The 144179-nt window shown below is 37.3% G+C and overlaps 1 pseudogene; it reads right to left on the bottom strand.

The window, feature by feature from the left end:
• Positions 1 to 10190: 10190 nt before the first annotated feature.
• On the bottom strand, positions 10191 to 66128 carry LOC113920698 (annotated as a pseudogene).
• Positions 66129 to 144179: the final 78051 nt, after the last annotated feature.

Below are 144179 nucleotides of genomic sequence, written 5' to 3' on the forward strand. Positions count from 1 at the left end.
AAGAGAAATAATAAAGATCAGAGCAGAAATCAATGAAATAGAAACCAAAAGAACAGTAGAACTGATCAACAAAACTAGGAGCTGTTTCTTTGAAAGAATTAACAAGATTGATAAACCCCTGGCTAGACTTATCAAAAAGAAAAGAGAAATGACCCAAATCAACAAAATCATGAATGAAAGAGGAGAGATCACAACCAAAACCAAAGAAATACAATTATAAGAACATAGTATGAGCAACTCTATGCCAGCAAATTAGATAACCTGGAAGAAATGGGTGCATTCCTAGAGATGTATCAACTACCAAAATTGAACCAGGAAGAAATAGAAAACATGAACACACCTATAACCACTAAGGAAATTGAAGCAGTCATCAAAAATCTCCCAACAAACAAAAGCCCAGGGCCAGATGGCTTCCCAGGGGAATTCTATCAGACATTTAAAGAAGAATTAATACCTACTCTCCTGAAACTGTTCCAAAAAATGGAAATGGAAGGAAAACTTCCAAACTCATTTTAGGAGGCCACCATTACCTTGATCCCAAAACCAGACAAAGACCCCATCAAAAAGGAGAATTACAGACCAATATCCTTGATGAACATGGATGCAAAAATTCTGACCAAAATACTAGCCAAAGGGATCCAACAGTACATTGAAAGGATTATTCACCATGACCAAGTGGGATTTATCCCTGGGCTGCAAGGCTGGTTCAACATCCTCAAATCAATCAACGTGATACAATACATTAACAAAAGAAAGAACAAGAATCATAGGATCCTCTCAATAGATGCAGAAAAAGCATTTGACAAAGTACAGCATCCTTTCTTATCAAAACTCTTCAGAGTATAGGGATCGAGGGTACCTACCTCAATATCATAAAAAGCATCTATGAAAAACCTACAGCGAATATCATTCTCAATGGGGAAAAGCTGAGATCTTTTCCCCTAAGGTCAGGAATGCAGCAGGGATGTCCAGTCTCACCACTGCTATTCAACTTAGTATTAGAAGTCCTAGCCACAGCAATCAGACAACAAAAAGAAATCAAAGGCATCCAAATTGGCAAAGAGGAAGTCAAACTCTCACTCTTGGCAGATGATATGATACTTTATGTGGAAAACCCAAAAGACTCCACCCCAAAACTGCTAGAACTCATACAGGAATTCAGTCAAGTAGCAGGATATAAAATCAATGAACAGAAATCGGTGGCATTCCTATACACCAACAACAAGACAGAAGAGAGAAAAATCAAGGAGTCGATCCCATTTACAATTGCACCCAAAACCATAAGATACCTAGTAATAAATTTAACCAAAGAGGCAAAGGATCTGTACTCAGAAAACTATAAAATACTCATGAAAGAAATTGAAGAAGACACAAAGAAATGGAAAAACGTTCCAGGCTCATGGATTGGACGAGCAAACATTGTGAAGATGTCAGTGCTACCTAGAGCAATCTACACGTTCAATGCAATCCCCATCAAAATACCATCCACCTTTTTCAAAGAAATGGAACAAATAATCCTAAAATTTGTATGGAACCAGAAGAGACCCCGAATAGCCAGAGGAATATTGAAAAAGAAAAGCAAAGCTGGTGGCATCACAATTCCGGACTTCCAGCTCTATTACAAAGCTGTCATCATCAAGACAGTATGGTTGGCACAAAAACAGACACATAGATCAATGGAACAGAATCCAGAGCCCAGAAATGGACCCTCAACTCTAGGGTCAACTCATCTTTGACAAAGCAGGAAAGAATGTCCAATGGCAAAAAGACAGTCTCTTCAACAAATGGTGTTGGGAAAATTGGACAGCCACATGCAGAAGAATGAAACTGGACTATTTCCTTACACCACACACAAAAATAGACTCCAAATGGTTGAAAGACCTAAACGTGAGACAGGAGTCCATCAAAATCCTAAAGGAGAACACAGGCAGCAACCTCTTCAACCTCAGCCGCAGCAACTTCTTCCTAGAAACATCGCCAAAGGCAAGGGAATGCAGAGCAAAAATGAACTATTGGGATTTCATCAAGATAAGAAGCTTTTGCACAGCAAAAGAAACAGTCAACAAAACCAAAAGACAACCGACAGAATGGGAGATAATATTTGCAAATGACATATCAGATAAAGGGCTAGTATCCAAAATCTATAAAGAACTTATCAAACTCAACACCCAGAGAACAAATAACCCAATCAAGAAATGGGCAGAAGACACGAACACACATTTTTCCAAAGAAGACATCCAAATGGCCAACAGACACATGAAAAAGTGCTCCACATCACTCAGCATCAGGGAAATCCAAATCAAAACCTCAATGAGATACCACCTCACACCAGTCAGAATGGCTAGAATTAACAAGTCAGGAAATGACAGATGTTGGCGGGGATGTGGAGAAAGGGGAACACTCCTACACTGTTGGTGGGAATGCAAGCTGGTGCAGCCACTCTGGAAAACAGTATGGAGGTTCCTCAAACAGGTGAAAATAGAGCTACCATGCGATCCAGCTATTGCACTACTGGGTATTTACCACAAAGATACAAATATAGGGATCCGAAGGGGTACGTGCACCCCAATGTTTATAGCAGCAATGTCCACAATAGCCAAACTGTGGAAAGAGCCAAGATGTCCATCGACAGATGAATGGATACAGAAGATGTGGTATATAGACACAATGGAATATTATGCAGCCATCAAAAGGAATGAGATCTTGCCATTTGCAACGACGTGGATGGAACTGGAGGGTGTTATGCTGAGTGAAATAAGTCAATCAGAGAAAGACATGTATCATACGACTTCACTGATATGAGGAATTCTTAACCTCAGGAAACAAACAGGGTTGCTGGAGTGGTGGGGGGTGGGAGGGATGGGGTGCCTGGGTGATAGACATTGGGAAGGGTATGTGCTATGGTGGGTGCTGTGAATTGTACAAGACTGATGAATCACGGATCTGTACTTCTGAAACAAATAATGCAATATATGTTAAGAAAAGAAAAAAGATGATAGCAGGAGGGGAAGAATGAAGGGGGAGTAAGTCGGAGGGGGAGATGAACTATTAGAGACGATGGACTCTGAAAAACAAACTGAGGGTTCTAGAGGGGAGGGGGTTGGGGGGATGGGTCAGCCTGGTGATGGGTATTAAAGAGGGCACGTTCTGCGTGGAGCACTGGGTGTTATGCACAAACAATGAATCATGGAACACTCCATCAAAAACTAATGATGTAATGTATGGTGATTAACATAACAATAAAAAGTATAAAAAACTAATGATGCATGGTGATTAACATAACAATAAAAAATTAAAAAAATAAAACTTAAAAAAAAAAAAACTAAAGCCTTCAGGATTTTTTTGCTTTTGAGCTAGTCTATGTTCAGCCTTTGGTAGTTTATGAAAATTACTGTTTCAATGTTTCTACCTGTGTCTGGATCCAGTGATTTCTGCTCTAGGTAAGCTGATCTGGTATGTAATTCCCTGATCTGTGTCACATAAGGAATATACCTGCTATTCTGGAATTCTGGGAGGCTGTTTGCCATGTGACCTCAATTCTCTGATGGATCTAAGAAAAGTCATTGGTTTTCAGTTTGTTTAGCTTTCTTCTTTTTGTAAAAATGGGACTGATGCCTCTCAAGCTCTTTATATGACTGATCTGCAACCTGAAATACTGAGAATAGATTTATTAAATAACCATCATATTTGGGTTGGAAGAACAACATAGACAATATTTATCTTATTCACGATTATAATTTTGCTTTAAAGTTATATATTTTCATGCAATCACATCAATGTAGTAAAATGAATTTGTAGAGCCCACACAACTACTTCAGTTAAGTTAATCGCCAGATCTCAAATACTGATATTCTGATGCTGCTCAAAATTTCTAGTTTGATTAAATGGATCTTCCAAATTAAGAGGATAATTACCTAGCTTCATTTGATACTTATACTACATGCATATATATAGCTTTCAAAATATTTAAAATAACACACTCTCTATTCTGTATTTGTTCCAAGGTTTATAAAACCTATCTCAGTTTCTGTTGTTATACAACAGAGAAAAAATTATTAACCTGGCTGGTTGTGAAGAACAGCTGGTAACCTTGACGGCCAAATACTGCACAGTAGAAGTTGCTAAGGGCAGCTTTGATAAAATAAGTTGTAACTTCCAACCAACACATCATACACCCTCCGTGCTAAATAAATGCCTATGTTATTATTCATATTTATACTCAATTCACTTAGCAACATTTTTATTACCCAACTGAATTCATTGGAAATTTGATTCAATGTGTTCCATTCTTAAATTGTAAGCAGTAACCTAACCTCAAAAATATTATATAACCTAAACTCAAAAATGTAGGTTGAATAGGAAAGTCGTTACCCAAAACTAAATTTTGCAACTGTTTTGCAGAGTGTTGCCCCTGTAGTCAGGCTCTGATAATTCATCCTGCACTTGATCTTCTCTTTCATCCAAGGCAATTGCCCATCTGCTCCCTTACCTTTTGATTTAAAGTAACAGAAATGGCATTTTTTTAAAAGTGTATATACTGCTATAGATTCTGTGTCATATCATATAGCTTGTACAGTGCACTTATCTAGACATATGAGTAAAATATATACTGTGGCCTGGTCTGGGAGCTGTAGTTTACTTTCCGTTCCTATACACAAAAAAGAAATGTGTGGAGTTTGCTCTTTTACCCTTTTTTAGTTTGAGAGTGCCGCCTGAGAAAGACTCCTTTGACCTGAAGATGATAGAGAATTGGACTCACACACTGTCTTTCAGTTTTCACATTTGCTGATAGGACGCACAAGAGATAGCCCAATGTGACAGGATATAATCTTTCATGGAATTACTCTTACTTTTTAAATTTATAGTCTAATAGAAAATGGTGTTTTAGCAAATGTGGACATGAATATTTTGGAGGTATAGGTGATATTTAACATGCTTCTTAATGCTAAGATTATGGAAAGTTTCGAGGACCACCTGGAAGAACACCGTCCTTTGGTTTACTTATTGCTTAAAGTAGAGGACATTGGATTTAGTACTTACTTGCTTGCTGTATTTACCCAAATCTGAAACTTGCATGTAATTGCTTTGGCATGTAAGCCTTATTTCCTTGGTCAAAAGATATAGTTCTCTTTTGGGGTAAATGTAGAGAATGCTTCAGTCATTTCACTAATCTTATTAGTAAGAACTTAACTCTGGGAAAACTTATTTTGGTGATTGTACAATTAAAAAAAATAAAAAGTTATAGCAGACAAAATAATCTGAAGGAAAACAACTCTAATGTTTTGTTGAGTAGAACAAAAGCTGTCAAGGGAGCTACTTGGTCATATTTGTGAATTGTTCAGATAACTAAATCATACCTATAGGTAAGAAAGTAAACTCTGGAAACTGTTTTTCTCTGACTTACTTGCCCCAGTATTCTACCAGAACTTTGTTAACAAGAGGCATTTGGTGTTTGAGCAAGATGTAAAGATGAAAGACAAAGGAAAGCTATTAATTTCTGATTTTTACGTGGTAACTCATTCGGTTAATGGATCTTATTCTGGAATCCATAGCATCACGTAGGATGTGTGAAACAAGAGAGAGTAGGCTCCTTTTCCTGGATATTTACATTACAGACATGGTACATTTTCAGAAATTGGGACCTTATGTTCTGAATAGGTGGGCATATTTGTTCATTGTAAGATCTTTGAAAATATAAGTGAAACTCATGAGGGAAGGAACCTCTAGAATTGCCTAAGGTAGTCAGAATCTTCCAAGTGCTGGAGGGAATCTGGCTCTTTACCTTGAGCTGAAGCTCTTCCAGGAAACAAAACTACAGCTGAAATCCTGACTGGGGATGCCTGCTGACAACTGTTCATGATCAAGAGTTAATTGACTTTAGTTTACAGTAACAGAAAGTGTAAAAGTATAGTGACAATGCTTTTGTTTGAGGCTGCCATTTGAAACTGCTACTGAAGGGGATCTGAATATGCCACCTCGAAATATGCCACTTTGAAATATAGATTGTTTTTTGCTGACAGCAACTGAGAATTAACAGATTCAGAAAGGTCTTCTTAGAGCTTCCTTTATCTAATGAAAAGCAGAAATTTCTAAGAAATGAAGACTGCCATAAATCCCCTCTCTAGGGGAATTTTATGGCCATGGAGAAGACAGAAAACAGTGAAATGATTCTGCACAAACAAAGGCACCCTCATTTCCCACTGGTTTCTCCATATACTTATCTTCCCATAATTTATTGTCCTTAGGAACCCCAAGCCCCTTTTCTCTTATCTAGTTACTTCTCCAGAATTTATCACCCTTTGTTAAAATTGTACATAAGCTCTCAGGTCTAACCACTTCTTCGGATTTTCACTTCCTTTCTGTGAAATTCCCGCGAATGAAAGAATACTAACATCAATAAAATGTGTATGCCCTTTCTCCTGTTAATCTGTCTTTTGTCAATTTAATTCTTAGGGCCCTAGTCATTACAGTTAACAGGGTGGAGGAGAGGCTTTCTTTCCATATATTATCTCCATAGGAAGAAGTGAGTAATAATATTTTCCTTTTGCAAGATGAAAAATAATAAGACAAGGTGATGTTACATTTTTATAGAGTTGGGAATAAAATTATTCAAGAAATGTAAAAAAAATTCCTTATTTTCTAAATCCTTAGTTTATTCAAGAATCCAATCTTGCCCTTATCATCTTTACTCTTCCATATATTCTCATTTCTGGATTTGTCTGGATTGGGATAAAAAGCTGGGTGCCCAAGGCTTATTCTGCTATCCAAATCCAAAGCAGGCTATGGAGTAGAAGGAAAACACTGTTGGAAATATTTTTGTGGCAACTCAGACGAGATTCAAAACTTTAACTTTTATACTCATTATTTGGTGTGTTTCACTTTACCTTATTTTATTGTTTTTTGGCAAAACATAATTTAAAAAAGATTTGCCTCTATTATGGTCAATTACAATAACCAACTTTGAAAACAAAACTCAACCCAAACTTACACACTACCTGAATGAATTTTTTCCCTGAGGATATGTATCTGAAGTGTTCTATGATTATTGCTATCTAATGGGTAGAAGTAAGCATTGCCTGCCCAAAATTACAAGATTTTTTTTTCTTCCTACAAATTTTAATCTGAAGCCTCAGCTTTTAATCTTTTCCCTCACATCCAAAACAAAACAAAAACAAAAGACTCATAACAGTGCTAAACACACAGCAGGTTCAATAAATGCTTAATTGTTTGTCATTAGTATAAAATTTAAATTATTTTAATGCTGAGGTGTACCTTCTTTTTTTTAAAATTTTTTGCAACTGCCTTTATTGCTTTGATATACTGGTTACTCAAACATTTATTTTGAATTGTAATAAATTATGATTTTTTTTTAGCTAAGCACAGTCTAATCTATTACTTAAGAAACACTTAATATTTGGGGCACCTGGATGGCTCAGTCGGTTAAGTGTCCATCTCTTGATTTCAGGTCAGGGCCGTGAGATTGAGCCCCAAGCCCTGCACTGGGCTCTGCACTCAATGTAGAGAGAGAGTCTCTCTCTCCTTATACCTCTGTCTCTCCACCCACTCATGCACTCTTTAAATAAATAAATAAGCAAATAAATAAATTAATAAACTCTTAAAAGAAACATTTAATATTCATATGAATATGTTCTTTTTGTGAATTTGCAGTTTTATATCTATTTTTTCTTTCCTCATTTGAATGCACTGCTATATTCATGAGAATAACTGCTGATTTTTAAATATAAGAGACCTACTGTTTGTATGTGTATTATTTGGCTGAAAAAGCTTTTATTTGTATTTTTATTTAATTTTTTTTGAAAAATCTATTTTAAATAGGACTAACCAAGTGAAGATGAACAAAACAATAGGAACAAAGCCCTCCAGATGATCTCAGGGCTTTCAAGAAAAGATAGTGACATTGCTTCACTTTATCTATGTCAAGACTGGATGAGATAATTGTGACAAATCTGACTTGAAGTCTGTTTAAGAAAATCTCTGCTTTCAAATATTTCTCCGTCCTTTGTACCTGTAAGGATAGATATCCAGAATATATGGCCTTTTGTTTTCCATCTATGGGCTTTAGATGTTCAAGGATAGTTGGTTTGGGGAAATGGAGAGCTACAGTGCTCTGGTTAGGAATGTGATAGTTTGGAGCTGACAGCCACAAAAGAGTGATTGAAAGATACAGAGAAGAACGTAGAAAGTAAGAAGAATGTAGAAAGTAAGAAGAATGTGGCTAGAGGGAATTCCCATATTAAAAACTGGCCAGTAAGTTTGAAAATAGTGAACTCTTTGAGCTTAGGGGTCATGTCTTAATTATCTCTTTATCTCTAGCTCCTAACCAAGTTCTGGTCTTTGCCTAGGACCTAAGTAAATGTTGAAATGAGTTATCTGAATTAGCTTATGCCATTTATACAATGGCCTACTAGGTCAGTAATATTTCCTGTTTACATATGACTATATCAAGGCTCAAATATTTAATTAATAGAGGCAGAGCTGGAAGGGGTTGGGATTTAAATGTAGTTTCCAGGGGACGCCTGGGTGGCTCAGTCGGTTAAGCATCTGCTTTCAGCTCAGGTCATGATCCCAGCGTCCTAGGATTGAGTCCCGCATCGGGCTCCCTGCTCAGTGGGAAGCCTGCTTCTCCCTCTGCCTCTGTTGCTCTCCCTGCTTGTGCTCTCTGTCTCTTTCACTCTGACAAATAAATAAAGTCTTAAAAAAAAATAAATGTAGTTTCCAGGATTCCAAAAACCCAGTTTCCACTATAACAAGATTTTTCAAAATGTCTTCAATCCTATGGTAAAGTTGAAAAAGGAACAGTTCTGTTGGGGAAAAGATTTACTTCTAGCTTTCTAAGTTCTTTGGCTGATTTAATAATTAAACTGACACGAGGCAGATCAACAAGAGGAAAACAAACAAAAGTTTAATAACATGAATACATGGGAAAGACCCAAGAACTGAGTAACACCTCAAAATGTCTGAACCCATCACCTTAAATACCATCTTCAGCTAAAGACAAAAGAAGGCATTGGAAATGGGGTGTTTATTATGGGAGGTTGCCAAGAAAAGCACAGTCAGCAAAGATAAGATTGTTACACAGATTTCACTCACTGTCTTCTCCATAGATAAATTTCTAGAGATTGAGCCATTCCCTCTTCCAGGTATAGTGAGGTGTAATGAGACACCCTTACAAATGGAGATTTCCGTTATAAATGTAAATGTTTCTTACAAAGGAGTAACTTCTACTGTTTTCAGAGCTTCCCTTGTGTCTGCAGTCTCTTAAAAATAACCATCTTAAGGGGTGCCTAGCTGGCTCAGTTGGTAGAAGATGCAACTCTTGATCTCTGGGTCATGAGTTCAAGCTCCACATTGGGTGTAGAGCTTACTTAAAAAAATAACCAGGGGCGCCTGGTTGGTGCAGTCAGTTAAGGCTCTGACTCTTGGTTTCAGCTCAGGTCATGATCTAGAGTCTTGGGATCGAAACCTGTGTTAGGCTTCATGCTCAGCATGGAGTCTGCTTGAGATTCTCTCTCTCCCTCTCTCTCTGTCCCTCCTGCTCATGCTATCTCTCTCTCTCTCTCTAAAATAAATAAATAAATCTTAAAAGAAAAAAACAGCTTAAAATAATCAATATGAGAAGAGCCATATCTTGGGGTGGAAGAATTTTCTGTCCTTCAGTTCCACGGTGACAGATTTTCAGGAAATCCTGTACAGAGTGTTGTCCTCCTGACATTTCATATGGCATAGTAAAATATTAAAATATCTGATACAACATTTATTTATTTATTTAGACAATTTATTTAGCATCGCAGTCAGACTATTACATTCAGCAATCAGTAGCATGGGTGCAAAAAAAAAAAAAAATCTGCATTAAAATCCTTTGTTGGAATCCTTTAAACTTTCCACAGAACAAAAACTTAAAATAACCTTTTATACAATTAGTCACAAATACACTCCTTGGGTTTTTTGCCCATACACGTGAGTATTGTCTAAGATATGTCCTCTCTGTAGCAGCTAGGCCCTGCCACCACTGTGCTTGGCTGAGTTCACAAATCTGTTGTAACCTGTAGCTTTCTTGTCACTTCTCTGGCTCTTCTCTCCTGCTAAGCTCTGTTTCTTGGCAATAATTAAAACCTTCTGCTATTGTCCTAGCTACTGCTGCTGCTGGAACCACCATAGCTGCCTTGGTTTCATGGTTTGGCGAGGTATAGGCCTCCACCACCATAGAAGCCAAGGCTTCTGCCTTCAAAATTCCCTCCTTTAATGGGTCCAAAATTTGAAGATTAACTGTTGTAATTGCCAAAATCGTTATAGCTCCTATCACTTCTAAAACTGCTTCCTTCGTTACCAAATCTGTTATAGACATCCCCATGGCCACCATATCCACTGCCACCTGACTGCCACCAAAGCCACCTTGCCCACTGAAGTCTCCTCCACAATCAAAGTTGTCATTCCCACCAAAACCACCTCCAAGACCACTACCAAAATTTCCAGAAGCACTTCCACCTCTTTGGTCAGATGAGGCACTAGCCATCTCTTGCTTAGATAGGGCTTTTCTTACTTCCCAGTTGTGGCCATTCACAGTATGATATTTTTGAATGACAATCTTGTGTACAGAGTCATGGTCATCAAATATTACAAAAGCAGATCCTCTCTTTTTGCCACTGCCTCAGTCAGTCATGATCTTAATCACTTCAATTTTCCCATACTGTTAAAAATAATGTTCTTCAGTGTCTTCTTTAACGCTACCAACAAAAATCCTTTTCTCAGTTAAGTGGGCACCAAGTCTTTGAGAATCTTCTCTTGAGACAGCCCTGTTTGGTTCCACAACTCTTCCATCCACCTGTGTGGCCTTGCATTCATGGCTGCATCCATCTCCCCCACGGTGGCAAACCTGACAAACCCAAAACCTCTGGGGCATTGGTTTTTGGATCTCTCATTACCACAAAGTTCATAAATGTTCCCCATGGCTCATAATGGCTCTTTAGACGGTTATCAGTTTCTTCAAAGCTCAAACCTCTGAGGAAGAACTTCTGTTCAGGCTCTTTAGGAGACTCTAACTTAGATATGACAGTGATGGGAAGGGAGACTTTAGGGATGCTTGCACAGTGGTGTCCACAGTCAGAAAGCTCTGATAAAATTTTCAGTGAAGCAATTGTTTGAACTTTGCTTTTGTTGGAATTTCTCAAAGGTGGTTTATTGCAGTTTTTATGTCTTTTTTTTTAAGATTTTGTTTATTTGAGAAAGAGACACACAAGCGGGGGAGAGGGTCAGAGAGAGAGAGAAGGGGAGAAGCAGGCTCCCACTGAGCAGGGAGCCCCACATGGGGCTGGATCCCACGACTCTGAGATCATGACCTGAGCTGAAGGCAGACGCTTAACGGACTGAGCCACCCAGGTGTCCCTTTAACTCTTTTTTAGATGGCATATTTTTGAAGGGTGGGAGGAAAATAGCAGGAAATGTTTACTATCCATAATAGTAAAAGAAATTATATCACTGACAAAGAACATGATGAAATATCAGAGTCAATACAGTCTAGAAGAAAATAAGCTTAGATTATAAGAAGCTATTAAGAGAGTATAAGCTGATAGTTTTTATGTTTTCACTACTCATAAGGGTATTATATAGTGCTTAATTAGTTATCTATATCCATATTTCCTAGAATAATAGGACCTATAATTGGAAATATACTTCCATTTTCTTAAGCATCTATTACTTCCCTGAAATAAAATGGACAGAAGAAATGGATTATTTTTCTTTCACCGGTTCAAATACTTGTCATTCAAGGGGCGCCTGGGTGGCTCGGTCAGTTAAGCGACCGTCTCTTCATTTCGGCTCAGGTCATGATCTCAGGGTCCTGGGATCGAGCCCGGCATTGGGCTCTGTGACGAGCGTGGACCCTGCTTGGGATTCTTTCCATCTACTTCTGCCCTATACCCTCCACCCCCCTGCTTTCCTTTTCAAATAAATAAACAAATCTTTAAAAATACTTGCCATTCAATTAAATTACAAACTTCTATATTTGGAATTACAAAAATCTGCTTCCGTTTAGGGAGGTTATTCTAAGTGTTAAATCATTAATGGCTGCTTCCTGTCTTTACTTTGTCAACCTGGAGAGAAAGAGCCACAACGAGAGGCAAATGAGTGTTTCTTTGGGGTTAAAGCATTGCACTTCGGGGAGTACAGATTCAGGTGGTTACCCAAATAGTGTTCCTGCTTCTAAGGTGAAGGCAAAGGTTTTTTTATGAGGAAGAGGAAGGGGGCTAATTACATACGTTGAAAAAAAGAAAAATAAACATTTTTCTCTGGGTGTTAACAAGTTAACTTGGTTAGACATCAATTGACGACTGATTTTATCTTCAGAAACCTCACAACCATCAATCTTGTGACCAAAATGTTCATTGTCCTACTGATTCCTCAAGTAATTGCTTAAAACAGTTGCCATTTTGCCCACTCCAAAGGTTTGCGCCCAGATCAAACAAAGGTGGGTAAGGCATTTTCTCAGAAATGGCTTTCTCCAACTCTATTTTAAAATGGCTCCAGTCAGGACAGTTTTTTTACAACTTAAAGTTCAAACAGATTAAACTGTAGATGAAGTTAGAAATGCTGCTGTCTTTAAAAGAAGTGGTTGAAGCAAATTGATTGAGTCCTAAGTGAATAGGTGGGCTGTAGAAATTGTACCTTATAAAAGGTTAGTTACCTATAAGATATTAAGCTAAAATATCCTCTTTTATAAATAAGGTGTTTGACAATCATATATACTCATTACTGAAAGGCTTATGAGAGAGAAATAAGTAATATATGCTCATAGTGAAGTTTTGACATAGCCCACTTAATGTTAACACCAACAGTGCTGATGCTTTACTCTGAATTTATTCTGAATTCTTATTCTGTTAAGTTGATTTGGAATAAGGCAAACTATAATAATAAAAATTAGGCAAATCAGACAAAACCTATATTAAAATTCTGGCATTTTCATCACAGTATATACAGATTTTTCCATAGAAACACTATCATTTTTATAAAAACTTCCTAAGTTAGAAAGAGAAAAAAATACGACACACTTTACCTTCAGGATAGGTACATGATGCACATAAGTATGTACACTCAGTGTTTAACGTGTGCACAATTGCTCTGTTACAGGAATTGAAGAGTAAATAAGGGAAATTAATAAACAAATATTGATTGAGCAGCTATTACTTTTTAGATCAACACGTTTCATTTTGGGTATGCAAAAAGTCCCCTTTGAATCATATAAAAGAGGTTTGGTTGCAGAAAGAGTGTCTGACCATATTACAAACTCAATCCATCATTGCCAACAGATGAAATATAAAAACGGGAACACAGCACATTATATGGTATTCTAACAACATGAACATGCAAAGAATAATTATTAAGGAATTTAGGATTGTGAGTTATGAATGTGGGTTGAGTAACAAGAGAAACCCTAAAATCAAAGTGGGGCTTAACTTGGATTTCAAAGGTGAGAGTATTGTTTTTTATGTGGGAAGTATGGAAAACATTGGAAAACAGGGACAAATATGACAGAAGCTTTCAGAGATATGAGTGAACATGGCATGTTGGAATAAGGGATAAGAGAGATGGCAAAGATGCCTGCTGGTTTGATGGGAGAGAAAGATACCAAGATGGAAAAACAGACTGTAAGTATATATTACAAAAGCTTTTCTAGAGGAAGTTAAATGTGAGGCAGGGAAAATCTAATAGGACATGAATTTTAGACACTGAGCATTTTTATTAGGGAATAAGGTCCATTTCATTCATTAAGAGATTTTCTGTAGGCTAGATTGGGTTTGGTGGAACACTAGACAATGGATGGATTTGAAAAGCTATTCTGGAAATTCAGGCTTGATGTGATGGGGGGCTGGGGTAAGAAAGTGTTATTGTGTGTAAGCTGGATGGACATGAGGAAGGGACAGATGTGAGAACACTTCCAAGGGAAATTCTACAGGACTTAGAAATTACTGGCATTAATAAAATAGCAAATTTACTGAAAGAGTAGGATCAGATAATGAAGTTCATTTCTCTTTATGTTATCTAAAGAAAAATTTTACCTAGCATAGCAATGACAATAGAATACTAAAGTACCAAAGATTGAGGTGCCTGGGTGGCTCAGTCGGTTAAGCGTTTGCTTTCAGTTTAGGTCATAAACCCAGCGTCCTGGGATTGAGTCCCCACATTGGGCTCCCTGCTCAGCAGGGAGTCTGCTTCTGCCTCTGCCACTCCCCCTGCTCATGTGCTCTCTCTCTCTCAAATAAATAAATAAAATCTCTAAAAAAATAAAGTACCAAAGATTATGTCTGAATGCTATTAAAAGCATGTGAACGTTCTTCAACAAAAAATCCTGTTTTGCAAAACAATAACAGTAAGTACCTATGAATATATATGACAAATTTATGTAAACCTTTATGGAGAAAACTGGAAAACTTTAATGAAAGATGTTAAACAAGATTGAAATTGACTAGAGAGATATAAAATGCTCATTAGGTGTCATAACATTGTCAATTTTTTCTGAAAACATTAGATCTATTTTATATATTTCCAACGAGAATGCCAATATTTATTTTCAGCTTGAAAAGCTGATTCTAAAATGTATATGTAAGAATGAGCAGGGGGAACATTTGTACGTGGTGTGTGTGTATATGCAAATATATATATTTGTGGCAACTAAGGGTATGTTCTTTTGGTTAAATGGTAGGAAAAGTGAAAAATGAAATAGGGACATCTGGGTCGCTCAGTCAGTTAAGTGTCCAACTCTTGATTTCAGGTCATGATCTCAGGGTCATGAGGTTGAGCCCAGCATTGGGCTCCACACTGAGCATGGAGCCTGCTTGAGATTCTCTTTCTTCTTCTCCTACTACCCCTCCCCCACCTCTCTCTCCAAAAAGAAAAAAAAAAAAAAAAGAACAGAGAAAAGAACCCAAGATCAGATCCATGCATGTATATGAATGAACTGGTATTTCAGATTAATAGTGATTGAGCAGACTGTTCAAGAATAGGGCTTTGAGGGATGCCTGGGTGGCTTGGTTAAATGGCTGCCTTCGACTCAGGTCATGATCCCGGGGTCCTGGAATCGAGCCCCGCATTGGGTTCCCTTCTCCGTGGGAAGCCTGCTTCTCCCTCTCCCACTCCCCCGTTTGTGTTCCCTCTCTCACTGTGTCTTTCTCTGTCAGATAAATAAATAAATCTTAAAAAAAAGAATAGGACTTAGAAGGAATTAAAGGGATCTTTATTTCATATACTACACAAAAATAAATTCCAGATAGGTTGAAGACAAATGTGAAAGACAAAATTTAAAAATTTTAGCAGAAAATTAACCTTGGGCTAGTGAGGGATTCTCTAAACCAAATAAAGAAGCATAAAAAATTAAGGGAAGCTTTGAAAAATTAGTAACATTCAAACTAAAACTTGTTTTCACTCAACCAAAAAATTATCAGAACTAACCAATGAATTCAGCAAAGTTGCAGGATACAAAGTTAATATGCAGAAGTCAGATGCATTTCTATCACTAATAATGAACTAGCAGAAAGAGAAATTAAATAAACAACCCCCTTTACAATTGCATCAGGAAGAGTAAGATCCCTAGGAATAAATTTAAGTAAGGAGGTGAAGGACCTGTACCCTGTAACCATAGAAAGAAATTGAAGATGACATAGAAAATGGAAAGATACTGTGCTCAAAATGTACCTTGAACATGGTAGTATAATTCACAGCCTAATAATTATTTTATTTTAACTTTACTATCCTGTGGAGAGATCATACCATGTATTTTGAAAATGAATCTCCAAAAATTTTTTAAAATTAAAAACGTAGTACTTAATGATGGTAAGTGAAAACATTTAGTTTTCTTTCCTTTTTTCTTTCTTTCTTTCTTTCTTTCTTTCTTTCTTTCTTTCTTTCTTTCTTTCTTTCTTTCTTTCTTTCTTTCTTTCTTTCTTTCTTTCTTTCTTTCTTTCTTTCTTTCTTTCTTTCTTTCTTTCTTTCTTTCTTTCTTTCTTTCTTTCTTCACTCAACCAATCCTATAGAATGAAAATGGTTTGTATGTTTTCCCTAGGCTTTCCAACCTGGAGACTGATGAGGAGCAGTGAGGTTATTTGCTGTACCGTATTTACTAATATTAGCAAATGGTGGGCACTTGTATGTGCATTTGATTATGCAAAAATGCTATACAAACGACTTGTTTTGGTGATAAGTTCCAATTATTTATTATTTTTTCAACTTTTGCAATAGATACACAAAATTTGATATAACCCTAGAAATATTTTGGTTTACATTCCATTTATTTAAGGTGAAACCAAGCAACAAAAGAAAGTGTTCACCAGGGGCGCCTGGGTGGCTCAGTAGGTAAGTGTCTGCCTTGAGCTCGGGATCGAGCCCGCATCGGTCTCTCGGCTCCGCAGGAAGCCTGCTTCTCCCTCTGCCACTCCCCCTACTTGTGTTCCCTCTCTCACTGTGTCTCTCTCTGTCAAATAAATAAATAAAATCTTAAAAATAAAGTGTTCACCAAATATTTCCATTACTAGACAAATCTGGGGAATTGACAATTGCTCAATAATCTTAATGGACTACCTTTCTAATAATGACTTCATTTTTCTTGATTTTGATAGCTAGTTTCTACATTACTAAAGTTTTATCTCAGGATATAATGACCATTTTACAGGTGAGGAGGTGGAATTGTATGGAGGTTTAACTAATGTGCCCCATATGTACACAGTTAATTATCATTTGAGCTACTATTGAAAGCCAGATCTGTAAGCTTCAGAGTTTGCACACTTATCTGATATATTATGTAACAGTCAATCAATAAATCTTTGTTTAGTTTAAGTGAATTTTGCTACCTGAGAATCAAAGTACCACATTAAAGGCTGAGAGGATTAAAGGAATGAATTCAGAATTTGAGGGAATGGTAGAATGATTATAATGAAACTTGGATCTCTTAGAAAATGCTGGACCATGTTATCTGTGTTTGTGGGATTGGGGTGTGTGTGTGTGTGTGTGTATGTGTGTGTGTGTGTGTCTTTGTATTTGATGGTGCCTGATATTCAGAGACTTTTTCAATAAATATTATAAAAGGCAATGATGAGAATTGTAAGTGGCAAGGCGAAAAGAATTTGGTGCTCCATAATTACAAAAGGCGAAGAAACCAAATTACTTTGAAATGGAAATACTCACATTCTTTAAATCTGTTCACACAGTTCCCAAACAGACTAATAATTTGCTTCATTTCTTTCTTTTACACTAAAGCAACTGATGAATTGATTGAAAGTTGTGTAAATTACAGCAGGTGTTTCTTGTTTTTGTTTGGGCATAATACTCATAAGGAGGTAGTGAAAAGAAGGATGAAATGAAAGTAATCTGGGCGATTAATGTAATCGAAATAAAACTTATTTTTAGATATCCAAAATGTGGAAAAAAATACTTGATAGAATGTCATTTTCTTGTCCAGAATAGAAAAGAGATATACAGTCAATAGGAAAAATTATGAAAAATAAAATTGAAATGTAGAGAATAGTTTGTCAGCCTGTAGCACATTTTCTGAAGAAAGCTACAGAGGATAAAAACAGAGGGAATAGTTGGAAAAATATTCTAAAGGATGAAGTCTGAGAATATTTATAATAAGTTTGTAGGAGAGTTTTCAGCTTGGGACTAACCTACAGGATTATGGTAGAATGATTTTTAGTCCCCTATGAAACCCTCCCTTTGTCATGCTGGACAGTCCCTCTCCTTCCCTACCTCTTGACTCTGTGTTTGGGCCCGTGTCTGGCTTCAGCCAATCACATGTGAGCAGCGGTGAGAGCGTTCAGCACGGGCCCAGCCTGAAGCTGGGTGCTCCATCTTGCCAAGTCCCATTAGGCTAGCTGATTGCAAGACTAGCTGTAGCTGCATGATTATCAGTGAGTGATGTTTTAAAGCCACTGGGTCATTTTTATACAATGGTAACTGAGTAATACAAGTGTCGTGAAAGATAGATAAAATAGACCCACACATAGATATAATGCAGTGAAATTTTACAATATCAAGGATAAGAAAAGAAAATTCTTAAAAGCTACCAGAAAAAAGGATTATCTTCAGATCCACAGCAATTATAGTGTTAGTAGACTTGACATTAAAAGGCAACGGAATTGGGGGCAAAGCAAGATGGCAGGGGAGTAGGAGACCTGGATTTTGTCTGCTCTCAGGAATTCAGCTGAATAGGGATCAAACCATTCTGAACACCTACGAACTCAACAGGAGATCGAAGAGAAGAATAGTAACAACACTCTGAACAGAGAAGCGACCACTTTCTGGAAGGTAGGACGTGCAGAGAAGTGAATCCGAGGCGATATTCGGGAGGATAGACAGCGGGGGAGGGGGCCTCCGTCGGCCGCTTCTGGCAAGTGCTAGAGCCGCGGAGCACAAAATCGGAACTTTTAGAAGTCAGCTCCGCGGAGGGACGTCGCTCCAGTGGCTAAGCGGGGGTGGAACCCTCGCGGGACAGTGTGGTCTCAGGACCCTCGGGGTCACAGAAAGACCGGGGGTGCCTGAGTGCGGCAGAGCTCCCAGGGATCGGAGCGGGGAAGCCGGCTGCAGAGACGGAGCCGAGGCGCAGGCTCTCAGCTCGGGGTGGCCATAAACTGTGATCGGTGACAGTCGGGCCACTGCTCCTCCAGCAGGGACCCAACAAGCGGCAGATCCGGGGAGACTCCCCTTCCTCCTCCGGGAGAAGCGGCGCGGGAGCGCACTGCGGGGTTCTGCTGGGTTTGGAGACTCCACAAGGGGTCGGGTGCCAGAGATAGCAACGCTTGGTCACAGGCCGGGTGAGCACGGGGTGCGGCCGGAGACCAGGGACACGGGAGTGACTGCTTTTCTCTGAGGGCGCACTGAGGAGCGGGGCCCCGAGTTCTCGGCTCCTCCCGGCGGAGATTGGGAGGCCACCATTTTCACCCTGGTCCTCCAAAGCTGTACCGAGAGCTTTCAGGGAACAAAAGCTCCTGAGAGCAAACCCGAGCAGCTTGCTTAGCCCGGACTCACAAGGGCGGGGCAATTCCGCCTCCGGCAAAGACATTTGGGAACCACGGCAACAGGCCCCTCCCCCAAAGATCAGCACGAACAGCCAGGGAGCCAAGACCAAGTTTACCGATCAAGGAGAACGGGAGAACTCCAGCACTAGGGGAATACTGCACATAGAATTCATGGCTTTTTTACCATAATTCATTAGTTTTTCAAAGTTAATTTTTTTAACTTTTTTTTGAAATTTTCTTTTTCTCTTTTTCAAACAACATCTTATCAATCCCTTTTTTAAAAAAAATTTTTTTTATTTTTCATTCGTTTAGAGTCATATTTTTATCCCTTCATAGTAGTTACCCTTATTTTTGGCATATATATATATATAAGTTGTTCTCTCTTTAAAATTTTGAGATACAATTTCTTCTAACAGATCAAAATATACCCTAAATCACTAGTGTATGGCTTTGTTCTATTTTCCTGCCTGATCACATTCTCTCCCTTTTCTTTTTCTTTTTTCTTTTTTTCTTTTTCTTTTTCTTTTTAAATCTTCTTCTTTCTTTTTAAAAACAACTTCTTATCTTATCAATTTCTTTTATAAAATATTTTATAATTTTCATCTTTACAGTCATCTGCCATCCGTTCACTGTATTGACCCTATTTTGTACATATATAAGTCTTTCTTCCTTTAAAATTTTAGCAGGCACTTTCTTCTAACAGACCAAAATATGCCCAAAAGCTAGTGTGTGGCACTGATCTACGCACTATCCTGACCATATTTGATCATATTCTGTTTTTTTGTTTTGTTTTGTTCTGTTTTTGTTTGTTTTTATCTTTTTCTATTACCTTTTTTTTTCTCTTCTTTCTTTCCCTTTCTTGTCCCCTGGTTTCAGGTCTTTTCTGATTTGTATAGAGAATATTTGCAGGGGACGTTGTTAACCTGTTAGCATTCTGTTCTCTCATTCATCTGTTCTCTGGACGAAATGACAAGATGAAAAAAATCCCCTCAGCAAAAAGAACAAGAGGTAGTACCGTCTGCCAGGCACCTACTCAATACCGACATTAGTACGATGTCGGACGTAGAGTTCAGAATCATGACTTTAAAGATACTAGCTGGGCTTGAAAAAAGTGTGGAAGTTATTAGAGAAACCCTTTCTGGAGAAATAAAAGAACTAAAATCTAACCAAGTTGAAATAAAAAAGGATATTAATGACGAGCAATCAAAAATGGGGGCACTAACTGCTAGGATAAATGAGACAGAAGAGAGAATCAGCGATATAGAAGACCAAATGATGGAAAATAAAGAAGCTGAAAAAAGAGAGATAAACAACGACAGGATCATGAGGGCAGAGTTCGAGAGAGAAGGGATGCGATAAGACGAAACAACATTAGAATAATAGGGATCCCAGGAGAAGAAGAAAGAGAGAGAGGGGTAGAAGGTATATTGGAGCAAATAATAGCAGAGAACTTCCCTAATGTGAGGAAGGAAACAGGCATCAAAATCCAGGAGGCACAGAGAACCTGTCTCAAAATCAATAAAAATAGGTCAACACCCCGACATCTAATAGTAAAACTTACGAGTCTCAGAGACAAAGAGAAAATCCTGAAAGCAGCTTGGGAGAAGAGATATGTAACCTACAATGGTAGAAACATTAGATTGGCAACAGACCTATCCACAGAGACCTGGCAGGCCAGAAAGGACGGACATGATATCTTCAGAGCACTAAACGAGAAAAATATGCAGCCAAGAATACTATATCCAGCTAGGCTATCATTGAAAAAGAAGGAGAGATAAAAAGTTTCCAGGACAAACAAAAACTAAAGGAATTTGCCAACACAAAACCAGCCCTCCAAGAAACATTGAAAGAGGTCCTCTAAGCAAAAAGAGCGCCTAAAAGCAGCATAGATCAGAAAGGAACACAGACAGTATAGAGTCACAGTCACCTTACAGGCAATACAATGGCACTAAATTCATACCTTTCAATAGTTACCCTGAATGGAAATGGGCTCAATGCCCCAATCAAGAGACACAGGCTATCAGATTGGATTAAAAAACAAGACCCATCCATATGCTGTCTGCAAGAGACTCATTTTAGACCCAAAGGCACCCCCAGATTGAAAGTGAGGGGGTGGAAAACCATTTACCATGCTAATGGACACAAAAGAAAGCTGGGGTGGCAATCCTTATATCAGACAAATTAGATTTTAAAACAAAGACTGTAATAAGAGATGAGGAAGGACACTATATCCTACTTTAAGGGTCTCTCCAACAAGAAGATCTAACAATTGTAAATATCTATGCCCCTAACATGGGAGCAGCCAATTATATAAGGCAATTAATAACAAAAGCAAAGAAACACATTGACAACAATAAAATAATAGTGGGGGACTTTAACACCCCCCCTAACTGAAATGGACAGATCATCTAAGCAAAAGATGAACAAGAAATAAAGACTTTAAATGAAACACTGGACCAAATGGACTTTATAGACATATTCAGAACATTCCATCCAAAAGCAATGGAATACACATTCTTCTCTAGTGCCCATGGAACATTCTCCAGAATTGATCACATCCTAGGTCAAAAATCAGGTCTCAACTGGTACCAAAAGATTGGGATCACTCCCTGCATATTTTCAGACCACAGTGCATTGAAACTAGAACTCAACCACAAAAGGAAAGTCGGAAAGAACTCAAATACATGGAGGCTAAAGAGCATCCTACTACAGAATGAATGGGTCAACCAGGAAACTAAAGAAGAATTAAAAAAATTCATGGAAACCAGTGAAAATGAAAACACAACTGTTCAAAATCTTTGGGATACAGCAAAGGCAGTCCTGAGAGGAAAGTATATAGCAATACAAGCCTTTCTCAAGAAACAAGAAAGGTCTCAAATACACAACCTAACCCTACACCTAAAGGAGCTGGAGAAAAAACAGCAAATAAAGCCTAAACCTAGCAGGAGAAGAGAAATAATAAAGATCAGAGCAGACATTAATGAAATAGAAACCAAAAGAACAGTAGAACAGATCCACGAAACTAGGAGCTGGTTCTTTGAAAGAATTAACAAGATGGATAAACCCCTGGCCAGACTGATCAAAAAGAAAAGAGAAATGACCCAAATCAACAAAATCATGAATGAAAGAGGAGAGATCACAACCAACACCAAAGACATACAAACAATTATAAGAACATTGTATGAGCAACTCTATGCCAGCAAATTAGATAACCTGGAAGAAATGGGTGCATTCCTAGAGATGTATCAACTACCAAAACTGAACCAGGAAGAAATAGAAAACCTGAACAGACCTATAACCACTAAGGAAATTGAAGCAGTCATCAAAAATCTCCCAAGAAACAAAAGCCCAGGGCCAGATGGCTTCCCAGGGGAATTCTATCAGACATTTAAAGAAGAATGAATACCTATTCTCCTGAAACTGTTCCAAAAAATGGAAATGGAAGGAAAACTTCCAAACTCATTTTATGAGGCCACCATTACCCTGACCCCAAATCCAGACAAAGACCCCATCAAAAAGGAGAATTACAGACCAATATTCTTGATGAAACTGGATGCAAAAATTCTCACCAAAATACTAGCCAATACGATCCAACAGTACATTAAAAGGATGGTTCACCATGACCAAGTGGGATTTATCCCTGGGCTGCAAGGCTGGTTCAACATCCGCAAATCAATCAATGTGATACAATTCATTAACAAAAGAAAGAACAAGAATCATATGATCCTCTCAATAGATGCAGAAAAAGCATTTGACAAAGTACAGCATCCTTTCTTGATCAAAACTCTTCAGAGTATAGGGATAGAGGGTACATACCTCAATATCATAAAAGCCATCTATGAAAAACCTACAGCCAATATCATTCTCAATGGGGAAAAGCTGAGAGCTTTTCCCCTAAGGTCAGGAACGCGGCAGGGATGTCCACTCTCACCACTGCTATTCAACTTAGTATTAGAAGTCCTAGCCACAGCAATCAGACAACAAAAAGAAATCAAAGGCATCCAAATCGGCAAAGAGGAAGTCAAACTCTCACTCTTTGCAGATGATATGATACTTTATGTGGAAAACCCAAAAGACTCCACCCCAAAACTGCTAGAACTCATACAGGAATTCAGTCAAGCAGCAGGGTATAAAATCAATGCACAGAAATCAGGGGCATTCCTATACACCAACAACAAGACAGAAGAGAGACAAATCAAGGAGTCGATCCCATTTACAATTGCACCCAAAACCATAAGATACCTAGGAATAAATTTAACCAAAGAGGCAAAGGAACTGTACTCAGAAAACTATAAAATACTCATGAAAGAAATTGAAGGAGACACAAAGAAATGGAAAAACGTTCCATGCTCATGGATTGGACGAACAAACATTGTGAAGATGTCAGTGCTACCTAGAGCAATCTACACAATCAGTGCAATCCCCATCAAAATACCATCCACCTTTTTCAAAGAAATGGAACAAATAATCCTAAAATTTGTATGGAACCAGAAGAGACCCCGAATAGCCAGAGGAATATTGAAAAAGAAAAGCAAAGCTGGCGGCATCACAATTCCGGACTTCCAGCTCTATTACAAAGCTGTCATCATCAAGACAGTATGGTACTGGCACAAAAACAGACACATAGATCAATGGAACAGAATCGAGAGCCCAGAAATGGACCCTCAACTCTATGGTCAACTCATCTTTGACAAAGCAGGAAAGAATGTCCAATGGAAAAAGACAGTCTCTTCAACAAATGGTGTTGGGAAAATTGGACAGCCACATGCAGAAGAATGAAACTGGACCATATCCTTACACCACACACAAAAATAGACTCCAAATGGTTGAAAGACCTAAACGTGAGACAGGAGTCCATCAAAATCCTAAAGGAGAACACAGGCAACAACCTCTTCGACCTCAGCCGCAGCAACTTCTTCCTAGAAACATCGCCAAAGGCAAGGGAAGCCAGGGCAAAAAGGAACTATTGGGATTTCATCAAGATAAAAAGCCTTTGCACAGCAAAAGAAACAGTCCACAAAACCAAAAGACAACCGACAGAATGGGAGAAAATATTTGCAAATGACATATCAGCTAAAGGGCTAGTATCCAAAATCTATAAAGAACTTTTCCAACTCAACACCCAAAGAACAAATAATCCAATCCAGAAATGGGCAGAAGACACGAACAGATACTTTTCCAAAGAAGACATCCAAATGGTCAACAGACACATGAAAAAGTGGTCAACATCACTCGGCATCAGGGAAATCCAAATCAAAACCTCAATGAGATACCACCTCACACCCGTCAGATTGGCTGAAATTAACAAGTCAGGAAACGACAGACGTTGGCGGGGATGTGGAGAAAGGGGAACCCTCCTACAGTGTTGGTGGGAATGCAAGCTGGTGCAACCACTCTGGAAAACAGTATGGAGGTTCCTCAAACAGTTGAAAATAGAGCTACCATAAGATCCAGCAATTGCACTACTTGGCATCTACCACAAAGATACAAAAGTAGGGGTCCGAAGGGGTACGTGCACCCCAATGTTTATAGCAGCAATATCCACAATAGCCAAACTATGGAAAGAGCCAAGATGTCCATCGACAGATGAATGGATAAACAAGAGGTGGTATATATACACAATGGAATATTATGCAGCCATCAAAAGGAATGAGATCTTGCCATTTGCAACGACGTGGATGGAACTGGAGGGTGTTACGCTGAGTGAAATAAGTCAATCAGAGAAAGACATGTATCGTATGACCTCGCTGATATGAGGAATTCTTAATCTCAGGAAAGAAACTGAGGGTTGCTGGAGTGGTGGGGGGTGGGAGGGATGGGGTGCCTGGGTGAGAGACATTGGGGAGGGTATGTGCTATGGTGAGCACTGTGAATTGTACAAGACTGATGAATCACGGATCTGTACTTCTGAAACAAGTAATGCAATATATGTTAAGAAAAAAAAAGAAGAAGATAGCAGGAGGGGGAGAATGAAGGGGAGTAAGTCGGGGGGAGACGAACCATTAGAGACGATGGACTCTGAAATACAATCTGAGGGTTCTAGAGGGGAGGGGGTGGGGGGATGGGTCAGCCTGGTGATGGGTATTAAAGCGGGCACGTTCTGAGTGGAGCCCTGGGTGTTATGCACAAACAATGAATCATGGAACACTACATCAAAAACTAATGATGTAATGTATGGTGATTAACATAACAATAAAAATTATTAAAAAAATAAAAGGCAACAGAATTATCTCTTTAATGTAGAAATGTATACCAGGTAAAATACCATTTAATAATGCAGGCAGAGCAAAAGAGACCAACATGCCCAAGCACCTTCACATTAAAACTACAGCTACTGCTGAAAAATAAAGACATCATGTGTGAGATAACAATTGTACGTTTTAAGCATCACATAAAAGAATATCTAACAATGTCAATCCTGATAGGAAAAGAACTTTATAACAGCTGGAAAAATTATTTGAGAAACGGCCGTGATCATGGCCTTAAGTGAATTAATATTTGCAAAGTTCTGGAAGAGTGTCTGGGCCATCATATATACTGCCTAAGTAAGTTATTTTAAAAATAATCAACTTTGCAGACTTTTGAGAACATATTTTCTTACAGAAGTTTATTGATTTTAGTGTTAGTCTACTGGAGACTGATGAAGTAAATACAAAAGGTTAAGTACAGATTTGAACTGAAAAACACAATTAAAAAGCTTGTCCTAATAGCTATACACAGAACATTGTACCCAATAAATAAAAACTGTATATTCTTGGGGGTGCTTGGGTGGCTTAGTCAGTTAAGTGTCTGCCTTCAGCTCAGGTCATGATCTCAGGGTCCTGGGATCGAGCCCCACCTCGGGCTCCCCGCTCAACGGGGAGTCTGCTTCTCCCTCTCCCTCTGCCCCTCCTCCTGCTCATGCTCTCTCTCTCTCAAATAAATAAAATCCTTAAAAGAAAAACAAACTGTATATCCTTTTCAAGAACTACAAGACATTTAAAAAATTAACTATATTAAGAGTTACCAAGATATATGAAATATAATATATATCTTTACCTGTCATCTAAGATAATATATATTATATATATTACATAATGAATATACTCTCATATAAGTATGTATAATATATACATATTAATGAAGTGTTCCATTCAAGAAGTTAGAAAACCAAAAATAAACCCTACACTAGAATGGAAATGAGAAAGGAAAGGACATAAATGAAAAACAAAACCAGGGGTCGCTGGGTGGCTCAGTCCATTAAGTGGCAGACTGTTGATTTTGGCTCAGGTCATGATCTCAGAGTCCTGGGACTGAGACCCGAGTCAGGCTCCATGCTCTGCGGGTAGTCTGTTTGAGATTCTCTCTCTCCCTCTCCCTTTGCCCCTTCCCTTCTCATGCTTTCTCTCTCTCTTTCTCTCTCAAATAAATACAATCTTTTTTTAACAAAAACCCAAAACAGTATAAACGATAATTAAAAACTCTTTTGTTTTTAAAGATGTATTTATTCATTTGAGAGAGAGAGAGGGAGAGTGAGCAGGAGTGGGGGGGAGGGGCAGAGAGAGAGAATCTCAAGCCAACTCTCAGCTGAGAGTGGGGCCTAACTCAGGGCTCGATCTCAAGACCCCGAGATCATGACCTGAGCCAAAACCAAGAGTCGGACGCTTAACCCGCTGAGCCACCTGGGCTCCCCAATAAATAAAAATTCTAATGAAGGAAGAGGGAAAACAGATAGCACAATTAAACACACAAACACATGATAAAGTGTTCGTAACTCTAGATTGAATGTAGCTTTAAATTTTCCAAAACCTCACCCTTATTACTACACTGCTCAGAAAGATACTGGGGCTAGATCATTTTTTATAAATAATCTTCTTTCTAGTCCAGCAAACAGAAAAAAGAGGCTGGCAGTGCAGAACGGTTGTGTGGCTATGCATAGTACTAGGTTGAGCAGGAGGGAAAGACCACGCCTACACGCAACTTAAGTGAATAAAAACAGTTTGGGTTATTTATCTACTGGATACTTGAGGGAGCTGGTACAGTGAGGATACAGAGTATAACAATCACAGTCATGTATTCATCCAGCTCCCAACTATTTATTATGTACCAAAATATGTGACATGTTTCTAGACACTGGTCATACAGCAGTTAAGTAAGAGTTGGAGACTCTACTCTTAAGAAGCTTACATTTTGGTGGAGGTACCAAACGAGTCTAAATGAGTCTAAATGAATTAGTCTACATGAAAAAAAAAGAATATATATATGCATTATCTGTTTATATTAGTTAAATATAAATATATATATTGCATTAATCTATAATATATATTATATATGCATTTAATATATATGTGCATTAAATATAGTTAAATTATTTATGCATTAATCTATAATGATATATAAAGAGCAATATGTAAATACCTATATTAGAAGATTGAGAAGTAATAAATACTCTGAGTTTATTAGAGAACTAATACATTCTCTGAGGAATTGTAAAGTAGGGTAAGAGAATAAAGTAGAAGTAGTGGTCCTCCTTTAAATCCCTTCTTAGGAGCCACTGAGCAGGGGGCAATGGACAAGGTGGCGGGTGTGTGGTCGCTGGTCTACCAGCACAGCCATGGGGAGATCCTTGAGCTCAACTGTGGCTGGCCTGTTGGAGGCCCCTAGGAACCCCAGTGCAGGGCCGATGGGAAGAGACAGGCCACAAACAGCCAGAGCCTGATCCCTGAATAGGGGATGTCATGATAAGAACCTAGAATTTTATTCTATGTGTGATGGGAAGCAAAGAGACAGATTTGCGAGGAAGAAGGACGTGATTTATCATGATGCTTTTTAGAGGATCGCTCTGGATGCTGTAAAGAGAATGAAATATAAGGGGTCAAGACTGGAGACCGGGTGACTCGTCCGGAGGCCAGGGCAGGCACCTGGGTCCATGGTAATCCGCATCCCTGTCTGTCCCTCCAGCTTGACCTCACAATCGCCGGGCTCTGTGCTCAACCCACTTGAATAAATAAGCATTATTTGAAGGCTATTGTTAAGATAGCCCCTTCCCCTTTCTTTCAAAAGGCTAAATTTTCCTCGCACTTTTTATACTAATTTCATTCCATTATTTAGTCCTTTGACTTGCCTCTGAAACCTCTCCAGATTACGCACATTTGTCTAAACCAGTGGGCTCTAAAAATAGAATCCAGAGTGTCCCAAGTAAGATCAGGAAAATTAAGCACACGATACAAATTTTTCTGTTGGAGTTAAATGTATTCTGATGATTCATCCAAATGTCTTTTCTTTTTTTTAATCAAAGGTTCTATTGCTGGTGGTTTTATAACATCTATGAAGGAATTGGTCATTTGAGAAAGCTGTTGTCTTAGCCTAGGTTTCCTGAGTAGTGTGTGCAGGAGGTTTATTGTGGGGTATTCTGTGGGTGCTTCAACAACTGCAAGGCAGTAAAGGACATAGGACTGGGCTGATGGAGAAGCTGACCTATTATAAATGAGAGCAAAGTTCCCAGCAATGTCAGAACTGCTCCAGTTGGAGCTCAGAAGTGGTCCTCAGACTCCATACCCACCAATCAATGGATGCTGGGTATCCTTGGATGGAGTTATAAACTCGGTCGAGGCAGCTCCCTTTGGCCCGAAGACCTTACCTACAGAGGGACTCACCAACAGGGGAATGAGCATCTTGGTCCTGAGGAGGGGATCCGGGTAGCCTAACAGCCAATACAGCTGCTCACTGACTCGTAGTTTCAAGCAGAGGTGATAAATAGTATTTATCCTTTTGGGAGTCTCCTCATTCCAGAGATGTTACTCTCTATCCAACTGTGAAAAACTGTCCTGCTTAACTATTCCTTACTGTCCGTCAGGGCTCCGCATCATTCTCATCTCTGTATATACTTTCTTTCTAACCCCATCTCGTATAGTCTGTTGAATTTAGTACTTTCTACTTCTCTGAACTGTGCTGTGCTTTGGTTCTTTAATTACAACACAAGGGGACCAAAAGCCGGAAAATCAGTCAAAGGTCTTTCTGCACTAAAAGCAATGCATCAGTGCTTTTATAAACAGCGCCTATTCCCTCACACTCATGTTTACCCTGCCCTGCTTCCTGAGGGTGGAAGGCTTTAATTGTCCCCACCCTCCTAAGCTCTACAGTTGGCATTTTTTGTTACTGCTGTGGTGGGGGTGATAAGGAAGGGGTCAGACAACAGAGGATTCTAGACAGCAGCTTCCCGTGAGCTCCGACTCAGAGTAGCCAGTGACCATTCCAGCAAGCGGCAAGAGTGTTCTAACCTTTATTTCCATTGCTTTGAACATAAATTGTTGATCCCTGAAGAAATGAAATGTCAACATTGTTTTGACTTATTTTGGACACTAAAGGCAAGGTTCTTCCTGATCTCTACAAGTGAAAAAAAAGAAGCAGAATTCTTAAATGAGGGACTTCAGTAAAGGATAGTGTTTCTCTTCCATGAGTGTAAGTAAGAGTAGGCTGTTGTGAAATTTTCATAGCTTGCTCGGTATTAGTTTCATACACACATTCAAGAAGGATATCTCATTACATGTTCAGGTCCAGAGCGTCAGACTTGATTTTTGTATTTTCCTAAGCATCTGCCCCATCACATATCACCAGGAAATAATCTCTCTCTTCTTTGTGTTCATGTGACAGTTGTGATGCGAGTCAATGTCCTATATCACCAAGAGGAGTAGGCTGGTCGGCAGAAGTCCTGAGTGTAATTCAGCTAGTTTAAGGAAGAGTAGGCCAAATGGTTTTTGGAAAAGGGAGGCATTACTCTTGCAGTTGGCTGGTGCTGGTTGGACAGTTTAGGTTTAGCAAGAAGGTGGAATAGGAAATGTAGCAGGGCTAAAGTCATTTGAAAAACTGGTGGGAAGAGAAAGCTCCAGGAGTCAAAGTAATGCTAGTACCACAGTAGAAATTTTTAATCCTTCAGGTTCTCTTCTGGGCTGTCCTGTTGGTCAGCAGGGAAACTGTTGCTCTAATCTGACCTCTGAAATAGCTACCTCACTTCCATCCAATGCAATCTCAGACTAGCTGGGCATGACTGTTGTCAGAACTTGTTGCGACTTCTGTCTCTGTAGGCTGGATTTTGGTCATTGGTTGAGTGAGTAACGTGCATAAGCATCTAAGAATCAGGAGAAAACACAGTGAACTGTGATAAAAAAAAAAAAAAAAAAACAAGCAAGAACGAGACAAGTATCAGAAAGCTTGGGACCATGCCACTTAGAACAAATTCTGCCCCAGCTGGAATCAGCCAGGAAAATAGATCCCACCCTTTCTGGAATTTTTAAATAAGGCAAGTTTGATACCCATACCTCTGTGTTCATTCTCGAGATTTGCCCAGACAACCAGGGTTAGGAGAAGAAACATTCAGAACTTCATTCTAGCAACCAAAAACGTTAATGCAAGAGAGAGGTGGGAAATGACAGTGGAAAGAAAATGGTGGAAAGACTAAGTAGGCTGGCAGCCGGAGGCCTGGAGTGTCGGTTAAGCGGCAGACTCTGAATTTCCGCTCAGGTCATGATCTCAGGGTCATGAGATCAAGCCCATGCCCAGCGTGGAGCCTGCTTAAGATTCTCTCTCCCTCTCCCTCTGCCCCCCACCCTGCGCTTGCACCTTCCCTCTATCTCTCTTCATAAATAAATAACTAAATAAATAAAACTACTTAAAAATAAAATTGAATACCATATGATACTTTATTAAATAAAAAAATAAAATCCTAGCTATTGGATTGAAGTAGTGGGTGGGTGTGCTAAGAGTTATGCTATTGTTAGTTCTCTCCAGGCCTCTATCTTCCCTCATAGTAATGCCTGTGCCCTCCAATTAGATCCTATGAACAAAGCTTAAAATGCTTTTATGAAGAACATAACATAAATTTGTGTGTTTGTGTGTAATGCATGCTAGAGCGCATAAGATGCCGCAATATTTAGAAGCAAATTTTATAGCCCTTCAAGAGGGAAGCATTATCACTACCTACTGATATGTATCATGTAAACAAAAACAATCTCAAAATGCTGCTGATGATTGTTAGACCAATGGTGAGGTCCTATTTGGGAGGAATAGACAGTGAATGAAAAGGTTCAGTGAAAGACAGTTTGAAAACAGTTTTTGGAGAGTCTGGCATGTAATGCTAATGAGTTATCTTGTAGGCCAAGGGGAGTCTTTTGAAAGTGTTTGATCAGGGAACGAAGGGAGTAAAGTTCCTATGACAACATTGTGTGGTTTGGCTTGAGCAGAGCGAGCCTGAAGGCAATAAGACAATTTAGAAGTTATTGGAATAGTCCAGATAAGGTAATAAGGATTTAAACTAGCGAGGTGGCAAGCATACACACACACACACACACACACACACACACACACACACACACATATGTATATGTGTGTATATATGTATATAATCACAAATATCTTAGTAGTATATTTCAACCTTTAGGGCTTTGCAACCAACCAGATTTTGAGGGGATAAGGGAGAGAGGAATCTAAACACAATTTTGAGGTTTAAAGCTTGGATATCTAGAAGGATAATGGTCCTATTAACTGAAGTAAGAGCAACAGGAATACAATTAGGTTTGGTGTGGTTGGCCGATATATGAAGGATTTGATTTTGAACGTCATGAGACTGTCATCTTGGTCACTAGTTCTCAATTATCAGATTACTAAATATTAAATCAGTCCTTTTGATGAACGTACATTTGTGAAATGACTATTATGCCTGAAGTGTGGGTAGCATTATGTTCTCACAGGTTTTAATTTTAAAGTAAATTTTGTGTTTTGATGACCATCAAGGCAATCTGCACTATACAATAAGTTTGCAAAGCCATTTATCCTCATGAATTTTTAAGCTCTGAAAGGTGGAAAAGTCCCTGTATTTATGTTAGGAGATAAACTTGGTAGCCTAGAAACGAGGTGCGGTATTGCTGGATACTCAACAGCTTATTTTGGTGCAATAATGAAAGGGCACTTTAGAGGCACCTGGGTGGCCCAGTTGGGTAAGCTTCCGACTCTTGATTTCAGCTCAGGTCACGATCTCGGGGTCATGAGATGGAGCCCCACGTTGGGCCTCCCTCAGCGGGGAGTCTGCTTGAGATTCCCTCCTCCTCTCCTTCTGTTCCCCTCATGGCTCGCCCTCTCTGCAAAATAACTAACTAACTAACTAAATGATCTTTAACAAAAAGACAATTTAAATGGGGAAATGTTCCTCAAATATTATCACAAATGTCTAACAGAGCAGCAATGTGGCTCAGACAGACATGGAAAGCTCTTCTCCAATTTAAGCCCACTTGTGTACTGATGGCACAGTTTCGTGCCTTCCTAATGTGCAATAAATTCTCTTAGCACTGACCACTGCTTTTTGTGTGTGTTGAATCTTTCTTTACAGGTGCAATCGAACATGTGGCAGAGACCCTCAGCTGCCAATTTGTTGTGGATTCTATGGCGGGGCACTTGAGAGAGGGGACTTGCACCTTTTCTAGGCCCAAAATTAAGGCTGGGTAATGTAAACATCAAGGGAAACAAATTAAAAAATTATCATTTGTTATTACTAATTTGCAAAATGAACGTTCTCCCTGCCTTTCTGTAACTCATGAACTTGTTCAAAATGTATGTCTATCGAGAGAAAAAGTAGAATTTGCATACTTTATGGAGCAGAGCCCAAGCCATTATCCTAAAACACAGACGTGCATATAATAATTCTTCATTTGGGTGCATGCTATCTAAGAGACAACTCCAGGTGAACACTCACATAATGGGTCCCAACCGAAGCTTTAACCTTCCCAACCTGCTGCACCCCCCCCCAACCAAGTCTTTACCCCAATGACACTAATTTCATCTTTCCCCAGATCACCCTCCTTATCCTTCAGTTTTTGGACACGGTGCTTCTTACATATAAATTTTTCTTCTGATTTACCTAGAAAACATGTATGTATTCTTTGAGACTAAATTGAAGTATTATGTTTTCTCTGATCTTTCTGGAATTTCTTTAGGCAGTGTTAGATTTAAATCAACTATTATCCTGTCATAGTTTGTTGTCCATTTGAACACCTAATTAGCACACTTATGTTTTCATATATTGATATTAATCAATTAGTTGTTCTGTCTATTCTACTTCATTATGTGCTTCTAATTCAGGGATCCCATAGAAATCCAATTACAGGGGTGCCTGGGTGGCTCAGTCTTTTAAGTAAGGGTCTGACTCTTGATCTCAATGCAGACCTTGATCTCAGGGTCATGAGCTCACGTTCAAGCCCCGCATTGGGCTCTATGCTGGGCATGGATCATATATATATATATATTTTTTTTCAAAGGAAATCCAATTGCAGGCATACCTGTTTAAAAAAATTAAAGTGCTTCACTTTATTACAGTTTGCAGATATTGTGTTTTCTAAATGTGTTGAAGGTTTGTGGCAACCCCGTGTCAAGCGGGTCTGTCGGCACCATTTTTCCAACAGCATTTGCTCCCTTTGTGTCTCCGTCTCACACTTTGGTAACTCCCACAATATTTCAATTCCTTTCACATTATTATATTTGAACTGCTGCAATGTCATGATAAAACTGTAACAGATGAGGAGTTGCTTCTTATGGATGAGCAAAGAAAGTGATTTCTTGAGACAGAAACTGCTCCTGGTCAAGGTGCTGAGAAGATTGTTGAAATGACAACAAAAGATCTAGAATCTGACATAAACTTAATTGATAAAGCAGCATCAGGGTTTGAGAGGATTGACTCCGATTTTGAAAGAAGTTCTACTGTGAGTAAAATGCTATCAAACAGCATCCCATGCTACAGAGAAATCGTTCATGAAAGACAGAGTCGATGGTTATGGCAAACTTCCTTGTTGTCTTATTTGATGAAATTGCCACAGCTACCCCAACCTTCAGTAACCACCGCCCTGATCAATAGCAGCCATCAACGTCAAGGCAAGACCCTCCACCAGTAAAAACATTACAACTCCTTGAAAGCTCAGATGATGTTTCATGTTTTTTTAGCAATGAAGTGTTTTTTAAAAACTAAGGTATGCACATTGCTTTTTTAGACATAATGTTACTGCACACTTAAAAGACTATACAGTATAGTTTAAACATAACTTTTTTAAAAAAAATTTTATTTATTTATTTGAGAGCAGGGGGAGTGGGGGATGAGGAGCAGAGGGAGAGGGAGAAGCAGACTCCCTTCTGAGCAGGGAACCTAAAGCAGGGCTCAATCCCACGACCTGAGCTGAAGGCAGACATTTAACCCCCTGAGCCACCGAGGTGCCCCAAACCTAACTTTTATTTGTACCAAGAAACCAAAAGATTCATTTGACTCACTTAATTGCAGTATTTGGTTTATTGTGGGTGGTCTGGAATTGAACCTGGCATATCTCCAAGGTGTGTCTGTAATGAAAAAAAAAAAAAAGAACCTACATAACAATTATTACTGAGACTTTATTATGTATCAGGAGTTGTATTTACGTTATCTTATCTAACCTTAGAGTAACGTTCTACTACGTGGTAAGAATTATCCTTAATTTACAGATGAAATGAAGTCCCAGAGAAGCCTAGTGACTGGTCCAAAGTCACACAGCTAGAGAACAATTGAGGAATCAATTCCTGGTTTACCCGACTCCAAAGATCTTTCTTCTAAATACAATATTAGATGTTTCCTTTAAGATGATCTTACTTCTGGAGAGTTATTAAATTACACATGGCTTTGGTCAGTTTCTAATATATCTTCCTTGAAAGTACAGATATACACAGCTTGAAATACAGCTGTATTTGAAAAATATGGCTATGGTATCCCAGCTTAGTATGGGAATATTCACACTAGAGATCAGGATGAAGCCTGCTCCACTACTAACTTTATTTCTAAAAGATTCCTGAAAAATCTTGCACAAAAACATTCATTTTCAATTACATCTTAGCCACCAAGAAGAGCTTGTTGAGAGGAGTAGTGAATGAGTTATGAAACACATTGCTTGTTATAAGCAGACTCTCAATAAATTATTGTTGAATTGAATGTAATGGATGAATTATGCACAGGTATATAAGTTAAAAATTTTGCCATTTTCCCCAAATCACTTTTTATATATAAATATTGCCTTTACATTGCTGAATTTGTAGTATGAACTTAATTAATATGTATTATTGATTGCTTTAAGTACTTTATCTGAACTTCTCTAGTAAAAACAAAGAGTAATAATTACCTAAATAGATCATACATACTCAAGCACTCAATACTACTCAACTAGTATATATGCCACATCATTGGGAGCTAAGAAAAAAAAAAAAAAAACCTGCTGCTAAACATAAGGTTAAGGGGATAAATACATGGATGGACTTTCTAAGGTGCAAGAACTTTCTTCTTTCTTGTGTGATGTACTTGAGGCAGTCGGATTCCACTTGGAAGATGTTGGTACTGACAAAGATGCTTTCTTTGACCAAATTCTAGGCAGGCTTCTCTGCCAGGTCTGAACTTCTGCCATACAATGACTTGAACAAACACAAACATAGTTTCCAATAGCTTGAGGTCACATCCCTAGACTGACTGCAGCCCCCTTGAAGGGTCTGCCTGAGAAAGCACCAGACCAGCAGAAGAACTGACTCTTCTAGCCAATACCTGAGAATGCGCCCCTGACCATGTTTTCTTGAAGCATGTATTCTAAAGGACTTGCCAGTGGGAATAGTTCATTTGACTGTTTGAGATGTATGTGTATCTACTACCACATAGGAGTGTCTTTCTCAAGGATCTGAAAGCCATCCTTTCAAATGTAATCATCAGGAAGGACATAGCCACTGTTTCCCGATCTTTGTGGGAGGACAGAATCCTAACCTCAATAATTGCCGACTAGCAGACACGGCTGGCCGAATCGCATCTACACTGACCAACCCTTGGTGATTCTTCACTTCCCAGAGTCTACTGAGCCCCCATTTCTACGCCATCATTCTTCCTTCAAACTGTCCAGTCATCTCGACAAATCAAAGTTGGGTTCAGTGCAAGATGCATTCTTTTCCCCATTGCAATAGTTATTACTGATTAAAGTCTGTCCTTATCACTTTAACTGGTGTCCAGCTTTGTTTATCTTTGACAATAGTTTAGGAATTGGGAATTTAAATTTAGCTATTGGGAAACGAATCTAGATGAGTCAGTACTCTGAGGTGAATTGTCAACTCTTATGTAAAATAATAGATTGCTGAAAGGAAGAATGATTTGCACCATATCGAAATTGAGATAATATAAAGTAGACCAGCAATGTTCTCCACTTTGACTTGCAGGGATAGACACAGTCTAAAATACATTCATTACATAAAATGTTATCTCTGAGAGAGCAAACATTTTTTTTCCTGCAACTCCACTGCATATAAAATTGCTCAACTTCTATGTAAATAGTCTTTTGTTTCTGATGAACTTCATATTTACCCTTTGGAAAATACAGAGCATATTATAAATGGAAAATCTTACATATATTCACCACCTTTAGCCACTGTTACTATATTGTAGCATTTCTGCTATGCATTTTCTGTTTTCTTACAATTAACATTATATCATAAGAGTTTCCTGTGTCATTAACGATTCTCAGAAGGCTGTATTTATTGTCTACATATGCTATATAGGCATGTATGTAGCCCAGTTAATATGATACCCTTAATCTGTATTGGTTCTGATATACTTGCTAGAGAATAGTGCAGAAAAGAATATCTGTATTGACAAATAATTTTATTCATTGGACTGTTTTTTAGGCTTCATTTGTATGGATTCAAAGTGCAGAAACATGTTATGCTTTTGACATATATTGCCAATTTGCTTTCTTTCCCAGAAGTCCAACCCAATTTAGGGACAATAGAAGAAATTGTTGCCTATACACATCTTTCAAAAATTTCTCCTTTTGAGTTTTTTTTTCTTCTCATCTGATAGACAAAAAATGGTCTTTTATATGGGCATTAATTTATTTCTTTGATTATTGGTGAAGCCGAACTAAATCTCCCAAAAAGAAATTCAGGATGAAAGTAAGGCTGAGGAATATAAAAAGCCATAATGAAGTCTTCTTTCCTGGACACCTTTTAAAATAGACAGATGTTTATATCCCTTGAGAGGTTTCATCTAATGCCACCTGACAAAAAGAAAACATCACATTCCTAGGGCATCACCTTTTGTAGTTCACTAAACTAGTGTTTCTCAAATTGTTCTTTGACTTAGCAACCCTCGGTTCCAGTGGAATCTGATGCAGACTCCCCAGGGAGAATGATTGTTCAGGTTAAAGCAGAGTGAGGGCCACAAGCCTCACAGTTTGGGGTGCTCCCCTCAGAGAAACGCCTGAGTGGGCTATGGGCAACACAGTTTTTACATCACGGATACGGTTAAAGAACAAACAAAATGGAGGAACAGAGAGATTATATAATTTGTCAAATGTCACACAACTCTTAGCAATATAACCAACAATGTCTCATAATGCTTTACAGACTTATGTACACCATGTTTATTTTCTCACTTTTTCTCTTTTCTACACCCCTATAGTCCCCATCCTATTTGGCAAGGGGGCAATTTTCCTAAAAATGAGCCATCCTATATGTTGACAATATTTGCTTCAAATGTTACTCATGCCTAACTTCACAGCTGTGGGTTTCATGCACTTCTTATAATCCAGGTCTTATTTGTTCTTGAGCACAGTCATATGCAAATATTGAAGAACAGAGAAATAAAAAGGCAGGCTAAAGAAATGAGTGAAAATTGACAGAATTTTAATGTTCCAGAAGTTGCTGCTTTAAAAATATAAATGTGGTTATGTGAAAGAAAGAAGCATGGGAAATGTTGGTTTCCTTCTAGCCAATTATGGAACATTGGTAGCTTTCTGGCGGAGTTCATGTCAGGAGCTCTATTTTTTTCTTCCACATCGAAGTAATAGTTTTTACTACTGATTTGGCAACTTTTTCAGCCTGTTAAAATATTGAGATTCCTGTTATGGTAAAAACAATCTTTCACATGAAAATAATGAAATTTAAAAATTTTTTTCTTCTATATCAATTATTCTTATTTCTCCTCTTTTTAATGGTATTACTTAGAATTTTCAGTGAGATGCATTTCCAGAAATACATAATTTATTGTTTTTTGAGTCTTTAATTGGGTCTCTGTCAGTTAAGTAACTACATTGTGACATCCTGGGTCAACTCATTTAGCTCAACTGGGTTAAAGTTCTGGGCCGTTGCAGATAATTCTCTTACTTACTCATGTATGTTTGTATCTAAATTCCATAGCCCAGAAAAACAGTCCTGACTCATGATGACCTCCAGGTCTTTGTGTGCCTATTTAGCCATTAAATATTTAATAATCTTTTTCCTTTTCAATATTGCCTCTTATATAGTAGGGCCTAGAATCCTGTAACTACATTTCTCAGAGTATCTGCCAGCACTCGGAGGAATCAATTAGAGACACTTGTATGAAATTTGGGAGGTGGAAAACAAACAGAAGGCATGATGCCTCTTGGCAGGGTGGGGCAGGAGTGTGGGCCTTGGCCTTGGAAGCCGGGAGGCATTTCCAGTGATTCTGGGCAACCCCCTGCAAGTCAGTCACTAGTGCAGGGCGGCTGGTAGCTGAGCTCACTGTCTGTTGTCTCCTGCAGGTCCTGATTTCTTGAACATCAGTAGATTTTTTCCTGACCTTGCCTGCTAGGACTCCAAATGGTTTTGAGAGCTGCTATTTTCCGTATCGAACACCTTCTTTCTCGGAATAGCTGCTATAATGTCCGTTTCCCTAATGAAACACTAATACACCAATTTTCTGCAAAAAAACTGATCTCAAATTTCATTCCAGAGTAAATCCTTCCATGTTTGCCAAGCCAGACGAGGCCTCATTGTATTCACTTGTCAATTTAGTGTGACATACACACTTCTTGAGTGGCCATAGTGTGCCTATACTATTTATGAGGAGCATTGCCTGTGGTACTGATCAAGCATGGAGATAAATAAGATTCAGGAGCTCAAAGAACACATGCTGGAAGAGAAAAAGCACACAGCTTATATAAGACAGACTGTGATGTGATCTGAGAGGCAGAATAGAGGGAATACAAAGAGAAATTAAAAATACTTGAATGAGGGACATTTGGGAAAGTTTCATAAGGAACATGGAATTTATTTGTTAAAAAGCTGACAAAGGGATATAGTTAGAATTCAGGAAAAGGAAGGGGGCACCTGGGTGGCTCAAATGGTTGAGCACCTGACTCTTGATCTCAGCTCAGGTCTCGATCTCAGGGTCATGAGTTCAAGCCCCATGTTGGGGTCCCTGCTGGGCATAGATCCTCCTTTAAAAAAAAAAAAAAAAGAATTCAATAGAAGGATAGTGTTATAGAGGTGTTTGAAATACATGTAAAATAATGTGCATTTCCACGGTGGCTTGAGGGTACATTGGCAGACAGAAAGATGTTGGGACCAGCTGGTAGATGGCTTTAGACGCCTTGCCAATGACTTTGTTCTCTTGGTCCTTACAACATGGGACTGTTTAGGAAAGAATAGTGAATGGTATCTACACCTAGGTGAGTGGAGACATAGTCACCATCAACAGAAAGGTAGTTTTAGAGTTTGAGACATACTTCTGGGGTGTTCCAGGTGTCTAGAGAAGAGATTAAAGAGTCGAGGGTAAACACAGAATCTATTTGTTATTTCTTCCTGCTCAATTCAGGTGGAAGGAATCCAGAAATTGTACTATTTATGCCAGCTTCTGTGTATCTTTGATAAATGGGAAGTACGCGAAAGGAACTGCTTGCTTCTTTAATCCTTGCCATTCTGCTCTCCAATGTTTTTACCGAATCTCATTTACCTGGGGAAGAAAAGAGGGAAAAAGAGCTGCTGCAGGGGACCATCACTCACTGGCAAGAAGGGAATAGACCTCAAATGCAATGTTTCATCCAGTAGATGGCTTTCGTGTTCAATTAGCCTAAACTCAAACACTGGCAGTTAACCTCTACCCTCCTGTCAGCTTTTGTACTCAGCTTAGTGTAGGGCTACTTCTTAGGGAATAAAAACAGGATTTCATAGGCACTCACAAATATACTACTGAAGGCATGATAGAGTGGGTTGACAAACTAGAGATATAGAACTCTCATATTTAAAGAATTATTTACAAGAAAGGAGACTGAACTTCCAAGAGTCACGGTGAAAAAACACACAGTGATTCTAGTTAATGTCATGAAGGCAAAGCCTGGGGAGAATAATTTGATTTTTATAGCCAGCAAGGTTTGATCCAGGGCACTGGGAGTTTTGGAAAAATTACATTCATTTTCTTGTAGCAATGCATAGCAAGCCACTATAACTCACAATTGGAAGGAGCACTCCTAAAGAGAAGAGGTGTAGCAGAGTCAATGAATCATGGATGAGACAACTAGGAGGCTGGGGGCCGGGGCTGCCTCTGAAACAGGCTTATTTTATGATTTGATAACTTGATTTAACTCTGCTGGTCATCTATTTCCCACTTGTTTAAACTGATGAAGTTGAACTGAGGGGGCTTACCTTGAATTTTAAGCTCTCAAAAATTCTGTCACCATGATGGAAAAAAAAAAAGGTATAAAATACTTTAAAAACCCTTGTGTGTGTTCCTTGAAACTTAACTCTGATTTTTTTTTTCCCTCAGGGATTCCTTTTATTATATGCTTTTTTTTTTCCCTTCAAGGACCTCAAGCACTGTTCCTTGGTTTTGTGAAATTTATTTTCAGTAGACTTAACATTAATTTCTGAAGATTTAATTGCTAAATTTCTGATGGGGGAAAAACTTTTAATGGGGGAGGGAATAATCTTAGCATGTTTGCCAAAGACATTAGTATAGGAATTGTAGGTGCTTGGCATGTGTTCAAATTAAACTTTGTATCATCTGGCAAGTGTTTGAATGACTTAACAGAAGGGATGGTTCCAAATAAACTGGGAACTTGATTATGCAGATAATGGATATCAGGGCAACTTTTCTTTTGTGTGTGTGTGAATCTCGCTTTCTTTACCACCAGTAATTCACATGCAAATTGGAAGACATTTTACTTTGACAGAAATAGCATCGCCATTTGATTTTTCCTATGGACTGCCTACATTTTAATATTTTATCCTGTTCATCAACTTTAAAGTAGACAAAAATTTACGTGATTCCATTTGTGTGGAAAATCTGCTATGTCAGTTTCACAAGGGGAGAATCCATTTGGCTTTGTTCTATTTGTAGGAACCATTGTATTTAGTTAATATGTTTTCATTAGGTTTTTCGAGCTCATATAACTTGCATGCCCTTTTCATTTGTTTGCAATGATCCTTCACTTCTCATGAATAAGATTCTGAGTTTTCTCTTCGTACCATCATGCAAATGACTCAATCTAAGGCAGATTTTTTTTTCTTTGTTTCTTTACTATATAGGGTGTTTTATCTCCTTCTGAATTTGAAAGCCATACTGTTTCAGACCTTTTCTCCAGGTTTTGCCAGCCTCTTACAGAAAGGAAACTCCAATTTAAAAAAAATGTCATAAGGAACTGAAAACACTTTGCACAAAGAGACAAAAAAGCAAATATTTGTTTGTATTTCACATGATGTTACTGGCTGTCAAGGGAGAGCCGTTCCTGTACTATCTCACATTGTCAGCCATCTGATACTAATGTGGACATCTTGAGTATTTGCAGTGTGAAGATCCAGAGATTTTTTAGTTTTTAGGACCAACTTAATAAAATGAGAGCAAAATAAGTGATGGTGTTCAACTAGATAATGCATCTCTGAGGAAGGTGAGATGAATATCTAGCAAACTGCTTTTCATACCTCCATAAATAACGTTTCTCTGGGTAGCTTGAAAATTCTTGTTTTCCATCCCATCTTTAGCCCTTTGGGCTTTTGATGCTGTGCTTTTAATAATAAACCACTTCTTTCTTTTTCTTGGATTGCTGTCTTTAAAAGCGACTTTTCTTTAAAATAGAGTAAACATTCAAATAGTGTGCAGTTTAATAAAATCCTCACAAATTGCTCACATCTTTATAAAGAGCATAGAGGTAAAGATAAAGAAACAACACACAAACTCTCCTTAATGTCTAGAGAATTTCTCTGCCAAGATCAACGACTGTCCTGATCTCTTAACAGCATGGAATAATTTTGCCTGTTTTTCAATATCTTTAGTAATTGGAATTATACACTATGTACTCCTTTTTTGTCTAGATTCTTTTTTTTTTTTTAAGATTTTACTTCTTTATTTGAGAGAGAAAGTGCGAGCAGGAGCAGAGGGGAGATGGAGAGGGAGAAACAGACTCCCCGCTCAGCAGGGAGCCAGGCACCCTGAGATGATGACCTGAGCTGAAGGCAGACACTTAACCCACTGAGCCACCCAGGCATCCCTTGTCTGGATTCTTTCACCCAACAATGAGTTTATGATATTCATCCACTTCAGTGCATATAGTTGCATATTATTCACTCGCACTGTTATAGAAATCCATTGTCTGATTACAGTAAAGGCTATTTTCTCTCTCACCTATTGATTAGCTTTCTTTTCTTTCCTTTTTTTTAGTTTCTAGTTCTTTTGTTTTTACAAATAGTGTTTGCCTGAACATTTTTTTGCATGTCCTCTGGTAAATGCAAATGCATACCTATCGGATATATATCTATGAGTGGAATTCCTGGGTCATAGGCCTCACATATTTTCAGCTTTATTAGTCACTCTCACATAGTTTTCCAAAGTGAATACATCAATATAAACACCATCAGCAATATATGAGAGCCATAGTTTATTTACTACATTCTCACCTAAACTTAGTATGTATTTTTTAATTCTCCTTTTCCTTCATCTTCATTTCAAACTGTATCCATTCTAATAGGAATATAATTCTATGGCATGATATTTGCATTTTCCTAATGTCTAAGATGTTGAACACACATTATATGCCTTTTGGCCATTGGACTATACTTGCATGAATTTCCTGAACAAGCTTTTTGCCAGTATTTAAATTTTATCTTGACTTCTTAGCACCTTGTAAATTCTTTATATTATGGATACGAGTCTTTTGTCAGATATCACAAATATCTTCTCCCATTCTATGACATGCCTTTATCTCTCTACTCATGATAGTCCTTAATTATAATATGTTCTGAGTCATTACATTTTTTGTTATTTTTTGTGATTATTTATTTTCATGTCCTGTGAAAGAATCTGTGCCTCGTCCAAAGTCCTGAAGATATTATATGTTTTCTTCTGAAAATGTTGTTTTACCTTTTTCAGTTAGATCTGCAATGAGCATGGTATTAATTTTGATATGTTGTGGAGGTTTGGATCAAGAGTCACTTTTTCCAAATGCATATCCTATTGACACAGCAATATTTATTTAACAAAAAGTCCTTCCTGCATTGCAGTGACATCTTTGTCAAAGTACCTATGCAGGTGTGTGGTTGCTTTCTGTTTTGAAAGTCTAAAACTCAGGTAAACTAAGAAGTATATAGTGGTTTGGTATGTGTGTGCATGTTTGTTTTAGCTCTATTAAAATGTACTTTATATATGAAAAAATCCACTGATATATATGGATTTCACTAATTATATACAATCATAGGATCCTCATCAAATTCAAGATATAGAGAAGTTCTGTCACTCTACTAAGTTTCCTCAGGCCCCTTTGCAGCCAACTGCCTCCAGACTACCAGCCATGCTCAACCACTTATCTGCTTCCTGTCACTATAAGTTTGTATTTTCAAGAATATTTGAATATATTTTCATATACATATGTTCATACCATATGAAGTATTAGACTTATTTCTCTAGCATATTTCTGAGAGGCATCCCTACTATTGTGTCTATTAATATCTGGTTCTTTTGTATTGTTGACTGGTATTCCATGATACGAATATACCACATTTTGCTTAACCATTTATTAGCTAATGAATAATTGGGTTGCTTCTAATTTTATATTATTATGAATAACGCTGCTGTGAATATCACTAGATAAGTTTTTGTGGAGACATGTTTTCTTGGGTTTCTCTTGGATAATGTCTTTAATGAAGCACGATGTAATACAATGTTCTGTGATAATGGAAATGCTCCTATAGCCACACTGTATGATACAGTAATCCCTAGCCACATGTGACTATTTGGCACTTGAAGTGTGGCTAGTGTGACTGAGAAAACTAAATCTGGATATTATTTAATTCTAATTAACTTACGTTTAAATTTAAATAGTCACATGTGGCTGGTGGCTGTTGTATTGCACAATGCCATGAATGGGATTACTAGGTCAAATGGTAAAATTATGTTTAAATTTAGAGTAGGTTGACATAGTATTTTTTAAAGTGGTTGTACCATTTGTCATTACCATTGGCAGGGCGTGATACTTCTAGTTGCTCCACATTCTTGCCAACATAATGTCAGTTCTTTCAGCTTCAAACAAATATGTTGCCTGTTTTTTATTGGATTGTTTGTCTTATTAATATTGTGTTAATATTAATATTGTGTTGTAAATATTCTGGATGCAAGCTCTATTTCAGATTTATGCTCTGCAAATATTTTCTCCCAAATGTAGCTTGTCTTTTGTTAACTTGAAGACATGATAACTAATTTTATGTGTCAACTTGGCTAGGCTGTGCTTCCCAGATATTTGGTCAAACATTATTCTGGATGTTTCAGTAAGGGTGTTTTTTGGATTGAACTGACATTTAAATTGGTGGCCCAAAGACTTGAACTGCAACTTCCCTGGGTCTCCAGTCTGCCGACTTATCCTGTAGATTTTGGGCTTGCCAAGTCTCCACACAATCACATGAGTCAATTTCTTAAAATTCCTTCCTTCCTTCTTTCCTTCCTTCCTTCCTTCCTTCTTTCCTTCCTTCCTTCCTTTCTTCCTTCCTTCCTTCCTTCCTTCCTTCCTTCCTTCCTTCCTTCCTTCCTTCCTTCCTTCCTTCCTTCTTCCCTCCCTTCCTCCCTGCCTCCCTCCCTTCTTTCTTTCTTCTCTGTCATCTAAATATCTATTATCATCTACCTATCATCTATCTATATTTATAATCTATCTATCTAATCATCTATTTATCATCAGTCTGTATCTGTCATCTATCTATCCATATCTTGTTGGTTGAGCTTCTCTGGAAAACCCTAATACAAAGAAGACATGGTGTTAATTTTCACAAATTTCATTTTGCTAATTGGTTTATTCTTTTATAGGTTTTTTTTGTGTGTTCTGTGTAAGAAATCTCTCCTTACCCAATTTGACAAAGGTTTTGTTATTTGTTGTATTCTAGAACTTTTATGGTTTTAGCTAACATATTTAAGTTTATGATTCATTTTGAGTCGTTTTATTTCTGGTGTGAGGTTAGGGAGTATTAGTATTTTCCAAGTAGGTATCCTATTGTTCTAATACCATTTGTTGTAAAAGCTACCTTTACCTATTAAATTACATTTATGCTTTTCAAGAAAATCAATTTATCATGTAAGTATGGATTTATTATTGACCCTATTCTGTGCCATTGATCTATACTTCTCTCATGAAGCTAATGCCCCACTGACTTGATTAACATGTTTTGTAATTACCCTAGAAATGAAGGAGTGCAAATTCATCAAATCTGGTCCTCATTTCCTTTAAGTTCTTTGAGGTCCTTTGGATTAGCATATAAATTTTAAAATCAACTTGTCTATTTCTTTAAAAATAAAATCCTGCTGGTATTTTAATTGGAATTGCATGACTCTGTGGATTGGTTTGGGAAGAATTGCCATTTTCATGACCTTGAGTTTTCCAAAACATGCAATATTTTATATTTTTCAGTATATTTAGCTTGTATTTTTCAATAATTTATTTCAAGTATTTTGATGTTATTATAAATGGAATTTTTTATAATTTTATTTTCTAATTGTTCATTGCTACTGTACGGGAATACTAATTACCTTCATACATTTATCTTGTATCCTGTGAACTTGCCCAACTTATTTTCTTTAATTCTAGTAATTTTTTTTTTTTGGTAGAGTCATTAAGAACCTGTTTGAACATGTCACTTCAAGTTAAGAGTTTTATTTTTTCCTTCCAAGTTTTTATGTCTTTTTCTTTCTTTTTCTTGTCTTACTGCACTGGTTAGTAAGTATAATATTGAATGGAAGTGTTGAAAGCAGACATTCTTGCCTTGATCCTGGTCTTAGCTAGAAAGCCAAGCCTTGGTATTTTGATGCTAGTTGCAAATTTTATCACAGATGCCTTTAATTTGGTTCAGAAAGTTCCTTTTTATTCCTCTTTTCCTGAGAGGTTTTATCATAAATAGGAGTTGAATTTTGTTAAGTGCTTTTTTCTTTGCATCTTTTGCAATGCTTATGTATTCTTTTTTTCTTTACTCCATTAACATGGAGAATTACTTTTGATGATTTTATTTTTATTTATTTTTTAAAAGATTTTATTTATTTATTTATTTGACAGATTGAGAGTGAGTACAAGCAGGGGGAGCAGCAGGGAGAGAGAGAGAATCATGCTCCCACTGAACAGACAGCCTGACGTAGGGCTCGATCCCAGGAACCTGGGATGATTTTAATTGTCATAAAAACCTTAATTTCTGAAACAAACTTTACATGGTCATGAAATATTGTTCTTTTTGCATATTGTTGAATTCATTTTACTAAAATTCTGTTCAATGTTTTTTATCTGTGTTCATGAGGAATAATTATCTGTAGCTTTCTTTTTTCTGTCTTTGACTGGTTTGGTATCATGGTAGTAATGGCCTTATAAAGTGAGCTGTGAGGCATTCCCTCTTCTATTTTCTGCAAGTTTGTGTGAAAAGAGTAATAACTGCCTAAAATATTTGAAAGAACACACCAGTGTACCCATATCCTAATTTTCTTTGAGGAAGGTGTTATATATCAAATTGAATATTTTTTATTGATAGAGAGCTTTATAAGTTTTCTATTTTTTAAAGTGAATTTAAATAATTTTTACCTTTTGAGGATTATGTCCATTGTATCTACGTTGTCAAACTTATTGGTATTATGTTGTCGATAATACTCCCTTATTATCACTTTAATGTATGTAAGATAGCTAGTTATTCCCCCTTTTATTCCTAAAATTGCCATTTTTTCTTTTTCTTTTTAGATTGTCTTGCTAGAGCTTATCAATTTTAGCAAACTTCTCAAATAACTAGTTTTGGATTCATTGATTTTCTCTATTTTTCTATTTTCTCTGTGACAGAATTCTGCTCTTAACTTTGTTTTTCCCCCTCCTTCAACATACTTTGGGTATACTTTCTCTTCTCTTTTTAATTCCTTAGGGTGGGTGGCAGATCATTAATGTTCCATTTTTCTTTTTTCCTTAGAGAAAAGCAAGCCTGAGTGCTTCCTCCTTGGTGCAGGTGGGAAACTGAAAGCCCCCAAGAGCTGCCTGAGTTCAATGACTCCCACCCCAGCCCTAGCCCCAGCCCCTGACTGCAGTAAAGACCCAGATCATCCCTGTTGTGTTGGGGTGAATGTAGAGCATGAAATCAGCCGTAATACTACGCTTGCTAAAATGTAATAAAAGCTAAAAAGCTGCTGGGGGCGAAGGAAGGTTTCAGAGAAAGACGTGGCCCTTGGGAATGCGGGCCCCTGACCACTCCGCCCTTGGAACGCCGTGGGGAGGTGCCTTCCCCGAAGCTCTCTAAACCTAAACAGCCGCTGGGTGATCTAAGAGAAGTATGCACTGTCCCTTAGGTTATGTTTAGCAGAACACGCAGATTAGCATATCTTATCTTTCTCGTAAATCCTCCCAGTTTCAGTAAGACCCCTTGTCACAATCACGTGCTTGAGAAACAGTGAAAAGGATTTGTGATTATCCTGAAGGACCAATAAAAGCGGGAGCAAAGAGGAGCAAAGGATCTTCGTCTCTGAGCATTGACTCTCTCGCCTTCTCTTCTCCTGCACGGCAAAGTTTGGAGTCATCTTTCATCCGTTGGTACAGGAATTGCTGGCCATTCCCAGCACTGTTGGACCTGTGTTACTGGTCTGCTCTGGATTCACCTGCCTCCCACAGATGACCTTAGCAGCTACTAATTTAGCACTGCAGCCTTCCTGTCCTTACTGCTTGCATGCCTTTTTTTCCCACAGATTTCCTTCCATGTCACCTCTCTTGACATTTGTTAACTCTTGTAGACATCCTATAGTTTGGACTAGTTTTTAATGCCATTCTGACAACCTTTTTCAGTTGTTGTCCATTACATCTGATATAATTGTTCATATGTTTGACTTTGGGGCTACCGTTTTATTATTTGTTGTCCACTTCTCTCTTCTGGTTTTTTCTTTTTTTTTCCATTCCTCAGTTTCTCCTTTATTGACTTTTGTGAGATTATTTGAATATTTTCAGAATTTCATTTTAATTTTTCTATTGGCTCTTCAACTAAAATCTTTTTTATAAAAAAGAGGCTGCTCTCCCATATAAAACATATACCCTTAACGTTTAAGTCTATTATTAATACTGTATCAGTTCATGTAAAACATAGCAGACCTTGCAATTGTATATTGCCATGACTGTCCCTAATTTTTCATGTTGTAATTATTACATGTATCATATCCACATAGATTATAAACCCTAAAGGAAATGTTATAATTTTTGCTTGAAACAGTTATATGATTTATACAGAAATGAAGAATTAAAAAAACCATTTCTTTCACTTTCTAAATTTATTTTGACATTTATCATTTTTAGTATGCTTTGGCATATTCTGTGGATCTGAGTCTGATATAATTTCCATTAATCCTGAAGAACTTCTTTTGTCATCTCATATAAAGCAGGTATGCTGGCAAAGAATTCTGTCAGTTTTCTTTTCTCTGAAAATTTCTTTATTTTGCCTTCATTTTTGAAGAATGTTTTCATTAAGATATAGAATTCTGGGTAGATTTCTTTTAGCATTAAAAAAATAATGAATTTACTAATTAATTTTAAGTAGGGTCCATGCCCCATGTGGGACTTGAACTCACGACCTGGAGATCAAGAGTTGCATGCTCTACCAGCTGAGCCCGCCAGGTACCCCCCTCTTTTAGCAATTTATAGTTGTTCTACTCTAAGCTGATATCCATGGTTTCTTTGTTTTTTCTTTTTTTTTATTTCTGCTTTTTTAAAAAATTTAAATTCAATTAATTAACATATAGTGTATTATTAGTTTCAGAGGTAGAGTTCAGTGATTCGTTGGTTTTATATAATACCCAGTGCTCATTACTTCACCTGCCCTCCTTAATGTCCATCACTCAGTTACCAGATCCCTCTACCCCTTCCCCTCCAGCAACCCTCAGTTTGTTTCCTATGATTAGGAGTCTCTTAAGGTTTGTCTCTCTCTCTGATTTCATCTTGTTTTATTTTTCCCTCCCTTCCCTAAGATCCTCTGTCTTATTTCTCAAATTCTTTATATCAGTGAACTCATATGATACTTGTCTTTTTCTGATTGACTCATTTCGCTTAGCATAATACCCTCTAGTTCCATCCACGTCATTGCAAATGGCAAGATTTCTTTTTTTTTTGATGTCTGCATAATATTCCATTGTATATATATATTACATCTTTATCCATTCATCTGTTGATGGACTTCTAGGCTCTTTCCATAGTTTGGCTATTGTGGACATTGCTGCTATAAACATTGAGGTGCACGTGCCCCTTTGAATCACTACATTTGTATCTTTGGGGTAAATACCCAGCAGTGCAATTGCTGGGTCATAGAGTAGCTCTATTTTCAACTGTTTGAGGAACCTCCATACTGTTTTTCCAGAGTGGCTGCACCAGCTTGCATTCCCACCAACTGTGGAGGAGGGTTCCCCTTTCTCCGCATCCCCGCCAACATCTGTCGTTTTCTGACTTGTTAATTTTAGCCATTCTGACTGGTGTGAAGTGGTATCTCATTGTGGTTTTGATTTGTATTTCCCTGATGTCAAGTGATGTTGAGTATTTTCTCATGTCTGTTGGGCATTTGTATGTCTTCCTTGTAGAAACATCTGTTCTTATCTTCTGCCCATTTCCTAATTGGATTATTTGTTCTTTGAGTGTTGAGTTTGGTAAGTTCTTTATAGATTTTGGATACTAGCCCTTTATTTGATATGTCATTTGCAAATATCTTCTCCCAATCTGTCGGTTGTCTTTTGGTTTTGTCGACTATTTCCTTTGCTCTGCAAAATTTTTATCTTGATCAAGTCCCAATAGTTCAGTTTTACCTTTGTTTCTCTTGCCTTTGGAGATGTATCTAGCAAGAAGTTGCTGTGACTGAGGTCACAGAGGTTGCTGCCCTGTGTTCTCCTCTAGGATTTTGATGGGTTCTTGTTTCATATTTAGGTCTTTCATCCATTTTGAGTCTATTTTTGTGTATGGTATAAGAAAATGGCCCAGTTTCATTCTTCTGCATATGGTGTCCAATTTTCCCAACACCATTCGTTGAAGAAACTGTCTTTTTTCCACTGGGTATTCTTTTCTGCTTTGTCGAAGATTATTTGACCATAGAGTTGAGGGTCCATTTCTGGGTTCTCTATTCTGCTCCATTGATCTATGTGTCTGTTTTTGTGCCAATATCATACTGTCTTGATGATGACAGCTTTGTAATAGAGTTTGAAATCTGGAATTGTGATGCCACCAGCTTTGGTTTTCTTTTTCAACATTCCTTTGGCTATTTGGTGTCTTTTCTGGTTCCATACAAATTCTAGTATTATTTGTTCCAGCTCTGTGAAAAAAGCTGATGGCATTTGGATAGGGATTTCACTGAATGTATAAACTGCTCTAGGTCACATAGACATTTTTACAATGTTTGTTCTTCCAATCCATGAACATGGAACATTTTTCCATTTCTTTGTGTCTCCCTCAGTTTCTTTCATGAGTGTTTCTATACCCTAACAATGAGACAGAAAAAAGAGAAATTACGGAGTTGATCCCATTTACAATTACACCAAAAACCATAAGATACCTAGGAAGAAATATAACCAAAGAGGCCAAGGATCTGTACTCAGATATCCATGGCTTCTTATAAGAAAAAAGCCACTAGTTTGCTCATCGTTCCCCTGTTTATAATCTTTCATTTTTCCCTTGCTGATTTCAAGATTTGCCCATTATTTTGGCTTGCAGTAGTTGAATAGTGCGAAAATCTGAGAAACCAACCAGGTCCAGCCTCTGTAGATGGGACAAAAAAAAGGAAGATTGCAGGGAAGATTATGGGACCCCATTGTCTCTGTGTAGCTGCTTCCCCTGTATGTACACATCCAAGGGCCTGGTAGAGAACCTGGGGCTGTTCTTGGTCAATAGGACTAGAAGGTGGTTAAAATGTACATGAAACAGAGAAGAGAGAATGATCTTAGGCCTGCTAGACACCTTTGCTTTTGTTTGTCACCCACTATGTCACCCACTCTCTGAGAGAATGACTTGTATCCTCCAGCTCTCACTCAAGATGAATTAGAAGCAGTTCAGGTTTTCAAGCACTCTCGAGGGCATTGTTTCATGAGGTATTGCTCTGACTTGACTGTGGAGAGTAGCTTGGAAAGGAGCAGGAGTGCGGCATCACACCACTGTGGCCAAACATGGATAATAGCTCAGACAAGGAATGTGATCATGGAGGTGGTATGAAGAAAATGCCATCGAGGTACGTGCTAGAGCTAGATCCAAAGACTCTGGCAGTAGATTAAATGTGATGGGAAAATAGGGGGGTTATGTCAACGATGGTTCAGGAATAAATGAGTAGGCGCATGCCTGGGTGGGCCAGTCGGTTAAGCATCTGCCTTCAGCTCAGGTCATGATCCTAGGGTCCTGGGATCGAGCCCTGCATTGGGCTTCCTGCTCAGTAGAGAGCCTGCTTCTCTCCCTCCCTCTTCTGTTCCCCCTGCTTGTGTGCTCTCTCTCTCTCTGTCAAATAAATAAATAAAACCTTAAAAAAATAAAAAAAGTATAAATGAGTAGGTGGTGGGAAAGAAGCACTGAAGGCAGAAATGGCTGGGAAACGGTGGAGGGTGAACTGACTTGGGAGGAAGAAAGGCTTAAGGTGTTGGTATCACAAGCATATGGAAACATGCACTGAGTGGTTGGATGTACGCTCCCAGATCTCAGGGCACTGAATGGAGATGGGGATCTTGGTCTGAGAACCAACAGCAAGCGATGGCAGTTGAAAGCATTATAGGTACAATATCCCAAAAGAGCGAGACCAAGGCACTAGGAGAGAAGTGATGGGATTGGGAGAAGAGTCCATTATTAACAGGCGTGATATGGGGTTATCTTTCACACACCACATATAACATATTCAATTATTGTGATAAGGTTAACAGTTTGGAAATCATACCCTGACTGTTTCTTATTGTGTTAAAGAACGGATGTAATGCAATATGGAGGTTCGCCTGTGTCTGGGTTTCTGTGGTCTGTTCCACTTTTTATTTAGTTCCAACACAAATAATGTAAAGCATCTTACTAACAGCCCGTATCATGCAAGTTTCACTCCTTTGTATGACCATCAATCTAACACAGACAGATGACCTGTCAGCATTGCTCTCTGGGTATCTCTAATTACAAGTTTTCTATTTATGAACCGGATTGTACTCGACAGCTTTTCCCCAACTGCAATCTTCTTTTAAATTGCTATCAGTTTTTTCAGTGGAAAGGAGAGACTACATTAAAAAAAAAAAAAATACAAATGACTAGCAATTTTTGACTTCCACATTCTGGTAACTTGGGTGGTAAACATAGACAGTTAGATACTTACTATATATAAATAATCTTATTCCAACATGTAAAGATTAAGTTTTTTAAATTTCTACTTGGTTGAAACAAAGGTGATATCAGACTTAATAATGCAACTGCCAATGACTGTCCCTTCATCAGCTGCTTAAGATTTCAATTAGCGCCGCACCTGGGTGGCTCAGCCATTAAGCATCTGCCTTGGGCTCAGGTCATGATCCCAGGGTCCTGGGATCGAGCCCCGCATCGGGCTCCCTGCTTGGTGGGAAGCCTGCTTCTCCCTCTCCCACTCCCCCCGCTTGTGTTCCCTCTCTCCCTGTGTCTCTTTCTGTCAAATAAATAAAAAATAAAAAATAAATGTTTTAAAAAAAGATTTCAATTTGTATCTTCTGTATTTTTTTTTTAAAGATTTTATTTATTTGACAGAGAAAGACACAGGGAGAGAGGGAACACAAGCGGGGGGAGTGGGAGAGGGAGAAGCAGGCTTCCTCCCGAGCAGGGAGCCCGATGTGGGGCTCGATCCCAGGACCCTGGGATCATGACCTGAGCCCAAGGCAGATGCTTAATGGCTGAGCCACCCAGGCGCCCCTGTATCTTCTGTATTGTAATCACAGTTCAAACCTTAAAGATAAGCAATGATTAGGAATCACTAAATTAAATATCAACTCTCTGCAGAATTTACCTTCAGAGAATTTCATTATCTTGGGATGTTTTATCTTTTCCCTTTTCAAAAATTATTTTATTATGAAACCAAAGCTCTGAAATACAACCATCCCATGGCTTTGTCTGGCTCTGTAGCATAGTTGTGTAAAAAATAATATTCAGAGAGGCAGGTTTTAATTACCTTTGAGTAGCACATTGTCACTGGCAAAATCATTAAGGACACAACTGTGAACTTAAAAATTGTTAAAATACACAATGCTATTGTCATCAAAATCTGTGCAAGATAAAAGTCTTTATCATCTGGTGTCTCTTGTAGGTAATGAGCTGGCTGGCTGTCTTTATGCTCTCAGGAAGGAAACAACCCTGTTGATGCTCTTTATTTTATTATGCAAACCCTCTGAATTAGCATCGAAATAGGAAACAAAATGCTTTTGTGTGGCAAGTTTTGCTTCTTTTTTTTTTTTTTCATATAGCTTTCTTTGAAAAAAATGTGTATGCTGCCTGGCTTTCAACCTTGTTCAGCATTTGGATTTGTAATTTTTGTGATGATTTCCTTATATGGGACCTTCTCAGTGGCTGTTTGAAAAAGCAGTCTTATTTCTCAGATTGGTTATTACTATTACTATTAATGTGTCAACACATATAAGAGGTTCTGGAATAAATTAGTTAAAATGGGGTATGATATGCTAATGTCAGGTGTAGCAAATCAACCAGGAACAAGCCTGGCTAATTTCACATTCTTTAAAGAGAAGTGTTTATTTGGTCTACACACTCCCTGCTTGGGAATATTTATTGAAATAACCATTTGTGCTAATTTGAATCCAGTTTTCAGTCATAGTCGTGAATACTCATCATAAATAAAACAAATTGAAAACTCCTATACACACAGATGCTGCCATGGGAATGAAAATTGGATATGGTTTATTTTATGGCTAAATGTAATTTTGTACAAACATTTAAAATAATATAGAGATAGGCCTATCTTAACAAAATGCTTCCTATTTATAATTGACCCACTGTGGCTAAAGGGATACCCTGTAGTGTGCTGCTTCTGTTTTATTTTGACATCCACATAAAGTTCCTCTTCGGGGTGTTGTATGTTGTTTCGGGCCCTCATCAGACTGGCCAGTACTGTCTTTTCTTGGTAAGAACAGCATTATTTACTGATTATAGAGATGTCTCACTCTGCACACGTCATTACTCAAAGTTAAGATTTCTCAACGTTACTTGCTCTTGAATTATGTTATTTCAAAGTCATGGCATTTGTCAAATCCCTGATGCTCTCTACTCAGTGCCCGAAGGTGTTTCTCTTGTGGGCCTCACCCTCTGGCCTTTCTCCTCATCCCCATCATGTCTCCGACTGCAGCTGCACCCTGATCCTGGCAGTGAGTGAAATTTAAATTTGCTCTTCTAGTAAGAAAAGTAAGCTCAAAGCTGAGTTAAAGCTAAAAAAGATCCCCCCACCGAAGAGCAGCATAAATTCTATGGCACATTCATCTATCATTTTGGCCATAGCCATTTGGTTTTACTCTTGTCTGGAATTATATGGAATTCAGTTACTGTGTTTGAGGTGGCGTTAAATTTGTCTTCTAATGTGTTAATGAATAATGTCTCCTAAAATGTCAGCTAATACTTCCGTTAGATGAAACTTGATGTAGGAAAGATGTCAGGGTTCTAAGCCCATGGCCAATAAGGAATTCTTGAGTTGTCTTTGGTGCAAAAATGTGGTTTCATTAAAGCATGGAGGCAGGACCTGGGGTAGACAGAGCTGCACTGGGGTCATGAGGGGTGGCCCATTATATACTTTCAAGTTGGGAAGGGGTTGGGGAGAGTGAAAGTCTCTAAAGAATTTTGGAAGCAAGGTTTCCAGAATCTTGAGGGGGGCTAGCTATTGTTGGGAAAAGGTCATTTATTACCGTCTAATAAAACCTGAATTATGAGACCCTTCAAATGTGTATCGGTGGGCCATATGTTTGGGGGATGATTGCCAACACGTATCTTGGGGGTTTAGAGATAAAGGAAGTTTCTAAAGGAATTTTATACCTTAAAGTAAACTTAGAGGGTCCTGGAAAGGAAGAGGAGCATTTGGGCTAGGATTGCCTTTTGTCCTTCGCAAAGTATTTAACATCGAGGCACTTGAGTCCCTAGAGGAATGTCACTCTGCCTGTTTCAAGGACTTGTCAGTGGGCTCTAGGTAGTAAGGAAATTTAATAATTTTTCTTCTGCCTTTGTTTCCCACATCCAAACTTACTTAGTTGCAAAATAAAAACAGTCTTCAAACTTAGACAAATAGAACTTAACACATAGTGAAAGGAAGAGTTACAAATGGACTTTGGATTTGGCTGACTTGGTTTATTGGCTTGAGACATATATACTTGAAATAGTAGGACTATTGTATGTGGGCTCCTGCCTGGACATTTGTTCTGGGTCACTCAGATATTTGGGCCAGACCTAATGATTAAGGAGGAGGGTGTGAGCCCCATTTCCTCAGTGAGAACAGCAGGCTGCAGGTGTCAGATAAGAAACACATCTGTGGCATTAGTGGACCAAGCCACACCTGTTATCACACTGAGTTCAGATCTGACAAATCGGGGGACTTGGCTGAAGTCATGGGTGCGTGGAAGACCAGCTACTGTTTGGTCCCAGAGGAGGAAGGTATTCAGCTGAAGTCTAGCTGTCGGTTGCTGCTTTGAACTCTGTAGTTTGAGGTCACCCAACATCAGTGCAAACAGACCTGACTTGAAAGAGGGCTGTCTGGTATTGCACATTCCCCCTGGTCTAGATTTCTCCTGAGGTGCTCCCTAGATTCTCCATTAGTAGGTGATGGAGCCGGGACCCCTCAGTGCATGCTATTTGCTTTGTGGTTAAGGCACATATGATATATTCCTGGACATAGATTCTGGATAGACACTTATACAGCAAATGCACACAAACTCTTTTTGAATAGCCAACTAATTGGCTATCTTACTAACTAAATATTATGACACATGACAGTGAAGTAGGCAGACTGAGGTATCAGACTGACATTCAAATGGTGTTTCTTCCACATGCGGCTCTACAACTTAGGGTGAGTTAATCATCTGAGTCATAAGGTTATTTTCTCTGGGAGAATTTTCCACACTCCCTGAATCAGATCAGGTCATCATATCTGCTTTTGTTGTATCTTCTATTAACATAGTCAAAATATACAAAGCCATTATAAAAACAACAACAAATTTAAAACAACAACAATCTGTAAGATGTATTTGACAGATGTAAACCCCATGGGGCCAAGGGACTGTAGTCATACTATTCACCACAAGACCCTTAGAAGTTAGCGCCATGCCCAGGACTCAAGACTTCTTGGGTAACTGGCTTAGTGAGAGATGGAATAAATGATGCCTACTTCCTGATCTTTGAACTGGAGAGAATATAAGATTTACCTGTAAATCTTATATTTAGAGAGTCAAGTGACAGAGAATATGAAGCACCTAGCAGCTCCTGGTTCTTAGTAGATGTTCTGTGTGTGCTATTCACTTCCTTTCCCTGAACAAACTGTACACAGAAGAGGAAAACCACTCTTACTGTATTTATAAGGTCTTTTAAAAATAGAGTTATTTATTTTACAGAAATGTTTTGGTAATGTGGTTTCTAGAAAGGGCTCTAGTGAATCCCTGACTGACTTCTACCTGTCTGGATTTGACAATCACCCCAGCCGAATCGAACAGCAAATTATTTTATTTTCCTACTAATGTGGCATTCACTAACCTAGTTTAGAAATGTACACAATGAAAAGGTATCTTCTCTTCATAACAGAAACTGTTACTTATCTCTGAGCTTCTGTCAGCCTGATATATTTTCCATCGCCCCAAGCAGATCACCCTTCAGTGCAGAGTGTGGTTCACATTCTTGTACAGGTACCATCCATTAAAGGACAGCACTCTTATCCTCCCTCATTTAAACTCAGTGCACAGACTTTAATCCATAACACAATTTTTCATTTTAACAGGAAGGCATTAACATTTTATAAAAATAGTTGCATCATATAGGAGAAACCCTACCAAAAGAATGGTAGTATTAACAGTATGTCTAACACCGAAGAAATGTAGACTTGGGGAATTGGGCCTATGAGCTCAGTACTCTGATAGTGGGCTCGAACCCCATGCTGTAGAATTATTGCAAGTGTTTTGGTGTCATAACTCACACCTGGAATTATTTCTAAATCATCCTACTTAAAAAAACAAAATGGTCTATTCGTTGGGGGGGAGGCGAATTTTTTTCTCTTATGAACTTTGACCTTACAAATGTCAAGAATCTTTTCTCACCTCTTTCAGGTATTGAACTTCAATAATTTCACTATCTGTTACTGACCGATGCTTTCCTTTGTTATTGGATCTTTTTTTAGACTCAATATTGAAGAATACCTGTTTCAAATATTTCAACAATTTTTTAGGTGAGCCTGTTTTAACAGTATTCATCATTTTTATACATCATCATTTCCTTATAAGCTTTCTCTTTGTGGATGGAAAGGTTTTTGTTATCTAGTCTTGTTGTTGTTTTTAGAGCTGCAAAAATCCTGATACTTGATCATCGTAGGCTCCTTCTTTGCATGTCTGCTGGCTCCATTCAATTTTCCTGGATGTTTGGCAATAAGCGTGGCTCGCGGTATTCCATTTCCAAACGTAAAGTGGGCGATGAGTTATTCTTCGATCTTTCCTATCAGATCATTCTGAGTGATGGTAAATTTGTCCAGGTGGGCAGCTATCTTTTCTTCCAAAAGACAATTTTGTACTGTGATCGGCTGGTCTTAGAAAATTTTGAGCTATGCACTGTACTTCAGGAAGTACTTTTCAGATGTGTTTGCACTTAAGGTAATTTCTCATTTGTACCTTAGTATTTAGGGAAATTTATTTAAAAAGAGTGTGGAACTGAATTTGGGTATCTATTATCACTCTTTTTTCTATTCCGTACTCCAGTCATTTGCTGTTCACTACTGAAAAGCCTTCCAGACCAAGTGCCTCTTTTTGTTTTGGACCAAGTGCCTCTTTATGTTACCTTTCAGTATTCAGATAGGGCATGAATCTGATCATGGTCTGAGGTATTTAGTTTTTACTCGGTGAAAGGCCATTTGTTTTTGAGTGTTTTGTACTTTTACATTTAAAAACTGGTTGCATACTGGGGTGCCTGGGTGGCTCAGTTGGTTAAGCGACTGCCTTCGGCTCAGGTCATGATCCTGGAGTCCCGGGATCGAGTCCCGCATCGGGCTCCCTGCTCAGCAGGGAGTCTGCTTCTCCCTCTGACCCTCTTCCCTCTCGTGCTCTCTATCTCTCATTCTCTCTCTCTCAAATAAATAAATAAAATCTTTAAAAAAATAAAAAATAAAAAAATAAAAACTGGTTGCATACTGTGCTCAAGAAGTAAACCAAAAGGAGGTCATTTTATTGGTTTCCATGCAAGCTTACTCAGAGTTTAAAGGAAAATTAATTGGTTAGTACACAGAAAACAAGTGTACTTAAAGTGCATGTACATATACATGAATATATAAAGTGAATATATATATATAATGAATACACGCACATATATGTTTGCTTTTTTATATACGTCTATTTATACACATATACCTGAATTATTGCTAGGTAGAAAATATAATTTCCTTCAGTTGTTATGCCAGTTTTATGGCTGCATTCTTCAAAATTTAACTTCCTGCTGATGATATGTTGAAGATTATACTGAATTAAGAGAAGAAAAATTTTAAGAGCCATTTATTTTGTTCTAATATTTGTGCCAGATTTTAAAATGTTCTCATTTCATTAATTACTGTTTTTCTTAGAGCTTCTTGAAGACCGATTTCTGAGTATTATTCAAAATATAGGCAAATAATGTAGTCTTTTTACTATTTGTTCTTCAAAGATATTATAAAGAGACTTTTCCCCAAATTAATTATTTCTTTTAAAGATTTTATTTATTTATTTGAGAGAAAGAGAGAGAGAGAGCACAAGCAGTGGGGAGAGGCAGAGGGAGAGGGAGAAGCAGACTCCCCTCTGAGCGGGGAGCCTGATGTAGGGCTTGATCCCAGGTCCCTGAGATCACGACCTGAGCTGAAGGCAGTTGCTCAACAGACTGAGCCATCCAGGCACCCACCACAAGGAATTATTAATTGGAATTTGAAGGGGCAAGAAAGAACATTTTCTAAATTTTAAAATTTTGTAATTTTTTCATTGATCTCTTGTGACCAAATGTCTACACATGTCTTTGTATTGGTTAAACTTTATGTCTTTTCATTGTTTTTACTCTGGGATTGACAATCCTACCTACAAGTACTTATATAGGAATTAAAGTAAAGCTAAAAATAATATTTCAGCTCAATTAAAAACTCTCAAAACACTCATAATTTTTACTTAATTTTGTCATACCTGATTCCATTAATTTTCATTTTTCTTTCCTTTTTTTTGTTAAGCTATGTATGACTCATCTTTCTGTATTCAGCGTGAATGTCACCTCCTCAGGGACCCTTCTTTGACCCCAGATTCCACATTTATAAACTCTGATTACGTGCATTTGATTATTTACTCGTTTGTTCTTTTTTTGCCTTGGGATAGCTTGTAAGTTCTAAAGGAGACCCCTTATGTTCTTTTCACCATTTTATCCCTCATCCCTAGTATGGGGCCTTACACACAATACATGGTAAATTGCTGCTAGGAGGGTTCTATGGGCCAAAAAGTAATCACTTATTGACCTCCATAATGCATGTGGTAGAACACATATTGTGGAATTTCAAATCCGTGATGTCACCATTAGGAACATTGCTTCATTATCAATAGCCAGAAGCCAGTAAGGATGATATCCTGAGGGAGTTGACCATCTTTTGATTCTGAATGGACTATTGCAGAAATCTGAGAAGAATTAATTGGCACATAGAGTCACGGGAATGTATTTCTCAAAATGGCATAGGTGTTTCAAGAAATTTAGATGAATGACGGTGATTTTTTGTCAATTTTAATATGTAAGAAGTAAACCAATGAAAGATTGTTGTCAGATTGTCATGGAATGTTGAAAAAAATATATAACCCAACAATGAACAGGCTTCAAAGAAAAAAAGGCACAACTGTGGTTAGAACTTTTGGTTTGTTTTAGGCAGGAGGGTAACTTGGTCTCTGTTATTCCACCTTGACTGTTGACACAAATTCCTTCCTGAACAAGTTTTAACACCAAATTTATACAGAAATTTCCCCAGAGCCTTTCTGCTTTAGAATTGTCAGTGAATGATTGTGGACCGCTATAGTCTTCCCTTGGCCTAAGGCATAGGCTACAAATTCCTAAGGCACAGTCAAGCTCATGCTGGAGAATACTTGTGCTCTGTTGTATTTATTTCTTATAATCACAGTTTTACATTATAGGACCTGTACAAAGTACATTTGTTATCATTTCCACTCTAAGAAAAATATCCTATTCATTTTTATATAAACTATATATTTTTTCTCTGAAAGCATTTATAAAAAATTGATGACATTTCCCAATCATCTCCCAATCGTATTTTATAATCTTGTATATATCTGTAAGGGAACTATCTTAAAGGGTTACTAAATCTATTTCTTGAACTGAAGGTAGTTAGGAGAATCATTAAAATTTCTTTTCAAAATGTAAGAGTAAGTCATGGAGTTTTCAGGATTATTGCTTGTCAAACACTTGTATTATGTGGCAAAATCTTAAAGTAACATTCTGTGTTTCTAAAACACTTTTTTCAGCGTGGCAGCCTTGTTTCTGGTTTGCAGTTCTTCTAATTGCTCTAAGTCTCATGAAAGTAAAAAAATCTATATTTTATTCATTCTCCCTTTAGGGCAATTACTAACTCATTAATTACTAATTTCTCCATCTAATAGTTGTTCATATGTTACAGATTTTCTCATACTAATTCCAGAGAATGTTCCTTCAATTTGTACTTTATAGTCAGAAGTTTCTATTATTTTATTTTTATTGATATGCACATTCCCCCAAACTGTGTGACAAAGTGCCAAGGGGCATCATGGCAAATTCACGGGGCACCGTGGAAACTTTTTAAATTATAAAGAATCACAGTGATACCAGCCATGTTGAACACTCTGTAAGCTACTAGCTTGAGCTAGTTCAAAATTTCAACAGTAGACTGTGATACATTCTTTTGATTAGAATATATCTTTACAAAGCTGAATTTTGGTAGTTGCTCTGATGAATAACAAGGGCCATGCACAAATTGATGTGGACTAGGAAATGGAGACAATGTTGTATAGTCTGATTCTAAGGTTTCAGAAGTTATGAATGCCCACATCTCATATTTCAGTAATTGAGATTTTTTTCAGAGTGAAAGTAAAATATTATTTTGTGTTTAATTCATCGTAATATATATATTTTTAAAGATTTTATTTATTTGAGAGCGAGAGAGCAAGCACGAGCAGGGGCAGGGGACAGAGGGAGAGGAAGAAGCAGACTTCCCGTGGAGCAGGGAGCCGAAGTAGGGCTTGATCCCAGGACCCTGGGATCACAACCTGAACCAAAGACAGATGCTTAACCAACTGAGCCACCCAGGCATCCCTCATCTGTATTATATTTTAAAATACTAAATTGTTATGACATAAGTATTATTAAGTTGTTTAGTGCCATCTACTTAGTGAAGAAACAGATGCTTGCTTTGCTGTAGGGCTTCTGGGATGCTCAGGGGGCTGTGAAATGAGAAGGTGTGGGACCCTCTGTACTGTGTCCTTCTCTGGATGGGCTGTAACAATGAAAGTAATAAGAATGAAAAGTTTTATATATATGTAGTTACATATATATATATATATATATACACACACAAGTATATACAAGCATTTTCTTTGTAAGGAGTATTATATATAGTATTTATCATGCATTCTATAAAGTTATAATGTTAAAATCTTTTTTTTTAAGATTTTATTTATTTGTCAGAGAGAGAGAGCACAAGCAGGTGGAGCAGCAGAAGGAGAGTGAGAAGCAGGCTCCCCACTAAGCAGGGAGCCCAAGGACCTTGGGATCATGACCTGAGCTGAAGGCAGACGCTTAAGCGACTGAGCCATCCAGGTGTCCCAAAAATCTTTTCAACAAAAAAATCTTTTCAAGATTCAGAAAACTGAACCTTTTTCCCCTTAACTGCATAGTTATTAAGTGACAGGCAGTTCTATGTTTTCAACCCGTCTGGACATGATAAAGATACTTACCATCTTTTTCATAACTAAAAGAAAATAGCACATAAAAAATCATTACCCAAATCTCAGAAGTTAGATGTATCCAGAACTAATTTCAAGTTGAGTTTCTTTCTTTCTTTTTTTTTTTTAAGATTTATTTATTTGAGAGAGAGAGCACCTTCACACAGGGGATGGTGCAGAGGGAGAGAGAGAGAAACTCTAGCGGATGACTTGCTGAGCTTGGAGCCCCACGTGGGGCTCGATCTCAAGACCCTGAGATCATGACGTGAACCAAAATCAAGAGTCACACGCTTAACTGACTGTGTCACCCAGGGGCCCTGAGTTTCCTTCTTTTTAAAAAAAAGTTATCTCCAAGTTAAAAGTGAAAGAGAGTGGAAAAGAAAATATTGTTGAGGGCTACACTTTCATAGTGCACGGATCCCTCCCTATCCATGTACTTCAAATTACCAACATCTTTGGTCATCTTACATTTAGTGTTACCTCCACTTTTTATTCAGTCCCATACTTTGTGTTATGTAAGAACCGGCAAATGAAACCACATTAAGACAAATGCCTACTTATTTAGATCTATGTAACATGTCTAAAAAAGGTTCGAGGTAGTGAAATGTGGTAGGAATTAAAATATAATAAATCTTTGTTATACCAATCAAAAAAGCCTTACCTTGTTAACTTGAGCTATGGAACTAATGCAATAATCTGAATTAACAGAAAACAGAAATACAGATTTTATTTAAGAAAATTTACTTTCATTACCTTCAAATACATTAGTGGCTTAAAATAGACTATTACACCATTATCAAGCAGAGACCTTTACTTCCTTATTTAAACTGAAGATTTGTGAAACACATCAACTATAAAAATGTCTCCAACTTAGATTTTGCCAAATACAAAAATGATTCACTAATAATGAGATTATTCAAAAGTACTCTGATTTCCTATACTGTTTCCGATCTCAATGTTTTAATCATTAAAGAAAGTGAATTATGGAACTAAAAAATAGTTCATTCAATTTAATTTTCCTAAGAAGAAATAAACAAAAAGAAATAGAGACAAATGTTCATTAATTTCTGGAATTAAAAAATCATGCGAAATTATAGAATAAAATGCAGAGATCGTAAGTGTATAATTTGATGAATTTGGCAAATAATTACACTTGTTTTACCCTTACACTTTTCAAGATACAGAGCATTGTTATCACCACAGAAATGCCCTGTGTTCCATTCTAAACAACCCCCTTCACCTTGAGAACCAACAGTTATCCTAATTTTTACCACGTAGACTTCTTCTGCTATCTAAAACTTCATAGATGGAATTACATAATACATTCATTTTTATATGGAGATTCCTTTATTCAATACAATGATTATGAGATTTGGCTAGCGTCTTGAACGAATCATTAATTCATTTTTTTTTTTTTTACATCTAAGTAGTTTATTCTATAAATATACCACTATTTATCAATTCCATTGAGGGAGATTTGTAGTTTCAATTATTTTGTTATTATGAATATGGCTGCAAAGCACATTCTTGTGCAAATCTTTTTGTGGGCATATGTTTGAATTTCTTTTGGGTTAATACGTAAGCACTGCCTTGCAGGGAGATAAGTAGGTGTATTTTGTAAGAAACTTCCAGATAGTTAATCAAAGTAGCATTGTATACCCAACGAGTGACATATGAGTTGGACCACTTGATATTGTACTGCAGATCTTTGAAGCTTTATTCTTCTTCATTTAGTCTTATTCTCTGTCTGTTTTTTTGGGGGGAGGCAGGATGGGAGAGGAAATAGATCATTCCTACTGATCTGTCTTCAAGTTCATTGATTCTTTATTCTGCCATCTCAAATCTGCTCTTCAGCTTGTCTAGTGAATTTCTTATTTCAGATAATATATTTACAAGTCCTTGAATATCCATTTTGATGTTTTAAAAAATATTTTCATTTTTCTTTTGGCATTGTTTGAATACCAAACATATTTTCCTTTAATTTGTACTAATAATGGCTGCTTTGAAAACTTTGGCAACTAATCCATCACCTGAAACTATTCAATGTCTATTCCTATTCCAATGCTTTTCTTACCTATATGTGGTTCACATTTTCCTCCCTTTTCCATATCTTGTGATTTGGGGGTAAAAAACAGACATTGTAAATGATATATTATAGAAACCTCTGGAATTTGTGTTGCTTATTTGACAATTATTGTTTTCAGTTCTAGGAGCCAGTGAAATCTGTGTCCCATGCAATGTATAGCAGCTGTTTCAATTGTTATTGCTGTGTAACAAATTATCCTAAAATGTTAAATGGTTTAGAACTATCATTTTATTATGATTATGGATTCTGGGGGTTAGTAATTTGAGAAAATCAAGTCAGGAACCTTGTATCTGCTCCCCTGGGACTAGCTTTTCATCTGTGAAGACTCAAATATTGCTGTAACTTGTTAGCTAAAGGTTGGATTCAAACCATTTATTGCACGGGGCTTGGGATATCCCAGACACCAGAGTTGCTGATGAAATGCCAGTATGTGGACTTTCTAGGGGGTGTGGACTTCTGACACTACAGAAGTCCCAGGGTGGTGAGACCGTTTCTTTAGTGACTTTGAGTTCCAAAGATGAGTGTCTCAGGCAACATGGCAGAAGCTCCTGCCTTTTCTGTCCCACCTTTAGAAGTCATGCAGCATCACTGCCATCACATTCCATGAAACATGAGTCACTAGCTTGCCAACATTCAAGGAAAGGGCAGAGATTCTACCTTTGGATGGGAAGAGGATCAAGGTCATGTTATAGAAAATGATAATGGAAGATATCACTGTGTCTAGGTTACTTGTTTGGTTTTGTGATTTTTTTGTGTGATTCTTTTTTTTTTTTTTTTTGCATATTTGTGTTCTTTGCATACTTCATCATATAAAAAATAGTGGAGTTTGAAGTAGACCACTACCTTGCTTTTATTTTTTCCAAAGAATGTGATTTTTTTTTTCTTATGTGTGCAAGATAAAGGGAGAGGATGCTCTGAAAGATTTTTTTTTAAAGATTTTATTTATTTATTTGAGAGAGAGAGAGAACGAGAGATAGAGAGCACGAGAGGGAAGAGGGTCAGAGGGAGAAGCAGACTCCCCGCTGAGCAGGGAGCCCGATGCGGGACTCGATCCCGGCACTCCAGGATCATGACCTGAGCCGAAGGCAGTCGCTTAACCAACTGAGCCACCCAGGCGCCCTGATCTGACAGATTTTTGCCAAATTTTTATTTTCTTGGGGCCTGCTGGCAGCTTTATTTTTTTTTTTTACTTTTTATTTTTTTAAAGATTTTACTTATTTATTTGACAGAGAAAGATAGCGAGAGCAGGAACACAAGCAGGGGGAGTGGGAGAGGGAGAAGCAGGCTTCCTGCCGAGCAGGGAGCCGGATGTGGGGCTCGATCCCAGGACTCTGGGATCATGACCTGAGCCGAAGGCAGACGCTTAACCACTGAGCCACCCAGGCGCCCCCTGGCGGCAGCTTTAAAGACGCCAAGCTATGTGAGTTCATTTTGCTTTACAATCTCAAGTTACTTGCTTTTTTTCTCAGCAAAATTCAGACATGGTTGTAGGGGAGAATAATTGTAATGCTGTACAAAAAAAAAATTTCAGACTCTAATCCATTACTGCCTGTCCTTTCCTTTGCCAGTGGCCCATCTGTCTCTTCGTCTTTTGCAAGGCTTCTCTTTTACCTGACACCATGTTCGCCCACTAAGGTTGCCTTAAGTTGCTGATTACCTATGAAAGTCTCTTCTCTCTGGAAACCAGTTTATCAAGAATTGTTTTTGTGTGTGTCCACTGCTTTTGACAGTCCTATTCATAAGAATGTTTTATTTTTTCTGGATTTTTCTTGGTGTTACCAGATGAGTAAATGTCTTTTGTACCCTTCTCCATTTGAATCATAAGAAAAACCTGTTTACTCAGTTTTAATGTGACAAAATTTTCAAAAGATAGACACAAACTTGTAGAAAAGACATTTTTTTCTTGTCAAACCCCCTCCCACCTTCTAAATCTCCAGAAGTTTTTTTCTTACTGTTTTATTTTTATTTTTTTATTTTATGTTATTTATTTATTTTTTTAAAGATTTTATTTATTCATTTCAGACACAGAGATACAGAGAGAGAGAGAGAGAGCATGAGCAGAGAGAGGCAGATGGAGAGGGAGAAGTGGGCTCCACGCTGAGCCAGGAGACTGACGTGGGGCTCGATCCCACAACCCTGGGATCATGACCTGAGCCGAAGGCAGACGCTTAACCATCTGAGCCACCCAGGCGCCCCTTTTTCTTACTGTTTTAGACAGAAAGAATAGTCTATATATATTTATTTTTCCAACAAATAAATCAATTAACATATTTTCATTACTTCTCACATAATCAAACAAGCAAAGGAATCTCTGCTTGGTCAGGACATTCAAGATTACAATTTATTTTGTAATATGACTTACCAGAACAAAGATAAAAGAACATATGAGCAGTTGACTTGGGTTGATGCTATATAACCATAGGAGTGCCTGGAAGGTACTCTTTCCATATTAAAAAAGATTTAAAAAATCCTAGGTTGCTCCCCGAATGGATTTAACTTGCAGGATTTCTAATTTATTTGATTGCAGAACCCAATCTTGTAGAGTTTTGGGAAACCAGTGTTCTCAGAAAACACTTTTGAAAAATATTCTATGTGAATTCTGAGAATGGAAAAATACTTTAGGGATAAAGTCCTCAGCAGGAATTCCCAAACAAAGCAGAAACTTCAGGTAAACCTTAAGAAGGTAGAAAGATTGGAAGAGAGGGAAGAGAGAGGTGATGACAATTCCAGATAAATTTTGTGGGAGGTGGAGCAGCTGAGGAAGAGGGAGCAGGTGTAGCATTAAGAGCCTGGGCTTGGGAATTGGGTTCAGTTGGATCGGATGCAAATTTTGTCACTGAATTGGTTTGATGACCCAAGCCATTTAAATTCACTGAGACTGAGTTTTTGTTCTGTGCTATTGGCAGTGCCATTCCCCTCCCAGGCTGTCATATGGTTTAAATTAGATCTCAGTGTTAGGTTGGAGCAAATGCTAGCATGCCGGGACACTCAAAAATGTTAGTTTCCTTCTTTCCCCAGTGAAGCAAAAGAAACAAAATATGAGAAAGTGGAAATTGAACAGGAGGTGAAATTAGTCTAAGAATTGTTATTCTTAGAATAACAGTTTTAGAATGTTTTGCTAGTATTACTTAGGTCCAAATCCTTATGACCACTGACATAGTACAGTAAGAACAAGCCATTCTTTTTCTCAAATCGGCAACATTACTCTAATTAGGTCACTCGTCTATCGAGTATGCTTCCAGAACAAATACTGATGATGCTTAAATTCTGATATATAACCTGAATTGAACGCTGTTTACTCTACAAGGAATACATACCTTAAACCAAACCTAGTGCTTTGGCTAATTCCTGATCACTTTCACCTAAACTGCACTTCCTGTTTGTTCTCCTCTTTACCGCAGTCTTCTTGCTTGTACCCCCTGAATCTCTGTCTCCTCTCAAATTCTTCACTTACCTGAATTGATCCTTTTACCTCTGCTGGGTGAGTTTACCCACTCTTTTGGTTTCAGCCATACAATGATCTCTCCAAAATTGATGTTTCAGTCATCAGCTTTGAAGTTTTATACCTAACTTTCCAATTTATACCAGAAATCTCCTGCTGCAAAACAGAGAGGGCACCTCACATGTGCCTATTTTAAAATTTATGATCCACAATCTTCCTTTCCCTCTGTATCCAAGTCAAGACCTGATTGTAGTCCACCTTACTGAATAGCAGCCTTAGCCACCAGTAGCTCAAGCTAGAATGCTGGAAATCATTCATAATTTTCCTCTTTTCCTCTTGTCTTTGCTAATCCACACGCTTCCCTCCAGCTAAGTACGAAGTCCTTTTGATGCTACTATCTCAACACTTCTTGAATTTAGTCATTTGAAGAAGGATGTGAAATTGCATGACGGAAAAGAAGATTTACTGGTAATATCTCAAGTTCTTCACCACATCGAAGACCCTATTTTTCCATTTTGATGGCTCAGAGACGTTATCTTGTCAGGAACCAGAGTCAGCAAACCATGAGAAACTGACTTGCTTAGACAGAAGGGGGAACTAAGGAGTGGAACGGACCATTAATAAATTCACAACGAGAAAATACTTATGACCTATTTCCCCCTTGCGCTCTTTGGATATCTTCTTTTGTTATTTATTTTTTTCCCTTTAGGGGTATTCATAACATTATTTCTAATAATGTACTCATATCACAACAAAGTTGAACATGCTAGTAAGGGCAGGCTGCCTAATGCTACATCCTATTGGCAGACTCAGGAGTGATTATTTTGTCATATTCAAGTTATTATTTAAGCTAGTGGGTTTTGACCAAATTCTTCCACTATGTGTTACTTTCATAATTTAAAGATCAAAGAGCAATCTATTTTTCCTCATTCAATAGGATTTGTCGGACAGCATGCCATGTACTTACGTTTCACCATAATTTTATAACACCACTGCTATCTGATTTCTATACAACTTCCAGTCAGATCTCCCTATGAAAAATCTTGCCACTCTCCAACTCTTTTTTTCCTTTGCCACCAGGGTGAACTTTCTAAAATGCAAATCTGCCCTTGTGACGTCCTACTGCAACTTCTTTAATTGCTTCCTGTCACCTTCATGATAAAGTCTGTCCTGCTTAGAATGCCACAAGGGCCCTTTGGGATCAGCCCTTTGTCATCTCTCCCATCCCCACTCACAGATGTGTGTTTTTCCTCACTAAAACATGTACAGACTGCCACAAATGTTTCATTTTCTCTTTGCCTCTGGTCCTTTCAATGCAATAACTCTTTTTGGTTTGAATGCCCTGATCTCTTAAGAGAGAGAGTTCAGCTCATCCTTAAGGACTCCCTCCAGAGCTTTCTCTTATAGAAAACTCTTCTTGACTCCTGATTCCCTGATGCCTCCGGACTGCCTATATGATGTTGCATGTAAGTCTGTTGATGTATTTCTCTTTCATGCAGTCCTCTCATTAATATCTGACTCCCTGGCAAGATTCTTGAGAGCACAGACTTGGCTTTAGGCTTGTGGTCACCCTACTGTTTATACAATGCTGAACATACAGTAAGCACGTGATAAATGTTTACTGAATAAATGACTTAAGTACCTGGTTAATCATTCAACAAATAAATAAAATAAATCATTCATATCTTTGTCCTTCTAAGTAGGAGTTTGTTTTCCCTATGATTCTGCCTCCAGAAATAATGTCTTATATCCCTTTTATGTCTTTTACACTACCTAGCAGAGTGTTGGCCATGTAGTAAATGCTCAATAAATCATTTCCAGTGGATAGATTATTATTTCACATTGTATAGTTTACTTAGTTAACATTTTTGTAGTTGTGCATATATATTTAATTTATACTATGTTTCTCAGACTAGTAATAAAAACATAAACATATCCGAAATGAATATAAACCTGAAAGAATGTTCTTTTTTTTTAAGATTTTATTTATTTCTTTAAAGAGAAAGCACAAGCAGGGGGAGGGGCAGAGGAAGAGAATCCCAAGCAGACTCCCCACTGAGCGCTGAGCGCAACTCCTGACTCAATCTCATGACCCTGAGATCGTGACCTGAGCCAAAATCAAGAGTCAGATGCTTAACTGACTGAGTCACCCAGGTGCCCCAGAATGTTATTAATTAAGTAGTGGCTACTTTTCATGATAGAGGCCCATGAACTGCATCAAGTATTCTACAACCATTGAAGTCATACCTTTTTCGCATATGCCCTCTTTGTTCAACAGGGAAGAATAGTTACCAAACTCATAAATGATTTTTGATAGTAAAATCCCCTAGGTAACCATTACTTTAAGTTAAGCTTTATATTTTGATGAAAGGTCAGACATGTGAGATATTTGTGTGAGATGGAAACTGTGGGATGAAAGCTTGCTTACAAAATTCAAACGCACTTTATCAGTGAATTTGAAGGGACTTATTTAAAAATGAAACTCTTAGAAAGCAAGATGAGATTGTAAATAGTTGTTTCTGATTTTGCAGTAAAAATAAGATAGGACGAAATAAGTGGCTTTAGACAAATACACAAAAACCTGCTTGCCAGGATGGAATGCCTCTTCGATAATTTGCATTTTTTTCTCTTGGTGCCGTATTATCACAAACGTGGTGGCTTAAAACAACAAATGTATTATCTCACGGTTTATATAAGTCAAGAGTCTTGGTGGGTTGGACCGGGTTCCCTGCTTAGGGTCTCTGAATGGTGAAGTCAAGGTGCTGTCAGACCTTCCTTCCTGAAGACTCTGGGGAAGAATTCATTTGCAAGCTCATTCTGGGTGTTGGCCGAACTCAGGTCCTGGCAGTTGTAGGACCAAGGTCCTGTTTCCTTGCTGGCTGTCAGCCAGGCTTTGCTTATGGAGGATGCCCATATTCCTTTTTAAGCTTTCCATATTTCCTACAATGGTGGTTCAAGTTCCTCTCACATTTTGAAACTCTCTGACTTCCCTTCTGTTACATACGTCTTGCCTGCAGCTAGAGAAAGTTCTTTGCTTTGAAGAGGTCATGCGATTAGGTTCGGCCCACCTGGATAATCCAGGATGATCCCTCAATTTTAAGAGCCACATACTTAATTACATCTACAAATCCCCTCTTGCACTGTAATGAAACATTTACAGATTCCAGAGATTAAGGTGTGGACATCTTCAGGCAGCCATTTTTCTTACCAAATAATCTGTGATTTTTGAATGGGAGTAGAAAGCTTTACCTCAACCCGAACTCTCTTAGGGCTTGGGAGATTTGGTGATAGAGCCAGTGAATTATCTCAATTACTTTTTTTTGAGGAATATGTATTTAACTTTAATCCATCATTTTAATTAATATTTCCACTTAAGTACTTAGATTTATAAATTTTGCAAAATATTTTATTTATGTATTTCAGAGAGAGAGAGAGCATGAGTCGGGGCTGGAGGGACATAAGCAGGCTCCCTGCTTAGCATGGGGCTTGAAGCTGGGACCCCGGGATCATGACCCTGAGCTAAAGGCAGATGCTTAACCGACCGAGGCCCCAGGTGCCCTTAGATCTGTAGATTTTTAATGCCGAGACCCAGAATTTCAATGTTATATCCATATGTAATTATTTTCAATAAAAATAGTTAAATTTTCATATTATATGTTAAACAGGATGAATGGAGTCAGTCTAAAATATAGTTCACCAAGACTCACTTTGAAATGCAAGCTAGTACTGAAGTAGCCAAAAGAAGAGCTGGGACCAAAACATGTGGAGAGATAGGGATCTGAACATCCTTGACTCAATAGATTGTATTCACATCATTGAGAGCTGGTTCGAGTTCTTCTGTGAGAAACTCGTGGGTTTCCAGAGAAGAGATGGGATTATAGGGCAAATCTCTCTTTGAGATAAGTTTTGCTAAAGAAACAGAAGTTTGAAAATCTCTGAAGCGAACAATTAATATAAATTTTTTTGATACATGTTTTTCATAAGTTGTAACTTAAAACACTTGGCAGTATTCGAATATAGAAAAATGATAAACAACCTACAGATTTTTACAGGGTTCAGTCTTTTTCTTTTTTTAAGATTTTATTTATTTATTTAACACACAGAGAGAGAGCAAGAGAGCACATGCTGGGGGAGCAGCAGAGAGAGAGGGAGAAGCAGGATCTCGGCTGAGCAGGGACCCCGACTTGGAGGTAGATCCCAGGACCCTGGGATCATGATGCTTAACAGACTGAGCCACCCAGGCGCTCCCTACAATGTTTAGTCTTAAGGGAATCAAAGATAGGTGATAAATTTATGTTGTCATTTGGTGGGAATCGTATATGTGAAAATAATCCAGCAGGAACTGCTAACATCCATTTCTCACCATTTGTCCGTCCTTCTAAGTAAAACTGGGCAATGATGGAGCATGCCTTTGACAGGCTGTACTCGGTTGGTTTACCCGCTTTCATGTTTTAACCTCGGAGAGCTAACCTCTGCCACTTAGCACATCATTGGGAGCCTTTCAGAATCATGCAGGCTAGGAATCACTGAAAACAGCATGTTGGGGATGATTTGGGTTATTAAACATAAACTTGATTTTGATACTTTTATTGGAAATGTGTACCAGACATTTCACGCTGTGCTGCCACTGACCTATGATGAAGTGGGGCAATACCACTGTTCTTCTAGTATTTCCAAAGCTTGCAGAGTATTGCTGAGTGTGAATGTAACATTTTCTTAGTCAAGAGGGGCCAAACTGGGGCGCCTGGGTGGCTCAGTTGGTTGGGCGACTGCCTTCGGCTCAGGTCATGATCCCAGAGTCCCAGGATCGAGTCCCGCATCGGGATCCCCGCTCGGCGGGGAGTCAGCTTCTCCCTCTGACCCTCTTCCCTCTCGTGCTCTCAGAGTCTCTATCTCTCATTCTCTCTTTCATATAAATAAATAAATAAATAAATAAATAAATAAATAAATAAATAAATCTTAAAAAATAGAAAAACAAAAACCATGCGTCTCCAGTATTGAGCCACGTTTTTTGATAAAGCTACAGGTAATGAGTGTTCTGTTAGTAATGAGGCTACTGCTTGATCTCCTTTCTGATTCTCCTGTCTTATTTTTAAAACTCGTTTTGGAGGCGCCTGGGTGGCTCAGTCATTAAGCTTCTGCCTTCGGCTCAGGTCATGATCCCGGAGTCCCGGGATCGAGTCCCACATCGGGACAGGAAATACTGGATCACAAAGGTCAAATATTCTCTCAGGTTCTCTTGGAAAACTTGCTGGTTAATATTCAATATTTTACAATTCCCATTACATAGAAAACTTGAAGTAAGGCCTTTAAGCTTTATTAAATGGACCCAAACCTAAGGAACAGAGAGTTAATAAAGGAAGCCAAAAAGAAAAAGAAACAACATGAAACATTGTCCCTCTAAGATAACTTTATTAATAAATTATACTTTGCTCATGTATGTCCAGCTTTATGCATTAAGATTATGTTTATTTTATACTAACATGAAAGCTGAAAATATGACCTCATTCTTTATATTTATTACAATGCATGTTTATGGAAATACCTTTTTTATGTTTATTGATCACTTGTATTTCTTCTTCTGCGATAGATCGATCCAATTGCCTATTTTTCTACTGGGCACTTGTTCTTTCCTTACATATTTGTAGGATCTTTTGATTTATTGGGGTTATTAGGTTTTATCTGTGACACATGTAACAAATGCTTTTTACCAGGAGCTGATTGTCTGAATCAGTTTTATTTATGGGGTTTTACACTGAATACATTTCATAATCTTATTTATTCATTTCTATCTTTTTAATCATGCTCAAGAAGATCTTTTTATCATAATTAAAAATCTTCACATATGTACTTCTACTTCTATGTCTTCGTATTTTACATATAAATACTCAGTCTATCTGGATATTATTTTGGTGTTGGAGATGTATTTTCTAAAATAGCATAACCAAAAACTATTAATTAAATATATTGACAAAGTTATCATTTCTTTTTAATCTAAAATGATGACTTACTGTAGACTAAAATTTGTATATTCTTGAATCTGGTTCTTGACTTTATTTATTCTCATATTATGAGCCAAGAACATACTCTTTTGATTAATTAGTTTTCTACTTTAAATAAGTGGTAGAGCTTATTCCCTATTATTTAAGCTAAAATTTCAGAAATTTCCTGACTTTTCTTTCATGTTTATTCTTTTGCATAAATTTAATCTGTATTTTTAAGGTCCATCAGTATTAGATTGATATTATAACTGGAATTATCTTAAGTTTTTAGATTTATTTTGGAGATAATTGAGTCCCTTCTTTAGTCCTCCTATCTCTCTGAGAAACACCCCACTTTCTACTGGTAGATGTTTTTCCATACATATATTACTATACCATATGTCTATCCAGGTCATATCTATTTGATTTAGAATAGGTCTACTAGCATCTACTTTTGTAAAGAAATCTGAAAATACTTTTATTATTTTTAACCTCTGCATTTAGCAGAATTTTCTCTATATCTCAATAATTCTGTTAGTTCTTGAAACCAAATACTTTATTAATTATTAAGTTATAATCTAGGCGCTACCTGTTGATGATTAATTTTATACAATGAACTCCTTTGAACTTATAGTTCAGGAAGATTTGTATTTCTACTCTTGCTCTTTATATTGTGAATCTGGTCTTCCCTCTTCAAGAAAACATATCTGTATGCTAGCTTTTCATTGCCTGTAACCCTTCATTAATGTCTTCTCCGTAATGGCTTCCACATTGTTCTTACATTCCTCTCTATGTGTGAGATTTTCTCAATGCCATTCTCCTCATCATTGATCCAAATTCTGGCACTATTGATTTTACTCTTTATTTCTTGTATGTCATTTTCTGCCATTATAGTTTTTCTGTTTTTTAAAATCATCTCATATCTCACTACATTCTGTTTTAAAACATTACATAGTAGGATTCAGACCACCTCCACACAATTTTTTTCACATATCACAGAAAATATTGATTTGTATTTCCCCTTTAACTATGTTTTAAATATTTTCATAAATGCTTTCTTAGTTCTTCAGAGGAAAAAAATTACCTGGATAAATACATGTGTTATAACCATGTAGTAAAAGCAACAATATATTCTAAAAGAATGGAAGATGATGATCTTTCCTTATAATGTGTACTGATAATGCAATAGTACTCAATTAAATAAAGAGATATAAATGAATCAAAGCTTCTTAAACATATCACCCTTTTCTCCCACACATCTATCAAAATGTCAATTAAACTTCAGAATCTATATTTAGTTCACAGAAAATAATGAGTTGTTATAATTATATCTAGCATAATTCATTCACCTACATGGAACATTTTACCAGAAAGGCAGAAATCATCACATTCCCTGGCTGGTTACATTGACATCATGCCTCAAGCTTAGAATCTGCCATAAAGAAACCATCTTATAGAGTACTTGTATACTTTAATCAAAGTAAGTAGACTTTTTATAAAATTTAACATACAGAAATAAAATTACATGCGTTATCTCACTTGACTTGCTCTTGAAAAAACCAAAGTGGCCCTTATTACCATTTTTATCAACCCTGTTTGTGATGGTTAATTTTATAGGTGAACTTGACTTGGCCATAGGTTGCTCAGATATATGGTTAGGTATTATTTCAGTGTGTCTCTGTGAGTGTGTTTCTGGAAGAGATTAGCATTTGAATCTGTAGACTGAGTTTAAGCAGACTGTTCCCCACTGTGGGTGGGCATCATGCACTGAGGGACTGAATAGAAAAAATAGATGGGGGAAAGTAGAATTCTGTCTTTCTGCTTGAATGCCTGAGCTGGAACACTGGTATTGTACCTTTGGACAGTTACTTACAACATAGGTGCTCCTGGTTCTCAGGTCTTCAGACTTGGACTAGAAATATACTACTAGCTTTCCTGGGTCTCCAACTTGCAGGTGATAGACCATGGGACTTCTCAGCCTCCATAATCACATGAACTAATTCCTTACAATAAATCTCTTTATATATCTATGGCTATGTTTGTCTATCTACCTACCTACCTACCTATATATCTCTATCTTCCTATTTATAAATCACATATATATATATATATATATATATATATATATATATATATATATTCCTGTTTCTCTGGAGAACCATGACTAACACTCTATTTTTCAGATGATGAAAGATAGGCTCAAATTGTATGTATCCTAGGGAACTCAGCTAGTTTAGAGATGACATTAGTGCTCAAACAAATGTCTTTAGACTCTGAAATAATGACCCCTTCCATTGTAGTAGGTGCTTCTCAATAAAGGCGATGCTCCCAGCTTTTATAAGTCATGAAAGATTACATTTTTTATAGATGGAGAGAAAATATATTTGAGCAAATGCACCAACACTCTGTCCCTTATGACTAAATATTCTATTTTCTCTGTAGGCAGCTGAGATTGGAGACTATAGCAAAGTAGAAAAATAACTGGATCCCAAAAAAACTTAAACCTTGGCTTCATCAGTCCCATGCTTTAACTAACTGAAATAAGTAACAGCTAGTAGTATCTTGGTGTTTTGACCCATCAAAAAAGTGGAGAATAAGACAGTTATGCCTAGTTAGATTTAAAAATTGCTTTGCTTTTATATCATTTTTTGTTCTATATCATTTAGAATTCCTCCCTTTAAAATATAAATCCTTGTAGGGAAAAGTTGGTTACTGTCAGAGCTGAACCATTGGGTTTACAGAGCTCAAATCTGAGTTACTACCCTTCTAAATTCTTCAGTAGAAGTTTCCCATAAGGTCTAACTCAAACAAAAATGTAAATACTTTCCACAGTGAATCCTAATTTCTGACCTAAATGCAATTCACAGAACTCTCTGAAGCTTTTGTTCTTAAAAGACTCAGGCTAGGGTCAGCTGACATGGAAATCAATCCAACAGGGCAAAGACAGCTAAAAATGATTATATTAAAACTGACAGGGAGACACAATAAAAAACAAACCAGAAACCTTGAAATGTCTTGGGAGTACTTTTCTAAGTTCCAAAACCAAATTATCTTTTACTCTTTAAGGAAAATTAAACATGAGTTATTTATGTAATGTTTTACATTTTGTTTTTTGAAATGCTTTTTAAATAAATTTGTATTCTAAAGTGGAGTATTTAAATGACCATATGGAAAACTTGGTCATCCAAACATAAACCACTAAAATATATCAGCAACTGAGGTAAATTAATTTGACTTTAATTGGTTAAATTAGTATTGATTTTCTTTCTAAGTTAAAAATCATTGATTAAAGGAGGTAATGCAATTTCTTAGAAAAGCCTGAGGAAATTAGGATTCTAAGGCAAAATCACACATACCAGACAATTTGGATTCATTTTCCTGAAGTTGTTGGCTTTCTAATGCTTACTATTCTAGAATTTCCTTGTTTGATTTCCAGAATAAAAATAAACTGTTTTCCAGTTAAAATCAGGTTCTAAATAAAGAGTTGCTAGGCTCATGGTGGAAAAAAGAAAACTATGTCGTTCGGCTAGATGACTTTATCTATCACTGAAGTGTATCTACATAGGCACAGGTATGTATATTAACATTTATATGCCTCTATCTATGTTATACTGTATATAAGGCGTGTGTATACTGTATGTAGGCGTGTGTGTGTGTGTGTGTGTGTGTGTGTGTGTGTGTGTAATGTTAAGATATGTTAAGACATCTAAGAATTTTTCCCAAGTATTTCCAAAGAGTAGAGATTGTTTCCCATCATAGTACTTTTTTTCAGTGACTATAGGTGGGTGAATTATTATAGTCATCCTTTATACCATGCCCCCTGGCTTATCTTCCTGGAGCCCCTCAAAGTACATCCTAGAAGCACCTTACTTATAGTATTACATCAGTAATAATGATTAATGCATGACAAACTATGCAGTAATTTTTTAAAAGATCTATTTATTTATTTGAGAAAGAGAGAGTGAGCAGGAAGAGGGGCAGAGGGAGGTAGAGAATATCAAGCAGACCCCGCACTGAGCCTGGAGCCTTAGACTGGGTTCCATCTCACAACCTTGAGATCATGACCTGAGCTGAAATGAAGAGTCTGGTGCTTAACTGACTGAGTCACCCAGGTGCTCCAGATAATCTGTACTTCTTGTGAGGTTTTCAGATGATATTAGTATGCATCCAGTTCGGCAGCTGACTATAGACAAAAGTATGGGCTTTAGGACTTTAGAGGAAGATGTATCATTAAAACTCACTGAAGAATCTCAGAAGAACCAAATCTCAGAATCTGACACAAATTCAAGAAATTTTCAAGGAATAGCATCTAATAAATAGTTCCAGAATCCAAACCAGGAAAGTTGTAGGTAAATTCATCACAATTTTAAAGAACAGAAGCAGGTTTTTATAAACTATTTTATAAACACAGAAAATCATATAAGTGCTTTTAGATTCATTTTTATACATTTATTAAAATCTTATTATCAAATTTCAGTAATTTCCTCTTTAACTCATATTTGACAAATAGCTACATTCCTATAGAAATAAATTTAAAGGATAAAAATAAAAATGTTCATCCTTGATAGCAAGAAAGATTTCAAATTCTCTAGAAAAAAATAAACAAGAAATGTGTAGGACTCTGTGAAGAAAATATATACTATGCTGAATGATAAAAAGACTAATATAATGGGGACTTTTAAAAGTAGAGTGGTGGTTGCCAGGGGGCTGAGGGGTAGAGGAAATGGGAAGATGTTGGTCAGAGTATAAACATTCACAAAGATGAATAAATTCTGGGGAGCTAATGTACAAAATGGTGATTATGGTTAATAATACTGTATTGCATAATTGAAATTTGCTGAAAGAGTCAATCTTAAGTGGTCTCACCACACACAAAGAAGTGGTATGTGTGTGAGGTGATGGATATGTTAATTTACAATATATATGTATATTAAATCATCACTTTGCACACCTTTAAAAATCACATTGTACAACTTATATATATATACAATTTTTACTTTTCACTCATACTTCAATAAAGCTGGAAAAAATTTAAATGAAATAAATTATTTTTAAAAGTAGATATGGAAAGAAAATTAGAACAATATTAACCAATGTAAAACTGCAAGAAAGGGGGCACCTGGCCAGCTTAGTTGGTAAAGCAGACTCTTGATCTTGGAATTGTGAGTTCAAGTCCCATGTTGAGTGTAGAGATTACTTAAAAATAAAATCTTTAAAAAAGAAAGTGTAAGAAATTACAAACTCCAAATTATCAACATTTGTGTTATTGACAAGAATAAACAATATCATGGGACAGAAAAGAAAGTCTGAAATGAGATTAGGTATATAATTTGAGTAGCTACAATTTAGTAATTTATAAATAATAAACAAATTCTCTATTATATGATAAACACCAAAATAATATGATTCAATCAGTAATTGTCAAAATGGAACTTTTGGGCACATGGAATGATTGTATACCATGCCACAACATATATTAGTATATACTGAGATACTGATTTATAAAAACATGTCTTTCAGCATTCAGATTACGAGAATTCCTCAACAAAGTATCAAATATGTAACTAGATCGTTACCTCAGCTAGGCCTTCATTTTTGCCTAGAGAGTTAAATTTTTTTAGATAGTAAACTGGATCATTCTCTTGAGCTTTACTGGGTCTCAGTGGATTCTGTGGTATCATCCTCTTGTGAAGCACTGGCATCTCAAACATAGCATGTCCAAAATGTAACATGTGATCCCCAATTAACTTTCAGTTTAAGCTTTTCTCCTCAATATTCTCCCCTCAAAAAAATGCCATCACCCTGGCACAGTTGCCAATGGCTGGGATGGGTCTATGATAACTGGCTTGCCATCATTATTCCTATCCAATCTAATCTGAAGTTGTGGTCCATGACCTCTGAAATGTTATGTTCATTGAATATAAGATGTCTTCATGTAAGAAACACAAATATCATATGTGTCTTTAAGAGAGATTAAAATTAAAAAATGCTGCTAGATAAACTATTTAGCAGCACACACCTTAAATTTAAAAGTACATCATAATTTCAGAGATCTTAATACTTGCCAAGACTGCAGCCATCACACCAGCAAAAGTGATCCAACTGTCATTGGATGGTCAGGAGAGCCTTTGTGGGTCTTTCCACCTGCATTCTCACCTTACTGGAATGGTCCACACACAACAGCCAATCATCTTTCAAGATGCAAATCTGATAATGTTTTCCTGTGTAAAAACTTTCACTGATTTTCAACTTAGAATATGATATCTAAAAATAATTTGACCATGGTCTGCAATACTTGGCATGTCTGGCCCCTGACTTTCCCAACCACGTGGTGGAAGTGTCTCTCTAACTTATTATGCCTCACCTGTGTCCCTGCAAGTAAGTCAACTTGTCCTGCTTCTTATTATCATGTCTCTAAATTACCCCCTTGCCCTCTCTTTCTACTCAGCCTCTCTAATCTTGTTAATCTTTAGGGATTCAGCCTTCTCTGCCCTTTGGATTAGGTAAATGTCTTTTGTTTTAGATGCTAATATTTTTGTGCCTGTCACAGAACTTCATTAGAACTACATAGATTTATTACTGTAGTTTGCTGAATCATGGGATGAAGCATATAATTAAATCTAAACTTTTTTTAAAGATTTTTATTTATCTTTTAGAGAGAGAGAGAGAATGAGAGAGAGAGAAAGCATGAGAGGGGGGAGGGTCAGAGGGAGAAGCAGACTCCCCGCTGAGCAGGGAGCCAGATGCGGGACTCAATTCCAGGACCTGATCATGACCTGAGCTGAAGGCAGACGCTTAACCAACTGAGTCACCCAGGAGCCCTAAGTCTAAACTTTTATTGCATTGTAGCACACATAACAAAAAGAAATAAAAATTAATGCACAGTTAAAAAGATTATCAAAAAGTAGGGTGAGTGGGTGGTTCAGTTGTTTAAGTGTCCGACTCTTGATCTCAGCTCAAGTCTTGATCTCATGGTTGTGAGTTTCCCCATGTTGGGCTCCACACTGGGTGTGGAACTTACTTAAAAAAAAAAAAAAGATTATCAAAAAGGAAACATTCATGTAACCTCCAAGGGTTCTCAAGAAAGAGAATACCAAAGGACATGGCAGAACATCCACCAACATTCCAAAGGACATGGCAGAACATGGGTGGATACCCAACATGCCTATCTTAATCACTACTTCCCCAGTGATTTGGGTTACCCACTTTTCTTTTTATACCACAATGTAGGTATGATTGTTTTGAACTTTTCAAATTCATAGTTTATTTTATTTTGTGTTTATTTTTACACTGAATGTTATTTTCGTATAATTAATCAGTTTTGTAAGTAGTTCTTCCTCATTGATGTAAAAAAAAAAATTATCCAATCTTCTACTTTTTGGTAGAACATATATAACATTATATTAGGAAATTTGATAAAATATAAAAATAAAACATTATATTAGTTTTAGGTATACAGCATAATGATTTGATATTTATATATCTTGCAAATTATCACTACAGTAAGCTAACATCCATCATAACACATAATTACAAATTTTTTTTCTTGTGATGAGATCTACTCTCTTATTGACTTTCAAATATACAACACAGCATTATTAACTATTGTTATGTCTCTTTAAAAGATATTTCCCTCCTCCACATCATGATATTCTCACATATGATATTTGAGGGGGTTCCTTCTTTGCATTTACACTTGGTGCTACAATTCATCTGAAATTCATCTGTGATATCTTCATATACACTCCAGTGTCACCCCAGTCATAAATCACGTGTCCATTTTTACGGATCTGTTTTTGGGCTTTTTATTCTGTTCTGTCAGTCTGTTTATCTAACATTGCTTCAATAGGACACTCTTAAATACTCTATTTTCAAAAGAGTATTTAGTAAAGAATCTGCTCCCACCTTATACTTCCTCTTCAGGAGCATTTTTCTTTTTTGGTCTTTTAAATTTCCACATAAATTGTAGACTGAATTCATCAAGTTCTAAAAAAGAGAAAAAACTGAGATTTTTGTGTAATTGCATTTGTTTGTTTATTATTTATCTTATTTTCTTGTGGGACTTTGTTTTATTTGATTATGAGATACATGAAAAAACTTTAGAGATTATTTGTGGATAATCGTAATTTGTAGGGTCTTACTATCTTCCATTTGACATGACTTAAGTCTGACTTTTAAAAGTAGCCAGGGATGCTAGAAATGCATTCTTACCTTAACCCAGTTATAAAGAATAATATGATTTAGGTTAAGCTTCATTTCCTTTTAAGTCTAGTATATTTCTGGCTCATGCCTTCTTTAGGGCAGAGGTTGGCAAATTACAGACTGTGGGTCAAATATGGCTGGTGCTTGCTTTTATAAATAAGGTTTTATGAAATACAGTGATGTCCATCTATTTATATTGTCAATGGTTGCCTTTCTGCTACAAAAGCAGAATTAAGTAGTTGCTATAGAGAGTGCAGCCCTTTAGGATTTAGACAAAGCCTAAAATATTTAGTGCCTAGCCCTTTACAGAAAATACTTGCTGAGCTCTGATTTAGGATACAGTGCTTTATGGTCTACACAAAGGATGGGGGTCAATAAAGGTTTGTCCCTTTGGCATCATCTGGATTTCAGTTGTGTCCTCGAGCCCCTGGAGCCTGCTACAATCATTGCTCAGTATCTCACCCTCTCCTGTATTCAAGAAATGGCAAATGTCCCATGTAGAAACGATGTCCCAATGCTACATTCAATTACTTGTGTTTCCTTCTCTTACTTCATTGCTTTATATTCTTCATTATGCAGCAGCATTCCTGCATCTTCAAAGACATTTTAAAAACATATTTTCCAGTATTTCTCACCATTCTTAGTAAAAAGGTTGGTACACATTATATAATATGCAATCAGTATAGGCAGAATACTCTATATTTAAAAACATACATATCGCGGGGCACCTGGGTGGCTCAGTGAGTTAGGCATCTGACTTTTGATTTTGGCTCAGGTCATGATCTCAGGGTTGTGTGATTGGCCCTGTATCAGGCTCCACAGAGCTTGGAGCCAACTTGAGATTCTCTCTCCTTCTCTCTCTGCCCCTCCCTGCTCATACTCTCTAAATAAATAAATAAATAAATAAATAAATAAATAAATAATATTTTAGAAAACATATATATCTTTCTAGGACATCATCTTCATGAAGTTCACAATTGTGTTCCTGTTCTTTCTCGAAATGTATCTCTAGGCTCTGCTGTAAAATTTGATTGTGTTAAATAAATGGGTGTGGAGTCATATATAACTGTAGCACTCAGGTGCATTCCTTTTTTTTAATATTTTATTTATTTATTTGACAGAGAGACACAGTGAGAGAGGGAACACAAGCAGGGGGAATGGGAGAGAGAGAAGCAGGTTTCCTGCAGAGCAGGTAGCCTGATGTGGGGCTCGATCCCAGGACCCTGGGATCATTTGCATTTACACTTGGTGCTACAATTCATCTGAAATTCATTTGTGATATCTTCATATACACTCCAGTGTCACCCCAGTCATAAATCACGTGTCCATTTTTACGGATCTGTTTTTGGCTTTTTATGAGCAGAAGGCAGACGCTTAACGACTGAGCCACCCAGGCGCCCCCTCAGGTGCATTACTGACCCAGGGCTCTTGTTGCACAGAGCATTACTTCCCCAAATTGAAATATCTTCCATCAGTGGAAGCAAGGGCAGGCTAGAGCTTGATAATTGCTATTTATAATATAAAATATTAATAATCCTGAGTTGCAACAAAATTGTACTTTACGAGAAATGTAAAGCTGAATGTTATTGGTTAAACACTTGACTTTATTAAACTGCTTGTGGTTGTTAAAACCCAAGAACTTGTTTTAAACTTTGGAAAAGTGCCTTTTCTCCTTCTGGGAATAGATCTTTCATATAAATAATAAGTAGGCTTAATGCTTCCCCTCAGAGAGAAGACCCAGATGTCTGTAGAATAGAGCTTTAGTTCCAAATAAGATTCATTTTTCCGAGGGCCTATAATTGTAATTCAAGAGCTTTTGAGTTGATTCCATACTGGAATGCAGAGAGGGTCTTATAAATAGACTCTTTTTAAAGATTTTAATTTATATGAAGTGGTCATTCATGTTATAGGGTCAATTAACCAATCTATGAGATAGAAGAAATATCATATGTGCTATCACATTTTGAGGAAAGTTCTGAAGAGTGTGGTATGACTCTGATGATATGCTAACATGGATCATCCATTATGCATGTTAAAGAGAATATAGTACAGATAATTCTTGTAACTATTCATTACAAAATCATATTAGTTTTAAAATGTTCTGTTAATGATATGATCAGTACATCCAATGACGAGAGGAAAAATGGTGACAAAATTAAAATTAGCCTAATTTTATGTTACTTTGACTCCTGAACTTAAAGAGGCTCTCTTAGTAACTGTTTTGCTGTTAGAGGCTGAATGTTCCAGACCTCTTCTTCCCTCCCTTTCTTCTTTAATAGAGTATTGGTATGTACTGGGGAAGGATCTAGCTTATGTGATCTCATGGCAGCTGAGAAAAGACCAGATCCTAAGGATTCCTGTAGTGTTCCCTCGATCTTCCTGGGACTATTGTGGAGCTAGATTGATCTACCACTTGATCTTTCGAACATGGAGGGGCAATCCTTTGGCTACTTGGATTGGTTATACTGGTTCCATTACTGCAAATGAGATTCAGCCTCTGATCCAACATTCCTGCCCTCTACAAGCATTCAGGCGTGCTGCTATCTAACACTACCTCAGTATCACCTGGCTGGGAAATCTGCAGTTTCCAGGATCCTTGTGCCCTACCTTAGCTCCTTTACTTACTTTCCTTCTGCTCACACTTCTGCATATCTCTTATGGTGTCCTCAATCCTTTACTTATATATTCCTTAAACTACAACCTTTAAGTGCCTCTTATATACATATTGGTGCTATATACATATACATATATACATATATATACATATACATATTGGTGCTCTCTCTATATGTTTACATATAGCAAAACACCTAGAAGCATGCACATTAAATGCAAATAGTGTCTGTGCATAATCTAGTTCATTTGACTTTCATATTTTTTACTTTTCTAAAACTCTATGTGATACTTCCGTATTCAAAGAAAAGAGAAATAAGTGAACAAAATGAGCCAAATGCTTTATTAGAAACCTGACAAAGGACATAGCCTGTTTCATAAGATATGCAAATGGTAACTTCATGAGAAAACCAAATAAGTGCAATTAAAATAAAAATATTTGCCTTTTTTACCTAACAAATCAGAACATATTATGCCCATTAGTTTTGTGCTGTAGAGACATTTTTGAGATTTGGGTGAAGACAAATTGTGATGGCAATCCAAGATCAGGGAGGAGAGATTGTTTTGATTCTCTCAGTACTCATTAGGAAACACATCCACTAAGGAGTAATTTCTTCCATTACTGGGTAAGTAAAAATTGCGCTTAAGGTGATCATTTGGCAGTCTCATCATCATGTCAGTAACACAACAGTGTTACAGCATGATGTTACAGCATCATAATGTCAGTAACACAACAGTGATAATAGGAGAGCACAATCAAAAGGGGAAATTATTACTCAACTCTGATTCCTGTCTTGTGGAATTGTGGGCCTTGATTTTCCAAATTTATATTCTAAGGAGCTGGAAATTGCACTTAAATATGAAATTTTACTCTTAAATGATTGAAATGAATTCTATTTTACCTCATGCTATGTACATCAGAAGCAAAATGAAGCAACATTAAACTAACTAAACTTAGAAAGCATTTATGCAAGCTAAAACTGCCCTGTGTTCTGCCATAGTTAATAACACTGTTTTGCACGCTTACAAGTTACTGTGAGAGTAGATCTTAAAAGTTCTCATCACAAGAAAAAGAAATGTTTGTGTAATGTATGGTGATGGCTGTTAACTAGGCTTTTTGTGGTGATCATTTTGCAATATATACAAATGTTGAATCATTATGTTGCACATCTGAAACTAATGTAGTGTTACATGTCAATTATACCTAAATAAAAAAAAAAAAGAGTGGTTCTAGAGGGAAAAAAAAAGGAAGTGTGTTCTAGAGTAGATGCTAACTAAATTTCTGTGATTCCAGAGTACTCAAAGCTAAGTAGCATAAAAAATATTTTTATTTTTATTTCAATTAATTCAATTGAATTATTTCAATTCAATTATTCAAATTATTTTTGAAATAATTTCAGATTTCAGAAAATTTGCAAGAATAGTGAAAAGAATTCCCACATACAATTTTCCGGAGTCCTTTTAAAAAATATTAATTATATTTGCTTTATAGTGTTTTCTCTATACATACACACACCTACACATAAAATATATGTATAAAATAAAATTTACATATATTTTAACCATTTGAGAATAAGTTGAGGTTTCAGGACATAATGTTGCCCTTTATATGTAAATGTTATATATGTGTTCTAGGAATAAGGACATTCTTTTAAATAACCTCAAATTCAAATAAGGTCATTTAATGATTCACATGCTAATAAAATCTACAGCTTGGTTCAGATTTCATAAATTATCCTTAAAATTCCCTCATAAAAACAGAAACTCTCTTGGCCGTCTGGCTCAGTCAGTGGAGCGTGCAATTCTTGATTTTGGAGTTGTGAATTCAAGCCCCATATTGGGTGTAGAGATTACCTAAAGATAAAAATCTTAAATAAATAAATAAATACAGAAACTCTAAGGTTACATGTCGTATTTGGTTGTTCTCTCTTTCTAGTTTAATTTGGAAGAGTTCCTCAGTTCCTCACCCTATATTTATTGCATGACCTTGAGATTTGTGAAGACCACCGGCCAGTTATTATTATTATTTTTTTTTAGAATGTTCTTGATTTGGAGTTTGCCTAAGGTTTTTACAGGATTCAATAGAGGTTTTGTATTTTTGCAGACATAACGCAAAAGTGACTGTGTCCTCAATGCATGGTATCAGAAACCAGCTGTAGTTGTTTCGCCCCACTGCTGATGTCATTAACTTTAATATTTTAGGAGCATATTTGAGAAGAGGTAGATATCTGATCCATCGTCAGTTTTTCCTAGGATGCATCAAATGATTTTCTAATCACATTGTTATTACTAGACTTATCAGTTGGCATTCTATTACAAGGAAGAGTATGTCTTTCTTTTAATTCATTTATTTATTTCAGTATAGATTTGTCTATTCCTATTTCATTCAGTAGATTCTAATCAAGATGATATAATCTTTTCATGTAATTACTTACTTTTACACTGAAATTATCCCAGACTTGGTTAGTGGGAGCTTCTTCAAACTGATGTCTGTGTACTTATGAGGCTTTCCTGTCATTCTCTGAGCAACTCTTTACTTTCTGGAACAAGAAGTTGTTCCAGGCTCATCATGTATTTCCCACTCCAGTGCTGAAATAATTTCTCTAAGGAGCCAAGCTTATGTTAAGTGAATGGCGTTTATAAATTAATACCTGTGTGCCAGGTGCATTCATTGCTACTGGGGTGCTATTACTTCCAGTCCCTCACAGTGGACAGAAATAGAAAATGCACATTTTTACAACTACTTGTGATGCTGACAAACCAAGTAATATGCTTATGCCAAGAGTCTGAGGCATATCTGAAATGAAGTCAGTGAATAAGATAACATCATAAAGTTGCATAGCATCTATGAAATATCCTTTGACTTCTTCACCTTAAAATATCTTCTATACTATTCTCAACATAATAGTATTAATTATTCTCAGAGATGGATTCAAATTGTGTAAAACAGTTTAATATTAAAAGAAGCTCCAATAATTTTGGTATCTTCCTGTTTAGGTTAAATGATTGTTCATGTGGAATTAAATTTTACAATTCCTATTTGATAGGTTCTGGCACATCAGCCAATACTCAAAAATTAATACAAAAAGAATAGTTCCTAAAATGATCCTTTCCCTTTGTAGAATTTTATTTCAAAGGAAAGTTTTTCACACACTAAAAATTATCTTCTCTCTGGTTTACTGTTCTTAAAAGCCAAATATATTTCTTTCTTTTTAATGAGAAATACTTCAGGAAGATGAATCTTGAAGAATGTATAGCTCCATATAAATAAAAAGAACAAATTTTCTATCAAATATGAACTTATTTATTAGCGTATTTCTGAGAAGTTACTTTCCTGAGAGAGACAGAATCCCTGGGCTCATAATTTATAAAACCGATAGTGTACAAGGGTATACTTTAGAAAGCCATTATAGTGCTGACATAAAAATAACATTGCAGCACAAGTTTGTAATAAAGCTTACACCAAAGAAAACACATATTCTGAGGTTCTAACATTGTTTCAGGAAGTAGGAACGTTTGAGCATTGTTTGAGGAAGTATGAAAAAAATGAAACCTGCATATGGCTCAAAAAATATCTTGAGAACATAGTTGCTCATAAATCTTTAAATAAGATTACTCCTAGATTCTTGACCAATAGCTGGAAGTGGGTGCTTTGTCTTATTTGCTATAATACAAAGCAATACTATAAAGTAAAATATAAAATAAAATAAACTTTGTCTATTCCTGAGATACTGTTTGGATCTGATCAGAGGTCTTGGCAGAATGTTCATTTTCATATCAAATCTTAGGTAGTAGTTCCATTAATTGAATGGATTTACATTTGTACTGAGTGTTTATTGGAAGGGACCCATCCATCCTTAAATGATATATATCCTAAGCAAATTATTTTTGATTATGTGAGAAGGATGATTCTTGGTTTCTATATTTTAAAATTAATATATTAATACATAATCACTTAAGTAAAAGAGGCCATTTTTAAAAAATATTTTATTTATTTATTTATTTAAGAGAGAGGGAGGGAGCACAAACAGGGGGAGGGGCACAGGGAGAGGGAGAAAGAAAATCTCAAGCAGACTCCCCGCTCAGCGCAGAGCCTAACTAGGGGCTGATCTCACAGCCCTGAGATCATGACCTGAGCTGAAATCAAGAGTTGGGCACTTAACCAACTGACCCATCCAAGTGCCCCAAAAGAAGGCCATTTGCATATTTTTTTTCAGGAAGTAGTTTATGATTATTTTATTAGTTTATATTTTTTCGTATTTATTTAGGAAATAATGACTTTTTTCATAGTAATAAATTTACATTCACTGAAATTTCTTCCCTTGTAAGATCTGTCTTTTGCTAGATTTGATTTTTAATGGATTACCATAGCATAGTAACATAATTACTTAACGTTTTCCTTGTGATGTATGTTTTCCTTGTGATATGTTTTCCTTATGTTGCTTTCCTTATGTTGATATAAGTTTTCCTTATGTTGATTTACATATATATTCAAAAGGAATTGGTTAGAAAAATCCCCAGGAGGTGTGACTAAGAGAACTACCCCAGTTCTTACCTGTGCCAGGTTTTCTTCTTGTGCCAGATTTTTCTTCTCGTCAAATCCTTCTGATAACCCAAGGTATCCCACATAGGCCTTTCCCTTCGTCATCTGCATGGAGATGTTGCATCTTTATAATTATGACCTTGACTGAACAACTTAGTCTCTCTGTGCACCTACTCAAAGTTTAGACATGAGTTATCAGATGCCTTTTAAAATTGCTTCGGTAAAAAAAAAAAAAAAATTAATAAAATAAATAAATTTGTCTTGTTAATAAGGCTTTATTTTTCTCCAAATATGCATGTCGTTTACTCTCTTTTTTTAAAGATTTTATTTATTTATTTGAGAAGGAGAGAGAGAGAGAGAGAGAGTGGTGGGGAGGAGCAGAGGGAGAGGGACAAGCAGACTCCGCACTGAGCGTGGAGCCCCATTCGGGGCTCAGTCTCACCACCCTGAGATCCTGACCTGAGCCAAAATCAAGAGTCAGATACTCAACTGACTGAGCCACACAGGTGCCCCGTGTATGTCACTTACTCTTGATTCAACAATGGCTTGTCTTTCATTTGCACCCCAGCCCAAATCCACCCCAGATTCTCTATCAAGTCTGAATCCTCATGGACATTATCAGTGTTAAAATCAGAGTTCTAAACTTTTACTTGAAAATCCTTGAAAACAGACCAGTGAGGGCACTTGGGTTTTTTGTTTTTTATTTTGTTTTTCCTTCTCAAAAAGAATTAAGGGAGGAATAAAATAGGAAGTAGGTGACACTTCCTACTTATATTACTGTTATTCTGAAAATAAAATCTGTCACCCACTGATATATTTCAGGCAATATATAGAGTTTTTTTTTTTTAATCTGAAGACTGAGTGCTAATTGATTTTGCCTTTTTATTAGAAATCTATTGAATTGTAACAGCTTAATTTCTCACTCAGCAATATTGTTGAGCTCATTTGTTCTCCAGTATTTGAAGTGAGTTTTTGATGCTTCCTTCTAGTAATGACAAACAAGCAATACTGGTTTTGTTTGTTGAGTTTCATCTTTCTTAGTAATAAATTTTATTACATTTGACTTCTGGATCAGAACCGTGTTCTACTGATAGCATAGTTCAATGAGTATCATTACTCAGTGACAGTGAGTATTTAATGTTAGTCTGATGCTTTTCTTTTTTTTTTTTCTTTTCTGGGAAAATTATTTGTTTCCTTTCTTGGCATCATAACCTTGCTCCCCCTGCTGAGGCACCAATTCTATGTTGGATATCTATGATGCAGCTTTTCATGTTAGGGTACCAGTCACCACTGTATTTCATCCTGACCAGGTGTAACAATAATGACCTACAAGTAAGGTACACCTTGTTTAAGTACCATTGTGACCAAAAGTTAAAATACTTCTACCAGACTGTTATTGAAAAAAGTTAACACAAAAGTGGAACTTGGGGAAAAAAGCACGAGTTTTCAGTAACTAACGAGGATTGTGGTTCATCATCTACATATCATATATTTATAGAAATATGCATCATACATATAGGTATATATAAGAATAATATTTAATCCTGAGTTGTGAAAAAGAAACTTTATATATTTAACAGGCATATAAATATCACTTAAAATTTATAGTAAATTATGGTGTGTCTATTAAGGTCCAGAGAAGTATAGCTTTGGAATTGAATTTTAATTTTAAATCTTGCAGTTACTAGGCATCAGGTGTGGTGACGTTCTCAAAATCTCATGTTATCTTCTCTATATCTGTATTATGAGGATTTTTTTTAAAAAAAGATTTTATTTATTTATTTGAGAGAGAGAGAGAGAGTCAGGGAGAGCGTGAGGGGGTGGAGGGTCAGGGGGGGAGGGCGACTCCAGCCGAGCAGGGAGCCGGATGTGGGACTCGATCCCGGGACTCCAGGATCATGACCCGAGCCGAAGGCAGTCGCTTAACCACTGAGCCACCCAAGTGCCCCTGTATTGTGAGGCTATCGATAGCATGCATCTCAAAGAGTTTTTTAAGGGTTTATTTTTTAAAGTTTTTATTTAAATTCCAGTTAGTTACGTGCAGTGTAATATTAGTGTCAGGTGTACAATATAGTGATTCAACACTTCCATACTCTACCCAGTGCTTATCATGACAAGGGCACTCCTCCATCCCCATCACCTGTTTCCCCCATCCTCCCACCCACCTCCGCCCTCTATAGTTCAAAGTCCGTCTCTTGGTTTGGCTCCGTCTCTCTTTTTCCCTCCCTTTGCTTGTTTGTTTTGTTTGCTAAATTCCACATATGAGTGAAATCCTATGGTATTTGTCTTTCTCTGACAGGCTTATTTCACTTAGCGTAATACTCTCTAGCGCCATCCGTGTCATTGCAAATGGCAAGATTTCATTCTTTTTGGCGGCTGAGTCATATTCTAATGCATACACACACATCCTCTTTATCCGTTCTTCAGTCTGATGGACACTTGGGCTGCTTCCATAATTTGGCTATTGTAGATAATGCTGCTATAAGCATTGTAAGTAATGCTGCAAAGGATGGATGCTGTATATCTATCCCTTTGACTTAGTATTTTTGTATTCTTTGAGCAAATACCTAGTAGTGCAATTGCTGGGTAATAGGGTAGCTCTATTTTTAACTTTTTTGGGAATGTCCATACTGTTTTCCAGAGTGGCTGCACCAGCTTGCATTCCCACCAACAGTGCAGGAGCGTTCCCCTTTCTCCGCATCCTCGCCAACACCTGCTGTTTCTTGTGTTGTTGATTTAAGCACTCTGACAGGTGTGAGGTGATATCTCATTATGGTCTTGACTTGTATTTCCCTAAAATGATAAGTGATGTTGAATATCTTTTCACGTGTCTGTTGGCCGTCTGTATGTCTTTTTTGGAAAAATGTCTACTCATGTCTTCTGTCCATTTTTTAATTAGATTATTCATTTTTCGGGTGTTGAGGCTTAAATTCGATAACGAATACTAAGTTTGTAATTGCCCACAAGTGAGATAGTCAGTAAATATTAAGTTATGATTATTGCCATTATTAGTAGTAGTAATTATTATAGAATAAAATGCAAAATTTGCATGACTGAGAAATAAATGAATAAATAAATTTCATTTGTATTTATTTAATCTGTAACTATGATCACACTCTACCTTTACATTTCAACTTTACTCCACCCTCATTTTGGCAGCCTTGTGAACAGGTCAATGATTTTCCTGATAGTTGGGTATCATATCAAGAGTATTTCTGTAATGGTTAGTTCGGATTTAAATAATTTGGGGTTCCCAGACAAAAGAAATATAGCTTGAATGGTTTCACTAATTCACAGCACTCTACTCTTATTCTGGCTTGTGAGGGATTTTAAAAAAATAACTCACTTGGCAAAGGAAAATGAGGAAGATTAAGTCAACAGGAAAACAGAAAACGAAACAAAACAAAAACAGTCTGTATCACATAACCTTTTCCTGCGTGTCATTTAAATCAAAGCTTGATGATGGGTTGGTGACAATGTCTTTAAACTTTTCATATTTTTGAATTGTTTATTATTTCCATAAGAGCTTTTAATTTTGCTAACCTAGTTTCGTTGTTTTGGGGAGGCGGAATAGCCGAGGTGAGGTTAGTTCAAACACATGAAGGACCAAAGGTGCATATAAGGATAAGACTAATATTCAAAAATACTCGCCCAAGCCCTAATTCATCCCTTGGTTTCACTTATCTCCCATTTCTGCTCTCATTAGCTTGTTGTGAGTAAGTGATGTGTTTTAACAATAAAGTTCTGCGCGTTTCCTCTTTTACTATACCAGCCTGTAACAGGCCATTGTATGAGATGCTGGACTACCAGAAGTGTGTTGAACTAATGATTTGTGAAGTATTTTTCTTCCAGCTGGGAGCAGATGCCTTCTATCTTGTGGTGTGCAGTTTTGTTTTTAAGGACGAATTTTTCTTTTTTCATTTAGAGAGCAAGAATCATGCCATAGCTGTGTTCATACTGAAGCTCACAGAATCCAGTGAGGGTGCCCAGAGATGTCACAATTGCAGCTGTGATTGTTCTTGTGCACAGAGATGGAGGAAGTCTGTGAAGCAGTTGATGTGCCTTAATGAGGGCTCCATGGGGTTGAGTTTGGAGCAACTGTGAGCCCCAAAGGAAATGTCATTAGTCAGTCTATGTGCACTCCCAGGAAGATGGGATGGCAGTCTGCCATAGCATCTGTGCTCACTTTCCACTGACTCACTCTGATCTCTCCTGAACTCACCCACTCTTCCCTAAAATCCTGCAGTTCAAAATATGTGGTATACTGCGGCGCACTCCCTGAGTGAAATAAATAGGGATCTGCAAACTAAAAATAATAGATAATATGGTATGGTAATTGTCAGCCTACTCAATCTTCTCAGGCTGCTCTCTACAGCTTTTAAATGTGAGTGTGTGTGAGTGTGTGTGTGTGTGTGTGTGTATGTGTGTGTGTATGTAATTTTTTTTTCCCTTCTGCCATCTGCTCTAGTCCAGTGAGAACATTTCCTGCTGTGCCTCCCCTGCTCCTGCAAGTCCTCCCCATGCCAACTTTCTGACATTCTTTGAGATCCTTTGGCATAGCTCCTTTTTATTCCCCAGTGCTTCTTTTCTCCTATTTCATGGCTTAGTATCACCAACCCACACGCCCAACATTGCAGAGATGTCCAGTCTTTTCAGGACTTGCTACTGGCATAATCTGATATCTACACCAACAAGCTTGTGTGTTGTTGAAAATAAAATGGGATTATCAGGCAGAAAAGCAAAACAGCAAGCAAGAGTGAAGAGTAAAATTCCAAACCAAATGAAAGTAAAATTCTAAATTTTATTAGTCACGAAGGAGATAGAAAACATTAGTTTGTGTATTTGCTCTTCTGGGAAAGTTTTCAGGTCTCCCCATTCATAGACTCGGGTGTCTCTCTGTTTTTGTTTTCTTGTTTTTTTTTTTTCCATTAGCCTTCCTGTACACATTCCTGTTATAACATCTACCACACTGACATGTTCTTGAAGGTTTATTTATTCCTTTTATTAGAACGCAAGTTTCCTGTGAGTAGAAACTCTCTTGTTCATCACTGGTGTTTGGTATACAATATGTATACAGTATATGTTTTTATAAGGAACTAAATTATAGGAGACTATTTCATTCTTGATGTAGTATGTGTAAGAAGGAAAGAATATTGTACAGGTTAACTTTATCTCAGTTTAAGAATTTTACTACTGATATAAAAAATTATTAATAAACTTATGAGGTGAAAAAGTAAATAAGAATTTTTACCATTATATGTACTAAGCCGTAACAAGAACACAAGGGTTCTACAACATGCCACTTGCATCTTTACTAAAACCTGATACATTCAGATACCTGTTCATGATACAAAAGGATTATACAGAAATTATCACAGATTTGGTTTCTTAGCTCCAAGACACTTTACTGTCAAGTGATTGAACAGAAGTGTGGCCTCACCCTGATTGCTCTCTGATTTGAAAGTTTGTTATACTCAAAATTCACCATCTGAGATTTCAATGTGTCTCATTTTGCTAAAATAGAACTAATAGAGTAAGTGTTGTATGAGATGAATTCTTAGTTAGTTTTTAAGTGACAAGTATAAAATAACCTATTTTCTTAAAAAATAGTATTTTTAGTAACACAAAATTTGAAAAAAAAGTTCAAAAACTACAAAGGATATACCAAAAAAGTATGACTTCTCACCTCAGAAAGGCCCTATTCTCTCTACAGAGATACCTACCCTCTTCCACTTATTGTATTTATATCAGAAATGTTCTACATATTAAAGCATGCATTTACGGAAATACATCTTTATTAGCTATTATATAACAAATTAACTGGCAGCTGGAAACAACCCACATTTATTATTTCACAGTTTCTGTGTATCAGGAATTTGAAGGTGGCTTAGCTGCACCTGCTGCTGTAAGATTTCCCACAAGGCTACTGTCAATGTGTTGGTCAGGGCTGGGGTCTCATCTGAAGGCTCAAACGGTGAAAGATGTTTTTAACTTCACATCTGTTGGTAGGATTTAGTTTCTTATGGGGGACTCTTTAGACTCTTATGGGACTAAGAGTCTCAGTCCTTAACTGGTAATATTCCAGAGGTCATCCTCAATTTCTTGCACATGGACATCTCTGAGAAGGCAATAAGGAGAGACTGACAGTCAGACAGAAGTTAAAGTCTTATGAAATTCTAATCAGAGAAGTTATAACCCCTCAACTCTGTGGTACCCTATTGAGGGAAGGGGCTTCCAAAGTCTATGAACAGCCATCATTGAAGCCCACCAAAGTATGGTCCCTGACTCTGAAGTATTCACATCAGTTTCCCATACCAAACACGTTAACCTCCCCATCCCCAAAGTCCTTATGAGTACTAACCTATTACAGACTTTGCTCCAAGTCCAAAATCTCATCTTCAGGATCAGGTTCAGGTACAGACAAGTGTAGTTTGTTAAGTAGAAATCTTGGAACACAATTTCTCTTGATCTGACATTCGAAACTAAAGAGACAAGTTACCTCCTGCCTGTCTTCCCAGCATACAGTGGTGAGTGAGGCATAGGACAATAGCCACATATATTTCTATTTAAAAAAGGGCAAATGGGAGGAAAATAAGAATCTATAACAATTTTGAAATCCGACTGGGCAAATGCTAGAAGGTCCTTGATTATGTTCAAGGTTTGGGAGTAACTGTTGAAATTGGTTTTGTTGTTGTTGTTGTTTATAAATTTATGCATCCAGTTTAGAATTTATTTTTTTTTCCAGGAGCTGTTCAAAGATGTTAATTGCTCTACTACATTTACTACCTTTCAAAATCCCAATGGCCTTACCTAGCCAATTTAGAAGGAAAAAAAATTAACTACTAGTGACTGGCTTTCTGGCTATTCAATTTGGTACCTGTTAAGGCATATCCCAAAAGTTAAGACAGCTTATGGAACACATACCTTTGCAGCTATGAAGCTAGAGAAAGTCTTCATTTCTACATCTAACAACATCTGTCTGTGGCAGTAGGAGAAGTGACAGTCCCACACAGGCCACCTTCCTCTTTAATCCTTTTACATCCATTCTAGACTAGCTGAGTATATACTTGAGAAACATGGTGTTAAAATATTGCCCTTACAAAGATGGGTAGATGGGGCCAAAGTGCAAAAAGCAAGTTTTCCCTTTGTTTGTTTCATTGTTCTGCTCTTAGTTTTGAAAGCTCCTGGCTCTGTGTTCTGTGCTCTTGGTTTTGTCCTCTGAGTCTCCCTGTTTTTTTTTCATGTAAAGTAGCATGTGTTTGCACCTGAATACCTTTCTCTGTGTTCTCCACTGCCAGTAGAAATTTAGGGGAGACCAACAATGTCATTTCCTTTTCTATTCTCTTTGTTTCTTTTAGTTAAAACTGTCAGTGTTTTTGGTGACAAGATTTTCTTAAAAATGGGGGGGGATTGGAGGGGGAGATGAACCATGAGAGACTATGGACTCCAAAAAACAAACTGAGGGTTTTAGAGGGGAGGAGGATGGGGGGATGGGTTAGCCTGGTGACCTGTATTAAGGAGGGCATGTATTGCATGGAACACTGGGTGTTTTATATGCAAACAACGAATCATGGAACACTACATCAAAAACGAATGATGGGAGGAGGAGCAAGATGGCAGAGGAGTAGGAGACCTAATTTTATCTGGTCCCAGGAATTCAGTTAGATAGTTATCAAACCATTCAGAACACCTACAAACTCAACAGAAGATCAAAGAAAAGAATAGCAGCAACCCTCTAAACAGAAAAGCGACCACTTTCTAGAAGGTAGGACATGCGGAAAAATGAATCCAACGTGATATTTGGGAAGACAGAATGAGGCGGAGAGGGAGCCTCCTTAGCCAGCTATTGGCAAGTGATAGAACAGAAGAGCACAAAATTGGAACTTTTAGAAGTCTGCTCCACTGAGGGTTGTCGCTCCTATGGCTAAGTCAGGAGTGGAACCCTTGCTTGGACAGTGTGGTCTCAGGACCCTCGGGGTCACAGAAAGACTGGGGGTGTGTGAGTGTGGCAGAGCTCCCAGGTATGGGAACAGGGAAGCTGGCTGCAAAGATGGAGCCGAGGAGTGGGCTCTCAGCTCAGGGTTGCCATAAACTGTGATCTGTGGCACAGTCGGGCCACTTCTCTTCAAGCAGGGACCGAACAAGCAGCAGATCTGGGGAGACTTCCCTTCTTCCCCCCAGGAGGAGTGGTGGGGGAGCCTACAGCAGGAATCTGCTGGTTTTGGAGACTCCAAATGGGGTCATGTGCCAAAGATAGAAATGCTCAGTCACAGGTCAGTTGAGCACGGAGTACAGCCGGAGACCAGGGAGACAGGAGTGATTGACTGCTTTTCTCTGGGGGCTTACTGAGGAGTGGGGCCAGAGACTGAGAGGCTGCCATTTTCACTCTCGTCCTCCAAGGCTGTATGGAAAGTTTTCAGGGAACAAAAGCTCCCGAGAGCAAACCCGAGCAGATTACTTAGCCTGGCCCCTGGCAAGGGCAGTGCAATGCCGCCCCCCGGGCAAAGACATTTGAGAATCACTGCAACAGGCCCCTCCCCCAGAAGATCGGCAAGAACATCCAACCAAGACCAAGTTTACCGATCAATGAGAATGGCAAAACACCAGTGCTAGGGGAATACAGCACATAGAATTCATGGCTTTCCCCCCCATGATTCCTTAGTCTTTCTAAGTTAATTTTTTAAATTTTCTTTATTTTTCTCTTCTTCTATTTTTTAGTTGATTTTTTCTTCTTTCCTCTTACAACCAACATCTCATCAATTACTTTTTCAAAATCTTTTTTTAATTTTTTATTTTATAGTCATATTCTAGCTCTTCATTGTATTTAACCTGATTTCTTGTATATATATATAACTTCTCTCTTTAAACTTTTGGGATACTCTTTCTTCTAACAGACCAAAATATACCCTAAATCTAGTATATGATGTTGTACTAGTCTCCCACCTGATCACATTCTCCTTTTTTTAAAAATTTTTTCCATTCTTTTTTCAACAACTTCTTATCAATTCCTTTTTTAAAATTCTCTTTAATTTTCATCTTTACAGACATATTCCATCCCTTCATCGTATTTACCCTTATTTTTGAATATATATGTAAGTTTTTCTTTCTTTAAAATTTTGGGAGGCAATTTCTTCTAACATACCAAAATACACCCAAAATCTAGTGTGTGGCTCTGTTATATTCACCAGCCTGATCATATTCTTTTTTTTTTTTCCCCTTTCTTTTTCCCCCAGTTTTGGGTATCTTCTGATTTGTTTAGTGTATATTTTTCTGGGGTTCTTACCCTTTTAGCATTTTTTTAGCATTTTGTTCTCTCGTTCATCTCATCATTCATCTACTCACCTCAAAAAAAAAAAAAAGAACAAGACGCAGTACTGACTGCCAAGGACCTAATCAATACAGACATTAGTAAGATGTCAGAACTAAAGTTCAGACAGTCGATTATAAAGACACTAGCTGGGCTTGAAAAAAGTATAGCAGATACTAGAGAATCCCTTTCTGGAGAAATAAAAGAACTAAAATCTAACCAACTCGAAATCAAAAAGGCTATTAATGAGGTGCATTAAAAAATGGAGGCTCATGATGGGCATTAAAGAGGGCACGTTCTGCGTGGAGCACTGGGTGTTATGCACAAACAATGAATCATGGAACACTACATCAAAAACTAATGATGTAATGTATGGTGATTAACATAACAATAAAAAATTTAAAAAAATGGAGGCTCTAACTGCTAGGATAAATGAGGCAGAAGAGAGAATTAGTGTTATAAAGAAGACCAAATGATGGAGAATAAAGAAGCTGAGAAAAAGAGAGATAAACAACTACTGGACCACAAGGGGAGAATTTGAGAGATAAGTGATACCATAAAGTGAAACAACAGTAGAATAATTGGGATCCCAGAAGAAGAAGAAAGAGAGAGAAGGGCAGAAAGTATATTGGAGCAAATTATAGCAGAGAACTTCCTTAATTTGGGGAAGGAAACAGATATCAAAATCCAGGAGACACAGAGAACCCCCCTCAAAATCAGTAAAAATAGGTCATCACCCCGACATCTAATAGTAAAACTCACAAATCTCAGAGTCAAAGAGAAAATCCTTAAAGCAGCTCAGGGCAGGGGGTCTGTAAGCTAAAATGGTAGAAACATTAGACTGGCAGCCGCCCTATCCATAGAGACCTGTCAGGCCAGAAAGTACTGGCATGGTATATTTAGAGCACTAAATGAGAAAAATGAGCAGCCAAGAATACTATATCCAGCTAGGCTGACACTGAAAATAGAAGGAGAGATAATAAGCTTCCAGGACAAACAAAAACTAAAAGAATTTGTGAATACCAAACCAGCCCTACAAGAAAGGAGTCCTCTAAGCAAAGAAAGAGCCTAAAAGTAACATAGACCAGAAGGGAACAGTCACTTACAGGCAATACAATGGCACTAAATTTATATCTTTCAATAGTTACCCTGAATGTAAATGGGCTAAATGCCCCAATCAAAAGACACAGGGTATCAGATTGGATAAAAAAAAACCAAGAGCCGTCAATATGCTGTCTGCAAGAGACTCATTTTAGACCCAAAGACATCTCCAGATTTAAACTGAGGGCGTGGAAAACGATTTCTATGCTAATGGACATCAAAAGAAAGCTGGGGTGGCAATCCTTATATCAGACAAATTAGATTTTAAACCAAAGACTATAATAAGAGATGAGGAAGGACACTACGTCATACTTAAAGTGTCTATCAACAAGAAGATCTAACAATTTTAAATATCTATGCCCCTAACATGGGAGCTTCAAATTACATAAGCCAGTTAATAACAAAATCAATGAAACACATCAACAATGATACAATAATAGTAGGGGACTTTAACATGCCCCTCACTGAAATGGACAGATCATCTAAGCAAAAGATCAACAAGGAAAAAGGCTTTAAATGACACACTGGACCAGATGGACATCACAGATATATTCAGAACATTCCATCCCAAAGCAACAGGATACACATTCTTCTTTAGTGCCCATGGAACATTCTCCAAAAGAGATCACATCCTAGGTCACAAATCAGGTCTCAACCAGTACCAAAAGACTGGGATCATTCCCTGCATATTTTCAAACCACAATGCTTCAAAATAAGAACTCAATCACAAGAGGAAAATCAGAAAGAACTCAAATACATGGAGGCTGAAGAGCATCCTACTAAAGAATGAATGGATCAACCAGGAAACTAAAGAAGAACAGAAAAAATTCATGGAAACAAACGAAAATGAAAATGCAACTGTTCAAAATCTTTGGGATGCAGCAAAGGCAGTCTTAGGAGGAAAGTATATAGCAATACAAGCCTTTCTCAAGAAACAAGAAAGGTCTCAAATACACAACCTAACCCTAAACTTAAAGGAGCTGGAGAAAGAACAGCAAATAAAGGCTAAACCCAGCAGGAGAAAAGAAATAATAAAGATCAGAGCAGAAATCAATGACATAGAAACCAAAAGAACAGTAGAACAGATCAACGAAACTAAGAGCTGGTTCTTTTAAAGAATTAATAAGATTGATAAACCCCTTCCAGACTTATCAAAAAGAAAAGAGAAAGGACCCAAATAAATAAAATCATGAATGAAAGAGGAGAGATCACAACCAACACCAAAGAAATAAAACAATTATAAGAACATATTATGAGCAATTCTATGCCAGCAAATTAGACAATCTGGAAGAAATGGATGCATTCCTAGAGACAAATAAACTACCAAAACAGAACCAGGAAGAAATAGAAAACCTGAACACATCCATAACCACTAAGGAAATTGAAGCAGTCATCAAAAATCTCCCAACGAGGGGGGGAGCAAGATGGCAGAGGAGTAGGAGACCTGGATTTCGTCTGGTCTCAGGAATTCAGTTGAATAGGGATCAAATCATTCTGAACACCTACGAACTCAACAGGAGATTGAAGAGAAGAATAGCAACAACTCTCTGAACAGAGAAGCGACCACTTACTGGAAGGTAGGACGTGCGGAGAAGTGAATCCGAGGCGATATTCGGGAGGATAGACGGCGGGGGAGGGGGCCTCCGTCGGCCGCTTCTGGCAAGTGCTAGAGCCGCGGAGCACAAAATCGGACCTTCTAGAAGTCGGCTCCGCGGAGGGACGTCGCTGCAGTGGCTAAGCGGGGGGTGGAACCCTCGTGGGACAGTGTGGTCTCAGGACCCTCGGGGTCACAGAAAGACCGCGGGTGCCTGAGTGCGGCAGAGCTCCCGGGTATCAGAGCGGGGAAGCTGGCTGCAGAGACGGAGCCGAGGTGCGGGCTCTCAACTCGGGGTGGCCATAAACTGTGATCGGCGGCCCAGTCGGGCCACTGCTCCTCCAGCAGGGACCCAACAAGCGGCAGAGCTGGGGAGACTCCCCTTCCTCCCCCGGGAGGAGCGGCGCGGGAGCGCACTGCAGGGATCTGCTGGGTTTGGAGACTCCACACGGGGTTGGGTGCCAGAGATAGAAACACTCGGTCACAGGCCGGGTGAGCACGGAGTGCGGCCGCAGACCGGGGACACGGGAGTGACTGCTTTTCTCTGGGGGCGCACTGAGGAGCGGGGCCCCGAGTTCTCAGCTCCTCCGGGCGGAGATTGGGAGGCCACCATTTTCACCCTGGTCCTCCAAAGCTGTACCGAGAGCTTTCAGGGAACAAAAGCTCCTGAGAGCAAACCCGAACAGCTTGCTTAGCCCTGACCGACAAGGGTGGGGCAATTCAGCCTCCGGCAAAGACATTTCGGAACCACGGCAACAGGCCCCTCCCCCAGAAGATCAGCACGAACAGCCAGCCAAGACCAAGTTTACCGATCAAGGAGAACGGGAGAACTCCAGCGCTAGGGGAATACTGCACATAGAATTCATGGCTTTTTTTACCATGATTCATTAGTTTTTCAAAGTTAATTTTTTAACTGTTTTTTTTATTTTTTCTTTTTCCCTTTTTCACCCATCTTATCAATCCTTTTTAGAAAAAAAAATTTTTTTGGGCGCCTGGGTGGCTCAGTTGGTTACGCAACTGCCTTCGGCTCAGGTCATGATCCTGGAGTCCCGGGATCGAGTCCCGCATCGGGCTCCCTGCTCGGCGGGGAGTCTGCTTCTCCCTCTGACCCTCCCCTCTCTCACGTGCTCTCTCTCTCTCATTCTCTCTCTCAAATAAAAAAATAAAATCTTTAAAAAAAATAAAAACAAAAAAAAAAAAAAAGAAAAAAAATTTTTTTTATTTTTCATTTTTAGAGTCATATTTTATCCCTTCATAGTAGATACCCTTATTTTTGGCATATATATATATATATAAGTTGTTCTCTCTTTAAAATTTTGAGATACAGTTTCTTCTAACAGATCAAAATATACCCTAAATCATTAGTGTATGGCCTTGTTTTATTCTCCTGCCTGATCACATTATCTCCCTTTTTTTTTTAAATCTTCTTCTTTCTTTTTTCAAACAACTTCTTATCAACTCCTTTTATAAAATCTTTTATAATTTTCATCTTTACAGTCGTCTTCCATCCCTTCACTGTATCAACCTTTATTTTATACATATATGTCTTTCTTTCTTTAAAATTTTAGGAGGCATTTTCTTCTAACAGACCGAAATACACCCAAAATCTAGTGTGTGGCACTGATCTATGCACCAGCCTGATCATATTTGATCATATTCTGTTTTTGATTGTTTTGTTTTGTTCTGTTCTGTTTTTGTTTTTATCTTTTTCTTTTTTTTTTCTCTTTCTTTCCCTTTCTTTTCCCCTGGTTTCAGGTCTTTTATGATTTGTTTAGAGTATATTTGCTGGGGACGTTGTTAACCTGTTAGCATTTTGTTCCCTCATTCATCTATTCTCCTCTGGACAAAATGACAAGATGAAAAACAATCACCTCAACAAAAAGAATAAGAGGTAGTACCGTCTGCCAGGGACCTACTCAATAGGGACATTAGTGTGATGTCAGACCTAGAGTTCAGAATCATGATATTAAAGAGACTAGCTGGACTTGAAAAAAGCATGGAAGTTATTAAAGAAACCCTTTCTGGAGAAATAAAAGAACTAAAATCTAAACAAATCAAAATCAAAAAGGCTATTAATGAAGTGCAATCAAAAATGGGGGCACTAACTGCTGGGATAAATGAGGCAGAAGAGAGAATCAGTGATATAGAAGACCAAATGATGGAAAATAAAGAAGCTGAGAAAAAGAGAGAGAAACAACGACAGGATCATGAGGGCAGAATTCGAGAGATAAGCGATATGATAAGACGAAACAACATTAGAATAATTGGGATCCCAGAAGAAGAAGAAAGAGAGAGAGGGGCAGAATGTATACTGGAGCAAATTATAGCAGAGAACTTCCCTAATGTGGGGAAGGAAACAAGCATCAAAATCCGGGAGGCACAGAGAACCCCTCTCAAAATCAATAAAAATAGGTCAACACCCTGACATCTAATAATAAAACTTATGAGTCTCAGAGATAAAGAGAAAATCTTGAAAGCGGCTCGGGAGAAGAGATATGTAACCTACAATGGTAGAAACATTAGACTGGCAACAGACCTATCCACAGAGACCTGGCAGGCCAGAAAGGACTGGCATGATATCTTCAGAGCACTAAATGAGAAAAATAGGCAGCCAAGAATACTATATCCAGCTAGGCTGTCATTGAAAATTGAAGGAAAGATAAAAATCTTCCAGGACAAACAAAAACTAAAGGAATTTGCAAACACGAAACCACCTGTACAAGAAATACTGAAAGGGGTCCTCTAATCAAAGAGAGAGCCTAAAAGCAGCATAGACCAGAAAGGAACACAGACAATATAGAGTAACAGTCAGCTTACAGGCAATACTATGGCACTAAATTCATATCTTTCAATAGTTACCCTGAATGTAAATGGGCTAAATGCCCCAATCAAAAGACACAGGCTATCCGAATGGATTAAAAACAAGACCCATCCATATGCTGTCTGGAAGAGACTCATTTTAGACCCAAAGACACCCCCAGATTGAAAGTGAGGGGTGGAAGACCATTTACCATGCTAATGGACACCAAAAGAAAGCTGGGGTGGCAATCCTTTTAATAGACAGATTAGATTTTAAACCAAAGACTGTAATAAGAGATGAGGAAGGACACTATATCCTACTTAAAGGGTCTATCCAACAAGAAGATCTAACAATTGCAAATATCTATGCCCCGAACATGGGAGCAGCCAATTATATAAGGCAATTAATAACAAAAGCAAAGAAACACATCGACAACAATACAATAATAGGTGGGGACTTTAACACCCCCCTGACTGAAATGGACAGACCATCTAAGCAAAAGATCAACAAGGAAATAAAGACTTTAAGTGACACACTGGACCAAATGGATTTCACAGACATATTCAGAACATTCCATCCCAAAGCAACAGAATACACATTCTTCTCTAGTGCCCATGGAACATTCTCCAGAACTGATCACATCCTAGGTCACAAATCAGGTTGCAACCGTTACCAAAAGATTGGAATTATTCACTGCATATTTTCAGACCACAGTGCTTTGAAACTAGAACTCAATCACAAGAGGAAAGTCAGAAAGAACTCAAATACATGGAGGCTAAAGAGCATCCTACTGAAGAATGAATAGGTCAACCAGGAAATTAAAGAAGAATTAAAAAAATTCATGGAAACCAATGAAAATGAAAACAGAACTGTTCGAAATCTTTGGGATACAGCAAAGGCAGTCCTGAGAGGAAAGTATATAGCAATACAAGCCTTTCTCAAGAAACAAGAAAGGTCTCAAATATACAACCTAACCCTACACCTAAAGGAGCTGGAGAAAGAACAGCAAATAAAGCCTAAACCTAGCAGGAGAAGAGAAATCATAAAGATCAGAGCAGAAATCAATGAAATAGAAACCAAAAGAACAGTAGAACAGATCCACGAAACTAGGAGCTGGTTCTTTGAAAGAATTAACAAGATAGATAAACCCCTGGCCAGACTTATCAAAAAGAAAAGAGAAATGACCCAAATCAACAAAATCATGAATGAAAGAGGAGAGATCACAACCAACACCAAAGAAATACAAACAATTATAAGAACATAGTATGAGCAACTCTATGCCAGCAAATTAGATAACCTGGAAGAAATGGGTGCATTCCTAAAGATGTATCAACTACCAAAATTGAACCAGGAAGAAATAGAAAACCTGAACAGACCTATAACCACCAAGGAAATTGAAGCAGTCATCAAAAATCTCCCAACAAACAAAAGCCCAGGGCCAGACGGCTTCCTAGGGGAATTCTACCAAACATTTAAAGAGGAATTAATACCTATTCTCCTGAAACTGTTCCAAAAAATAGAAATGGAAGGAAAAGTTCCAAACTCATTTTATGAGGCCACCATTACCTTGATTCCAAAACCAAAGACCCCATCAAAAAGGAGAACTACAGACCAATATCCCTGAAGAATATGGATGCAAAATTTCTCACCAAATTAGTATCCAATAGAATCCAAGAGTACACTAAAAGGATGATTCACCACGACCAAGTGGGATTTATTCCTGGGCTGCAAGGTTGGTTCAACATCGCAAATCAATTCATGTGATACACTACTTTAATAAAAAAAAGAACAAGAACCCTATGATCCTCTCAATAGATGCAGAAAAAACATTTGAAAAGGTACAGCATCCTTTCTTGCTTAAAACTCTTCACAGTGTAAGGTACATACCTCAATATCATAAAAGTCATCTATGAAAAACACACAGTGAATATCATACTAAATGGGAAAAAAACTGAGAGCTTTTCCCCTAAGGTCAGGAACACAGCAGGGGTGTCCCCTATCACCGCTGCTGTTCAACATAGTACTAGAAGTCCTAGCCTCAGCAATCAGACAACAAAAAGAAATAAAAGACATCTGAATCGGCAAAGAAGAAGTGAAACTCTCACTTTTTGCAGATGATGTGATACTTTATGTGGAAAACCCAAAAGACTCCACTCCAAAACTGCTAGAATTCATACAGGAATTCAGTAAAGTGCCCGGGTATAAAATCAATGCACAGAGATCCATTGCATTTTTATACACCAACAATGAGACAGAAGAAAGAGAAATTAAGGAGTCGATTCCATTCACAATTGCACTCAAAACCATAAGATACCTAGGAATAAATCTAACCAAAGAGTCAAAGTATCTGTACTCAGAAGACTATAGAATACTCATGAAAGAAATTGAGGCAGCCACAAAGAAATGGAAAAACGTTCCATGCTCATGGATTGGAAGAACAAATATTGTGAAAATGCCTATGCTACCTAGAGCAAACTACACAGTTAAAGCAATCCCTATCAAAATACCATCCACTTTTTTCAAAGAAGTGGAACAAATAATCCTAAAATGTGTATGGAACCAGAAAAGACCCCAAATAACCAGAAAAATGTTGAAAAAGAAAAGCAAAGCTGGTGGCATCACAATTCCGGACTTCAACCTCTATTACAAAGCTGTCATCATCAAGGCAGTATGGTACTGGCACAAAAACAGACACATAGATCAATGGAAGAGAATGGAGAACCCAGAACAGAACAGAACAGAGAGCCCAGAAATGGACCCTCAACTCTGTGGTCAACTAATCTTCAACAAAGCAAGAAAGAATGTCCAATGGAAAAAAGACAGTCTCTTCAACAAATGGTGTTGGGAAAATTGGACAGCCACATGCAGAAGAATGAAACTGGACCATTTTCTTAGACCACACACAAAAATAGACTCAAAATGGATGAAAGACCTAAATGTGAGACAGGAATTGAGGAGAATACAGGCAGCAACCTCTTCGACCTCAGCCAGAGCAAATTCTTCCTAGACACATCTCCAAAGACAAGGGAAGAAAGGGCAAAAAGGAACTATTGGGACTTCATCAAGATAAAAAACTTTTGCAGAACAATGGAAACAGTCCACAAAACCAAAAGCCAACCAACAGAATGGGAGAAGATATTTGCAAATGACATATCAGATAAAGGGCTAGTATCCAAAATCTATAAAGAACTTATCAAACCCAATACCCAAAGAACAAATAATCCAATCAAGAAATGGGCAGAACACAAGAGCAGACATTTCTGCAAAGATGACAACCAAATGGCCAAAAGACACATGAAAAAGTGCTCAACATCACTCGGCCTCAGGGAAATCCAAATCAAAACCTCAATGAGATACCACCTCACACCAGTCAGAATGGCTAAAATAAGTCAGGAAATGACAGATGTTGGTGAGAATGTGGAGAAAGGGGAACCCTCCTGCACTGTTGGTGGGAATGAAACCTGGTGCAGCCACTCTGGAAAAACAGTATGGAGGTTCCTCAAAAAGTTGAAAATAGAGCTACCCTATGACCCAGCAATTGCACTGCTGGGTATTTACCCCAAAGATAGAAATGTAGTGATCCAAAGGGGCACGTGCACCCCAATGTTTATAACAGCAATGTCCACAATAGCCAAACTATGGAAGGAGCCTCGATGTCCATCAACAGATGAATGGATAAAGAAGATGTGGGATATATACACAATGGAATATCATGCAGCCATCATAAAAATGAAATCTTGCCCTTTGCAACGATGTGGATGGAACTAGAGGTATTATGCTAAGCGAAATAAGTCAACCAGAGAAAGACAAGTATCACATGATCTCACTGATACGAGGAATTTGAGAAACAAGACAGAGGATCATAAGGGAAGGGAGGGAAAAATGAAACAAGATGAAACCAGAGAGGGAGACAAACCAGAAGAGACTCTTAATCACAGGAAACAAACTGAGGGTTGCTGGAGTGGAGGCGGGTGGGAGGGATGGGGCGGCTGGGTGATGGACATTACAGAGGGTAGGTACTATGGTCAGTGCTGTGAGTTTTGTAAGACTGATGACTCACAGACCTGTACCCCGAAACAAATAATATATATTATGTTAATAAAAAAATTAAAAAAAGAAAAAAGCTAATGATGTACTGTAAGGTGACTAACATAACATAATAAAAAAAAATTGTGACCCTTCCATGGATTTCATTGAGATTCCCTCCATTAGACAAAAACCACACCCCAAATGTCTTCTGGATAAGCTTTCTTCTACTTTGGGCTCCTGTAGAGGCTGAGGAACAATGCTCTAAATGTCGTAAATGCCCTCTAAGGTTTGATTGATGGGTTCTGTTATGCATATCGTTAATCTCTCTAAATGACTTTATTTTTTTTACTTAATACTCTGATATATTTTGAAGTTTTAACAAAGGTTTGTCCAGTTACACACTCAACTTTTTCTCTAATCAGGCCTTACCTCTAGAATACATTTTTCTGAGAGTGCCTGGAAGTCATTTTTTTAAAGATTTTATTTGTTTATTTGACACAGAGAGACATAGCAAGAGCAGGAACACAAGCAGGGGGAGTGGGAGAGGGAGAAGCAGGCTTCCCGCGGAGCACGGAGCCCGATGTGGGACTCGATCCCAGGACCCTGGGATCATGACCTGAGCCAAAGGCAGACGCTTAACGACTGAGCCACCCAGGCGCCCTGGAAGTCATTTCTTATTGTTAGCAGCCTTTGCCATCTGAAGAGGCTGAGGACTTCACAAATCATCAGTTCTGGTTCCTTTTTTGTTTGACAATTCATTTTCAGTTTGTCTCCTCTTGCATTTTACTATAAATAGCACAAAGGAACCAGGTGGTGTATACAATACTTTGCTCAGACATTTCCTTAACTAGATAATCAAGTTTATCATGTAACTATTGTTTTCCACATAACTGAGATAAAAATTTTGCCAAGCTTTCTACCACTACATAATAAGTATTCCCCTTCTTCCAGTTTCCAGGAATACATCCCTCATTTCTTTTGAGTCCTCATCAGCAGTGTTCTCACTGTTCAAATTTCTCCTAACAGACTGGTTAAGGGAATGTAGGCTTTCTCTATTATGCTTCTCCAGATCCTTTTAGCCTTCAACTACTGTCTGGTTGCAAAGCCACTTCCACACTTTGTGGAAGCATCCCACTTCTAGGTATCAAAATATATATTGGTTATCGATTGCTGGGTAACAAATTATCACATAATAAGCAGCTTAAAGCAATGCATATTCAGTATCTTAGTTTCTCTTGGTCATCTGCTCAGACATGGCCTAGCTGGGTCCTCTGCTTCTGGGCTTTTCAAAGGCATTAATAAAGGTGTCATACAAGTCTGGGGTCTCTTCTGAACCCTCAACTTGGGAAGATTCCACATACAAGCTCTCTTTCTGGGCCATTGCATTGAGGTCTTCAGTTCCTAGCTGACTGTCGGCCCAAGGCTGTCCTCAGTTCCTTCCCATGGGGATATCTCCAACATGGCTACTCAGTATAGCAAAGCATGCAAACCAAGGAAACAATCTACTAGCAAGATGGAGGTTACAATCATATATAACCTAAATTTTAGTGATATCCCATCACTTTTGTCATATTCTGTTTGTTAGAAACAAGTCACCATTTCCACCAAACTCAAGGTGTGAGGATTACATAAGCATGTGAATATTGGAGGCAAAAATCTTTGGGGACATCTTAGGCCCACCAAAATTTTCTCCATCATTTTCTTCCCACCAAATATACAATTTGACAACCATTTTCATATAAATATATATAGACACCTCTTTCTTAAAATGGCCTCTTAATATTTTTATCTACAGATAAGTCTTTCCATGTATAATATCCTTGATTGGTATTATTTTATAAAAGAAAACTCAATGTGAAATGAAAGCCATGAAATCTATTATGAATAGGCTTCCTAACTCTATCATATGCAAGTGAACATATTTTACTGAATTTATTCTACTCCACAGAACTGTTTTTCAGAAATCCTTATGGTCTTCTCCAGACTAAAATCCACATAGCAATAAAAGCGACAAGCCCTTTGTCACTTGTCATTTATTATATCTTTGACTCAACCTAGTGGAGAGAATTAAATTATTAGCAGTGTTCTCAGCTTAATTTGTAGCTTTCTAGAGGTTTAATCCTATGACCACAATGAAGTCAAACCAGAAAACGGTAATAACTGTATTAATCTAACAGAACTATTAGGTATTGTGAATCTAAATGCAGAGCTGGTGTCATTTAGTAATAAAAAGAACATGTAGAAATTTCTATGGGTCAAATATTTGAATCAAAACTCTTTGAAACTATGACAAGGGGAGAGAGGAAGCATTGCACTTTGAATGCTTGGTTGATTCATTGCATGTAGAAACCTGTTTCTGAATCACTGTGTTTTTTTGCTCATCTGATTTCTTGGCTCCAAACCTTTGTTTGTCCACATGTTTCATATACCTTCCTGTTAAATGAAGTAGAGAAAGATGACACTTAAAACAGTTTATTTCAAGACTCTTCCTGGATCTGGAAAAATTATATTTGTCTTTAGAGACAGGAAATCTACTAAATTCCCAATATCACATATCACCTTCCAATAATCACTCTTCAATAATAGAAAACAATATCTGGTAAACAGAAATGTTGAAGCAAATCTTTAATGTGTAAAAATGTCACCTTTGAAAACAAACATTCATTGGTTGTAGTGTGACTCTTTAGTCCCATGAATTTCCAAGAAAATCTACCTGGAGATATAGATAGATAGATAGATAGATAAATAGATAGATAGATAATATTATATAGATATAATAAAATTTCACAGGAAGTTACCCTACATTTTCCTTAATTTGCTCAATTGGTTTGCCTCAACTTGAGGGTTTTCTTCTCCAAGGAACACTGAAGTAAGAATGGAAGACACAGAAATTAACGCCCAGTCTGAGGACAGACTAATTACCACACTGGTATTTCTGCAGAAGATGGGTGTGTGGCTGGATGTTTAGGTTTCTCCTATTTAATTAGCACGTGGGTGCTTCAAAACTCTATTATATTCACATCTGTTCGTAATCCAATGGTGGAACATTCACTCCAGAAAAGCTATCATGTATGTTGTTGTTTCTAATCAGTTTTATTAATTGTTTCCTAATTTTCAATAAAATAATTGCATTACTTTCCATGTAATGCTATTTTTTCCTTGCTCTTTCTCTCTCTCTCCTTTTTCTTCCCCATTTTTGGATGATTTTTGGCCAGTGATAGGATACAAATCAGCTTGCCTTCATTTGGCTATTTTTGTGCTTATCAGTGTTTTTTAATTTTCCAGAAATGAGCTTTAATGTTTAAAGGTAAGGGCTGCCACTGTTGTAAACAGGATTGTAAACAACTAAAAAACAGAAAACACTTATGCTAGCAGTTCTTATATGCTAGTACTGGTCCAAGCACTTCAGATATATTAATACACCTAATCCTTACAATAACTATGTAAAGTAGGTGCTATGGTATAATGCTGATTTTATAGGTGAGGAGATTGGATCACAGCATTTTGTTTATTACATTATTGGTGTGGTTTACATGCAAGTGGTAATGTATTTTACAAGTGTTATGAACCTGGAATATATTCAATCCTAATTTTAGGTAATTGCTTAAATTTTATTCTAGAAGATGGTTTGTTGAGCAAACTTTTTCTCTAAAGATTCAAACAGTAAATATTTCAAGTTTAACTGACCACCAGATCTGTAACAACTAATGAACTTTGTCACTGAAAATATATATAAATGAATAGATGCACCTATATTTCAATTAAACTTTATTTATAAAATAGAAAGGGGGCCAGATTTGGTCCATGGACCATAATTTACCAATTTCTGATCCAGAATATTTTTAAAAATCCGTTATGTATTCGTGTATTCTTTTTTTTAGATTATTTATTTATTTATTTATTTATTTATTTATTTATTTATTTGCCAAAGAGAGAGAGAGCACAAGCAGGGAGAGGGGCAGGCAGAGGAAGAAACAGACTCCCCTCTGAGCAAGGAGCCCGATGTGGGACTCGATCCCAGGACTCTGGGATCATTACCTGAGCCGAAGGCAGATGCTTAACTGACTGAGCAGAAGGCAGATGCTTAACTGACGCCTTAATACCCGGGCGTCCCTGTATTCATGTATTCTTAAGTTAAAAAAAAAAAAAAATTACCGAGCTTCTACTTCATATGATGCATAGATTCATTTTCCTTAGAGAATATTTCAGGAAACTCTGTGAGGGAGTGCCTTGCCTTAAACATGAAAGATTTTCCTCAGTTTTTAGGTTTAATGTATATGCTAAATGCATACCTACATCTAGAAAGTAAATGTGGTAAAAATGCATTTTCCATCAATTCCAAAATGCACAATTTTTATACTTGAATCCCCATGAAATCAGAATATGTCTTGCAATTTATAATGTCTTATATTGAAGAAATAGAGAATTAGCTCCAAAAACAAACCTGTGGTTGAATATGTTGCTTTTATTACACATTTCAGGGAGGGAGAAGGCACATAGAGTAAAATGGTGTTGAAAATGACTTACAGGATTTGGGTTTGTATCATCAGATATGGGGAACGGTTTATATATGTGGATATTTGCTCTCGATTGGATGTTGTCATGAAGTGTGTGTAATTTTACGACTGGGTATCTTAATAAATCTCAGCCAGAAGATGGGAGGTGTAGACCAAGACAAAGTTGTAGTTGGTAAAGAGGCAGTAGTCGTTCATAGTATCCAGGATAGAGGCATATTCAGTCATTCTTGTAGCTTGGACAGTGTTCACAATTATAGAGTGGTCATCCTTTTTGTCTCAATTCATCGGGGTCACAGAGTGGCCTTGTCTGATGTTGATGTTCCATGAAAGTGTGGCCGCCGTGGCCTCTCTGTGCATGGCAGGCCAGCCCCTGTACATCATAGGCTGCTCTCCTCCATCTCAATATAATGTTACATTGATCCACTTATCATGTTTCTAAACACTTTTAGTAGATATCAAAGAGCTTTCCAGATAGTCTTTATTCTTAGAATTTAAGATCATTCGAAGTTTAGTAAGTCCGGACTTTAGTGCCTAACACATTTTCCTGAATATAGTAGATCCATTGTTAAATGAATTAATTCCACTTGTAAGGTATATTTTTCCCATGACTGAATCCCAAATACAATGTATAGGCACGCTTGACTCATGAGCTTCTGTTATTTCATTGAAACACTGGAAAGTTTTCCAATTTGTTTTCCTACTCTTACCTAAGGTAATACTGCTTTCAGAACAAAATGATTTACCATTAGGCCAAAAGACCTCTGGAACACGAATTTACCTCAGAGAAATATGTAAACTATTTACCCTAAATGACAAAATAAAAAGCTAAACATGATTGCAATAACCTGCGTTTCAATACTTGTGACGGGAGAGTTATTGTGTGATTTAGTGTGACTCCTAATGCTTTCCAAGTCTTTGTCCCAGAAATTATAAGCTTCATGTAATAACGGCTGAAAAGCTCTATTGCTAAGGCTTGGATAAACAGGGGAAGAAACAAAGTTGGAAGAAACATAGCAAACAAAGCATATTGGATATTGTACAATGGGAACATTCTACACAGATAATTGGGATGTTGGAGTCATTTAAATTCCTTGACTTAAATTTTATGGTTAAGTGCATCATTCTTTTCCAGCAATTCTTCAAATGTCATCTTTTTCACAGCAACATCATTCTCATAAATAAAATGAAACTTGTTTCTGAAAGTGTCATTTTTTAACACCAAGAGCAGAGTGTTGTAAAATTGTGTGTGTGTGTGTATGTGTGTGTGTGTGTGTGTGTGTGTGTGTGTGTGTTTACATAAGTGGGGACTCATGGAATCATTTAAGCAAAAAGTTTTCTGAAAAAATTTCTAGAAAGTGCTATGTATTAGAATGGAGTTTAGTTAGAATGGAGCTTCGTTTTGACTTACAGGATCATTAAAATACTCCTGTTAAACTATCACTCAGAGGCTAAGGAGTAGAAAAAGGTACTACTGATTTAATAAGGTCTTTGAAACTTTGTAGTTTTATAGTAAGGGTTGTCCACTTGTGGACAAAAATGTGTATTACTGCTATTTTAATGTTATCAAACTTAAAGTTGATGATATAGTGAAAGCAAGGTGGGTAGATATAGGCTATGGTTCAGGTCCCAGCTTCGGTTATGGGTGATTATTTCACACATAATGGGCAGATTACCTGGCATCATCAATTTCCAGCATAATCCTTTCCAGTTTTGTGAGGTATATGCTTCAAACTGATGCTGGAATAAAATAATTTAATATCTATCGATAAATTAGAGCAGGGTCTAGCACATAGTAAGTCCTCAATAAATATCAGCTGTTATTTTTACAGCAAAGCCCCATAAAAGCCATTTGCAGACTTACTTAATCAGTAAAACAATCTTCTGAAGTCAGTATCTTTAACATTTTATAGAGAAGCAAATTTGTTTCCCAACGTAAATGCCATTCTCTTGGTCATATAGTTAGCATGGAATAGAGTCAGAAGTCAAATTATTATACTCTGAATCATAATTAGTTTACTATAATATGCCTACAAAGAACTCAATGTTAAAAAGAAGACAGTGGCTGTGGCCAAAAAGTAACCTTGGCCTGGCATTCAGAATACCTGTGTTCACTCTCTGTTCCTCTGTCAAATAGCCTATGACTATGGCCGCTGATCCTCTGTGGGCCTCGGGATGTGATTTAGGCTAGATAAGGTCATATCTGAGGCACAATTTTAGCTCTAGGATTATGTCACATCTTTGATATTTTTTCTTATTACCACCGATATTTTTGTAAGGTTTGACAAGAGAGTAGGTGGAGTGGGGGGGGGTACATCCAAGTTAATTTTCCAAGATAAATTTGGCTTCCTGTTAGTCTATTTCTTATTCTTTATTTGCTTCACTCTTGCTTTGTTTTCTTGTCTCTTTTTTTTTTATGTGTGTCAGCATAAAACCATTTTTTTTCTCTTCAGCATTTTTTGTGAGGAAAAATAAAATTCATGTCTTTGGTATAGAACTAGAGCTTTCTAAAAAACTGCACCAACTACAGTCATAGTCTAATAGAGAATATAACATATTTCGACCAGCTGTATAACCCAGTGGTTCAGAAGCGATATAATGTTGTACATCTTTAAACTGTTGAAAATATTTTACTGACGGTTTTGCAGTCCATGAAGCTTATGCTGGGGAAATATAGAAAGAAAATATGGAAAGTGCTCGCATTTCTATTATTACTTGGAAAAGACTTAGATTGTCTAGCATATAGGAAGCAATGAATAAAAATTGGTTATTACTATTGCTAATGCTAATAAAACATAATTAGGCCTAAGAAGTGAAACAGTTTAAGCTGTCAGTTACCCAGTAGGATAAATAAAAATTTTAGTAGAGTTTGAAGGTTGTTATTTGTAGTATCTAACAGACAGGCACTGGGATCCTAGAAAGAGGGGAGAAATTCCAAAACCAGTTGCTGGGGGCACTGAAAACACACTTCACTGATTTTATAGTTCCCTAAGGATAGTGTTTGGGTAAGGAAACACACAATTAGGTAAAGATGTGAAAGTGAAAGCAGCTTTTACGTTGGCAAACAAGTGTTTAAACTCTGAGCTTCTAAGTTAGGTGACCCACTTTGGAAATACTAATAAATATTTACATAAATGCCACTCTTAATGTCCTTCACATACATTAGACAGCCCTAAAATTATACTATAGATGGAATAACCAGAAGAATCCAAATACAAAAGGCACTAATATTACTGGGAGTGCTGGATGTTATTGTAAGACAAATGAGCAATGATTACAAGAAAATTGTGTGGATAATGAGAAAATAAACTGTGATTTGGGGGGAATATCAACATGCATTCAAATAACCTCAATTCTATACCTACTCTGAATAAACACTGTTTTATATTGGGCTTTATGGTCTTAAAGGCAAAAGGCAAAATATTAAATCAATTTTTTAGGAAATAAGATTTTTAGAAAAAGTCAAATAGCAGGTCCTTCTGCCACTAATACATTTGAATAGCAGTTCTTTGTTGTTAAGATATCAGAGAGTAGAAAAGCCAACTGCCTCCGAAAGAAGCAAATATGTATGTTTTCTGAAGCTTCCAAAGATTGCCTCCAAAGGTCTGTCTGTATATGTGAATAAATCATCCAAAATGCTTTCACTATCATCAAAACCTTTCCCTTTTCTAAGTATTTCAATGAAAGACTTATTTTTCTCTGAAAACATATTTCACTTTTAAATCATGACACATTCAGATTTTTCTTTCTGAGACAAAATTATATTCTATTTGTAACAATTATGATATTAAAATATAGGTGTCCTTACAGATAATAATGGTAGTTTTATTAATATATTTTCTGAATATCCTCTTTCAAGAACATAATTTGATGTACTGTATTAAGAAACTCATCAGTTGCCTATTATTTTTAAAGAAATATTGATTTTTTCAGGCCAAGTATGAAGAATATTTACATATTCAACATTTTGCACCAAATAATTTGGGACAGTAGTAAATGCACTTGGTACAATGTAAAATATTAAAATAACTTTTCTGTTCTGTTTTCTGTGTTCCATTACCCATTTTTCACTGTATGAAAGTAAGCATATTAAATAAGTTGCTCTGGAATCTTAATGTCACTTGAAGATTGAATGGCAGCCAAGCATTTTCTTAGGAAGCTTTCAGAAGACTGAAGTACTTAGAAATTGAGGATTTTAAGAGTGCTATATTTCAAACCTATCATTTTCAACATTTTATTTTAATTTTAAACATATTTTAGTTTTGAGAGGAGAAAGAGGAAGAATTGTGAGGAAAAACAACAACAACAACAACAACAAAATAATTTGGATTAGTTATTTCCATTAACTAAACGGTCAGTTCAATGAGTCAGTGTAAGTTTCTAATAATAGCCTATATTTTAACTCATTTGTTGGTTGTAGACTAATTTGAAATTGCAGCATTCTGGGAAAATTACACCCTAAGTACAATAATGCAATTTTCTTTTTCCCAGAAGTTGACTCTGTGTGTGTGTGTGTGTGTGTGTGTGTGTGCATACATGCATGTGCATTGGGAATATGAAGGGGAGAAATCTGACTTACTAATTAAATCCATAAAAATATGATGGAGGATCTTTACTCGTGCCATCATAGTGGACCAAGTGTAGGAGAGAATTTAGTGTTTGAAGAGGAAATTTGCCTATCCAAGTAAGCGTAGCACAAACAACTATACCTTGATATGCTAGCTACCCGGGGATACCCAGAGAACTTATATATTGTATCTTCTTAGGCATCTGTTCATTCATTCATTTGTGTTCATTTATTTTACATGTATTTATTATCTACAATTTGCCAGGAACTAATGTGGTGCTGGGAATACAGTAGGAATAAAACAGACATGGTTCTTATCTTCATGGAATTATCAATCTGATTGGGATTGAGGTGTTGGATGTGTGATGGGTAGGAAATAATCAAATACAAAAATATATTCTCCTCCAGGAAAACCTACAGAAAATGTGTGACAAGCATAATATGGCCAGAGGATGTCCAGAAAATCTTTCCTAAGACAATGACATTTGAGTGAAGACTGGAAAGATGAGTACGAGTTAATTAGCTCAACAGACAAAGGCATTCTGGGAGGAAAGAATGGCATTTCAAGAAATTCTGGGGAAGGAGGGAGCATGGTTCTTTTAAGGAACTGAAATTTGGGCAATTTGATGGAACGAAGAGAAGAAGACTTGCACACCATGATGCCACAGGGCTTGACAGTGACGAGATTTGGTCCTTAATTCTAAGGGAAGTTATTTATTAAATGGAGGGGTGGCATGATTAGATCTATAATGTATAAAACATCCCTGGGATTTCAGGGTGGAAAATGGACTAGAACATCCCAAGAGTAGATGTGCAAGACTATTAGCAGGGAACTACCATAACCAAGGAAAAACTGGTAGTAGATCAGACTAGAGATGGGGAAACAGGTCAGTTTTATAAGATAATTTGGGGACAACATATCAGGTACTGGTATGGGTTGAGATAGTAAAATTTGAAGGATAGCAGTTTACTGCAAGGGGGTATTTGTATTACACTGAGTTTGAAGGGCATTTAAATTGTCCAAATGGGAATTCAAAACAGTAGTTGGATGTGCATAATTGGAAATGGTGAGTGTATCTTGGGCTAGAGGCTTACATTTAGTAGTCAACATCTTATATAAATGACGTCTGAAACTGTGTAAGTGTAAGAGTTAGCCCAAAACATGTAGAAATTGGAAAGAAAAGAAAATTATAGTAGCAGTTTGAGGAACAGAAAGAAGAATGCCTAATAGAGATTAGAAAGAAGAGGCAGAAAAGGAAAAAAAATGAACAGAACACAAAGAGTAGTAAATCTTTTAATTGGAATGGTATGGAAAGCTACTGAGACAACGATGGAAAGTGTTCATTATGAGGAACATGGAGGGTCATGGAGTTATTGGAGTCTTTGACAAGAACAATTTTAGTGGCGTGGCAGGCACGGAAGGAAGGTTACCTTGGGTCTGCACAGGAGTAAGTGCAATGTGAGAAATGGAGACCAAGCAAAGAGAGTGCTGTAGTGGGAAACAGGAGTGGGAAGTAAGAAAAGTCCCCCTGCCCCCCGTGTGCCCCACCCACAATGGGTAATAATTGAGCATGTTGAAAGGCTGATGGGGAAGGAGCCAGTTGAGAAGGAAATGTTGAATATAGTAAATATAAAAATAGAGAAAATATAAGAAGTGTTGAATATAGAAAAAGAGTAGGAATCACTGGGATCACCTTAATCCAATCAGGTTCTTAACTCAAAATTGGGTGCAATTTCAGCATGGATTTTTCTACCTTTGCTTCTACACCCCATATTGTAGGGTGTAGATTTCCAGGGATACCAACTGTTTTATAGGACCCTTGCTATTTAGTGTGACTTCATTTTCATCTCTTAATCATCTTGAGGCTACGGATAACTTCGCTCTGGCTTTTTGGTGGCTTTATGTTTAGTTTTTAGCATCTTGCTCTTTCCTGATTAAAAATTCACTGGGGCAGGGTGTTAGGGGGAGAGCCCCTGAGTTTGACATTACTTCCCTTCACTTTCCTTCTCAAGATTTTGGCTCATTGAATCGTGAATGACTGGCCAGCAGCAAACTCCAATTTTTGCCTCCCTTCCCCTTAAGAGATTGTCAAATCTTGCCTTGGTCTGCTGCATCTTTGCTTCATTCCTAGGAGTGGTTTATCAGCCTCTGGCTCTATGCTACATATCAGCAAATATCCTGAGCAGAAATGTTCACATTTCTGGGGTTCCCTTTTCTTCAAGATCTTGGTCTCTCAAAAGGCTAGTTTCTTTAGCAACTCTGCAATGTATTCAAGCAAATGGCATATTTTATCCAACTCCTCTGATTGTTTCTGGTAGAACATGGCTTTGCTGTAAGCGAATGTATTATATCCCAAAGTGGCATAGTTGTGCTTCATCTGACTTTAAATACAATGAGTAGGTAATTCAATAAAAATCTCAAAAGTTATGCTTAAGGTGCTCTTTTATCTTTCACAGGTATATTATGATAATGGTGATTCATTCACGGTTCTGATTTCGCATAGAAACTTTTAAAATTGCTAGCATTCAATGCCCACCATAGAAGCAAAGTTCTTTTAATTGAAACACCCTTTTCCTCTCAGGGGCAATGCATGGTTTTGTAAAGACTGATAAGCAAGAACTAACGTTTTGGGTTCAATTCATGATTTTTCAGGCCATGGATTTAAGGATGTTCTCTGAAGAGGGAAAGCATGTATCCCTCATTTCAATGATTTCAGGTGCAGAGAGGTGGCAGTTAGAACTTTTAGGGCTAGCAATGCTCTCTTTAATCTTTATTGTTTTTGACAAAGAAGCTTTTATTTTGCCAAATTTTTAGAATGAAATAATGGAACAGATTTTTTTTTTACATGCTGTAGTTTATAAGAATTTACTGTTCTAGGGGCACCTGAGTGGCTCAGTTGGTTGAGCATCTGCCTTTGGCTCAGGTCATGATCTCAGGGTCTTGGGATCGAGCCCCACATTGGGCTCCCCACTCAGTGGGGAGTCTACTTTTCCCTGAGCCCTTCCCTCCTGCTCATGCTCTCTCTTTCTCAAATAAATAAATAAATTCTTAAAAAAAAAATTACTGTTCCAGAGCAATATGGGTGGTAATTGAACAGCATCATTCCTGTATGAAGTTGGATTGAAATTATACTTCACCTGATGAGAGGGAAGAACTCAAAATACGGCATGTTGTCAAATCATGGGCCTATTAAAATTCTCCTCCTTTCATTGCTCTTTGTCTTACTAGTGACTGAACTCAGCCCCTCCCTGGTGCACTATGGATCTGAACTACATACTGATTCAGGCCTTGTCTCCTAAAATTCTGTATTTCCCTTCCAAGTTTCCACTAGAAATCAAGAGCAAATTTATTTTGACACCAGGAGATAGCTAAGCATTTGTGTCTCTACAGTATTCTCAGAACATATTTTTAGGATACCAGACAGAAGATCATTTTTTTTTCTTCACCTGCTTAAATAACCTGAACAGATCTTTCTTTAGAAAGTGAGATTGGTTAAATTTCTCACAAAGTTTGAATAATCCGGCCCCAACTTCTTGCTGTGTACAGTTTTAGTGTTTAAGGAAGCGGAATCAAGTATGGAAGTGATAATACGTTTCTTTTGAATATTGAAATGATGATTAGATTCTTTGGAACCTACAATTTTGGGGGCTTGTAAAGATGTGTCTTTGTAAGTTGGTGCCAAGAGTTAGGCATGCTATAATGTCAATCAGAAGGACTTTATTTTATTTTTTTCCTTTAAATTTTTTTATTGTTATGTTAATCACCATACATTACATCATTAGTTTTTGATATAGTGTTCCATGATTCATTGTTTGTGCATAACACCCAGTGCTCCACGCAGAACGTGCCCTCAATCAGAAGGACTTTGGAGTATGAAGATTTTGATATTTACTAGCCAGATTCTTGGGCAAGTTTCTCTATAAAAATGGAAGAATATAATAATAATGATATCGTCCTTAAAGAGATTTCCTACAATGCAAATAAAAAAATGTAAAAGCTCTTTATGACCACAGAATACTAAATACATGTTAGATTTGACCATAATTACTAATCAGTAATAAGAAAAATATCAAAGATACCAACTTCCAATTAAAAAGTAAATAGGTCCTGGGGATGTAAGGTACAGCATGGTGACTATATAGTTAATATACATTAACTGGATTATGTTTTATAACTGTATTGTATATTTGAAAGTCGCTAAGAGGGTAGATTTTAAAAGTTCTTATCACAATAAAAAGATTGCAAATAAAAAATTACAAATCTGTAATTATGTGTGGGAATGGATGTTATTGTGGTGATCATTTCACAATTTATACATATACTGAATCATTACATTGTACACCTAAACTAATATAATGTTATATACCAATCAGATTTCATTAAAATTGTTTCAAATCAATAAAGAGATCAGCTTAAATCTGTACTTAAAGAGCATGGTAAATTCCAGACTACAATCTAATACTGCTTTGAGTAAAGAATGAAATTTAAAGGGGAAAATATTATCTAAAAAAGTAGTATTTCCTTAAGATCTTAGTGGTATAAAATTCATTGTGGATCTTGTTCTTATCATCATGACTTTTAAATACAAAATTAGATTTGTCATGGTGTGTAAGTACTTCTAATATTTTAATTTGCTTATGATCAGGGGTCCCTGGCTGGCTCAGTTGTAGAGGGTGTGATTCTTGATCTTGGGGTTGTGAGTTCAAGCCCCATGTTGGGTATAGAAATTATTCCTAAAAAATAAAATCTTTAAAATAAAAAAAATAATTTGCAGATGATCAGTCATCCAGGTAATTTAACATTCATAAAAACTTTTGGATTCCAAATAATTGTGAATCTTATAGTGAGGGCAACATGGATAATCTGAAGAAAGATATTAGTGTTGTGCAGTGTCTTCATTTTGGTTAAATTCCCATTCCAGTATGAGTTAACATTTGTAGAGCAACTATTCTGCATAAAGGTCTGGCTTAGGCTTGGTTCAGAGTTTCTTTCTTGGTCTCCACTTTCCAGACCAATCATGTTATAAACTACTTAATAAGTATTGTGGTGCATCACATTTTTTTCCAAAACATTGAATGGGGTATTGTATAAAATATAGTGTAAGGAAAGTATGCTTTTAAGGATACACAAAAGACAAGAAAAAGAAACTAAGAAATCAGATGCTCCTGGGGAAACCAAATAATAGAATAGCGTATCTAACCAGAAGCACAAAGGTATGTTATGCAGGTGTTTCCATCCTTATAGAATGAAAAGGTTTCTATTCATTTTAAGATAAAAGCAAGGCTATTTTAAGAATAAGAATAGAGCAGTTGACTCTCCCCTGTTAGTAAAGCACTGACTTAAGGATAATTCACTTCCTTGAAAAACCTTCTGAGTCATGCTTCCCTGGCCTCCCTGGTCACTCAGATGTGAATCCCAGCCTGATGGCCCTTCACAATGAGGTGTGATAGGAGGGCCATGCCCCCCCCAGCAGGCAGAGACCAAGGGCAGTGTCCTTTGCCTTCCTTTGGACACTTGTTTTGTGAAAATCCAGTTGAGAGGTTTTGGGGTTTTTTTTCCCCACTCTTCTCTTCTCCATGTCCTGTTCTAGAGGTGGGCAGGAGGCAGGAGTAGGTGAGAGCAGTCAGGGGAAAGCTGGAGAATAGGTGTTAATGTTTGTGCACTCACACACATGATCGCTATTGTACAGATTACCAGGCATTAACACAGAGATGGCAAATGGAAGAACCTTCCCTTAGCTGCCAACTCAACCAAAATACAACAGCGACTCTGTGCATGTTGGGTATTGGCCTGTGATTGCCTTTCAATTTTTATAGGTTTTCCTTTCATCTCATGTGCTTTTGAATTCCTTGGCTCAAAAATTTCCCAATCTCTTTTGACTGTCTTTGGGATAACCCATCCCATGGGTTATCCCAGTATTTACTATTATCTTTAGGATAACACATCCAGTTGAGTTCTCTGGAGGCCCAATGTGACAGATGTAGTCCCGTGCTTTAAAGTTCTCTTTCAAATTCTTTTGTTGTTGGCTTCCCTGCTTCTGTACTCTGTGGGCTTAGACTCTGGCACAGAGTCCAGCCTGGTTCTGAGCATCAGTATGAAAGATTGAATTTGTCTAAGGAAGTTACTAATCCTATTGTGTCAGTTAACATTATTGAATACTTACAAAACTGCCAAACACCTGGGAAGAGACCCTCAATATTTTGTCACAAAAGAATACCAGAACTTAAAAAAGTAATAATACAATAAAAGGTACACAGTGCACATATTGATATGAACCCAATTAAAAGGGTATTTCTTATATCCCTACAAACTAAAAAGTGTTTAAGAGAAAAAGACAGACTGAAATGCATAGTCCTTGTTGTTATGTAAATACAGTATAATACAGACACAAATAAATAGCTATAAAACTAAGAAAGTACCAATATTTCCCTAATATCATATAATTCCCAGTCATATTCAGTTTTCTCAAATTGTTTTTTTAAAATGGTTAAAGGTTTTTTTGTTTTGTTTTTAAATGCAGACTAAAGTCAAAGCCATGCATTGCAGTGATCTGTTTTAATCTATAATATCACCCCCTTCGTGTGCGTGCACGCATGTGACATTGGCTTGGGCAATATTCTACCTTCTGGATAGGTCTAAAGCATTTCCTTTTCATATATTTAACTTGCTTTCCTAGACCCTGTATTTTATGTAAATTTAAAATTAAGTCTACAGAATGAATAAGATTCACCCCATAGATAATTTTACGTACTTTTTATTGTAGCATTTCAAATGGTATATAATGCATAATGTAGTTTTTTTCATTATCAGTTATTTTAAGCTTGATTTCCAGGTTAACAGAAAGTTGGCAAGATGTTTTCAAGATGTCCAAACCTAGCAAGTAAACTGGGATAATACTCAACTCCTGTGCCAAATGTCCAGGTACTGATACAGTTGTAGTGTCCAGTGATTTTATGCAGTTACCAATTATACCGTTACAGTTGCAAAATTGTGGTTTTCTATTACTCAGTATTTTTTGTTGGCTGCTAATTTTTGAAGAAGTCCTTTCCAATATCAATTGGGGATATTTGGTAAACTTGAAACACAATTTTTGCTGACAAGGCACCACCAATGCCTATTTTTTCCCCTATAATTACCAATTCTCTAAATGAGTCGTTAGGTTCCTAGTTCATTTGATGCAACAGTTTTAAACTAGGACCAAAAGGAAGAACAAGAAGTAGAAAAGAATTTTTCAGACAGAAGGAAGAGTATTTCAGCGTCTAGACTTAAAAAGGATATAGTTCATAAAAGTAAACAGCAGAATGAAGTAAGGACTGGATGAGGAAAGTAAAATCATGCCAGAAGAGATGAAGTCCTAATTGTGGCTTTACCGCCAATGGTAGGGATTTGGTCTCCATTTCTATGTAATTATGAAGTCATTCAAAGATTTTAAGCAGCAGAGCAAGATGTGCAGATATGTACATTTTTACATAGCTCCACTTTTTTTTTTCTTTCTCTATCTCTATTTTTTTAGATTGTGGCATATCATACATAGAATAAAGTACACAAATCCTAAGTGCGCAGCTTGATGGATTTTCTCGTCTAAATACATTCATGTAACCACCACCCAGACGTAGATATAAAACATTTCCAGCACCCCAGGAGATTCCTTCATGTTCCTTCCCAGTCAGTGGTCCGATGACAGCCAGCCTCGAGATGTTTTCCAGTGAACCCTGCCCCTGGTATCTTTATCCTTGTCTAGTCCTCTTGCACAAACAGGTTTTATTATTATTATTATTTTATTGCAGATAAAATGGTGCGCTGTCTTTGAGACTAGGTCCATAAAAGACATTAGGTCTTCTTTCTTGTTTTTCCTGGATTATGCATTCTGGGGAAGCCAGCTGCCAGATCACATGGAAATCCAAACAGTTCTCTAGAGAGGTCCACATGGTAAGGACCTGAGGTCACCAAAGTGATAGCCACCTGAGTGAACCTTCTTGGAAACACATCCCCTAGCCCTAGTCAAGCCTTCAGATGACTACAGCCTCGCTTGATAGCATGGCTGCAACCTCATGAGAGACCCCAAGTTAAAACCACCCGCTAAAGTGCTCCACAATTTATGACCCATATGACCATGTGAGATAAGTGTTCATTGTTGTTTTAAGCTATGAAGTTCTGAGATAATATTTTATACAGCGATAGGTAACTAATATGATTTCCCAGAGCTTATTACCCAGATTGATCATCTGCCCTGGTCTGCCCAGAAGTGAGAGTTTCTTTGGATGTGAGACCTTTAGTACAAAAATTAGGAACAATCTTGGAAGATCTGGAAGAGTTGGTGGATTCTAATCACGAGTTCCATCTCCCCAGATCAGATTTTTCTGTTAACTTTATTAATGGAATCATGCAGAATGTACTCCCCCCCGGCTCTACTGAGGAATAATTGACAATAGTAATTGTATATATTTAAGATGTACAACATGATGATTTTTATACATATACATTGTGGAATAATTACGAAGATCAAGAGAATTAACATACCCATCACCTCACAGAGTTAACTTTTTGTGTGTTTGTGGTGAGAACACTTGAGATGTACTCTCAAGTATATAGAACCATATTATTAACTAGGTCACCATGCTCAGAACTTATTGTTCTCAAAACTGTAAGTTTGTACCCTCGTAGCTCCCCATTGCCCTTTGCCCCAGCCCCTGGCAACCACCATTCTTTTCTCTGTTTCTATTAAATTGGCCTTGCAAAGGACAGGGTTTCCTTCTTTTTTCTGACCAAATAATAATGTATATCTAAATATCTACAGATATATATCACATTTTCTTTATTCATTCATCCACTGAAGGACATTTAGGTTGTTTCCATATCTTGGTTATTGTGAACAATGCTGCAGTGAACAGGGGAGTGCAGATATGATTTGAAATGATTTCACTTCCATTGGACATCTACCCAGAAATGGGATTCCTGGATCATATGGTAGTTCTACTGTTAACTTTTCGAGGAAGCTCCATACTATTTTCCATAGTGTCTGCACCAATTTACATTCCCACCAACAGTTTACGAGAATTTTCTTTTTTCCACATTCTCACCAACACTTGTTATCGCTTGTGTTTTTGATGACAGCCATTCTGACAAGTGTGAGGTGATAACTCGTTGTGATTTTGATCTGCACTTTCCTGATGATTAATGATGTGAAGCACATTTTCATGTACTCACATGTGCTGATTGCATTATTAGGATGCCCTAGTATGTGATGAGTCTTTTTTCTCTTGCTGCTTTCAAAATCCTATTTTCTCTGATTTTGAGAGTTTGATTATAACGCGTCTTGGTGAAGATCTTTTAAGGGTTGAATATGCTTGGGGGTCTTTGAACTTCAGGTACCTGGATAACCATATCTCTTCCTAGATTTGGAAGTTTTCAACCATTATTTCTTTAAACAAGTTCCCTGTCCCTTTTTCTCTCTTCCTTCTAAGACTCCATAAAGCAAATATTGTTTTGTTAATGAATCCCATAATTTGCATAAGCTTTCTTCACTTTTTTATTCTTTTTTCTTCTCTTTCCTTCACCTGGATAATACGAAGAGATCTGCCTTCAGGTTTGCAGATTATTTCTTCTGTTTGACTGAGCCCAGTGTTGAAGCTCTCTATTGCATTTTTCATTTCATTCATTGTATTCTCCAGATCCAGAATTTTTATTTGCTTCTTATTTATAATTTCTATCCGTGTTGTACTTCTCATTTTTTTATGCTTTGTTTTCCTGAGTTCATTGACTTGTCTGTCTGTGTTCTGTTGAATCTCATGACCTGCCTTAAAATGATTTTTTGAATTCGTTTTCAGGTAACTCATTGGTCTTCATTTCTTTGGGGTCAGTTACTGGAAATTTATTATTTCATTAGGTGGTGTCATGTTGCTTTTTTGTGTGTGTTTCTGATGGCTTTGTGTTGATGTCCACACATTTGAGGAAGCAGTCATCTCTTCCAGCCTTTTTATACTGGCTTTTGTGGGGAAAGATTTTACCGTAAGGGCGGCTGTAAGGATATTGGCTAGGTGGGGTGCACCATCTCTGGTTCCTAGAAGGGCATAGTGATGGTACTCTCCATGGAACTCCATCACCTGAGGGCAACATCAGTGAAAACTCTGGGGGTCTTCTGTGGCCAAGACTGCAGAGGTCCTGTGTGTGGCACTGGTGAACAGAGCTATTAGGGTCCTTGGAGGCAAAGGTGGCTGGGGTCTTCTTGTTCTCTCTTTTTGCCTGTGGGAAGAAGTTGTAGCCAAGGAGATCCCCTTTGGCACCAGTTTTGGTATGTTGGCACTTAGAGCAGCAGTTGAGCTATGGTTCTGGGATCAGGTGCATCAGGAACTATTGTAGCACTTGGGTCTTGGGCATGGGTACACTTGCTGTGGTGGTGCTGGTATTTGAGGTATGGGTGGTAGAGCTCTCCCATGGAACCATGATTTGAGTCTCTGGGGTTTGCCACAGGGATTCAGGTTCTGGGAGTTTTGAGGGAGAGCAGTGGTATGGACCCAAGGTTGACAAGGTGCAGCAGTGGCTTGGGCCCAGAGACAGGTGCAGTAGCAGCATGCTTAGGGGATGGTGGGTGAAAGTCCTAGCTGTGGGCCTAGGGCAAAATCACAGAACAGCAGTAGCTCAGGTGTGGTTATGGCAGATCTAAACCCCAACTTAGGACACAGAGAGTGAGTTGCAGAGCAGGGGTCGTTCTAGTCCTGTAGATCATGAGGTTCTATGTCATCCTGATCCCAGAGAGCGGGGCACAGCAATTAATGGGGTCCTAGAGGTCAATCTCACCTCAGTGTTATCTCCAGCCCTAGGAAAGAGACACAGTGGCAGGGACTCCAGGCAACTCCATCAGCTGGGTTCAATATTTGTAAAGACTGCGGGGGTCCTCAGCAGCAAAGTTTACAAAAGTCTGTGGTGGTGAGACTTGTTAGGGTTTCTCCTACTCTCCCTTTCCTTTTGGAGTGAAGTACCTTTGAGGGGATGTCTCCCGGTCCCAAGCTTCTCTGGACCAGGGGATAGGGTGTTGTGGGTAAAATGCTTCCTATAATTTTCTGTGCAACCATCCTTGTATTTTCATTTCCACAAGTTTTTGCTGCTTCTTCACTGGAGTCCAGAGATTTCCTAGAGCTGTTTTCCTCATTTTGCAGTTGTTTACTTATTGTCTTTGTTGAGAAGACAAGCTTTGGGACCTCCTAAGCCCCCATCTTGTTGATATCACACTTATGTAACATTTACATTTGTTCTGAAGCTTTTTGCTCAATGTAATGTTTTTTGAGATAGATCCATGTTCTTGGGTATGAATGATTTGTTCCTTTTTATTGCCAAATGTATTTCATTGTATGGATATATGACATTTAAAAAATTCATTCTACCATCGGTGGACATTTGTTTTAATTTTTCCAATTTGGGGATATTATGAACAAAACTGCTATTATCTATAAAGCATGAAAACGTGTCCTTTCATGAAGTTATGCACTCATTGCCCTTAAGAATACATATAGAAGTAGAATTGATGGGTCATAAGGAAGAAGTATGTTCAGCTTTTAATAGATTCTGCCAAATAAATTTTCAAAGTTATTCTGTCAGATCATGGCTCTACCAGCAATATATTACCAGTCTAGTTGCTTCACATTCTCACCACCACTGGTTTCATTTTGGTTTAAGTCATTTGTGTGGATGTGTAGTGGTATGTTATAGTTTTAATTTGCATTTTAATGGTGAGTATTGATGTTTCATAGTCTGGCCATTTAGATATCTCCTTTATGATATATATGTTCAAATCTTTTGCCCCTTTTACTTTCCATTTTGATCTATGTCTTATGGATTTGGAGAATTTTTAGGACTCCTTTATAGAGTTAGGATATGAGTCATTTGTTTCATCTATGTATTGAATTATCATTTCCCAGTGAGAGATTTGCATTTCCAATCTCTTAATGCTGCCGGGTATTTAGTGGAAGTTATTAATTTGATAAAATCCAATTATCTCTTGGTTTTATGTCTGATGTTTTTGTGCCCTGTTTAAGATACTTTTGCCCACTCCAAGGTTATGAAGAAAGTATCCTATGTTTTGTTCTAAGAGCTTTGTAATTTAACATGTTAAACTTAACAATATGACCCATTTCAAATTAACTTTTGTATAAGGCATAAAGGAAGGTCAAAGTTCATGTTTCTCTACAATATCCACTGGTTCAATGTCACTTTTTGAAAGACAATTCTATGCCCTAAGGGTTGTCGTTGTATGTTATCCTAATCAGATAACCATATAGAAGTGGGTTTTTATGCATTGAATAGATCTTGGGACAGAAAATAGGCATTAGTGGAAAAATGGTGATTCTTCAATAAAATCTGGAGTTTAGTTAATAATAATGCACCAATGTTGGCTTCTTAGTTTTGACAAATGTATCACAGTAACGTAAGGTGTTAGCATTAAAGGAAACTGTGTGTAGGTATATGGAAACTTTCTGTATTATCTTTGCAAATTCTTTTTATATTTGAAATCACTCCAAAATAAATCGTTGATTTTTAAGCAGTGGGGTCTGCTTATTTGCTTTATTTTTCCTCCTTTGCATTGATAGTGTAGTGCTTTAATTATTGAAACTCTATAGTAATCCTTGATATCTCTGATGGCTTTAACAATTGAACGTGGTGGAAATGAACTTTCCCAGTTCTGTGATTAAGCCTTAAGAAAGGCTGTCAGATTCTTCTTTTCACTTTTAGGAGTCATGAGTCTCAAATAATGAGTCCCAGCTGGAGAGACCATATGGAACTATGACATGGAGAGATGGCATGGGCAGGAAGGGAAGAGAGACTCAATACCAGAATCTCTGCTTAGCTCAGCCTTCAAGACATCTCCATATGTAGGCAGACTTGGAATTCCAGATTACTGAGGCTACTGCTGATATCATCTGGAACAGAATTCTCTAGCCGAGCCTAGTCAACCTATAGAATTCTAATAGCCACTTTTTAAGCCACTGAATTTTAGGGTGGTTTATTATCCCACAATAAATAACCGAGATAAAAACCCTAATGAAGACCTAGGCTAGCAGTAGGGTAGTTGATCATTGAAATTAAGAAAGAAGATATTAGTGACTGGAGAAAGGAGACATGTAGATGTGTGGAATAAAAGGAAACCAAATAGGGGTGCCTACTGGTTCAGTCGGTTAAGCATCTGACTCTTGATCTCAGCTCAGGTCTTGATATCAGGGTCCTGAGGAAGGAAGGAAGGAAGGAAAAAAAGAAGGAAGGAAGGAAGGAAGGAAGGAAGGAAGGAAGAAAGGGAGAGAAAGAGGGAGGAAGAAAAGAAAAGAAATCAGAGAACCCACTATAGTGCTCTGAGGGATACATTGCCTGCCTCTTTTAGGAAGGTAACCGGAAGAAAAAAGAATAATTAGTAAAAAAAAAAAAAAAAAAAGAATAATTAGTAAACACTTCTACTCTTCGACCTGGGGGGATCCAGGTTTTCCCCTCCTTAAACAATAAAATAAATATGACAAAACATAATAACACTTGTTGCCACATATGGAACAATAAGCAATGTAGGACTGATTCTTGGGAGAAGGGAAACAAACATGGCAAACCTTGGGATTGCTCCAGATTTCTGCTCAGAGACAATTTCTGAATCATCATGCAGGGATAAGGAGCTAAGACAGAGCCAATGCTTTGCTGAGTTGAGGGGGGTAGTGATCAAAGTTCAGGAAAACTGCTGCAGGCAGAATTTGCTGGGCAGAGCACTGAAAAGAGGGCACCCTGAGGAGAAAGCTCCAGAAATCACAATAGGGGTCCCACTGACTCTTTAGCTGAATACCTCATATATGGGTAAAGCCTCATAAAGGAAAGGGGATGACAGAACTCATAAATATGAACAATTCCCAGTCTTCAGCAGAGATGGGAAAAGTTTGAAGTCCAGCTGGTGTGGAGACCACTTTGAACAATTTTCAAAGAGCAATCGGTAGAACCCCAAGAAGGGTCAATCCTGATTATTAAGGCTAATTTATTCCTGAATAAAGGCTGCCGTAGATCTGCTCTAGAAAAGCTTAAAAATAAGCCTCCAAAAGATCAACCTGATTTGCAAGTGACTTAATTACCTACAAAAGTAAACTTCAAAACTCTGTAAGAAAGAAAACAAAATCTAAACTCCCAAAACTCTTTAAAGGAAGAAAACAAAACCCAACACCCAAAAATGTAATGATCAAAATATCATACATACAACAAAAAAATATTAAGCACATTTGGATACAGGTTTAGTCAATAAAAACTGCCAGAAATAATAGAGATGATAAAATTAGCAGACTAGGGTGCTAAAGAATATGTTTTAAGTATGCTCAATATGTTTAAAGATATTCTGGGAGCAGAGTGAGGGGCGAAAAGAACACATGGAAAAAAGAACTGAAAAGAACTTCTAGAGATGAAAAATATAATATCTAAAAATGCAAGATTCAGTTGGTAGACTTGTAAGTAGATTAGTCATTGCAGAAGGAAATATCAGTGAACTAAAATACACAGTAAAATAAACTATCCAAAATGAAGACAAAACAAAACAGAACCTTATTATTGACCTCGGGGCATATATAAAATAGTCTAGCATAACTGACCAAAGTGTAATTATAAGCTTCTGGGAATTTCAGCTCAAAGCAGGACAATTCTGATGGACTATTTCAGCTCCATAACTGTCTGTGGGGTCAGGGGAACTTATCAAGTCTATTATATCACAACTGGCTTCTTTCTCTGCCCCATCCTTCTTCCTGCATCACAGGTGTTAATCCTACAGGTACTCCCTAATAAACTTTATTTTTTTTAAAGATTTTATTTATTTATTTATTTGAGAGAGAGAGAACGAGAGATAGAGAGCACGAGAGGGAAGAGGGTCAGCGGGAGAAGCAGACTCCCCGCTGAGCAGGGAGCCCGATGTGGGACTCGATCCCGGGACTCCAGGATCATGACCTGAGCCGAAGGCAGTCGCTCAACCAACTGAGCCACCCAGGCGCCCATCCCTAATAAACTTTAAATGCTGTCTCAGAGGCTGTTTCTTAGAGAAACCAGAATGTGATAACAATTATTAAAAATACGAGTCAAAGTGGTATAGCTAATAAGCTAATAATTAAGATAAAATGGAATGCAAGAACATACACAATTCATTTTTAAAAGGCAGGAAAAAACATGAAAAGCAAAAGATCTATGGGAATATACGGTTGATTTAACCCAATCATATTAAAAATTTTATTACACAAATAATCTAATCATTCTAACTTAAAGCAGAGGGTTTTGTTGTTGCTGCTTTGTTTTGTTTTTCTGGCTTAAGATTACAAACATTTATTTACACATGATTCTGTGGGCGAGCAGTTTGGGCTGGGTTTACCACGCAATTCTTCTATTGGCCTTGCCTAGGGTCATTCATGTAGATGTTTGTTATCTGGTGGCTGTTTTTTGTGTTTTTTTTTTTTTTAATTTTATTTATTTATTTATTTTTGAGGATTTTATTTATTTATTTATTTGACAGAGAGAGAGACAGCGAGAGAAGGAACACAGGCAGGGGGAGTGGGAGAGGGAGAAGCAGGCTTCCCGCGGAGCAGGGAGCCCGATGCGGGACTCGATCCCAAGGTGCTGGGATCATGACCCAGGTGGAAGGCAGACGCTTAACTACTGAGCCACCCAGGCGTCCCCCCCCCTTTTTTTTTAATTTTACTTAGTTAACACACAGTGAAATATTGGTTTCTGGAGTAGAATTCAGTGATTCATTAAATACACAGTGCTCATTACAACAAGTGCCCTCCTTAATAGCTACCACCCATCTAGCCCATCCCCCACCCACTTCCCTCTATCAACCCTCAGTTTGTTCTCTATTGTTAACAGTCTCTTATGGTTTGTTTCCCTCTCTCCTTTATTTTTCTTTTCCCCTTTTGCATATGTTATCTGTTTTCTTTCTTAAATTCCACATATGAGTGAGATCATATGATATTTGTCTTTCTCTGACTGACTTAATTCACTTAGCAAATACACTCTAGCTCCATCCACATTGTTGCAAGTGGCAAGATTTCATTTTTTTGATGGCTAATTAATATTCTAGAGTGTGTGTGTATATATATATATGATGTATGTATATATATCACATCTTCTTTATCAGTTGATGGACATTTGGGCTCTTGCCATAGTTTGGTTAAAGCAGAGGTTTAAAGACAAAGATATCAATCATTGTAAAGAAAGTAGAAATTTTAAAGTAAGGTAATCATTATAATATATTTATATATGTAATTTATATATTTATATTCCACACTAATCATTATAAAGCAGCAGTAGCTGTATTAATTTCAGAATAAGTGGACTTCATGGCAAAGAATATTTCCAAGGATGAAAAGAAACATTTAAAAATGATGAGGAAATCAATTTATCAAGAAGAAAAACAGTTCTATCTGGTTATATGCTTAACTACATAGCTCCAAAATACATGAAGTAAAAATGGGCGGAACTGAAAGCAAAAACAGGCAAGTCTACAATAAGAGTTTTCAACACTCACGACTTAGTAATTAAAAGAAGAAGTACAGAGAAAATCTTTAGGGATGGGGAGATACATATAAAGGTTATCAATCAAGTTTTTCTAATATATTTTATAGAACAATCCACACTTAAAAAATGGACATTCTTTTAACTGCACATGGAACATTATGGAGATAGACCACATGATGACCCATAAAACAAATCTCAATACATTCATAACAGTAGAAGTCATTCAGAGTGTATTAACTGACAATTGGAATTAAACTGGAAATTAATAACAGAAAGAATGAAAAATTGCTGAGTATTGGAGAAACTCTAATGCCCACTTCTATACAACTCACAGACAAGAGAGGAAATTACAACAGGAAGTAGAAAATATTTTGAACTGAATAAAGATGGCAAGAAAATATATCAAAATTTGTGTGATATTAATGAAGTAGAGATTTGAGGGAAATTTATCTTTGAACACTATTGTTAAAAAAGAGAAAAAGAATCAATAATCTAAACTTCCATCTTATGCCACGAAGAAGAAGGAGGAGGAAAAGGAAGAGAGAGAAAGGTCAAGGACGGGGAGGAGAAAGAAGGAATTGGAAAAGAAGAGGGAAATCAGTCCAAAGTAATATAGGGAGGAAGTGATAAATATAATGTAGAGATTAAAATCAGAAAGTGGCAAAATGAAATATGGAAAACAATTTTAAAAACTCAATTAAACCAAATGCAGATTTTATAAAATGGTCCAAAAAATGGGAAAATATACCTGTTATCAAGGCAAAGCAAAAAGACAGTGGAGACATAAATTCTCAATATCAGCAATGAAAGGGGGCTATTACTAAGGGATTATCATGAGCAACTTTATGCCAGTTTATTATCTCAGATGGAATAGACAAATTTGTTCAAGAATGCAGCTTACCAAAACGGAGTCAAAAAGAAATAGAGTACCTATCTCTCAATAGAATCAATCAATTTTTAATTAATGATAATTTTAGGTTCAGGTAAATTCACTGCTAATTTTGACCAAGCATTTAATATCAGATTTACAAAACTCATGCTGAAATTCAGAAGGAGGAGACACTCAACAAATCATTTTGTATAGCCAGCATTACTACAATATCAAAACCAAACAATGGCATCAAAAAGAAAGACATCCCCCACAGTCTAATACCCCTTATGATCATAGATGCAAAAATATTTTTCCTATTCTTATCATCAAATTTTAAAAATATATATTGAAATGATAACATAGTTAAAGCAAGTGGGATAAAGTTTAACATTTGAAAACCACTCAACATACTTTAATATATTAGCAGCATAAAAGAAAAAAAATACATGCTTGTCCCCATAAATGCAGAAGAAAACATTTGACAAAGTTCAACATTCACTCATAATAAAGACTTAGCAAATAAAAAATGTTCAACTTGAAAACGTTGAAAATAGACATTTATAAAATTTCAAAGCTAAAATTTTACTTAAGAATAAAAGCACGAACACTTTCTACAGAAGATTGGGAACAACCAAGGATGTTGCTCTCACCACTGAAATTGAACATTGTACTGGAGGTCTTAACAAGTGCACTAAGGAAAAGGGGGATAAAAGCATACATGCCAGGAAAAAAGAAGTAAAACTGTCTTTCTTAACAGACAACATTATCATGTATGCAGAAATGTCCTAGAAATTTACAAGTAGCTGAAAGAATGATTTTAGTAAGGTTATTTGACACAATATCAATATGTAAAATTAATTGTATTGCTACATACTAGCAATGGAAATTGGTAATCAATTTTTTGTTATGATTTATAGCAGCATAAAACATGAAATAATTAGGAATAATTTAAAAAAATACATGCAAGAATGGAAATGGAAAATTACAAAACAATGCTGAGAGAAAATTAAAGGACCTATAATAGAGAAGTATGCCATATAGATTAGAAGATTCAGTATTAAGATTTCAATTATCCCACACAATGTTGGGATATACAGTTATCCCACACAAATGTAAATTGGTACAATGACTTTGGAAATTGATTTGGCAATATCTTAAACAGTTAAACAACATTTATAAATATTTACATACTTAGGCATTTGTCCAAGAGAAATGAAAACATATGTCCACACAGATACTTGTATACAAATGTTTATAGAAGTGTTATTCAGAATGGCCAAAAACAGGAATCAGCCTATCCATCAAAATGCAAATAGATAAATAAACCCTGGTATATTCATGCAATAGAATACTACGCAGCAATAAGAAAGACTCAACAATCGATGCATGCAAAAACATGAATGAATCTCAAAATAGTATACTGATTTAAAGAAGGTGTCAAAGAAAACATACTGTACACCTCTGCTTAAACAAAACACTAGAAAAGATAGAAAGCAGAGCAGGTGTTGTTGGTGCCTGGTTGGGTGAGTGGTAGACTAGCAATAAACCCTCTGGAACATTCTGTGGGGATGGATTTACTCTATATCGCTTTTTTGTGAAAGCTGCATGCATGTATGCACACGGGTGTATACATTTGTGAAAACGCATCAAAATGTGTAACTAAAATGGGTGCATTTTATAGCACATAAATTATATCTCAAAATTTAATTAAAACGTAGACTATAAAAAATAGCTTGGAATACAGGATCTGGATTGAGAGTGAGAAGGACCATTGGAAGAAATATTTGGAATTACACGTAAATTCAGAGAATGGAGGGTCCTAAATTTCACTTTTACATTTGGAGATTGTATTTTGTTTTTCATGCTGTCGTAATATTAAATCCTCACATTTAGTATCAGACACTCAACTTTATGAATCATTTTACTATTGTATCATATAACTAGACATATAAGAGACTTATTTAAAAATCTAGGTATAAACTAACAGATTTTACAAGGATGGATAAACTTGGCATGATAATTGAGTCTGAATGAGGAATTGACCCCTGTTTGGAAGTCTACTCATGAAACTATGAGAACAAACTTGGTGAGCATAGTATAAATAATATAGATTTCAGTACTCTGAATGGGGTATTTCTTTACTGGAGTGATAAATCCTTTTCTTCTACATTTAGTAATATATTTTTCTTACTATACTCTTCACTGTAGGTGATAATGGATAAGCAACGAACTCTCTTTTTTTTTATGTATGATGATCGTCTTCCACCCTAAATTCTAAAGGGTAGCATAGCTTTACAGTTTAAAAAGCATTTTCAAGTAAAATATATATTCATTTTATTATCTTAGTAATAGTGTACTAGCTTTATTTATGTTAGTTTTATTATAGCTCCAATTCTAAAGATAAGGAAAGTATGCTTCCAAAAGTGGAGGGGAATGAGACACAGACAGAACTGATGTTTATTGAACATTTATTATGTGTCACCATTATGATACAGAATCTCTATCTGCTGTTAGAGTTAATCCACACAACACCCTTGAGAGATAAGAAATATAGGTCTGTTAATAGATGATGAGAAAGAGACTCGGAAGCAAATGTCCAGGATAGCAAAGAATTGGTAAAGAGTAGAGCCAATGACCAAATCCAAATTTTGGCTTCAAAAATGTGTCTGTTTCACTAATCACACACCTTATGAGAAAATACAAGGAAAATATAGTTTGAATCCAGCATTTTCCATTCCAAATTCAGTTTTCTTCATTGTGCATCTACTGGTCAAAGTTGATATTTTCGAACCTACTGTTTATTTCAAATTAGTTTTATAACAAGTTTTAAATAATCTCAAGCTTGCTGATTGTTACCCATTTTGTATGACCGAAGTAGTTAAATTAATATATAATTTTATAGGGAACCATGATTCAAACAAAACTCAATATTGGTGATTTTTTAAATGTTTAATTTGAAATCTATTCTTTTCTATATACTTAGATTTTTGTAGAAACTACAGTCACAGAAACACTTTCTAACACAATTATCCTATTTTTTAAATTTAACTTTTAAAAATTGGCTGTGGTTTTATATTTTGGGATGTGTCTGTCTTGATTATTGGCACATAGCATGTTCTTTCTCCAGATGTCAGTATTGACTTTTCTCATGTTGAGAAGTGTTATGGTTTTCCTCTGAGAGTCTACAACTTGAAATTCATTGCCAAGGGTCATGACTCCAAATTTATCGTTCCAGGTCCTCATATGATCGGGGACTCATATGAGGCAATTTTTAAAATTTATGCTCAGAATGAATAAGCTGGTAACAAGATAGCACAAAGTAGTCTTATAAAAGGTACAGATACACCTAAAATTTTTGTGGGAATCAGCAGGCAATTAACAAGGTCATTTTGTTTCCACAATGCTTCATTCCACAATGAAGAATTGAGGGTGCAAATGAAACTTAGGGAAGAAGTTTATAAGAGGCTCCCGAACTTACACTCTCTTTTTTAAGAATAACACAGTAGAGTTTGCCTTTAGCCACTAAAGCCTTTCCTTTAAATAGAATTTGATCTCTCATCAGTCACTGAAATGCTCTTAATTTTTAAAACAATGTGCAAGGCTAACTAAGTAATATTTAGGAATGTATTTCTCTGAGATTAGGTTTGTTCTCATTTCAATAAGCTGACAACGCCTTGCTGTTTATTACTAAGAGGGGAAAACAATTTCAGGCACTGTGGACCTGACACTTTTGAAATAATTTCTAATGAGTTTGTGCATTGCACAAGTCTGAAAGTACTCTTTTCTTTCTTTTTGGCTTTATCATTTATGAGATTGCAGAGAGTTAAAAAAATATATACATATTCAGCCTTTAGACAAATGAAAAACCTCACTAATTTATCTAAAAGTTACCCAGATTCGGGCAAGATTTGTGTCATTTCCTAGAGTTTTGTTTTTGTATGGTTGACCTCACAAAGGTTCTGATCTTAACAAATTAAATTCATTGCAGATGTTAACGGACCCCAGTATGTTGTCTAGTGAGAATTGATACTTTTGCCAATTTTGCCTGAAGAGGGCAGTGCTTCACCAATGGAAGCAATCTTTAAGGGTAAAATTTTGGAGACTGTAGAGACTCTGGGAATCCTAAAGAACCAACTATAACCGACTCTGTACTCAGCACAGCAGAACAAATAAATAGACTTTTTACTTATTATTAATATAGTAATGTATTGCTAACATGTCACCTTTATATACCTTGGCCTCGTTGATAATTTCAGAAAATAAATCCTTGCAATTTTAAATATTTTATTTATTCATTTATTTATTTATTTATTTATTTATTTATTTATTTATTGTTTTTTATAGACATTGGGGAGGGTATGTGCTATGGTGAGTGCTGTGAATTGTGTAAGACTGTTGAATCACAGACCTGTACCTCTGAAACAAATAATACATTATATGTTAAAAAAAAGAAAAAAAGAAGAAAGCAGGAAGGGAAAAATGAAGCAGGGGAAATCGGAGGGGGAGACGAACCATGAGAGACTATGGACTCTGAGAAACAAATTGAGGGTTCTAGAGGGGAGGGGGTGGGGGGATGGGTTAGCCCGGTGATGGGTATTAAAGAGGGCATGTTCTGCATGGAGCACTGGGTTTTATATGCAAACAATGAATCATGGAACACTACATCAAAATCTAATGATGTAATGTATGGTGATTAACCTAACAAAATAAAATAATAAATAAAAATTTTAAAAAAAGCAATTTTAAATATTTTAAAACATTACTACAGGATCATATTTCTTAAATATAGTATTCTTGTAGAGGCCTGACAAAAATTACTGTATTTACCAGCTAAAGACAGAAATTCTTCTCAGCAAAAGAATGGGTCTTTAGGAAAATCCCTTAATGAATCCCTGGAAGGTCCCAGGTGAGGTCAGATGGTGTGGGTGTGCAGGTGGGGAAAAGAATGGGTTCCAACTTTCTGTAAAGGAAGAAAACAAACAGAGCTGGGGACATTGAGGGTACCTAGAGTCAGGAGAGAGTGTGCTTTCTCATTAGTTGAAATGGCTGAAGTGATTCAAAGTGTAGAGTTCTATACTTTATTTTTAAATGATCCACTGTATCGTCTGTTGAGGTATGCCTCCCACCTGTCAAGAATTTCCACAAAATCCTTTTGCTCCCCAGTTACCTTGTGTTTTTGCCATTTGGGGTGAAGCAGGGTAAATTTATTCACTTGGTGAATAAATGAACAAATGAGTAAATTGAGTAAATGAATCAATGATTAATTATACTTATATGCATTCTTGGTGACCCCCGTTCATAATTGTACAAGTTACGTTCTAATATGGAAAGACCACTCAAGTCCTAGAGATACCTAGGCTGGCTCCCACCTCCATTAAATGGCCCCTGAATGTTAGGCTTCTGTGTGTTTTGTCGGTTTGCGTTTTGCGGTTTTCCATCTTGCTCTTTCTGTGGGGCTGACTATTGTACTTCTAACTCCAGCCATTATATCTATAGTGGCAACTGAAAAAAAAAAAGCCATCGTCAAAATAGATTAAATTACTTTATTTGTTGTCTTACTGAGGACGGTAGCCCAGGAAACAGTCTTTCAGATTGCTCTGAAGAAATGCTCCCAGGCTTGTTCACATACAGGGGATTCTATGCAGAAAGGGAAAGGGAGGTGCCTGCTTGCAAGCCGCTCTCCAAGGTATAATTGCGTGTCACGAGATATAATTGGTTCAGTTGAAAAAATGAAGGTTTACCGATTTCCACAGAGACATGAGAAAGACCCTTAGATCATCTTAACACATTATGTTTCTATCCTATCTGATTATTACAAAGTACTGCTTGCTAGGGCACCTGGGTGGCTCAGTCGTTAAGCTTCTGCCTTCGGCTCAGGTCATGATCCCAGGGTCCTGGGATCGAGCCCCGCATGGGGCTCCCTGCTCCAGGGGAAGCCTGCTTCTCCCTCTCCCAATCCCCCTGCTTGTGTTCCCTCTCTCACTGTCTCTTTCTCTGTCAAATAAATAAAGTCTTAAAACAAAGAAACAAACAAAAAAACAAAGTACTGCTTGCATGCATCTACTTGACTGGTTTTCTGGTTCTTACTTTTGACATCTCCTTGAGGTCAGGTGAGCTGGTCACAGAAGGCTAATGTCAGTCACCTACTTTAATGCTTTGCAGTTTTAGGGCACATTGGGCTGTGTGTAATTTTCTTCAGTGTACTAAGATGACTGGTGTGAGTTGAGAACCATAGATAACGAAAGTCAATACAAGTCATATAAAAATCTACTAAAGAGGTCAGAGGCTGTGTGATTCTGTAACCGATTTGCATAAACTTTGGCATTTGTTCTAGGTTTCAGTTGCTCAGCTGGTCGCTTGTTTCTCTTTTGTGGTCTTCCAGATATGTTCCTTATAGTTGAGTTTACTAAATAAGTAGGAAAAGATTCTATTTGAGGAGACCTTGGAATGATGCAGTTAGAAAGAGGAAGAAAAAAATTGGGGTATAAAAGGCTGGGGAGGGAAGAAGTCTTGGAAAATGAAGATCATGACAATGTTTTACATAAACAGAAAATAAGTATCAATAGTGATATATATATACTAGTATAAAATTTACTTCAGATTAGAAGTATGGTGGAATGAGCCACATGAATGCAATGAAAAGAAATACGAATGCCATCCTGTACCCCAGGTAATACATACAGGATTATTTAATGGGTGTTGAGAAATGTGTTCTCCTGAAAATGACACTTTGATTTTTTTTTTTTTTGCTTAAAGATATCACTGCCAAAATGAATGTTAAAGAGGAGTAAATTCAGTAAAAGTGAGCAGAACAACACATTAACATAAGTCTTAAAAATAGTTCTGTGTGTGGGAGAGAAGATGGTTGCTCTAAACTTCATTAAGCCAATTGTTGAGAAGACATCTGGAATCTGATACTAGGGGAGGCCAGGCAATAAATGTGAATAGCTATTTTGTGTTAAAATGCAGCAGTTTAAGTAGGATTTGTTTGAACAAAATGCATTTTTTAGTACTCACCCACGGTGTTGCCTTGGCTCGCCCATGGGTCCTAGGTGTGGGGAAAGGACATGAGAGCCAGGAGGTGAAGAGTAGTGTTTCAGTCTCCACCCCAGGACAGAGACAAGTAAGTGATGGGCAGTCCGAGGCCTGCTCCCCAGATGGGATCTATCTAGATCTGACTTACACACGTGAGCAATTTTATTTTTTCTTCCAGTATTATAAACTCATTGAGGGTAACAACCATGCATTTTCTGTATCCCTACAACTAAAATAATGGATATTCAATGAAAACAAATTAATGAATAGTTTATCTCCCAAGAAATAAGAAATGCAAATTTTATTGAAAGAAAAATAATTCAGAGTTAAAATGTGGTGGGGGTTTAAAGAACTGATCTTGTGAAAAATGAAAAAGTTCATGAATGTTTGTGTTGTTTCACTCAGTAAATGACTACGCCCCATTATGGTCAAGGTGAATAAGACCCAGCAGCTGCCTTCAAGAAACCTAACATCCACTGAGCCAAGCTGTATGTGAGTACACTCACGTTTGTTTTTTTTTTCTGGGAACTCCATATTTAATATTCCTTTACATAACATTAATTCATTGCCTAGGCATGGAAAATGAAGTTGTTTTTTGTTTTTTGTTTTTAAGTAGGCTCCACGCTTAATGTGGAGCCCAATGCAGGGCTTAAATTCACAACACCGATCAAGAACTGAGCTGAGATCAAGAGCAGACGCTTAACCAACTGAGCCACCCAGGTGCCCTGAAGTCTCATATTCAATGATAAAGTGGATGGGAAAATACAGATCTAGGACATTTTCATGAACCCTCATTTCTACCTTTATGATATTTGCCAAAGACCCACCACAATGATGGGTTGGGGGCTACTGCATCATATACAGACTACAAAAACCAAAACCATCAAAACACAAAAGAAGATTTTCAAAACCAAACCAATAGAAGGAGGTTAACTTAAGAATTATGCTTATGCTGGGGGCACCTGGGTGGCTCAGTCGGTTAAGCATCTGTCTTTAGCTCAGGTCATGATCCCGGTGTCCTGGGATTGAGTCCCACATCAGGCTCCCTACTCATCAGGGAGCCTGCTTCTCCCTCCCCTGCTCCCCCTCCTTGTGCTCTCTCTCTCTCTGTCAAATAAATAAATAAAATCTTAAAAAAAAAAAGAAATATGCTGATGCTGTAATCTTTGTGGCAACTCTGCCTAAATGAGCTTTCTTTCCACTGTGGTATGAGCACAAAATAGCTTGTCTTTAATGTACTTATAAGTTCCAATTCATTTGTTATTTCATTGCTTTATTTTGCAGCCTTTTACTGAGTACTAAAGGCCAGGAAGCAGGGCACATAGGTGGCTCAGTTGGTTAAGCATTCGACTCTTGAATTCAGCTCAGGTCGTGCATGATGTCAGGGTTGTGAGATCGATCCCCCAGTAGGGCTCCCCTCTCAGTGCAGAGTCTGCTTGAGATTCTCTTTTCCTCTTCCTCGGCCCCTCCCCCTGCTTGCACACGCTCTCTCGCTCGCTCTCTCTCTCTCTCAAATAAATAAATAAATAAAATCTTTAAATAAATAAAGGCCAGGAACTGTTGTGGGCAGTGGTGATTTAATGATGAATGAAAGAGACAAAAATCCTGCATTCTGAGAACTCCTATTTTAGTCCACCCAGAGCCATATCTCCCTTCCCATACCATTTGTGTAGCCATTCTGTGTCTGTTCTCTGTATTTCTGCATCTGTGTAGCTTGTCCATAAAGGTCACTTATTTGTGTTCCCAGGGATTCTGAATAGGCATGGGTCCTTAAAGCTATCATCAACTCTTGCCTAATTCTGGTTAACTCTCTCTGTTTTTATTCGTTTGTCATCTCTCCATGGGTATTCTCTTGCCGTCATCAGAGAACATTTCAAAAGGGCTTAGATTTTTTAACTATTTTCTTTTTTTGCTATTTCAAAGAAGCTCTTTCATGATATAGACAAATGAGTTTCTTTCAAAAAGTATTACCAAGGATTGTACTCAATATAAATCCCCTTGACCCTGACTCCCACTCCGATTACACAGTACTTTCACTTTCTGTTTTATACATCCTGCCAGTATTTGAAGCTTCTCAAGCATATATTGCTTTTTTCTATTCTGGGAAAAGAATAGAGATATTAAAAAGTTGAGTAAATATCTGAGGAGAGGTGTCAAGCAAATACATCATCAAAAGAGGTTTTCAAATATTAAATAAAATTTATATGAGCTATTGAGAGAACTGTAAGAAATTTAATTGAGTTTTTCTTATGCAGAGTAGAGATGATAAGAAATGTTTTCACATGCTCATCTCCTATATAATTAGGAGTGCCGGGTGCCTGGGTGGCTCAGTTGGTTAAGCGACTGCCTTCGGCTCAGGGCATGATCCTGGAGTCCCGGGATCGAGTCCCGCATCAGGCTCCCTGCTCAGCAGGGAGTCTGCTTCTCCCTCTGACCCTCTTCCCTCTCGTGCTCTCTATCTCTCATTCTCTCTCTCTCAAATAAATAAATAAAAACTCTTTAAAAAAAAAAAAGGAGTGCCATGAAAGGTAGACATGTTCATTCTCTAGAATAATGGAACACC

The sequence above is a fragment of the Zalophus californianus genome, chromosome 15 (assembly GCF_009762305.2).
Source record: "Zalophus californianus isolate mZalCal1 chromosome 15, mZalCal1.pri.v2, whole genome shotgun sequence".
Taxonomy (NCBI): Eukaryota; Metazoa; Chordata; class Mammalia; order Carnivora; family Otariidae; genus Zalophus; species Zalophus californianus.